This window comes from Poecilia mexicana, unplaced genomic scaffold (genome assembly GCF_051168715.1).
Source record: "Poecilia mexicana isolate PSO_F unplaced genomic scaffold, ASM5116871v1 scaffold_9, whole genome shotgun sequence".
In the NCBI taxonomy this organism is placed as follows: Eukaryota; Metazoa; Chordata; class Actinopteri; order Cyprinodontiformes; family Poeciliidae; genus Poecilia; species Poecilia mexicana.
The window spans coordinates 21,884,647-22,028,825 of record NW_028263378.1 but is presented as its reverse complement, the minus strand read 5'-3'; the positions used below and the strand labels follow the sequence as shown (position 1 = coordinate 22,028,825).

General features: G+C 40.5%; 3 protein-coding genes and 1 long non-coding RNA gene across 4 annotated transcripts; 1 reads left to right on the top strand and 3 right to left on the bottom strand.

Moving 5' to 3' along the window:
• Positions 1 to 18,337: 18,337 nt before the first annotated feature.
• Positions 18,338 to 23,049, bottom strand: LOC106915700 (uncharacterized). The gene is made up of 2 exons (XR_001417834.2): positions 21,988 to 23,049; positions 18,338 to 20,145 (listed from the first exon to the last, which is right to left on the bottom strand). It is a non-coding gene; the product is annotated as an uncharacterized LOC106915700 (long non-coding RNA).
• Positions 23,050 to 69,801: 46,752 nt separating this feature from the next.
• LOC106915904 (dual specificity protein phosphatase 14) lies at positions 69,802 to 70,619 on the top strand. Its single transcript, XM_014983858.2, has one exon. It carries the CDS (start codon positions 69,916 to 69,918, stop codon positions 70,459 to 70,461), a length of 546 nt encoding a protein of 181 aa, XP_014839344.2. The 5' UTR covers positions 69,802 to 69,915; the 3' UTR covers positions 70,462 to 70,619.
• Positions 70,620 to 73,225: 2,606 nt separating this feature from the next.
• Positions 73,226 to 83,793, bottom strand: tgoln2 (trans-golgi network protein 2). Its single transcript, XM_088008993.1, has 4 exons — positions 83,562 to 83,793; positions 76,472 to 78,066; positions 76,224 to 76,307; positions 73,226 to 74,262 (listed from the first exon to the last, which is right to left on the bottom strand). Exons 1-4 carry the CDS (start codon positions 83,614 to 83,616, stop codon positions 74,257 to 74,259), a joined length of 1,740 nt encoding a protein of 579 aa, XP_087865119.1. The 5' UTR covers positions 83,617 to 83,793; the 3' UTR covers positions 73,226 to 74,256.
• An 8,506-nt stretch (positions 83,794 to 92,299) lies between these two features.
• On the bottom strand, positions 92,300 to 137,202 carry tcf7l1b (transcription factor 7 like 1b). The gene is made up of 12 exons (XM_014983720.2): positions 136,190 to 137,202; positions 135,994 to 136,066; positions 135,726 to 135,853; positions 112,420 to 112,503; positions 102,151 to 102,286; positions 100,590 to 100,692; positions 99,388 to 99,471; positions 95,505 to 95,648; positions 95,256 to 95,415; positions 94,137 to 94,244; positions 93,869 to 93,920; positions 92,300 to 93,275 (listed from the first exon to the last, which is right to left on the bottom strand). The coding sequence occupies exons 1-12, from the start codon at positions 136,373 to 136,375 to the stop codon at positions 92,785 to 92,787; spliced, it is 1,749 nt and encodes a 582-aa protein (XP_014839206.1). The 5' UTR covers positions 136,376 to 137,202; the 3' UTR covers positions 92,300 to 92,784.
• Positions 137,203 to 144,179: the final 6,977 nt, after the last annotated feature.

Sequence of the window (144,179 nt, the reverse complement as noted above, 5' to 3'; positions counted from 1 at the left end):
TATTTTTGCAGAGTGCAAAGTTGGATCCTGGTGGCATTTATGCACAGGAAGTAATATGAAAATTGAATATGATCGTTGCTCACAGCATATCTGTTGATTCGGCACCTCATCCAAGAAATCCACTCAATCAATCAGGAGATGTGGGAGAAGGGAGGGGCGTCTGCATCACTGCGGTTCCAAGTCATTAAGCAGCTAGAAATTAATTGACTTCACGGTGCTTATATGGCTGAGCGTGGGTTTAACCCAGGCGCAGCAGCCTCTATTAGTATTGTACTGTGAGCTCTAACAGCTGCAGACCTGGTGGGTTACAGCATGATCCAACTTAGTAATTGCTCAATATAGTATGATAGAGTGTAACGGTGATAACTAGGTGTGAAAGGGGATCTTGTAACAATGAATCGTCAAGAAGAAGTTTTTGTCCTTTGAAGTGCAATCCAGTGCTGCGACTTCACCTGGTGAACAAAGTCTATGATGTTATCATGAGCCCTGGATCTCTATTGGAGACTCTTACTATAAAGAATCACAGGAAGTAGCTCTTGAGTTGTTGCCCTGCTGTCTTAAGCTAGCGCGCTAAAAGAGACTAGCCATATGGCTGGTTAAGATTCAATACAGAAGAATCCCCTCACCACTTTTAATTGTTTATCATGTAGTAGTTTAGTAGAGAATTAAAAAAACAGACAATATAATAAATATTTGAAGCAGTGGCTATCGTTAGCCACTAACAACGCAAACAAACCCCTATTTCTTGCTATCTAAAATGAAATTGCTTTTTTTTTTTTTTTTTTTTAAGAATTTCAAAACCCGATAAGCACTTCGATCAAACCTGAGCCTTATAATTCTTCACTAAATATTGGCTTTGTGGTGGTAAAATTACTATAAGTTAACATTTGGTAATCATGTTGTATTAAATGCTTGTGAACTGTCACCAAAAGAACCTCATTCTTGGTGTAAAACTCATGCGTTGACGCTGCCTGTGAGAGCTTTTCACTCGGAACGTCTTCATTATTGACGGCCTTACAAACTCTCTGTATTGTGCACAATATACAAATGAACCTGATTGAGTGATTTCATCTAACAGTGCTTGGAAATTAATTTTTTCCACAACTGTCTTTAAATAGCAAAAACAAACAAAAAGTTGCAAGAGACGCAAATGCCTGATACTGTAATCTGCATGTTTCAAAATCACATGACAACTGGAGCTCTGGAGGCAATGGGAGGATTTCTTCATTTCTCCAATAAGCTCATGGGGATGAAACCTCTTTCTACTGCAAAATTAAGGAAACTATTCACAAAATAACTTCAATAAACCTCCACTCGAAAAAACAGACTAATCCATTAGGTGTCCTAATTTGTGTTTGGTTTCCTTTTTTAAACCACTCACTAGAGGGTTTAATAGGTTTGTTTCCTGCATGAATAGAAAATTGAATCAAGTATTTTATCTACATAAAAAAATACTAGAAGAATTTCCAAACTATAACAAAGTATATTGAATAAACAAATCTGTACTGATTTATTCTTCACAAATCACAGATTTACATTTTAAAAACGTTCCCGTTGTTTTTGAAAGCAAATCTGGATGTTTTGTTTCCCCCAAAATATATCTAACATTCGCTGTTCTTGAACTAAATGTCTTCTTGTGAGATGGGTTTATTCTTACACCTGCAGTGAATAAATTGACCCAAATATGAAATAAAATAAATGAAGAAATAAATGAATTATTTTAGATATAACCTTTGCTACTTGTTGCTATTATGATTCTTATAAACAGACGTTATCTACCATTTCTAATATTATCAGGTCTGTAGTCCAGGAGATATTTCTTGGTGGGATGTTGTGGTCATTTATGATATAAAATAACATATGTTCACTTTCTGCAAAGATGCACAACATACCGACCAAAAGGTTCAGTGTAGCACAGACTCAGAGGCACACAAATACAAATGAGAACCCTCCTTAAGGCCTCTTTTGACCCCTCTGTTCGATTTCTCTTTCACAATCCAATCAGGCTCAAGTTTCTGGAGGGAAAACAGAAAAGAGAAGGAGGACAAAGTGAGGGTGTGCACTTCCAGAGCAACAGGAACTTACTGACAATGCCATGTTGATCATATCCGTGAATTTTGTTGGAGCTATGGAGTGAGAAACCAAAGTTCAGTAGATTCAATAGGACTAATTATGGTAGTTTATATTTATAAGGTTGTGTTTCAGACCCGATCTACTAAATGAAAAACGATAAAGCAGAATGAATGGTGGGCAGATAGCTTGAAAGGTAGCCTGATAGCTTGCATAGTTTTGCCAGTGCTCATAATTTTGAGGGTCAACTTGTCTAAAAAAGATCAACTCTATCCAACGGAAATAGGTTACAACATAAATAACTAAAAGGAAAATAATGTAATTAACTTAAATTATTCATGAGATGTGGACATGTACGTAATTAAATGTTTTACTGATAATATATGAAATTGGTTTAGTTTAAATAAATCATGTATATTTTAATAACAACAGCATAATGTTTTTGAACAAGTCGTCATGTAGACATTTCCATGACAAATGTGGGCAAAACTTTGTCGATGTTCTGCTAACGTTGAAAAAACAATTTCGCAATTGTGGTGCTTCCCTTAAATAAGAAATGCAACTAAAATGGCACATGAATAAGTTTGTTTGCGCAATAAGTCATTAATACGTCATCCTCCTACCACTTCCTGTTGTCTTCTTCGTCGTTTCTGCCAGTAGTAACATCTGGTTGTTGATCACATTTCAACACAGCCAAAAAACGCCTCATCCTAGCGCAAAAATGAAAAATTCTCGAAAAACATGAGGGTTTGTCAAAATTGGTCAGTTTCCATTAAGCAAATTTATTTTTGTAATTCCAATTTGGTTAATTTTCTGCTCAACTGAAACGCAGCTACTGATACAAATATTATAGATTCCTTTGTATAATCGGCAAGGTTTGTGTTTGTGTTCAAACACGGGTTTGAAGTGAGATTTTGGACAAAGGGGCCACTGAACACACATGTAGGAGTTTTAGGAGACATTTAAAGTATTTACAACTTTGACTTTTTCACAATTTGTTTATGTCTTTCTGGATTGACCAACACAAAGCTACTATAGAGTAGAAGGAGGGAAAAAAAAGATTTTAACTTGATAACTAAAAATCTGAAAAGTGCAGTATGAGATTACATGTGCTTGTAATCTCATACTGCTAAATATTAACCAGTTGCCTTCAGAAATCATGTAATTAGGAAGTAGTGTGTGTCTGTGTGTAATTTAATCTCAGTATGAATCTAACTGTTCTTTGAAAGCTTTAGATTGTTTGTTGGAGAACATCAGCAAAAGAAAACAGATGACTCCCTCATACTGAGTCAGTACTTTAACATTGTTATTTAGAAAATTCTTGTTAGAAACATTTTATGGATATTTTTGAAAACCCTTACTTTCCTCCATTTCACATGTTGTGCTAGGTTTTGCTGTCTTGTTGTCTACGGTAAAAAAAAAAAGGAAAAAAAGTAAATATAATACACCAAACTTTGTGGTGTTATCATGACAAAAATTACTTTTGCACTGTAAATTGTTTGGCATGTGTCACAGCAAATTTGTAGGAAAATATTGACGTGCAAGAGATGGACCAGCCATCTACTGCATAGAAATCTGTGTGACACAGTGAAGGATAAAAAAAAGTCAATAAAGGAATAAATCAAATACATTTTGTATGAGACCACATTTCTTTATTCTGTGACTTTGACCTTAAGAGACTGGTTTACAATGGAAGAGGCACGCTGGACAAATCATTAAAACCCACGTCCAGGAAAAAAAAAAAAGTCCCAGTGAGCTTAATAAAACACTATGATTAAAATTCAAGCAAGGACTGTAGTTATTCCACACACAATGACTGTCTGTTTAACACTGAGCAATATGCAGGCCCCAGGTTTCTTTGTCCCAGGCCTCTGTGCATGAAAAGAGCAAGGTCTTTTTTACATTTTCACCCAGTCTGAGAAAACAAGCTGCTTAGACATTCATGAACCCCACCAGAGGAGAGCTCTAGATGGAGGCTTGCCTTACCTCTAACACAAGTCCATCTGTTCTCTATTTCTCTCGTTCTTTTCTTCCTCCTACTTCCTGTTATTTTTTTTCTTTCTTCTTTTGTGTCCAATAAATTGAACATTTGCTCTTAAAAGAGGTTTTAAAGACTTCCAGCTCTATGCTTGGATAACAGTTGTCTAAAATGTGGACACTCTGAGAATCACCGAAGTGGGAGATGATGCATCACCTAGGCGGGTTGTTAAGAGAATCGAGTTTGTGTGTGTGTGCATGTGTGTGTACCTCTTCACAATATATCTGGAGAGTAAATCTACCTACTGACTGTGTGTATGCTCTGTCAGTTTCAGCTCAAGGGAACTCCTTAACGGGCCGGGTCACTGCTGATCACATGGCTCAGATAATGGCCCAAACAACCTTGACGATAGTGAAGAGGTCTATCTATTTAATTAGAAACTTTAATATTTCATTCTTTGCTATGCCTCATTAGAGCCTTTCCATCACAGCCTCTGAGGTCCATAAGTACCAGCACACAGTCTCTGTGTCTCAGAGGTTTCTCGCTGGGCAGATTTTCTGTTTCGGTATTAAAACTCGGCTGTTGTTGCTTTTTTGTTGTTGTTGTTTTTTTGGAAGTAAAACATAATTTTTCTTGTTTTTTTTTGGAGCTTGTTAGCTGTTTAATGCTTCTGTTTCTCTGCAAGTGAAGCACTGAACTTATTAGTTCAACAAATGCTGAGAGAGTTACATCAGCTCTGAGTTTAGATTACATCATCTGTGTGAACATGTGAAAAGAGTTATATGTAACAATTGTACATGTATTGGAAAACATTTATTCGTTGTGTACATGCTTTTATTCTGAAGAAAGTGGTCAAGGAGGCTTTAGACTCAGTGCCACATTCAACCCTCCTTACCCCATTTTTCCTATAAACAAATGCCGCCAAAATATAGGCTCAATTGATTTTGAAAGCTACAGTAGTAAAAGATTTATTTATTTTATGACGTTTCCACATCTTTACCAGGGGTATTGATAATTGTGGACGGAGTGGTTTAACATTGTCATAATTGAAAACACATGGTATAATGGACTGAGGTTAAGGTTAGCACAGTAATGCTTCCATAAACACCAGTCAGCATTTATACAGATGGTAAATTTGCTTAAGGTGGCCAATAATTTTTATTTATATGAAGAATGCAAGGCAATTTTTTGTTGTATTCTGGTCAAATCACTATAATTTTTACTCCTGTTTATTTGATGGGTCAGACATTTAAATAGTATTTTCCGCTTTAACAGTAGAACTGGGAAAATATTGGGTTTGCAGAGAAGAAACCACAGTAATTCACTGTGAAACAGTTTAGTTATCAGTGTATTTCTACAGACTCTGAGTACATAGAGAAGCACACAGGTAAAACTGCAATTGGCAAGGTTTGAGTTTATTTTAGCATAATATCACTTCTGATATTCCACCACTGTCACACAAAAATCATGCAAAAGTATTCAGTAAATGTTTTTTTTTTCCCTCACTTTACAACCACAATCATCATTTTATTTATATTATGCTATATGCTTTTTGAAATAAACAAAAATCCAAAAAAAGTTTGGTGTCCGTTTGTGTTCAGCTCCTCTTGTTCAATACTTTCACTGCAGTTGTAGCTGCAAGTCTTTTATGGTATATTTCTCCCGACTTTGCACAACTGGAGAAGAAACTTTTACTTGTTCTTTGACAAATAGCTTCAGCTCATTCAGAATAACAGCAGAGCAACTGTGAACACTAGTTTTCAGGTGCAGCTCCTGCAGAGTCACCGTCGACTTCTTGGCTGTTTCTTCGATCAGTGCTCTCCTTTCACGTCCTGTTTAGGTGGACAGACATCTTGGTAGGATTGCAGATGTGCTAGCAGATGACGGAGTGAACAGCTAGATGTTCAAAGCTTTGGATATTGTTTTTGACCTAATCCTTTGGTCTTCGTGATGTTGTTTGATCTCTGATGTTTTCTAACAAACGTCTGAGGCCTTCAGAGAACAGCTGGATTTATACTGTGATTTAATTGCACGAAACACTTGGATTGTGTTTATTAATTAGGAGATTTCTGAAGGCATTTGGCTTTCAAAATGTATGTAGGTGTGTCAGAGGGAACTCAAAGGCCCACCGTCTTTTTCAGTTTTTTATTTGATAATAAAATGATTATTTTTGCTTCCATTTTATAGTTACATAACACCTTAAGTTGGTCAATCCCTGAAATACATTGAATTTGTGGACACTATGTTTTTTGTTGATGACAATTAGATTTTTTTTTTTTAACGTACAAATAAAGTCACTCAGTTTTTAAATTGTGCACATTTGACACATTTTGTATTGAGTGAAACGGGAAACACTTTCATTTTAATCCTTGTGTTTACACCCACACTCAGTTATGTTAGAGTTACATTATGTTTTATAGTCCCCAAAGTTATTGTCATATATATTAAGAATATTAAAGCATAACAATGGCCGCAACTAATCAGTGATTAGGATCTAATATTTCCGGCTTTTGCTACTTCTTAGGAGACGAGACGTTCACCTTTGTTTTTACTGCAGCCACTAAATTATTCCTCTCATCTCCCAGTTTTCTAACTATGTCCACCTCGGGACCGATAAGGTCTCGTCTGTTCTCTCCCCTTTTTTGTCTTTTTTTGCTAAGGGCCTCGACTCTGGCTGGGAGAGGGAAGGCTTTGCCCAATCATCTTTTTTTGTCCCAGAGGCGCCCTGACCAGGCCTGGTAATGGGAGGCAGGAAAGTGATGACGGGACATTTTAAGGGTGATTCTGTTCAAGGGCGCGTCACTCTGTCACCGACAACACTTTAATCCTGATCAAGGTGTCAGACAAGACGATGCTTTTTCCAGCCTGTTCTCACATTTTATATAGGCTACTGCGGCATCTAATTCACACACAAAGGACCAACAAGGCAAAAATGTTACTAGTTAATTCAGTTTTTGCCTTTCACGTGAGAGAAAACAGATGCCCTTGGTTGAACCCATTAGAAATGTCAGCGCTAATAATTTCTGTGGATATTTCTGTGTTTAACTGTTTGCTTTAAATGGCTGGTGACCATTAAAGCGTGTGCGTTTCTGCTTCGTAAGTAAAAAAACAAAACAAAAAGGAAAAAAAACAGTTTGTGTGTAAACAGGCATAGAAGGGGGCATAAAATGTGCAGGATAATTACCAGGAAGAGGTTGAGACACAGATGAAAAGCCTCGTATTGATTCCTGAAAGGACCTGACAGCTCCCCTGAATGTTTTATTTCGTCCGCATTGTTTGTTTGCATATAAAGGATTCCATTTCCTTGTGAATTTTGATTGCCGTAAAGGCGGCGGACCCTCCGCCTTCTGAGCGCGAGGACCCGGGAGGCGTTAACTTTCGGCGGCAGAAAAATGGATGCGGGGCGCGCACGTGACCCCCCCGCTCCCCGCCCGACAATCACTCCGAGGCGTCAGGCGTACAGTGATGTATGAAAACGACCTGAAGTTCTCAGAGAAGAATATGCCTTCTGCTTTAATTCCCGCAGGCGGAGTCACGGACAAACACAGATGCACGCATTTAGGTAAGGAAAAGTCAAGCGTGAAAACAAGGATCCGGATCTGGTGAGCCCACCGTGAGCGCAGGAATGCATCAGCGTGTGGCGTCTCGGCCCAATGTAAACAGCCGGCGCACGTGCGCTCATGCCTGCTCGCGGTAGGGCTGCTTTCCATTTTCCCTCCGGTGCCCATTTCCCCCCGTCCAGACCTTTTTGTTCCAGCAGCTCCCACAGATCTGATCCCCGCAGCAGGATTTCATACACAAACACAGGATCTGGATCACGCGCCTGCACCCTGCCGCTCTCGCAGCCCTGCTGTCCTCGTTACCGCGCTCCGAAGAGCGAGGGCCCCAGCTTTGGGCAAATCACAAACTCACACAAGAAAATTGCATCAATAATCATGTTACATACTGTCACATCTGAGGCAGAAAATGAAACTGTTTATGAGATTTACCGAGCATGTGTTTAAACAATATCCCCGCAGATTATCCGCAGACCCTCTCTCTGACTGGCATGCAAGTGGGTTTCATTATCTGGGTTTCATTTGGAAGCGAAACCGTAAAGACAGCCTTCTCTTTCAAACTTCAGACTTAAAAGATAAAGTCGTTTCTTTTAAGTTTGGCTTTATGCATTATTTCAAATTTTCTTTCTAACCCGGATTAGACTGCCAGGACATGGGGGGGGGGGATGAGAGCAGCGTTTGTCGCACTGAGATGCTTAACATTTGAAGATGTTGGACTAAATCTCAGGAGCCCTTTTATTTATTAATTTTATTTATTTTGAGTCCACTACGCAATCTAATCATTTCCAGATTTGACTTACAGCCAATAATAAATATGCAATACAGCATTGATCTTTAAGGGAATTCTCCTTTTACTTGTACAGGGGGAGCGAAGGTCGGGGTCAGTCATAATGCAACAACCCGTAAGTCGAAGGGCATTCACAGAGTTTCCCACAGTGGAGTTTATATGGGTCAATAACTAAAGCGACCCGATTGTGATGTGCCAGGTAAGAGTCACATTGCAGCATTTTTGACCAACTTTAGTCTGCAACTTGGTGGGGATGGTGCCACTGACGCCTGTAGAGTGGGACTAAAAATGTAAAAGTTATTCTTGTAAAAATCCCAACAAATCCTTTGAAGGCATTTGGTTGCAGTGGATTTTATTTAAGAGCATTAGAGTAGAGGGGGTTGAATACAAATGCATTTGACTGTATCCGATATTTATTTTTCAAATCATGACAGTGAGGTACGGACGGCGTACCGTCCACATTGCGGTTATGCTCTACATTGTGTTGGTCTATCTTAAAAAAAAATCACGATAACATACTTTGAAATTTGTCGTAATGAAACAAAACAAGTTCCACGAATAGTTGTGCAAAGCACCGTATGTACCGTGGCTCATTAAGCACTCGATTTATAAAATTTAAGGGTGTGTTAAAGGTTTTCTTTTTTTTCCCCACACATAAAGATACACTTTTAGTAGGGTTACACTACAAAAAAAACATGATAGGATTTCAACAGCTGCCATAATTACGTATGAGGTTAGATCGAGTAGCACAGCAGCCGCCTTTCTTCTCCTTAAAAAGACTCATTTTATTTGTACCTTCTTCTGTCTCGGCGCCTTATCCCCGCTTCGGCACTACATGCATCACTTTGATACACTCCTTTTGGATGTAGTTTGTAATGTTCCTGCTCCCCACCTCCTGATTTCGCTGCGAACTGTCACACGGTTTTATTTCCTAACGCACTCTTAACCAACACTTCCCGCCATCTAAAATGTCTCTCCCTCATGCCACTGTCACCCCTATTTCAAACCATCACCCCCATCAATGCCATTTTGCTCCTAGGCTGGAAAGCAATTGAAACAATTTTCTTGCAGAGAATTATTGTCCTTAATTGCAATGAAGGGCACGTTTTCCCATCATTCCTTGGGAGTGTTTTTCTCTCTCTGGGTGGAAACGTAGGCATTGCCACTGAGCGTGGGCTCTCTGAAAGAGGTCATAATTACATCCTTCAGTATGCTCGCCGTCGGCAAGGATTTTACGCTTCATAATTATTAAATGGCAGATTCACTCTCCCCGCACGCACGTGTGTGTGTGTGCGTGTGTGTGTGTGTGTGCGTGTGTGTACGAGTGTGAGAGTGTGTGTTAAAATGCAGGATAAAAAGAGTTTGAATTTGAAGAGACTATTGGTGTAATCTGTACACACAGTTGCCAGGAGTTCCTTCTGTCAAAAAGCCTCTGTCTCGCTATATTTTGGCCAATCACGCTCGGCGTTATTGGGTGTCGCCGAAGTAAAGGTGCACAAGTAGCATCAAGCTAATTCTTCTTTTTTAAGGAGCATGGCAAATTGATTTCACATCTATTATGTCATTACTTGGGGAAAAGAATGCAATCGCAAATAAATAAATATGGATAAACTGTTCAGTAATTTAAAAAAAAAAATGTATTGAGAGATTAGTAATTGATATTGGAGATGGCAGGCGAAGTGACACCCTAACCAGATAAGCTCCAGTCGACTCAACTTTCCTCTTTCAGCACCATTTCCATATTGTAATTACACCGTCTCATTCTCAGCTGAGATAACATCCCACTCTCTACTTCCCTAATCGCCTTTCCATCTTCCCTTCCCTCCTCTTCTTCACTGTGCTCCTCTGCTGATGTTGCAAGAAACCCAACTGTTTTAAAGATAAGAGTTTTACATGTTTTATTACAAATTGCAGCAGGGGCAGTTCAGCAGCTGAAATCACACTCGTGATTGCAGTGCAACACGAATGTGTGGCAGTTTCTGGAAATTCATTTTTGATGCAGTGGAAAATGATTAATATGCACTGGATTTTTCAAAACTTTATTCAAATTTTGACAACTAGCAACTAAACACCTCAATGTATTTTATATGATAGACCAAGACAAAGAAGTATTGAATTATGTAGTTAGAAAAAAAAAATAATTCATATTATGTGGGTGCATTTATAATTCATAATGTGTGCTTTACCCCCACACCCTTAGATTAAGCATTAGTGTAATTTAATATTTAATAAATAGGGTCCACTTGTGCACTTAAACCAACTGTCAGACTGTTTTTTTAAGAGATATTTAGTGAACAAACAGCATTGCGAAGTTCAAGGAACAAAGATAGGAAAGTTTGAAACAAACAGATTACAAAACAAATCACTTTGATTGATTTTCCACCACCATGCATAGCACTGCATGGTGGTGGCAGTATTATGCTTTGGGGATACTATTCTTCAGCAGAGACAGGTAGACAGATTCATTAGGAAGAATCATGGCGCTAAATATGAGGTAATCCTAGAAGCATCCCTGTTAGAGGCTATAAAACACGAGGTTTACCTTCACAGCAGAGCCATGACCCCCAAACAAGCAGCCACTGCGATAATGGAGCGGTTTATCTGAGGTCATCAAATCCTCCAGAGCTGGTATCAGGCAACTTTTAGATATTTCTGTGGTCCAACACATCTGAACCAAATGGCTGAATTCCCACTTCAGTATGCAGTCAAGTTCTCCAGCATCCTGCTAACGACCTCATTATTTGACTCGTGTGTTGAAGCAGAGACATCTAAACGTTGCAGGACACTGACCCTGGAGGTCCGGATTTAAAGTCCTCTAGTTTAGATTGACATAGGTCCAAACCGAAACCTGTATCTGTACCAAGATGCTGATCAGAAATGCTTTCCATCCAATCTGACTGATTTTTCATGCCATACTTGCCTGAGTTTTCTTTGTAAAAAAAAAAAGAAAGAAAGAAAAGAAAACCATGAATCTTTCTTCTTCCACTTTACAATTCCAGTCTACTTACAAAAGGACAAAATGGAAAGCAGAAATAGTTTTCCAGGGTGATTTAAGTACCAAATTATTGTTTTTGTTTTATTTGCTGTGAATGAAAAGTGTGTTGGAAAAAAAACAAAACAAAAACATTCAAGAAGAAACGGGTGGAGTGCTACACTGTGTCAGATTCAATCGCAACATTTCATCTGTTCCTTTAATGAAGTAGGGTTGGAGATGATTGGCACTCATCACAGACCGGGCTCAGGTCCTCCCCTCACGTAACTCCATTCAGTCCTCCAGGAATTCATTATGCAAAAAGACCAGCGAGCTGAGCTGATGGAATATATTATTATTTTCAACCGCAGAATAAACAATTAGAGCGGACCATCATAACCTTTCTTCTGACAGTTTAAGGCACGTGTTCTGTGTTTGTCCTATACGAACATGAAAGCTTAAGGAGAAGCTGGATGCACGCAACTAATTACTCAGTTATCGTAGAGGTAATGCCCAGTGTCCCCTGAATTTAATTTCGTGTTTCCAACGGAGAGCCTTTAGAGGCAATTAGAAGGGAACTCTGCGACTAATGCTGGAGATAAGGGGAGTTTATTAAATACAACTTTTAGGTAATTTTATCTCTGTTGATGGGAAGTATGTCCAAAACCTTTTCTTCAAAATGTTATTTTTTTATTTTTTTAGTAAACATACGCTTTCTTTTTATAAAATTAATGCATTGCACTGATATTTTCATGGCCAATTCTCAAAGTCAAAAGGAGACTTTCAAAACTCCACATCGTTTGTTTTCATCCATGTTTAAGTTTCCAAACCTTTTCCACAAAAATACACTTAACCTTTTGTTGACTGAGATTTGCCACTGCTGCTGCTCCGGATGTTAGTCATTCTGGCCATTCACAATTTCCAACCCTTGAAGTTCTGATTGCTGAATTCCCAGCTTCTCGAGTTTTTTTTTTTGTTGTTGTTGTTTTTCATGGTTTGTGTCAGGCTGGACAATTTTCACACGAAGAGACATCTCAAACTTGCTAAACAGAATATTCCAAAATAATATTTTTTTAAAATGCCTTTTTATGTGGTGCTAGTTTGGAGCCTAAATGAACCTGTATGATAAATTTGCTTCATTGTTCATCCCTAACAGGGCTATTTGTTCGATCTTAACCTGTGTCTGACAGGGAACTTGACTGGGAAATGCTGGCACCGCTCAAGTAAGAAACAATTTAGGTTGTTCAATAGTTTTGGTGCTGCTAAAAGAATAAATTGCTTAAAACCTAACTAATTTGTTCATATTCTACTGCAAAGACAAGAAATGTATCTGACATTCTGAATCATTGTCTTTAAAGACCTATAAATATAAAAAGAAAAAAAAAACAATCAGATCTTCGTCATATTTTATCAATATGGCCGCAAGGGATTGCATTTGTAGATTCATCCATACAACAATTAAGTAAACTGTGGGCTAACGAGTGTTTGAAGTTTGCAATTATTGCACTCAATAGCAGAAAACAAAAATCAATGAGACGCTCTAGTTTTCTTGCGAACAGGGTTATTTTCAATGTAGCAGAGTCGATAGAAAAAAATAAAATAAGTGCGCCTCCTCTGTCTCTGGGGAAAAGCAAACATTTCCTGCAACAAATCAAAACTTTCCCTCTCTTCTGCAGAGCGGGTGTCGAAAACGCCCTGTTTAGTCTTGTTCTATTTCTTCACAAACACTCATTTTTCTGGCGAAACGGAGGAATCAAGACTTTTCAGTTGTCTCGCAGAAAACAGACACCAGAGTTGGAAAGTTGAGCCGTTAGATCTCAGTAGCACACGCTCCCCTGGGGAAAGCCGCAGCTCAGGGTACTCATCTTGTGCTGCTGCAGAGCTAGCTCAGAAAACACTGTTGTCACATAGCGATCATAGGCCTGCACTGATGGTACACAAATAGTGCCTCGCGAAGCTCTTAAAAGCCCATTAGACAACACCAGTGCATCGACGACGCCGGTGCTAAGTGCTCCTTATGGCAAAGGAAAGGCATGAAGACAAACTTGATGCACAACACTTTCTGTTTCCACTTCCATCTCAAAATGTTTGTTGACTTTTCAGTTCATTTTATGCGGTAAATATGAGAGTGACAGCGCGTCTCAGATCAAGATACGACACCCTCTGTGTTCGTCTTGTGAAACAGACGTTCGGCTGGCGGAAGCCGACTTCTTCAGGAGCGCTCCCCTTATTGTTGCGGAGCGGCATCTCGGGAGTGTAGCCCTGCAGAGCTCAACCCTGTGATGCTGTGTGGTAACAGCGGAGGTCAAGCATGACCACTGCTGTAGGAAAGCGTGTATTAACATACACTTGTTGAGTTCTGTGCATTGAATGCGAAAGCTAAATAGTGCCATCTGGTGACATTTGAGAATCAGGTAGTCAACATTGATGGTGATGAAAGTGATAATAAAAGGTGCTAACAATGGACATTTAAGCAATAAACATAGCTCATCCTAACTATGTATTAATACAATGAGTACAGCATACACCGCGTAAAGGGACTCAGAACCTGTTTTCCCTCACTGTATGGCATTAAATTAGATAAAATGAGGTTTAAAAGATTTTCATTTCCTAATGCCAGTATTGCTTTCTCAGTCAGAAGTTTACACGCACACACGTCTGTAACAATGTTGAAATGCCCAGGTGATAATGGCAAAAGCTTTTGAAAGTTTCTGATGTGGTCATTTACATTTACAGCATTGAAAGCACACGTGGATATTTTAGCAGCACCTTAAACTATTTCCTTCTGAGACGCCAAGGGAAATTCTGAAGAAATCAGGCAAGACGTCAGGACGAGAAACGTGGACCGGCGCCGTTAATCTGTTCAAACAATTTCAAGTATCAACAATGTAGAGATGTGTCTGTGTCTCAGAGGTGAATGTGTTTTGGTGTGAAATGTGAGATTCAGCCTCAAAACAAAAGTCAACCAAAGCCTTGTGGCGTTCTGGGTGAAGCTGGTCGCAAAGCGACAACAACGTGTAAACAAACTCTTTACCAACACGAGCTAAAATCCTATTTAAAACGCCAGATTACAGTTTGCAAATACATACAGGGATGCTTATTTTTGGAGACAGAAACTAAATTATAAATGTTTGACCATAACAATTACAGTAATCATTATATTTGGAGGGGGAAGTTTTCAAGCCTCAGAACATCATCTCAGTTTACGTACATTTCCCAGAAAAAATACCTTTTTTTTTTGTTTTTAAACTTATGATTTTGAAGAAAGTAATAAAGTGTCTTTATTTGACACTAATTATGGCCAGAAATGGAAATGTAAAAAACTGCTTTAATACTAAATAGCCTAAGACAGCAAAAGTTAGACAGAATCAATGTCTGAATCAATATCTTTTTACACAGTGTAAGTTTATCACAGTGATTGTAATTTTGACAAACATTTCTGTAGAGCCTAAAACAGACATGTATAATTGTGTATAGCGCACATTTTAAAACATTTCCAAAATAAGTAAATTTGGCAGTAAATATTTGAATCCCACATTTCTGTGCTTTAAAAATTCACACAGGGACAAAATGACAAGTCAGACGGCAGAGGAAGAGCCACATGAGAGGCGTAAGAGGTGAAAAACGGCGTTTGTACGCTCCATGTGCGCAGAGTTAGGTGGGGAGAAATGGAGAGCAGTGCTCTGCTCAAGTGTATGAATGTGTTGGCAGCCTCTAAGGCTCAATGATCACTCCTGCAAACGGTTGCTGTGGGGATTTTCGCTCCTAAAAGAGGAAAAACTAACAGGTTCTGAAGAGGCGCGGGCACAAAGGGAGGAGAAACAGTGCTTACAGCGGAGGATCAGTTCAGCCACTGCTTCTAATTGCACTTCATTGTCTCACATTGATTTAATTAGCAGCTGCCTTGCTGTGTGAGTGCAGGGTTATGGTTTGCCTTCACACAAAAGGGCGCAGAGATGCATATACTCCCCCCGCCTCCCCATATAGGCCTGCTCAATAAAGGCAGTCATATGACAACACTTAGCTGCGTCACTATAATTACCGTCATGCACAGACAGATAAATATTTCAATCACAGGTCACCAAAGCACAGCTGGTTGGAGCACGAGGGTCAGAGTTGAAAGACTAAAATGGACAGACCTGGAGTTGAGGAGTTCTGTTTGTCATAGTTTATCATAGCCATATATTATATATATAAAAAATATGCCTGAAATACAAGCATGGTACTGTGTTTATTCAGTTCATCAGATGCCAACATACCTAAAATATTGTCTCGGTGCATGTGATTGTGCTGCTCTGTGATGTAGTGAGTTCCCGCTTCACCACACTGCTATTAAAAGCCTGAAATGATAAAACAAGAAATTTTATGACATGTTAGAATGAGCTAAAAAGAAAGGATTAAGTTTGTCGCTGGACAAGAAAGACTGTTCGGCTGTGGCGAACAGTCACAGTTATACTAACAAAATGAAGTTACATTTCTGATGTGATTCTACTTTATTGGGATGCACCCAATTAGTTTCATTTTCAAACTCACCAGTGTAGTTTGAAAACATTGTATTTACTTATGGGTGGTCTTCCTTAAGATTGCCAGCTGACTAGCAGTGTGCAGCAGTAGGCTGAGGAGCATCACTGTTCCACTATATTGCTCACTCTGCTCACTCTTAAAAATTACTTTAAATGGCACAAAAGCATAATTGAAAATTTTTTAAAAATAGAAATTTTACATGGATAAATTTATAAGAAAATAACACAATTAGGAGAAATTTGACAAACACCAGATCTGATTTTAAAAATGTGTTTTTAATGATCCGAGCATGTTTCCAGTTCTGCTTTAAGTAAATGTGCTCTGCTACACTCCAACCTTTTCTCTCCCGTTTCGGCAATCTGTACATCACCAGCTACAACCGCAGAGATATTTCAATCAAAAAGAGGCGTTTTTGAGGGAAGGTTTAAAAAATAGATGATATGTATATAATATGTAAAACTTGGAGTACTCCTATTAATTTTTATGCCTGCTAAATATCTTAAAGATGTACTCCACTTATCAAACATCAGGCAAATCTTACAAAGGAAACCATATTTTCTCTCCAGACTTTTCTGACTGTCACAGCCTTTTGAACACCCTTCTCCCTGCCTCCTTGACACGGCTTCTTTGAAGACTAAAATATACGGCAGAATGAATGAAAAGTTCACATCAGTTGCAGGGTTTAAAAGGGTTTAGCTCGACTTCATCTCACTGCTATATTTTTTCCCTCCTAACCAAAGATAGACAGCCTCTTTAGATTTCTATCACATCCTCCCGAATCAAAGCTGTTGCTCTGCGTGGACGTTTCTCAACAAAATCATTCACAACCTGTTTGTTTTACAGAGGAATTTAAACAGCCATAGCCATTATTTGGCTTCTTGACCCTAAGTAGATAGATCAGGATTTTGAAATTGAGGTTGCAAGCAGTTGCTGTCTTTCCTGCAGTAAATCAGTCTCTTGGAGTCTTTTTTTTTTTATAAATCCAGATTAGTTGGTCCTAGAGGTTAAAGCAGCTTGTCCAAGATGGTACGAAGAGGACTTCTAACATCTTACAATAACTCAAATTGAAAAGTGCAGTTTTATTAACCTTTAAATCGTCATCAAGTCTGCGTTAGGATGGTTATTTAGGCAGGAGTTTATGATTAAGTATATACAAAGGGAGATTGGAGGCGATGTGGCACCAATAATCTTTTCTGTTTGAAAGATGTACCAAGAGCGAAACATGTAAAGCAAAAGCGTCAAACTCCGGTCAGGCCGGTGTCCTGCAACATTTAGCTATGTCAGAAATAGTTGCCACGTCTTTTCTTTCCCATATGAAAAGAATTAAATCAAATACAAAGTGTCTGCATGCAAGTCCAGGTAGAGAAAACAACAAATTCTAAGCCGCGCTGGTTAGCAGGTAGTGCAGAATAGAGCGGAAAGCCCCTCCAGCAATCTGCTACCACTTATAGCGAAAGCAGCCTGGGGTCAATTTTGTGACCCGAAGACTTAGAAACACAGGCACTTTCAGACCCTAGAAATTGTAAAACAAATAACAGTTGCTTGGAAAAGGACTGGCGAAGGTATGATTTCAGTCTTTTTATGGCGGTCGTTCTTTTTTCTCCCTCTGAACCTGAAACTGTGTCCCTGTTGGAACTTCCCCTGGAGTGTGTTCCTGTCTCCTTTCTCTGTCTGCAGCCTTGGCACACTGAGACAGAGATAGATGGATGGACTTGGCAAGCGCAGACAACCAGCCTGGTGATGTGAGAAAATCTGGTGCCAATGCAGAGATGGTGCAGATGGACATGACATGTTGCTGCTTTACGTACTTGTCTAATATTTTTTTTAATTCTTTCTTTCTCTTCCTTCTCACATGTATTTAAACAAATACTCAGATGAGGCTTTTTTCTTTTTGCTCATGGACTTAAAATCGACCACTAGGGTATATGTTCAAAGGACAAATCATCAACGCCTAATTAACAATTATTAACTGTTCTGCTGTGAAAGAAGACAAATTATCATAAATTACTGCCTAATTAAAATGTGATTGCTGGCTCAATAGTTATAAATCATTAATTTTTAACACCCTTATCTCATGCGGACGGAACCAATTCAACAAAAGGTCTATTAGGCACAAACGAATTCAGCGCTTTCTTTCAACGCACATCACTTCTTCCTGCTCCCCTTTCCCACAACAGTCATTAGCCATAATTACTCAATGTAATGCATTGGCTTTATGCATAGATATTAAAGAACAATTAAGCTGCTACATAATTGCATTAAGTGAGGTCTTTCATTGAGGCTGCCCATCTCAAACTTTGTGCAATTAGTCCAACACAGAGGTTGCTAACAAGCAAGTACTTAAAATGAATAAGGGAAATTGGTAAATAAATGCTTAAACATTTTAAAGAGGCAAAGTACAGAAGATAAAAAAAATAGGAAATTTAAAATGAATTAACTTGTCTCATAAGTAAATGCAAAAAAGAAAACATTTATTTACATGATTTTCATCAAATCAACCATTATTAGTTTCTTGCAATATTTTCAACAAGGTTGCACTGAATTTAAACTTTCGCTTTCATGTAATCAGGTGACTTAACTAGTGAACATTAAAGACAAGCCACGTTTATAAGTTATACGCATTTGTGAGCTTTTGACGTACTATCTAATGTCACAAATAGATTGGCGTTAAGAATCGTTTTTAAGTTTGATGAAAATTATCAATCAGACAAGCATTATGACTCATCAGGACATGGCTCCTGGAGAAAATTGTGTTTCCAGTTGCTGAAACATTTTTAAAGTTCATTCCTACTTGGACGTCTAAGTATAAACCATCACAGACAACTGGATTGTTTCTCTCAAGACAGCCTTCACTTTGACAAGACATATTGTGATGCTTCAATATTGCAAAATATCTGAAAGTGTAAAAGTCCTGAAAAGGGAGAATATTTGAGCCAGGAACACGTTTTTTCCTCCGCTACAGTCTGTATTGCCTGAGTGACTTACATTAATGCAGAACAAAGATGCCACGAAGACTAATAAGTCATTATGCCCAAATATGACAGTAACAAATAACAGATAAACCAACATTCAGCAATAACTACAATTTTTTTGTACAACTCCATTTCCAAAACCCCAAAATATTTGTGCTCAATAGGGCATCAATTAATTTATTAAAATATATGCAGAATTTATCATCTCGTGTGCAAAGGCTGTCTGCAGTTAGCATACACATTATAATGCCACATTCAGACATGGGACAGCACTGTTTGATGTGAGCTACTTGCTAGTTGAGGCTAAACCTGATCTACTAACAACAAAGTATGTAAATGTAGACGGTAACAAAACGTGTTCAGAAGCTTTCTAGCATTTAGTGAACCAAATTACATCAGTAAAGATAAGTTGTATGTGTAAACTCAGACCTGAAAAGGTGTTTAATTCAATAAACGAGCCATGGACACTTTCCTTCCTCTGCTACATCGAGAGGAAGAGATTCTTTGCTCTTGAATAGCTCACTAGCACTAGATTCCCCCTGCTGGTCACATTTGGTTACTACATCTACTAAATAAAATGAGTCATTACTGTATTTAACTCGAACTGCTGGCAAGCGCGCTATGAATTTAAAACAACATTCAAATCTGTAATGCGTACAATATGCTCGTACCAGTAAGAGTAAATATATAAACAAGTTTCAATCCATCACAATCAGTACTATGTGCTATTATTGCACAAGAACAAGAACCTTTATATATTCACAATGACTAAATGTGCAGCTTGCATGTTTATTTCACACAAAGCCGTCAATTCTAACAGAAGCACAATCATCCTCCATCGTCTCTACTTGGCGTTGTGCATTTGTTATCCCAAGACTCCTCTTTGTAGGATTTTTCTGTCCATTTCTGACCCCCTTCGTTACCTCCTCCTCTTTCTAACAAGCTTGCTCTGGGCCCAGTGAGGTGAGCAGAGGTGAAGTTGTGAGGAGGCAAGGTGTATTGTTTAGAACCACTTCCCACTGACATCCAGGTAAATGGGTAAGTGTGCACTCTCATCCATATTCCAGTAACCCAGGCAGAGGCATTTGGCCAGAGCACGGCTGGGGCCAGGACATGAAATATTAAAGGGATAAAGTGAAAGGTGGAGTACCCAGAGGGCCTCTGGACAGTTAAACAGCTCTTTGTGTGGATGTGTCTTTGCTGCCTGTATCCCCAGCTGGTATTCGCCTCTCTAAGAGTGGGGAATATTAGAAAACCTGCATTCTACTTCAGCCAAGGTCAGCACACTAAAAGAGGAAGAAAAAAAAATACATGTAAGCATCAAACTGTGCTCTGTGATCAGCTCTTACTGTCCTAGAGCAGTGATGGGCCATGTTCACACCTCGCAAACAAATCAATAAATCTGTAGATTGCAAGGCTGGAGATGGGGAAGATGTGGAGAAAAAAAAAGTGAAAGATTGAGCTCTTTCTCTTTTTTTTTTTCCTTCTCCCTAGCTTCACTTGGCAGGATGAAACCCAGCCTGCTGTTTGACTGGTTGGGTTCCAAGTAGGGACTCAGATATATCAGATTTCAATTAACCGCAGTTCACGAGGGCCATCCACAGAGTTGACATGGTCTTCACACTCTCCATCCCCCTGTTTAGTTGCAGCCCAGGGGAGTAGTTAATGAGATGGCTCTCTATCTGGCTCTCCATCTCTTCTCTCTTTCAGAAGGAAGCCTGGCATTCTGGGCCAAGGAGGCCTGTTGACACCTGGGGCAGGTGCTTGGCCCATTTCACTCTGGCTGCAGCCTCCAAGCATGTTTGGCTTGTTGCGGCCACACAGTTTGCCCCCCTGGACTGCTCTAGGGGGGAAGATAATGAAAAGTCAGATTGCAGGTGTGCTGCTATAAACGTCTACATGTGCACGGGTGGATGTGCGCATGAACACAGAACGAGAGAGAGACAGAACAAAATCATTTTAGCTTTAGCCTGAAGTTTTTTTTTTTTTTTTTTAAAACACTTGAAATGTTGAAACTGATAACTGAGTTATACAAACTCATATTTACCTTTTGATTCACAGTCTAATCATATAAACCTAGTGTGCTGGTTCAGTGTGTGAAAAGAGGATCCAATCAAGCAAGGAAGGAAATTTGGGATTTTAATTCTTTTCAAGAATATTGTTCATTTAATTATTTGAAGTCTATTTGCTTTATTTATCACGTGGACATGATTTTTAGTATATTCAACGGCATCCATTGGGGTAAAGGGTCTTATTTGACCCGACACATAATGCATTGTTTATTTTCTTTTTTTGAACATCTGTAATTTGAGGTTTCTTTTTGAATGGTATGTAGCTCTTTGACAAGTTTTCTGATTACGCTTTCGACTCCTCTCTCAGACACTTTACAGAGAACATCTGGCTGTAGCCATTTAACCATTTAATAGTGAAAATGTGCTTGTCTGAGTCCCCGATTATGGCCTGTAGATGTGCAAAAGCTCGTCTGCAACCAGTCCCATCAGTCTGTTTTCAAATAACAATGCTGCTATGATTTCGACAGACCCGTTTGCTTATCGTGACATGCTTCTTGTGTGACACGTTGGTAATGAGAAAACATTTTTATAGGCCATCAGTAAAGGCTAAGCCATATCAGATTCAGGCAGCAGGATTGCTTTGCTATACCAATTTTATTTGTTTTCTTGTCTTTTAATTCCCTCTTGACGCTTCTTTTCTTCATGTGATGAATATCATTTGCTGGTGTCAAGTCCACATGCCATTTCCATTCGCATTTATGACTAATTTGCGCTAATTTCTTTGCGTTTGAGCGTTACTTGGATTGCAAATATATTTAGTGAGCCAAACATGTTTTCCCCACTTTATCAAGTCACTAATACCAGCAGGCTGCATTGGACTGCTGTGCTATGGTGGACATGATTGAGCTTTCAGCTGGAAGGTGAAGGATAAAAACAGGTAAATGCATTATCCAAACAGCTGGATGTGATTCTGAAACTTCTGCTTTTGCATCACGTTTTGGAAAATAATATAAAGAAAGAATACACTGGATTTATAATTTTTTTTTCTTTTTATCCAATGCTTTCTGTGGAGTAAAATTTACCCTCAGACTAAAAGGAGGAAAGATAAAGACTTACCCCAGTATTTCTATGGTATGCCAGCAACATTCATAACCAGAGTGGGCCAGAGAGTCGGGAGGATGCAACAGTGCATCTGTCACCAAGAGGGATGGTGGTGTCATCATCAACTGTGCTGTGGAATCACACGCAGTCGCTCTCAGATACACTTCTTTATGGAGGCACTTTTTACATTATGCTGAGTAGCCCCTGGAAAAATAAAAGCTAAATCTTAGCTGTCAACATCACCCTTTTCAGCACTACAACACTGTCCACAGTCTGGGCTCCGAACATGACGCTGGAATGCTGAAATTTAGCAACATCGGTGATGCTCCATACAGGAAATAAGAAACAAAATAAAAATAAAAAACTCTTTAAATTATTGCCTTTGCATTTCTCTGTGCAGATACATGCACACCAGAAGTGCATAGAGATGATAAGGTCTCGGCTTAGCTGCACAGGAGTCACCTCGGAGAGGCGAAATGCAGAAGTGTCAGTAATAAAGCAGACAAGACGCTCAGCCGGACCCAGAAGGTTTGAAGAGCAGACAAGCAGTGGAGTGTGAGTGTGGGAGAGATGGCAAAATACCAAATTAGTCCGACAGTAATAGCAGAAAGAGATGAGTGTAATGTGAACATGCTTTTGGGGCAAGGGGAAAGTGGTTGTGACCCCAAATATCATGCTAAACAGTGACAGAACTGAGAGAAAGAAGGAAAGAAAGAAGGAAAGAAAGAAAGAAAGAAAGAAAGAAAGAAAGAAAGAAAGAAAGAAAGGTTGGAGGTTGATTGGTAGGGAAGATTTGCATCTGCATTATTTATGAGACTCAAAAAAAAAAAAACACAGGCCCATTTTCATATGCAAGTTTCAAAGTAGAAGAATAAGATAGTGAACAGAGAAAAAGTTCAAATTAACCTGACACTGATCCTTTAATGCCACAAAGCCTTCCATCTTATGTTATGATCTGTGCAGCCAAATTAATAAAGCAGTTACAGTCATAAAAAATCATAATATAAAATACAACCTACATTTTCATTGAAATGCTCTTGCAGTTGTTTAACAAATTCACACAGTATGTTTCAACATAATCGATCCCAAAAAATGCACAAAATTAAAATGGTGCAAACCACTGGTGCTGTGAAATAGCAGTGATGTAACTACACCTTTAGTGTCAAAGTCAGCATTAAATGAATAGTAAAGCAAAAAGTAATTAGAAGTTAAATGCAAAATGGTTACAAGTGCGCTAAATTGATTATTGCTGATAATACTTTCGGAACAAAAAAAAGTCACTTTATTGGAGATGATTTTGACAAGCTCAGTGTGTTTTGTTTTGCTTTTATTTCATTTTTTTTTTACAATTACATTTTATTTAGAACTTTATTTGGGGAAAGAAGCACAAAGTCTGCACATAATAAAGGGCAACTTTAAAATTAGTTCAAATCTAAATTTTGATTCTAGTTCTACTTAGGGCCAACTCAAAAACCTCTGAAGTTGTGTAGATCTTGGTGAAGTATGTAAAAAAGAAGAAAAATTCAAAAGTAAAAATCTGAAAGAGCAAAGTCACAAAGAAGATTTGTGAATAACAAACAGTCCTTGGTTTGTGCCTGGGAGTATCTTGGGTCCTTTACAGCAAAATATTTAGGAAAGCAATCAGAGACGCACATAAGATGGTAAACTTACAGAGTGTATTTTATGTGCAATAGTACAGTATATATAGAAAAGCAATGATACAGCATGAGTTTCAGCCAGTGTCGTCTTCATTTCGCAGCATAGCATCACTGAAACAGTGGCTACTGAGGAAAAGATCATTTCAAGCACTTATTTTTGTATTTTATCAATTTTATTGCATTTATTGTGTTTGAGAGTCAATAAGAGCTAATTGATCCTGACTGGGAGATCCTTAAATTATAACATACAACAGTGTGATTCCTGGAGATGAATTTGAAGAAATTAAATCTTATTATGGTTATGTCTAAAAGTTATTCAAGTCTGTTTTACACTAATTATCATGAGGGCAAAAAAAAAAACCCTCCGAGCTCACATACAATCATAAAAATAAATCACACCTACTTTTCATAAGTCACACTATAAATCATCTGCTCCTTACCAGGTCTTACCGTTACTCAAACACAACCTGAAATGAACAAAAGCTGTTGCCTCATCTTTTGATTTAACACAAACGTGAGCAGAGTGAGAATAAGATTCTCTCTGCCTTTATTAGCAGCAGTAAGTAGCAGCCAGGTGCCACTAATCAAATGTATTTGATTAGCTGATCAACAGCAGGTGTGAGCAAACCACAGCAGCAGAAGTTTTGTTCTGGATTTTTTGTTTTTTAGGGATAAGTTCCTTGATTTTAACCAAAGTAGGAAAATATTTAAATACGACAGAATAATCTGTGTCAATTCGTTTTTGTATAAAAATGGTGGGTTTTGTAGTTTGCATTGTTTTCCAGTTACATTGTGAAGATGTTTAGAGCATATTTTCTGTTGGAGGCATTCCAGCTGTTTTTTAAAGATATGATATTTACTGACTGTTATAAGAGTACATAAATGAACACACCTTTGACATTTTGTTTTTTGTTTGTTTGTTTTTTTGCAGTTTTAGTTGTTTTTTGTTGGATCTGTTTGCCACAGAGCGTTTAATGTCAAAAGTGCAGTAGTTTCATATTATAACCTCTTTGACAACAAATGTTCTGACCTAGTTCTGCCCAAACCTACTGTATTTTATTATTAAGAAATGTGGTTACATGTCTTAAATTTGTAAAGATCTTCCTTCAAGTGGTCATTATTCTTGTAATTATTTTCGTCTGCTTATCTATATTTATTTGATCGAGGCTCATAATCTCTCAAACTTGGACATAGCTCATCCAAACGCAGATTAGAATCTGCAATATGGAAATGCAGTGTAGCTTATGAAACGCAGAAAATAATATGCAGCTAAACTGATTTTGATTATTTTGGGGTATTTTTGAATATTTATATGATAATTTGTCTTCATAATTAATCAAAAGCACTTCTCTACTAAATGAAAAATATGGACGACACATCACTATTAAAATGGCCAAGTACATACGGGTACAAAGTGATTTGTTTACAACTAAAGTGCATGTAACTGAGTAAAAATGGTAACATGTGGATACTAAATTGGAGTATAAATATCATTTGAATACATTTAAAAAAGCCAGTCTACCTCTCAGTTCATATGCTACTAAAGTACCTTTAATAAAGTTTTGTTCATTCAAGTGGAGGATGCAGAATAAGTTGTATTTCTATGTGGCAAATGATTAGCATGTGTGAATTTAGCTGGACAACAGGCCTGAACAAAACACAATGCCTTGAGACCTGTTTTTGTAAAGGTGCTTAATGAGAAAAAAAAATGTTCCCCCTCACATTTATACACAACAAAACATCTGCACATGTTGGTAATTTTACAGACCAAACATCTTCTCGAATTCATGATGTGAAACTGCTCCATTTTGTGCTGTGGCGAACAAAGCTACATCATGCTCCAGGGTGAGACTGCATTGCATTTCTGATAGTGTGGAAACTGTGAAACAAACTGTCAGAGAACTGTTAGCCATCGGATGAATGTAATTAAAACCTGCTGCTTCCCTCTAAAGTCTGGAGCTCAAAACACGAGGATTTATTTATAGGACGCGTTTGAAACCAGCATCTCTGTAGATTAATGAAACGAGTTAACTGTGAGAAGCATAGGAGGTTTGATTTCAAAGAGAGCCAGAAGTTACCACTTTATTATGATTTTTAATGAGCTCCAGCAAACAAATGGGCATTGTAGCATTTAAGCTATTAGTTAACGGCAGTGATCTCGAAGTGAAATGAAAATATGGAATAATCACAGAAAACATTGTATTTACTAGTGAGCGAGATTTGCACACACACAATGTGCATTTGCATTACGTCTGAGCCCCAGGTCATCGGCGTCCACTAGCTCTGTCTGTCGAACAGAAGTAATTGCATCACGTCGGTGGACAAACCGCCGCTAACGCAGGCAAACAGAAACTGCTGGAGGTGTTGTGTTCCTTCTCCCTGGGAGCTCAGCTCTCTGATTCTTTCTTCTCTTTTTTTTCTGAAAGGTGGTGATGCGGTGTCAGACTGTCGCTTCCTCTGATCTGCAGTCACACAGCGGATTCCCAACGAGCATGTCATCAAGGGCTGGGAGGGGTGTGTGTGTGTTGGGGGGGGCGGTTGCTCAAATGCTCTGCTCGTTACTCTAAACACTGCCTAATTAATAATGTATCAGAGAGGACGCGGTGAGACACAGCAGGGCCCCTCTGCTTGTCACAAACGCAGACACACACACGCACACACTTGCATTTAAGTAGAGGCTGATCAATCTCCCCCCCTTCTTCTTCAGGGGCCTCCTCCCAAATTTCCTCCAGGTATTCGGATGCTGAAGCAGCAGGACCAAACAGGTACCTGCCTCTCAAGACATGATGGTAGATTGCTGGTGAATCCTACTTCCTGCTGAATCCTAATGGGTTCATGGTAGCTGCACACTTTAATGGTGGAATATATAACTAGTAGGTGACGTGGGTCGCTTCCTTCACTAGCAAACATGGAGAAATGTTTGTACTTGCCGTCATATTTAGCTTGAATGATTCATGATCCCTGACAGGTAAGGACAATTGACACTGATGTTGTAGAAGTAAAGGTCTGACCTCTTCAGCTTCTGCCATGTAAACCCTTTGTTTTTTGGAAATAAACGGCATACAGTACCTTGTCAAAGTATTCATATAGAATAAACAGATTTTATCACTATATGCATATTAATGGGATGTGACAGGATAGACCAGAACATAATACGAAGCTGAGATGTAGTTTGCATTTCTTCCCCATGAGTCAAATTGTTGGGTTTTTTTAATTCTAGAACATTGCAAGTAGTTCCACCAATCTCCTTTCAGCTCCAATCACACTCCCTCTTCAAACTAGATAACTACCTTAGAATTATGCTGCCACCACCATGCATCACAGTGGGGATGTTTTTTTTGTTGTTTTTTTTATAATCAGTGTCACATGCAGGGCAAAAAGTTCAGTTTTGCACCAAAACTGACCTTCTTACACATGTTTGCTGTGGTCCCTACTCGGCTTCTAAAAGTAAATGTGTCGCTATTGCCGTTTTCTTCTTGCCGTTCTTCCATAAATACCAGATTTGTGGAACGAATGGCCGCCAGCCGTGCTCCCTGTCAATAGATTTTTTTTTTCCTGAAACGTAAATCGCCACAGCACCTCCAGAGTAAACGTGAGTGTTTTTGTCACTTCTCTAATTTTTCACCCTCCTGCTTCTCAGCTTAAGACGAAGGCTGAATTTTGGTAGGTTTGCCATGTGCCGTACTCCTTCCACTCTCAGATGACATTCAAAGCCATTCAAAGCTTGAGACATTGTTCAACAACCTAACATCTTCACCATTTAATTTCTCTCCTGTCTGCTGTGCTCTCTGGTCTTCATGATTTGTTTGTTCGCCGATGTTCAGTAGGACGCCTCGGAGGACTTCGTGGAATATGGATTTAGATTAAGATTGAGTTACCAACAGGTGGAGTCAGTTTACTACTGAAGGCACTTGGTTGGTATGGATTTTATTCAGGGTATCAAAGTATAAAGGAAACTGAATAAAAATACATGCCACCCTTTGGAAACTAAGGAGTGTTTTTCCTCCACACCGATTTTCCGTCCACTTTACAATATTGCACGGCTTTGTGTTCCAATTCAGTTTCCAATTCCAACACATGTTGTGCCAAGACTCTTTCCCAAAAAAAAAAAAAGAAAAAAGAAAGAAAGAAAAACGTCAATTCAGCCGAATTATACAGAATCCAAGCCAAGTGCATACATTCCAAGTATAATAAAATACATATTTTTGGGGGGGTTCTAATGGAACAAAACGTGGAACAGTGCCAGGCGCATGATTACTTTTGGATGACATGGAACGTCCATCATTTTAATTTTCATGCTTTTTTTTATATTAGCATCAAAGCTTTCGTCTATACATCTGTCAGTGGGTGAAATGGTTTGAGATGATTTTGATTTTCACACAGGTGATTTATGTGCCGTCTCTTTAAATAAATATGTTAAAAATTGTTCCAAGGGAGTCATTAGACTATCCAATTGGTGCTGCACAACTTTAATCTATTCATAGATTATCATGATGTTTCTGTTGTATTTTTACATATGTTCTGAGGCTGACATCCACATCCTCTTTTGGCCTTTTTTTTTTTTTTTACCTATTCTCTTTCTTCCGAACATTTGATTTGTTTCCTTCTTTGTTTGTGTTTGTCATACGTAGAGATGTAAATTTAGCCACCCCATGGGAGAGCATCCTCACTTGTGACACAAAAAAACTGCAGGAGGAAAAAAAACAAAAAAAAAAAACACGAAAATCTGAATAACATAAGCCACAAAAAGTGAGAGGGGTGGGATGAAAAAGTAAAGGAAGGATTGCGGTTTGAGAGATGTGGGGGCACAGAACAAGAGAGGGAGGTTTTGAGATGTGCAGGACTGTGTAAACAGTCGACGCGGGGGCTGGAAAAATTAACGCTGCATAAATTGTACGAAATATGTCCTATTTTTCTTTCTTTTTTCCTCTGCACTCTCTTTTAAAAGGGTTCAGGATGCAGTGCTGTCAGATGAACGGCAGACAGGCATTTTCCGACTTTGTTTGATCCTGGCTCCTTTTTATCCTTTTTTTTTTTTTTTTTTTTACTTCCCAGTGACAGAGGGGAGGCAGAAAGCGGGGTGCAATGTGCATGTGTGTGTGTGTGTGTGTGTGTGTGTGTGAGGTGTTGGCGGAGAACGAGGGGAAACAGGAGAGATGAGCCGACAGGAGACACATGTAGACAGACGTTCACAGTTATCACACCCTCATTGACACTGCCTTTTTAGTTCCTACAACCAGCAGATCTCACTGGGAGAGCGGCAGGGATTTTGTGTCTGATAACTGTGTCAGCACCTCGGCACACCAGATCTGAACACACTGACACAGTGATTTTATGGACAGGGACTAACATCACACTCATGCTTTTTTGCACACAACAGCTGGACCAAGAGGAGAGATGGGAAAGAAATGCAAAAAAAAAAGCGATCGCATCACAAACTTTTTTTTTTGACAAATGTGAAATGGGATATGAGGGAAAACAGTCTTAGACAAGCAGATAGTTGGAAATTGTATGAAGCTGTTAAAGCAGTTTTAGTGGGTCAGCTTTCTTGTTTCCTTCAACACTTTTCTGTGTTTCGGTGAGGCTGGGAGCCAACGTCAATATGCAGCAAGAAGGAGACTTCATCCGATTCTGTACAATTTATGAAAATGTTCACATTGAGTTAATATTTTTTTTCCAAACTTTCCTTGAACAAAACGTAAACTTGGTTGAAATTAGTGTAATTATTTAAAAACCTAACCAAACAACTGGCCAAAAAAAAAAAAAACACACATTCATTGTTACGTCACTTCTTCCTTTGGTTTGATAAGTGATCAAAATGATCAAACAGATGAGTTTCGTTAGATCTAGGTGTTCAAATATCACGCCAGTCAAGATAAACAATTATGTTATGTAGAGGCTAGTCACACTACACAAGAGATGCATTTAGAAATCAAAGTCTATCACTTCAGCCTGGCTCCACTGAAGTGGAAAACCCCAGCAAGAGGGCCAAAGTTTTACATCTGGACATTGAACAATGTAACAATGCCATCATATTCTCAGCCAAGTGTATCTTTACAACTATTGTGCACATGCAGGCAATCATTTACATACAACAGCAGCCCAGTTTATATTTGGAAAACTGAATGAAGCTGAACGCAAATCTGCAAACTGCTGTCAGGATGGTGTCTAAGGAGGAAGAAGTTCATCCTGTAGCTGGTGGGTGGCTGGTTCAGTCCCGTTCTTTCTCCGTCTGAGTCATTATTACCTGGGGCAAACAATCAGACTGCCCCCTGGTGGTGGTGCCATTTTAAGGCGGCCTTGCCAGCTCTGGCTACGTTGGGACTGATTCTAGTGTGAACCACTTTGTGGTCCTCTGGACTACATAAGATGCTACACAAGCATTTCTCATTATCGTGTCTGTGAGTTGACTGTTCTGCAAACAAAACAGTCGACTCGAATCCCCCCACCCCCAAAAATAAATGAACCTCCAAACCAGGCACGGCAAAACCAAAACCTACTGTGTTGTTTTTCCTTGCGCGTTAGTTGTTTTCTCATCTTGGTCATGTTTGTACCGTTGTTGTTCACAGAGTAATTGAGTTTAAACATCTGGAAGGAAAGAAAAATAGATCTAAAAACTAATGGAGGGCAATTTTCCATCTTCTGGAAGTCAGAGGGAGGTTTAATTTCCACCTTTATGGATGAAACAGATTTATTTTTAAGATCGCTCTGTCTAAAACAATAATCCTAACTTTTCCGTTCATGCTGCTGCTATCAGCATCATCCTTTTTGTCAAACTACATCTGCCTCTGTTTGCATCTCCTGCAAATGAATTCGAAACAGAGTTTGGGGGGGAAGTCGGCGGGGGGGGGAACAAAAAAAAAAAAAAAAAAACAGGCCATCTCTCAGCGCTCTCTCCCTTTTCCTCTCCGGATCACAACAACACAATTTCCATTTATAATTTCAATTGTTAATTTGCATAAGAAAAATTAGTTGGGTGACATGCGTGATGTTTTTTTTTCCACCCCTCCCCCCCTTTTCTTTTCTGCTTAATTTTCCCACTAATTATAAGCAGCAATGGCACATTATTTACATAAATAATTGTTGTTCCTTCTGTTCGCTCGTATTTTCCTCCTTTCTTTCTCTGTCAGAGTTGTTTTGGCATTTGTTGTCCGCAGGGGCAATTCTCCTCTGAGAACGTTTTCACATATCTCCCGACTGAAATATCTTGGATCCTCGGTGTTTTGTGTTTGTTGTGGTGTTTTGCTGTCCTTTGTTCAATAAATAGACTCATCCTACATTCTCCCTTCGCCTCCAAACTTCTAAACTCTCATAAATAAATATGTCAGTAAACACTTCCCACTGTTTTCACTTCAAGATAGAAGAGTTTTCCACTTCCGACTTTCCAGGGAAGTTTGCCGTCCACAGGAACAAACTTGCCCACTGCCTCACAGGCTTTGTTTTATCATCACCAGTTTTTTTTTTTTGGCAACGCCACATTTTGTTCTTCGGGTTCAAATATAATGAGTGTTTTACTTATTTTGAGCTTGTTGATAAAGTCTAGCGTGCACCGTGGCCAAAGCTTGTAAATTACCCTCTGCTGCTCAGGGACGTTTTATAGAACCAACAAAATATTAATGAATCAAACAATCAGGAGCATAATGCAGGTCACATTTCACGGTTTATGTGGCGCACATTGGCACATATCAAACCTGGTAATTTGTACCCACGGAAAATGGCTCTCAGTAGCTCAATAAAACATTTGTACATTCACTTTATAGAAGCTCATAATTAATCATGTCATAACAGCCAAAGTTCCTATGAGGCCAATTTACTATGTCAAGTGTAAAGCAACAATTTACAAAATAAATGAAAGACGTACTGTGCAGTGCTGTTTAGTAATACATTTTGCATGAACTTCTTCCTCTGAAAAGCTGGCAAGAACAAATTAATTTGTGTGTTTTGAAAGTGAATATTTTTTTAAACTAGAAAATAACCTTTTTGCTGTCTTAATGAAGTAGATTTATTCATTCTAAAACAAAAACAAGTAATAGATGGACGTTTAATGACAATGACAAGGAGTGGTTTTGACAACAAAATGAATGTTTATTTTGAAATAGCCGTAGATGTACACACCATGTTATTATTTATGTATTTAACCTTTATTTTAACAATTATAATGGGTCAGTTTGCTATGAAATGCATTGATGGTGAAAACTATAACTAAAGTATTCCTGCCGTCTCATTGAAAACGTTTTAAAAGTCCAAATGTGCCTGTAGACAAATTAATCTGTGATCCTCATGAAGTTGTTAAGATACCTTCTGAGATCATTTCCATTTTTACCAAAACTGCTAACATATCTTCACCGTTTAAGGCACGTAAACATTAAAGGCTCACAAGTCAAAGTTGTGTCCCACCACAATGCATTAAAAGTGCAGAAAGAGCCCACTCCAACACGGTTACCACATTTTCTCTCTGCAGCGGCCATCTTGGATCTGACCTCAGCTTTACTTGGGGACCTCCAACTTTTAAAGTTACGATTCGGTCTTCAAACGCGCTCCGTTTCATTTTTCTGACTCAGAACTCAGAAATTCTGATATCTAAAAACAAAGTGAGCGACTTGGGTTGAGGTTTCTGTCGAGAGAAAGGCATTTAAAAGCTAAGAAATAAGCATAATCTGACATTTACCTGTTGATGACAGAATAACTGTTTACCCCTAACAAGACATTATGGGGGTGGGGAGACGGGAAATCACAGGAATGACTGAATGCTGTGGGATGCTCATAATGATAAAGCTCTCTTTGTTATGTTCCACATTTACACTGTTAACAAAACAACTATTCACTACATATTAAGCACTTCTAAAGCAAGAACAATTATTTGACAATAAAAGGGATTTTCCTTCACTGTCTAATCGCACAAGCCATAACTTTTGCTCTCTTTCAGCAGACTCAAGCTGATTGTTTATCTAAGGGTCCAGTTTGCTCCCAGTGACAATGGGAGAGAGAAGTCGCCGGGAACTAACGAGAGGAGCTGCATGTGGGGCACACATGTTTAGATGAGGGAAGGAAAATGTGCATCAGTAGTACTGAGAGGAGCAGAGGGCGATCTTCAGAGGCCAATTAATTTGGAATACAAAGTAGTGGTGCAATCTGCTCAGGTTTCTGTCTGGGTACAGGGCTAACTCACACCAGCCCTCGTCTCGAAGGCATCCGAGATCAAATTAATTTCAGCGCTCCACCACCATCCCCTACAACACTACCACTGTCTCTACATCCATTTTTCTAGTCCGTAAAGTCTAAGCTATTATTCTTGCCGAAAATTATTCACTTTTCTTTTTTTTTTTTTTTTTTTTTTTTACCCTAAGCGGAGAAGCTCACCGAGTTGTGTTTGTCAACTAGGACAAAAGTAGCACATGTTCTCTGCCTGCTTCTTCCTGTGTATCCAGAAGAGACGGAAGCAATAAAAACGGCTAAAACTCGGCCACCTATTTCTGGATTTGGTCAACCAACTCCCTGCAGAGACACACAATGGGAACATGCTCAACATCTCGATGTGGTGGTACCCAGTGATCTAAAAAGATTCTTTAGCCTCCGTGCCTGACGTCTTTACGGGTCTCTAAATTTGTACATGCGGATACGTTTCTATAACAGTCGCAACGCCGGCTTTGTCGTGGACTCAGACTGCTGATAAATGTGGTGCATTCTCTAGGATAAAAGTCTGGAAAGAAATGAAACTAAAAAGCAAATCATGATATATGCCCACGCTGATGGAGGCCTGAGTAAGAGGCAGAGATAAGGAAGGCTTGCAAAGGAGGGAAACCTAATTGTGCAGGGAAGAGCAGGTAAGAGAACGTGGGTCCTCTGTGAGATGGTTAATTTATAAGAGCGGTAGTGGAGGTACCGTGACAGGCCGGCTAATGCTAAGGAATAGTTTGAAAGATTCCTTTGTCTCTCGGGTTAGGAATCCATCCACGTCACTCAGTTCCCATTTCTATCTTTTTCTCCCTCTCGCTTTTTCTGTTTCCATCACACGGCGGAGATACTCGCCTCTCTTCCTCTTACAAAAGTAATCAGTCTTAATCACGGCACAAATGCAATAGTTTTCCTGGCTTACATGGGAGCAGTGCCTTTAGCCTGGATCAAGCTGGTTTTTAGAGGAAGCGATGCTGCGAAAAAAGAAAAAGTATAGCCAGGCCTATCTTTTTGTACATTTTTACATATGATTCAGCGAGAGTTTATGACTTTGTTTTCCACTTAACTTGCTTTTTCATTCATAGAGAATTAGGTAGCCATTCCTCATGTTTCCTGCAGAAGTCACCCCTGCTCTCTCCCGCCCCTCCCTCTTTCTTCAAGCTCTCTCTCTCAGTCTGTACCTCATTGCCAATGCAGGGAGCATAGCGGCGGCCATAGACTCGCGCGTGGAAACACCCGGCAGACAAGAAAAATGACGGCCAGCGCAATCTCATTTTCTGAAGGGCTGCAAGTCAGGCAGGAAATGGCTATTATTCCATCGACACTGTCGGTATTAAGTTATTTCCTTCTCTAAATACGAGAATGTTCATGAATATCTATTGAGTTCCAGGTGCAAGCGCAAGAGGTTTTGTCGCCACACACTTGGATGATTGCAGCCCTATATTCTGCCTGCTGCACCCTCACTTCTGAGATTGAAGTGAAAGACAATGCTAGTGGAAATTGGCTAATAAATCCAGAAGAGGCAAAAGGCTGTTTGAGCGATACCACCAGCTCATGCAGAATAAAACCTCCTGTCCTAGCTCAGCCTTATGCTTTCCAAAAAGGGGGTGATCTCGCCTGGAGGGCTAGCTCTTCCTCACTTTCCACAGCCGAAGGCCTCAAAGGGAGAAATCTGAGCGAGGTTCTGTTACAGGTTTATATGCGGGGAAAATCTAATCTGCCGTTGATAACTCTCATGGTGTCTTCATTTAAGTTTAGTTGGTCCTTGACACCGCTGCCAACTTGACTGAAGAAAAAGTAACTAGTTGCTGCCTGACAGGAAGCAGAAAGCAACTTTGCTCCATAGTTGTACTTGCAAGCAATTATAGATGCTGTAGAAGAAGAATAACGTCGTCTTACTGTGAAGAGTTAAGACTGATAGACATCAGTCTTTTCGTGCGATTATGTTTGAATGTACAAAATGGACTCTCTTCTGTGAGGTTTTTTTTCCTGTTTTTGTAACCACAACAATCCTCCTTGATGCCACAATTTTATCACCACGACTTAAGTTTGTTTGAAAAAAAAAAAAAAAAAAAAAAAAAAAAAACTTAAAAGCACTCACCGTTCTCATCTTTGGTCCTAAATCAGTTTGATCTACATCTAGAGTTTGCACACTTGGTCTTTAACTTTGGAGGCATGAATTTCTTCTTCATCTTGTAATATGACAGAGAAACTTGGTGGGTTGGCTAAAACCTATGGACCAAACATTGCATTACAACGTTTATTTGTAATGTGACTATAGTCAGATCATGGATTTGAAAAACTACTTATTAACTTACTAAAGTTAGTAAGTAAACATATTTGTTGTCATTACCAAGACTCTAAGATTAAGTAATAATTGTATTTTTGGAAAAAAAAAATCTCAGATCTGTATATCCATGTCAGGTTTTTCATAAGTCTTTAATAACGCCAGAGAAATGAGCAATTAGCCGCTAACAGCCTTTTTTTTTTTTTACATACAAAAACGGAAACACAAAATATGAATCTGAATACATATCAAGAGTGCTCCAAGGGGCTAAAGCTAATCGCTAATCCGAAAGTAGCACACGTTTCATACAGGAAGATCACTGGTGACGCACCCTTCAGCCTCTGATTAGCAGATAATCCTTGCCGTCTGTGTAAAAAAACAAAAAAAACACAAATATTACAATAGTAAAGCTTGGTAAAGCAGCATTTGCATAAACTGATGTGGAAATTTGAGTTGATTAATAATAATCAACATCCATTCTAGGTTTCCTTTCAGTCATTTGCATCTGCTGGTATATGTGTGACTATTCTTGATCAGGGCTGCAGGCAGCATCAGTATTTCAAAGGAATTACACAACCACTTTCTTGTGCTCTTTGTCTTTCATGCATCAGAGCCTTTTGCTCCCTGCAACATGTGCAGAAACATGAAAGTCAACGCAGAAAAAAAATTAAGAAAAAAAAAAAGGCAAAAGCAATGCAAGAGACTGTAAAGGTTGGCGGATGACGATCTGCAGCCTGTTACGGGTTGAAGTGACCTGTTTATCTCCCAGTCTGTGGCGAGACAGAGGAAGAGCAGAGAAGAAGAGAGACCTGGAGCTCTGCTTACATCTGTCCAGTCAGAAGCAACATGCGCTGAAGAGGAGACGGGCGCAGAATGGATTGAAGCTGGTGGACCGTAAATTAAAGTATTGATTTCAGGGTCACAGTCATAGAATGGGGTTTAGAAGTAAATTGAAATGAACATATCAATACATCAAGTATATTGCACCACAAGTACACAAATACACTTCCTCGAATACATTATGAACCATGTTTAGACTAATTGATCGTCGATTAATGGCATTTATCAATAAAACTCTTCCACATTTTCTTGTGTCAGAGTTTTGCTGGTACTTCCTGTGAACTTTTGAGAAGTTGGTAAAACGGGACGCGTGGTTGGAGTCTAGAAAACATGCGACTGGATTTTATACATATCTAAAAGGAATCCAAATGTTTACAAATTTCCTAACATTTTAAAAACTGCATGTGCTTTGTTGTGAACCATCTGCTCTGTGTTTGTCTGCCAGACAAAGTAACAATAAAATACATTGAAGATTTGTGGCTGTAAATGTGTGAAAAAGTTGAAGCGGGATCAATTCTTTTGCAGGGTGCCGAATGTAAAAATTGCATGAAAATGTTATGGTGATTGTAGCGAATCACACAACTGAATGCAAGGTTCGAATTGTGATCACAGAGATATTAAACACTGTCTTTTGGAAGCGTGCGCCTGGTAATTTTAATAATTTCGGGCTTGCTAACTGTAATAAGGTTTCTTTTCACCTACGCCGCATCTAAAATTATACAGGCAGGTCATCAACGGTAATTTGTCATTCATTATGAGCTCTTTTTCAGAAGTAATTTCACTGCACAAATTTGAGAACGAGAGACTTTGATAAACAGCGTGAGCAGCTAATCGGAGTCAGTATTTCAAACGTGAAAATTCATCTCATCTGCATAATAAAAGAATAAAGAGCACACCATAAAGTGAACACTCAGGAAAGGTTAAAGTACTTCCAATTTATGGGTCAGAGGGAGACGCTTTAGTGGGAAGAGGGAGTGAAATTACTCGGCTGGGAGACCAACAGAATCTCAGTGTAAAGACATGGCAGCCAATTAAGAGAAAGGTCAAACTATAAAAGAGGAAGCGGCAACAGGGAGGCTTTGCACACAGCCTTACTTTTCAACTATCCCTGCACAATATATCTTCTGCTCACAGTGCATTGTTTATAATGACAGAGTGCTTCATGGATACAGTTGCTACACCATTAGAAAGTCTGTGGCTGTGTTTGAAATTAAGCTCTTCGGAAACCTTGTTCTTGTCAAAAATTTGATTGATTTATTGAGGATATTTACTAAGTAGTCACAGGTACAGTGTCACTTTAGCACCAATGATTATCATCTCTTTTAAATGTGTATAACCTTAAGTTTCTTTTCTGTTTTCTTTGACACAGGTCATATGAGGATATGTGGAAGATGAATACGCGCCCTGCGGGATGTTTCGAATGATCCGAGATGACATTTTCTAATTTATAAAAGAAACGGTTAAATAATAAAAATGTATCCCATATGAAGCTTCACAGATGAAGTCCTCACGTATTTAAAGTCATATTTTTCCAGATGTCCTTGCCTTGAAGCTTAAAAATATGTCAATCTCTGCTTGACCGAACACATCCACTGTTTAGACATTTTTTTTTTAAAAGCAACATTCTAGACTTAATCACGTTATTCTGGAAATAGTCATAATTGGGCTACAGTACAGAGCAAGGAGCTGGAGCTGTACAGAAAGAAAATCTTTTAAATATGTTCAAATAAAATCTAACCATGCCTAAAAATCAAAAGTGAACATCTTCTCAAGATGTTTTTGACGTTTCCTAGAAGAGAAGTCTAAATTTAGAGTTATTTTATTAATGGATGTTGACATCCAAACAAGGAAAAGCAGAATGAGCCAGGCAAAAATTCATGACTTGTAAATTATTAACACATCATCTTTACAATGTGAAATAAATATTGAAATGCTTCAATGTGCTGAAATTATCCATTAATTTATAAATGTGTGCCAGTCAATCTTTTGTCCGTAAGGCAGAAGTTTTAATTAGAACAGCATGCCGAACAACTGAGATTTAACCGAGTCTGGTTATCTGCACAGCCTGCGCAGATCGAATGTTTAACAACACCTTAGAGTAAAACTTATACAACTGGAAATAGTTATTTCTTACTAATGTTGAACTTGTGTATGTCGGGAAAACACAGAGTACTCAATTTTCATCGCTCAAGCCCCAACTCAAAAATAAACTTGAGGAAAAGAAAATTCTGGGGAGAAAAAAAAAAAAAAAAAAAGCTTCACCTAATTCATGATTATTCATTTAAGTCTTCCTTTATGCCACCTTCTATACAGTGAAACATTGACACCTCGCCCTGTCCTCACCTTCCACCTGCCTCTGAGCAGCTGGCCTGGCTCATGGGCATGAAAGCGTGGTAAGAGAAATGACATGTGTAATGGGAAGTGGCATAACAATTAGGGGGCTTATGCGATGCTGGTGTGCTTGTTGTGCTGTGGCAGTCGGCTACAAACCCGTGCGACTCTGCAGGCCCTTAACGTACAAATATAAACTCGCGACAAGTCAGAATTTAGGCTGTTTTATCTACACCTCTGAGGTAAAACTCTCCAACATCCGCGAAAACTCGCAGTCTTTTGATACTAGCGGATCGATGTCAGTTACTGTCAGACTTGCTACAAGAAAAGACGAGACAATGATGAGCTAGATGGGCGTAGAAGGAGGTGGCAGGAGGGAAGGGACTCATCGGGGTTAAGGTAAGAAAAGGTAGGGCAGAAATATCTGAGGTTTCCTTTTCCTTGCAGGTGTAACGCCACTCTGAGGCTCTTTGACCTCTGCAAACTTCTGTCTTTTCCCGACTTCAAATATCCAGAGAGGTGACAGCACTCTGTCACCGCTCTGCTCTTTCCCTGAGGAGCATCTTTGCTTCATCTCTAAACCAATCAAGGTGCACCTACCTGTCTGGTCCTTCTGTCTGTTTACTCCACCTCCATTTTAATAACAGCCTTTGCTGCTGACATCATTGGAAACAATGTTTTTTTTTTTTTGTTGGCATAGTTGTGACAAGTCAAATGTTACAAAGAAGGTCCTGGATTTTTTTTTTTTTTTTTTTTGCTCCGTACTTGCAACTTTACTTGTAATAGTCTTTTGCAGTTTCAGTCAGAAACTTTAAAAAGGTCTTTGCTCACAGCCAGAAACTTCCTTCCGTCCACCCATTGCCTATCCCCGCTTGTGCCAAGAAGTATATATTTTTTTTGGTCTATATCTAAATAGTTTTGCATAATAAGATCCAAAGATGGGAGTTTACGCTAAAGGATTCATGAAGTTCCTCATGGGTTCAACTCAAACAGCAAACCGCCAACTTTAACCACATTTGAACCTTTTTAATCAAGATTGTTTTACTCAGCTTGTGTTGCTGATGGGATAGTCTTCATCTTTAGCTATTCCTGTGTTCTGTTCCGTTTCCTCAGTACCATCTTTTATCATGTACAAAGTTTTGGGTCAGTTAGTAAATTTCCCCACACAGCTGTCAGGTTTGAGTTATCGCCTCCCCAGAATTTAAATACTCCTTTATTCTTGTCAGATCCTCCTGTTCCTTATCCCAAATTTCAGCCCATCTTCTCAGTCACTAAACCTGTTGCTCATTTATGCTCTTCAGTTTGTCCTCCCCACTTTGCAGCTTTACTGCAGATATTTTTGCAGTAAAGCTGCAAAGTGTAACCTAAAGAAAACAGGTTACACTTTTACAAACTTCTATTTCATTCTGACTAATGTACATTGGAGTTTTTTTCTATCATTGCTTCTGTCATGTCCCAATGTTCTTTCTTCAAAAACATAGGGAATACATACGTTATCATCTAATAATTTTTCTACATTGATTTTGATGCTAATCCGTTTTAATTATGCGTAGGTTACACAGCTGAGACTTGAGACTGGTCCTTGGAAGCTTTCAAGCTTCTCCACACGCTAAAATGAGTGATATTCATCGACACTTGCACACTGAAAAACCCGGTGGTGGGCAGCAGACATCAAGAACAGAAGCTCTCTTTTGTGGAATGTAATATGCAAGACAAACATCCAGCGTAGCATTTTTTTAGCCCATGCTGGCGTACTTTGGGCAGCGTACAGACGTCAACGGTTTAGCCAGAAGATGAAATTGATGTCAGGGGAGGATAAAAATGAACTGACCTTAAGAGAGGGAGGATAGACAGCACAAAGCTTTCTTGCCTCATCTACATTTAGAAGCTCTTCTGGGGGACTGCCTAAATCAACCCGTTACCCTTAATTATCTCCAAGGAAAACTGTGATCCACCCCAACCTTTTAATATGAATCCCGCAAGCTGACATCTGACTAAACAAATAGACCACACAGTCACTCACTTCAATGCTTTATTTTTTTTTTCCCCCATATATTAATGTTGGCCAGGAGCCTCGTTCAAAATAAATCCATAGTAGCCTGAGCTGACCTGGTGCAATACTTTAGAAAATTTGTTTTTTTTCTTGAGGAGTGGAAGGGTGGTAGGTTGACTTAGTCGTTCTGTCAGTCTCATTTTACAATGATAATTTATATTAAGAAATGTAAATAATCCATCGGAAAAATATGCTCATATACAGTTTGAACAAGGCCAGAATCAGTGGATTACTGGTGCAAAAAAATCACAAACGTTGAGTGAAAATCTTTCAGGGTTATGCCCTGCGGTAGCTCTGTGATCCTATGAAAAGCTCACTAGTGAGGTGAATGTCGAGGTTTCCCTGCTGGACTACGCATCGGGGTCTCGGAATAGCTAAAGATGATGGATGGACGGATGGCAGTAACTTCTAAATGCTTAACATATTTATAAAGTTCTCCAGATGCATCTAGCGGGTCCATACTGATCCCTGTGTCACACTCAAACGGATCTGCTATTTGTCTTCCAGCTGAACACCATAAACATTTGATGTAAAGCCACACCAACTATGACGGCGATAAATCCGAAAGGCAAAGCAGCTAAAGATGGACTTGCTTGATTAAAGGTTGTATGTCACTTCTGCTTGCACTCAATAGCCGTATCATCTATTCAAGTTAGGACTGCAGAATACGAGGGTGTTGCTGACAGCGGAGCAGAATGGGAGTTCATGCTACAAAGGCCTCACTCTAGGGGGCTGCAGTTCTGGCAGCAGTATGTGTTTACATTGTAATTAGGACTTAATTGTCCTAATTAGAATCCCCAAACCCTGATTACTCAGAGTCCTTACAACCTGCTGAGCCAAACGTCCCGACTCCGATGCACTCTTCAGCTCGGAGACTGTGCATAAGGTCTGCTCCGAGAGCATGGTGTAATGCTGATATGATTTCATTAACTCTCTAATGACTGGGAAGCATTTTCTCAAACCAACCCAGGACGCTGGTTGGGAAAGAAAAAAGAGGACTTTCTTGGGAAAAAAAAAGATGGCTTTATGCTGGAAGTATTTTTGCGATGGGGGGGAAATGTACATATGGCAAACCTTTGGTCAAATCGGTTTTACGACTCTTTCATTGAAAATAGTTACATTTTTCCACCATCAAATTTTCTTCCAGTCCGTGTCCCTTTCTCTCTTTGTACTGTCTTCCTCCTCACTGTCCTCTTAGAAATCAGAGGGCATCTGTTCTGGGTGGTTGTGTGCAACAAGTGGAACATAAACACACCTGTCTCCCTCCCCCTTTTCTACCTGCTCACAAAGGGATGCTGAGCAGAAGGGCCCCATCAGTGGTCCGTCTGAGACCTGTAACCAACACTGCCAAGCCCGGCTCCCAGTAGAGCGCTGGGCTAAAACTCCAAACGGTGTGTGGAGAGACGTGGGGGGGGCCGCGGGGGCAGGTTGGCTGGCTGCAGCTGTGCTGGAAGACATCATGCGGCATATCAAACCGCAGCCAGCTCTCCTGGGGTTCCGCATGGCTGGACGGGCCTCACGCTCTGGGACCCGCAGGGAGGCATCGATCCACAGCCGGCATGAGGCGCTTCTTCACGTCAATGAGGGCAAGGAGGAAAAAAAAGCTTATCGTCATGTATGCTTTTAAAACTTTTATGCATATTTATAAAGAGTATTCATCAAATTTCCTGTTCATTATACTTAATATTGTGATATTTTTAAAATTGAAGATAACTACTAATCACAAATTAGTCACATGGCCTTGTGTGTGTCTCCAAAAACAGAAATCTTTGATTTTTTTTTTGATTTTTTTCCCCCCAATGTATATGGTAATAATTCATATATCTTATCACATTTTACTGATGCCCACTCTCAGTTCTTCTAGGCATGAATGGTTGCAGATTTTCCTGCAGGACTGGCTTCAACTTTTGGAATACATTAACCGAAAAGATATACGCTACATGTGAAAACCGAAACGGGGGAAATATTTCTATTGCAGGATTAATTGCCGGGAAAAACTAAAGGGAAATAAGTGGAAAAAGGCAATACACGAGGACAGGTTTCTTGAAAATTATGCATCAAAATGTACTTTTAGATCCACCACTAAAACTGAAAACATTTTTGTAAAGAGAAATAGAACTCTCAGTTTTCTCAGCATTGACATCCATCCATCTGCTGTGGTGAGGAGAAAGGCAAAGGAAATCCTAAACACCTGAACAATGTGGAAAGCCTTTAATTCTCAAGTCATTCTGTATTAAGTGGAATCAAGCTGCAAAAACAAAAAGGTAAAGGGAAAAACAGTCTGTATATAAATCAGCTTCTTTTATTTATACGTTCTTTTGTTCTATTTTATCCTGTCAAGCTGAAATTGCTCTAAGAACTGTGTAGCCATGAAAATACCTTAAAAACCAAAATATTATGCCTCAGTCTCATGAAATCACACATAAAGAAAATTATTGACAGATGTCAGTCTGAAAAGGGTTAAAAAGGCATTTTTAACCCTTACAATATGAGAGACATTATCCACAAATGTAGCAAACATGGACGAGTGGTACCCTTTCCTGGCTAATAAAATAAAAATATAAATAAATAAAAAAAAGAGAGAGCATCAAAGACTCATCCAGAAGTAAAAAAAAAAAAAAAAAAACAGAACAACATCTGAAGCATTCCAGTCCGGCTTGTCTCAGTTTAGGTCAGTGTTCATGATCCAACAACAGGAAAAAGACTGGCATAAAAAAAAAAAAAACATTGAATCTGTGGGAGAGCTCCAAGGGAAAAGCTACAGCCAAATCACAAAGAACATGCAGGTCTGTTTCACATTTACCAACTAAAATCTTGATGCTTTCCAAGTGTTTGGGGTAAATGTGCCGAGGACTAATGACGTAAAAATGGAAGCATTCGTAACGTGCGCATCCTGTAACATCTGGGGTAAAACTGATGCTGAATTTCAGAAAGAGAACATCATACCAGTGAAACATGACGAAGGATGTTTAGTATCTAAACAACTTTTAGTAATTGATGGAACTATGAACTCTAGTATCTGCTAGATGGAGCTGATGGAGAATATCCTATTAAACAAATTGAGTCAAATGTTAACAGAGGTAGAGCTTATTTTTCAAGCTGGCCTGTTACCCGTACTACTGAGTGGATTTATTTGAACTTTTTGCCGTTTTCATCAGTATTTTTTTTTTTTTTTTTACAAGCACCAACACAAACATTGGGAGAAAAATCAAAAATGCCACAACAGAGACAAACTTTTCTGCTACAAAACCATATATTGATCTATTAAAAAAGAAAAAAAAAATACATTGTGTATTTTTAATCCAAAAGTAGAAAAACACACAAACACCCTCTTGGTGTGTGATCTCTGCTGAGCCCTCACTCCTCACTCACGTCATGTAATGAACCAAGTCCTCTCACTAATGAGGCTGGCAAAGGACTCCAGGGTCAAGTTTTCTGTATCTCAATTACACACACACACACACGCACACACACATATATATACACTCGCTGCTCAGACTCACTTTTGAAGAACCAGCTGCAGAATTTTACAAGCTCTTACTTAATTATAAAGGACGGGTCAGAATCTCTTATTATAGAGTTCATTTTGGAACCCAGAGATGACACCAGATGACGAGTGTCCTCTTTTTTTTTTAATGGATAAATGACACTCCTGCGTGACCTCAAGAGAATTCATTTGCTTTGTGAAGCATTTCCCTTGAACAAAATTGTGATGTGTGTTATTGTGAACTAAAGGGCTTAGAGACATATCAATAACTCGTGTTTGGAATTAATTCCCAGGCATATAATACATAATATCAGGGCATTTATTTGTTATTATTGTTGTTAGCTGCTAGTCGGCATTTGCTCGGCTTGTGTCGTCAAACGGCTCACGCTGTGCAGCCTCTGTGATGCATTATGTGGCGGTTTATATAGACAACCAGACAGCACAGGCGAGAGGTGGGGGGGGGGAGGGATCCACTGTCATCAAAAGAGTGCTGGTAGTTCTGAAGAGGATTATGCTGAATGTAAGGCGAATTAAAATACAGATTTGAGTCAGAGGTAGACAGAGGCATCTTGTCACTCTACACCTAAAGGCATCCTTCACCGAGTGGCATTCACAATCACAAGAAAATAATACCTACATGCACGCACACGCACACACACACACACACACGAGCACAAAATCAGATTCTCCATCTCTGCAGGTGCTGTCATGGGCCCACTCTTCAGCCTCCCATCTTTTCCCCGGCTCTCCTCTCTTTCCTTTGTTCCCAGACTGCACACCGTCATGTCCAGGTCTTGCCTCTGGGGAGCTCAGCCTGGCAGGAGGCTTGTTTTCAGAGCTTTGCTCTTTTCTTCCTCTCCCACTCTTCTCCTCTCTCCTTCCTGGGTTCTTCGTTTGTACTGGTGCTGGCTAATTACCGGCGCATTCTCCCCCCCTGCCAACAGCGTGCTGCTGCTGCTGTCGAGCTCGCCGCTCCTCCTTCCTCCCACCCCCCACCTCCAGTCGTATGTTTCTCTCTTCTTCCCCCCGCTAGGAGTGAGTTGGGGAAGGAGGTGGTTGGAAGGGCCGGGGTACAGATGTGTATTAATGAAGCGGTGAAGGGCAGGGGGTGACTCACAGAGAGAGGTGGGGGGTGGGGGGGGAAAGAAGCAAGAGGCTATTTGCATGCAGAGACAACGAGTTTCACCTCTGCTACAATCCTCCGTCTCTGCCTGCTCCTCTCCCTCCAAATCCTCCCCCCCATTATCCCGCATTCTCTCACTTTTCCAGCTACCCTTCTCTCTCCTCTACCTTCTTGCCTCTCTCCTTTGCTCTCCGGCTTGCTGCCACTGCTGATTTGAATAATTCAGCACAAGCCGGTATTCTCCAGGGCCCCATTGTCTGTGCGTGGCAGGAGAATGAGAAGGAGAGAGATAAGGAAAGAAAGGGAGAAAATAGAGAAAAAGGAGCATTGCAGGGCAGTGTGTCTGCGTGTGTGTGTGTGTGTGTGTGTGTGTGTGTGTGTGTGTGTGTGTGTGTGTGTGTGTGTGTGTGTGTGTGTGTGTAAATGGCAGAGAGAGAGAGGCGGGGGGGGAGAGGGAGGTCCATCCTGCCTTCTTTTACCTAGTAGTGGCGTAAATCAGCACTAATGAGGCAGAGGAGGAATACCTCGGTTTGCAACAGACTACAGACCGCTTTCCTGAGCAAGCACTCCAAAGCACACAGGTAGATGCTCGTTTAAGCAGTCTGCACACACACAACACCTTTATAACCTTCAGTGCTCTGCTGTGTTTTGGTTATTGACTTGTTGCTAACCCTCAGTCTCCTGTGCTTGCCACTCGCTGCATGTTCAATGTCATTCTGGAGGTGGGAGAACATTTGTAGAGAAAAGCTGGTAGGACAATTCACTGTGCCAGTTTAAGTGAACACATTTGGATGAATTTGCATTAAAAAATAAAGCTCTCATGCAAATATCTGACAATTCAGGAAGTCGTCTGGCTTTAGGGATTGGTAGATTGCTAAAAACAGAATAAAAACACATTCCTGGAGTGCACTGGACACTCTGACACATTTACACCACGCATCTGATAGATCAACACAAAGCAGCGGATCATTGTGAACGAGAAGGACATCAATTTATAAGACATTTGAAAATAATTGACAAAATTCTGAAAACTGTTGAATTCAGACTCATTATTTCTACCCCCCGTAAATAATATGCAGTGCAATTAATTGTCTTCAGATTATAAGTGTGTGTAGATTAATCTCAGTAAGAAGGCAGCTTTTCTGTGAAGACCTCAGAGATTTTGTTGGAGAACATTAAAGAACAAAAAAAGAAGACCAAGAACAGATCAGAAATAAAGCACAAACGTTGCGGAGACAGCCCAGCAATCAAATATCGAAAAAATATGGCGACTGCAAACTATTAAGGCATCGCCGTCCATCTAAACTGAGAGGCCAGGGAGGGAGAGCATTAATCAGAGAGAAGCCACTAGGACCGTGGTAACTTTGGAGGAACTGCAGAGATGCAGAGTTCAGACGGAACAATCTGTTGACAGGATAACTATTTGTTGTGCACTCCACAAATCTGCTCTTCTTGGAATGGTTGGGAATAGAAGCCATTGCTGAAGGAAAGCAATAACAAATCCAATTTGCAAGTTTGCACAAGTCATTGTGCGGGCACGGCAAACATGTCTAAGAGGTGAGTTGGTCAGATGAAACAAGACAAAACAAGGTGTGTTGGCGAAAACTAAGACCTGACATCAACTCAAGTCTCAAACTGCATTCCTCCAGAGCCAGAGTCCTGCAACTTTTAGGTGCATTCCTTGTCCGACACACTTGAAATAAATGGTGAAACTGCCTCTGTAGCATCCAGTCAAGCTTTAAAGAGCTAAGCTAATGTGCTAATGTTGGAGTCAGGTGTACTGAAGCAGAGAGACAAAAGTCAGGATTGGAGCTTGAGACCACTGTGTTAGAGGATCCAAATCATTTAAGGCTGAGGACAGTTTAGATTAAAACGTGTTAGAATTTTCTATCAATCAATCAATCAAAATGTATTTTCATAGCACTTAACCAAACTACTTTCCATTAGAGTAATAAAAAATACAGACTATAAAAAACATAAAAACTAGAGGTGTGCCGATCGATAGGTCACCGATCATAATCGGGCCGATTTTCGTGAAAAAGTGCATGATCGGTGATCGGCGATCATTGGATCTTGTTGCCGATACCGATCATCTCATTTAGCAGCCTGCCTGTGCAGCTGGTCTTCTCTTTCCTTCACTCTGCGCAAACGCGCAGCAACAAATCCTAAGCGATGTGGAACTATAACGCACTGAGTGAATGGGGAAGTTTGCGTGTTGCGGCGGAAAATTGAAGCACGTGGGGTGAAGCAGGTCAAAACGCATCAACACAACGAAGCTAATACGACATAAAAACAGTGCCATACTTGACGGAGTTTGGCTACATCGAGGCTCACTGCAGTAAAAAAGACATACGGAGCGATCAGATAGCAGGTAAAGCAGCGCACAGCTACAAACACCCGGATTAGCATGACGGTCAGAAAGCTAAACAAATAACCCGCAAAATTATTTAAGTCTTCGAGCTGCGATGTAAGACGCTGGTTCTGCTCTCCTGTTGAACCGCTGCTACGCTACAGGTAGTAATATTTGACAGACGGAGCGACGCTTCTGCTCCACCTGGTAGTGACTCTCACACCGAACCTCTGCAGCATCTAACCTAAACAATACATTTTACACACGTATTAAAACTTTTACTGTCCTAACATGAGACAGATAATCTCTAAAAAAAATAATCGATCTCCTCCCTGTTCTGCATAATTACTCCGCTCAATCAGAAACAGCCACTCAGAGCTAGCAGTAATCAGCTAGCCGCCATGCTAACAGGAAGTTTTCATTCAGTAACTCTGGATTGTTTATTGTAATGGAACCTGTTTTTGCCTTTGAATGTTAAGTTTTATACTTGAATTTTTTTTGGCAATGTTGAGAGGTTTTATTTTGGCTCATTGCATTATTTAGCCTCTTCAGAGCCTTCATATGTGTTATCAGTCTGTTAAAGGTAGTATTATCAATAGCAGTACAATTTGCACAATGCCTGTTTTGTTTAGTTTTCTTCTTGAAAAAAGTTATTAAAAACAAGTTTTTGTCTAAATTAAGGTGAATTCATGGTTCCTTTTTCCACATAATGTAACCGGTAGTGTTTATGATAAAAAAAAAAATAATAATAATTATCTGATCAGTATCGGTGATCGGCCCTCATGGGTGATCGGTATCGGGAGGAAAAAACCTGATCGGCACATCTCTAATAAAAACATTTCAGTACTATGGTTGATAAATTATTGAATTGTGCAGTTACAGTAAATAAAAACAAAGGATTTTGACACCAAAATCCAGACTTAAATCCAGTCAGTAATTTGTGAAAAGACTAGAAAAGAATAACACTTTTCATCCAGTCTGCCTGAGCTAGCTTGAGTTATTCAGTAAAGAAGGATGAGGGAAGGTATTCAGAGGTGGAAATCTGGCAGTGATATTCCCAAAAATATGTGCAGCTGTAAATGACGCAAAACGTGGTTCTAGAAAGACCAATAGACACGAATATATTTTTTTAAGGTTCTGTACATACAACTTATCCAGACTTATCCAAAAGTCACCTAGAACTTGGGACAATTCTCTCCTTTGGCTATTAATAATTAACAATTTGGTTGGAGGACAATTACTAACTGTGTTGTATCTAAACTTTACTTTCTTATACTATGAACTTCCATTGCTGGTTTTTATGTCAACATTTACTATAAATATCAAACCATAGATATTCTCTCTTATTTTTTGTCCGTTTTTGGATTTTCTTACTTTATTTCAAACTCCACACATCTAACTTACCCAAAAGCCAGCTGCAATAAACTCAGCTTCACCTGGTACACCGGCACCCACCCAGCAACTCCTATGTCAGAGGGGTCCCCGAACCTGTCCAGTCCGTGAGAACATCCCCACATGACAAGTACCACACAATGCAAACGTCAGGAAAAGCTCCAGAGATTTAAGAACATACCGCAGCATCCTCAAGCCCTGCTGGTGATTTGTTCCCATAAGAAAATATGTCAGTAATAGCTACACCTTCATGAATATGGACCAATCTGGAGGCTTTGTACTGTCTGCACAGCGACTTCAGTCAAGTGCCTCTCTCTTAGGAGATGACACGCTAGCCCGTCTGATGTTGGGTTTTTAGAAAGACATATAATGTCTCGACATCAAAGGAATGACGCAAATGTTGTGAAAGGGCTTTCTTTTGTGAGGCTTGTGAACCTCCTGTCAGGCATGGGTAAAATGTGCCTTTTAAAATGTTTGGGAGTGTAGATACGAAAAACAAAGTATTGCATCTTTTTCTATCACACTTTAAGCTCTTCGTGGCTTCTGTGCAAGAACTAAAATCCAATAAAGAAGAAAGACAATGATCCTGGAAGAGGCGCAATCACAAGATTTTATGTAGAGGTGGAATTTACTGGGTGCATCTTAAAACTGCAGTGATGCAATCTGAGGAAAAACATTGGGTTATTTGTATGAAATAAGAAGCCAACAAATTTGTAGTTAGGCTCAGTTAAGTAGCCAATCAGAAAAGCAGTGCAACATCATTGTAATTTCCCTGTTTCCGGATAATCTCGGTATCTTTCTTTATCTGTTGTTTTTCACTTCCAGACAGTTCAGAAGCAACCAGGAAAGGAGTGGGATTTTGACTCATGTTGGAGGAATTCTGTTTAATAAATTCAGTGCAGGTGGAGGACCTTTTTATGCTTAAAAGTTCATCAAAAATGTGATTCATAAAGTTGAGGGAAGTAACGTTGACAGACTAAAGAGAAGGGCAAGTGAGTTCTTGTAAAGCAAAACTATGCACCCCTGGATTTACTTAAACAAATATCTAAGGCCTTCCGACTTGAATGTCCTTGCAGTGACATCAGCTAGTAACTAACTACTCAATTCTAGCAGATGCAATAAGCAAATAAGCAGGTCCTTAATCCTGAAAAAACAAAAGCAATATAAGAAAACATATCAGAAGAGAGAGCTTGGCCTAGTAGTCAAAACAGATTTTCAGAATGTAACGGAGGAACCGTAATCAATCAATCAATCAAATTTTATTTGTATAGCACATTTCAGCAGCAAGGCATTTCAAAGTGCTTTACATAATTTTAAACAGTGAGAAAGAAAAAGAAAGTAATAAAAAGATAAAAAGAAAAGATAAAATCACAGCCTAACAGGACAAGGCCTCCAGCCTTGCAGCACCAGGCTCCGTCCACCTGTTTCGCGAAAATTTTGCGCTAGGACTTTCGCTGTCCTACGCGGATTTTGTGCATTAATTGGTTACCTGTTAGTCTAGAATTTACAGGGTTTTATATACGCGCAATGACTCCCAGTCACTCGCAAATACATAGAAGGCATCAATTGCCATAAGCAACTGTAAACAGGTGGGTTTTAAGTTGAGATTTAAAGGCACCCAGTGTTTCAGCTGTTTTACAGTTTTCTGGAAGTTTGTTCCAAATCCGTGGTGCATAGAAACTGAATGCTGCTTCTCCTCGTTTGGTTCTGGTTCTGGGGATGCAGAGCAGACCAGAACCAGAAGATCTGAGGGGTCTAGATGGTTGGTACAGCAATAACAGATCTTTAATGTATTGTGGTGCTAAACCGTTCAGTGATTTATAAACTAACAACAGTATTTTAAAGTCTATTCTTTGAGCTACAGGGAGCCAGTGTAGGGACTTTAGAACTGGTGTTATGTGCTCTATCTTCCTGGTTCTAGTGAGAACGCGAGCAGCAGCGTTCTGGATCAGCTGCAGCTGTTTGATTGATTTATTAGTCAGACCTGTGAAGATGCTGTTGCAGTAATCAATGCGGCTAAAGATAAACGCATGGATGAGTTTCTCTAGATCCTGCTGAGACATTAGTCCTCTAATCCTGGAGATGTTCTTCAGGTGATAGAAGGCCGACTTTGTGACTGTCTTTATGTGGCTCTGAAGGTTCAGGTCAGAGTCCATCACTACTCCCAGGTTTCGGGCCTGATCACTGGTTTTCAGTTGTAATAACTGAAGCTGAGCATTGACTCTAGTTCGCTCTTCTTTCGGTCCAAAGATAATAACTTCAGTTTTGTTTCTGTTCAGCTGGAGAAAGTTTTGGCCCATCCACACATTTATCTGATCTAAGCATCTGTTCAGTGATTGGATGGGTTCAGAGTCACCTGGTGACATCGTGATGTAGAGCTGTGTATCATCCGCATAGTTATGGTAGCTAATCCTATTTCCTGCTATAACCTGAGCCAGCGGGAGCATATAAATATTGAAAAGAAGGGGTCCTAGGATTGAGCCTTGGGGTACCCCACATGTGACCTTTGACCTCTCTGATGAGAAGTTTCCAATTGAAACAAAGAAATTCCTGTTCTTTATGTAAGATTCAAACCAGTTGAGCACTGGACCAGAGAGTCCGACCCAACTCTCCAGTCGATTCAGTAAAATGTCATGGTCAACAGTGTCGAAAGCTGCACTGAGGTCCAACAGAACCAGCACTGTGGTTCTCCCACAGTCTGTGTTTATATGGATGTCATTGAACACTTTTACAAGGGCCGTCTCCGTGCTGTGGTGAGCACGAAAACCAGACTGGAAGGAGTCAAAGCGATTCATTGTTGTTAAGAAGTTATTTAATTGTTTAAAAACTGCTTTTTCAATAACTTTGCTGATGAATGGGAGGTTGGAGATCGGCCTGTAATTCTGCAGTAGTGATTTGTCTAGATTGTTCTTTTTTATCAGTGGTTTGATAACTGATGTTTTCAAAGTCTGGGGGAAAACACCTGAAGACAACGATGTGTTTACTATATGGAGCAGATCATTAGCAACGACAGGCAGGACTTTCTTAAAGAAATGTGTGGGTAGGACATCCAGACAGCAGGAACTGGAGCTTAATTGACTTATAATTTCTTCTAGGGTTTTATAATGAAGTAGTTGAAATTGGGTCATTTTTACTGCCTTTGTTTTGTTTGGGCACAGCATTGGTACTGGCTTTGGAGTGGATGTGCAGATTAATCCTCTGATCTTTTGAATTTTCTCTGAAAAGAAACTGGAAAACTTGTTGCAGGCGGCATTAGATTGAAGTTCAGGTGGCAGCATCACAGGAGGATTTGTGAGCCTGTCAACAGTAGCAAATAAAGCTCGAGCGTTGTTAGTGTTTTTGTTTATGACATCTGCAAAGAAAGCCTCTCTTGCAAGTTTTAGTGTTGTGTGATAGTTACGTAGTCTTTCCTTGTAGATGTCATAATAAACGTGTAGTTGAGTTTTACGCCATTTCCGTTCGGCTCTACGGCAGAGTTGTCTTGCAGACAGAACTGTTTGTGCATTTCTCCATGGAGATTTCTTCCCGTAACTAGCTGGGACGTAGTAAGTAAAGTCCGTGTTGACATACAAGCACACAAACAGATGAAAAACCCAACAACTTACTTTTTGGTTTCAGCTCAAACTGGCGTGGTTCGTCGTGGTGCTCACACGGTGTTCCTGCCTCAGTTGTCATATCCATCCTAGCTCGTAATTTTCAGTGGCAAACATTTTCCCGGTTCAAATTTGTAAACAAAGCTATTTCCGGTCTAAAGCGCGTCTGGAAGGAGTCGCATGACGGCGTAATGACGTCATCAGGACATATTAAGCGTTTTCTATTAAATTGAGTATTGTATTTTTGGTCACTAGTTTATTTATTTTTAGGTTTTTTTCTCAGTGTTATTATTTTCTTTTGTACACTTTCATAAGAGTTTACTGGGGTATTTTTGTTGTTGTTTCGTCTTCCTGTGGGCGGAGCCTGTGTGGCTGCACCACAGGCAGGTCACATTGAAGGTGATGGACTTTTGAGCTGTGAAGAAGGTACTGCTGTTTTTGTCTGTTTTTAATTTTCCTGGAAGGCTATTGTAAATATGCTACACAGCTTCTTCTTTTTTTTTTTTTTTTACCAGAAGATAAGCACAATAAACACCATCTGAAGTGAACTTGCAGCATTGGCCTACTATTTGTTTGTCCAAGTCGTAACAGAGCCCCGCTACACAGAACAATTATTTCTTTAGTGTGGTATGTTCGACCTGAAGGAAAAGTGCTTAAAAACATTGATGTAAAATGTTTCTTTGTTATTGGAACTAATAACATTTGCTCAACATTTAGTCTAAAGCAAATTGTTAAACAAACTCATAATAAGGGCTCTTCCACACTCACTTTACAAGGAGAGCTCAAGCTAATAGAGCTAAACACTCGTCTTTTTAAGAAAGTAATTTGTATGTGCAAAACTTGAACAAGGTTAAAATCTAGAGTAACAGAAAGATGAGTGCAGATTTACCCAGCTCCAGAGTGATGCTCAACAGGGTATAAAGAGGAGGTGAAGGGGTGAATACACTTTATAGGCCTGTGGGGGTAGCATTATTGTTCAGTTGTTTATGGACAGTATGATGATATGGTATTACCTCAGTTGGTTAGGGCCAATACTGTGGTCTGCACAGTGGGATAGATGTTTGCACTGTTGTCTTGCAGGAGGAAAGACCTGGCTGGTATTCCAATCCAAAGCGACCATTAAAAAGCAATGGCTAAATCTGTCGACGCAGAATTAAGACATGGAGGTACTTCAGATGATACGGGGGCAGTAGTATGAGATGGAGTTGGTCAAAGGATGTAATTTGTTGTTACTTTCGGGACGTGTTGGAGACTCTTTGTGGTTCAAAGTACAACACTTTTGTAAGAAGACTGTTTAAACAACTCAGGAAGGATATCAATTACTGCTCATGCCGCACTAACCGTGTGCGACACTCAAAGTTAAATGTTGTCCAATAAAATATTAGAGCTGTGATTCTCACTACCTTTTGCCTGTATTAATAGTGTGGTAATTCAGCATGTGTCGCTGGAGTGCTGGGATAGCTCTGTGGATAATATTATTACGCATCACGACAAAGACGGAAACAAAGAATGAAAGACAGAAATTTGAGAAAGAAAGAAAACCATTTGAGAAAGGTAGAAACAGAGAAAGACAAGAATAGAAATCTAGCATCTGTCATGCAGCTGGGAGTATTTCTAAGGGACGCCAGGAGAAAAAATGGAATTAAACACATCATGGGAGAGAAGGAGGGGGGCCGCTCGGAGAAAGCTGGGGAGGGGAGACGAACACAGGATCCAACATGGCTGGACTGGATTAAAATGGCTGGAGTTAAGGAACACTTTCTGTTTACACAGCCATAATGGCCTGTTTGAACTTTCCTGTCAGACAGGACTCATTTTGCTGCCATGATTAACTTTGGTTCTTAACCAGACTTGCATGCTGACCTTTTCACGCTAAGCCTCTTTTTATGACGACGACGTAGGCAATTTGCACCTTGAATAAAGTTTTATCAAGTGCTAAATTTACAGCATTTCAGAATCCGTACAAACGAGACGTGTCGTTGATGACTGCAAACCCCTCTGCCTGAAAACAGCTGCAAGTGGCAGCAAAAAATAGGACCACACACACCAGTGACGCGCGGTGGAGTGAAACCCCGGCACCGAGCCTCGGCTGAGTCTCACTCCCGCCGACCCTGACGGTAATCAGGAGGAGAAGTGAGTGCTGAGGAAGTGTCAACAGAAACAAACCCAGGGCTTCGTTTGGGCCGGATTGAACTGATAGCTCATTGTTGGTGACATAATTTAGATGAATGGTGGGTGGAATCCATCAGTGGAGTATGGCTGGCGAGGGCGAGGAAACGAGGAGGGGTGCGACCCGCTCTGTGTGTGCCTGCCAGTGTAGGTATCCTGTTACCCTACACCTGTTAACAACGCCAATTGGCTTGTATAAACAGTAAAGTGATCCTTTTATCGAAGCCAGGGGGACAGAGAAGAGACAAAAAACGAGTGTAGAGGAAAGAGGATGGAAAAGATGAAGCAGGGAGGATTAAAGAAATGTTGTCTTGTTTGATTTTAAGAAAGACAAGCAGCTCTGGACATGATGGATGAACCCGAGGTCTGGAGAGACAAGTCATGGACAGATGACTCAGATACACACTCCAGTATCGAAAGTGAAGCTTCTAGACTAAAGCAACAGGGACATCTAGTGGCGAAACATCTCACCGCACCCCAACTCCGAGCTCCAGCTGAAGGCCAAACCTTTACTCTTGTAAGTCAGTCATAGTTACCATGATTATTTCTATTTAATAAATGACAGAATAACAAGTGATAGATTTTGTAAAGACGTTCTTATTACTTTCTTATACTCAGAGGATTAGATACATTAGGGTTACAGTGAATTTAATCAATTTGGGAAAGCCCATATGCTGAAGCTATCGCTTTGTGAGCTTCTGATAGGTTCATCATTTAGGTTTGATAGAGACAGACCTGTGGATGTGTTTTAAGGCAACACATCACACATAAGGAGAATTGTGAACCTCCACAAGTTTGGTGCGTTCATTTTTCGGATGCTTGATGACTCCATGTTGATCTGCTCAAACGTGTGCGTATGTAAACAGCATGAGAATGTGCAGCCGTCGTACTGTCCAGGAAGAAGACTGGTTCTGAGTCCAAGAGATGGATGTGTGAATCAAGTGAAGACCTAGTGAAGTTACTGATTGAGGCTGGAAGAGTGAGAGTGTTAATAATCCAAAGTGAAACGACTTCTGCATCAACAAAGACTGACTTATGAGCAGAGCTGAAAAAGATGTGTGAGAGAGCAAAGCAGTCTGCAAACCAGGCTCAGTTACAGTCAGGAAAAATGGGCCAAAATTCCAGCAAATTGTGGTGCAAATCTAAACCACTTAAGGTAATTCCAAGTTAGGGTTGATATGTGATTAAATGCTTTAGATGTGGACAAGACAGAGTTTTTTAAAAAATCCCTAATTTTATTTTAAATCATTTTTAGTTGAAAAGTCGGCCAACCAGCTTCTCCACAATAGCTATAAAACAAGTGTTAAGTGTTCGGAGCGTAAGGTTGCAATGTTTGTTGACAAGCAAGTCTTTAACTTCATTTTTCTGGGGGGGCTCATAGATGAAAAGACGTGTGGGGTTTTAGGATGGCTCTGCACAGCAGAACAAAACATTGTGTAATGATGGACAAGAAAGATATGACCCACTGCATTAGCTGAGCTGTTTATGCTAAATAGAGAGAGAAACACAAAGCTAGCTCGCTAACCAGAGCTTTTACAAGTCTGCAGCACCACACAACTGAAGGAAGGATTTAAGCAGCAAAATTGTTCTAATATTTGCCTTGTGTTTTAAATCTGTGTTCAAGGAATCAGGGAAACTGTTTTCGCTAGCAAACCTTACTGGCCAACTTTTGTTTTGAGCGTTTCAGCGTCAGGGAGCACGATCAGTTTGTCTAATAGTTTTAGTTTTACTGAAACTTGCTCAAGAACTTTTTTTGTATTATTTTTCTGTTTCCACCACGGTAATGACACAGCGCATAGTCCCGTTTTTTTCTCTCCCTCTTCCATTGTACAGAGTCACTTTCTCTAAATGGCAGAAGCGAGGCGCCAACCAGCCATATTTATCCTGAGAGGAGGTTCCTCGTGTCCTCCTTGCCTCTCTGTCTCCCCCTCTCTTCGCCATCACATTGTGTCGGCAGCGTGTCACGTCTGCCTGGCAATTATTATGAAATTAAAGCTATTTTCCACGGCCGCTGTTTGCCCCGTTAATAACCGCACCGAGATAGGCCTCCGTTCATTTAGCATTTTAGTTCAGCTCAATTCCTGTCGCATTAGCAATAGGAGCAAAATCAGAGTGTCACTCAGATATTCTGCCTAATGGTTTGGCAATGGCTTGGCCTTTTTTCCAACCCCTCTCCCTTTCCTTTTTGCCATCCTCCTAACCCTATCTCTCCACCAATTACGCTGTTTAATCTATATGTAGATAATGGTGTCCGGGACCTCCCTGTTGAAATGTCAGGTGTGAAGAGGTTATTAGCTAACTTTTAATTACTGTCCATCACTCAACAGCCAGCGGAGCTGATTGGCTCTCTCAGTCCGCCTGCTTATCTGAACGTTTGGCTGATGTCGCCGAGAAAGAGGAAGACATTTGAGAAGTAGCAGCTCCCTGACTTACTACCGCTATTTCTATTCTATTAACTGAAGTAAGTGTTTAGAAGGAAGACAAAGCAGGAAGGGGAGGAAATAGTGTTAAATAGTTTAATGGTTAAACGGCACGAGGAACAATACAGCGAATAAACACATGGTGTAACAAGAGTAAAAGTAACTATAACCCTAACGTGGAGTAGAGAAATAAACATTGCCTCCCAAAAAAACTGCTGGAATTACGTTTTGTGTTACTGCAGTGCAGACAAGAGTTTAAATGTTTTGACCTTATTAAGACTGTAGTTGCATTGTTCATAGAGATAAGCTAGATTTTAATCTCTTTCAAATGCTTTACGGGTCTGCAACGAGTTTCCTTGAACCCCCCCCCCCCCCCTGCTGCGATGCTAAGCTCTTTATGTGCATTTAAAGACCCTCAACCTTTGACCCAAAGTTTACAGCTCAACTCTTCCAGTCCTGCTCTGTGATACATTTGCTGGGCTGCAACATTATAGAGATGTGATCTCGTGTGTTTGCCAGGCCACAACTCAATGAAGCGTCAGTCAGACTGAACATGTCTACATGAAACATTCAGTGTTTTCTGTCTGTTTTCTAAAAGATACATTATAGTTATATTTTTTTGTGGGATTGACGGCTAAGTCACACCATCATTAAATTGGTGCATAACTGTGAAAGGGGAGGAAAATTGTGTTTTTCAAAAGCCTACAAATTAAGAGGTAAAGTCTGACCTGTATTTGCATTCAGTCCCCTTCACTCATTTACCCCAAAATAAATACATTGGCTTCCAGTCGTCATGAGGAAAATACAGTGCAGTTCAGTCTCAGCTTAAATACAGCATTCCTTAGAAATCTTTGCATCTGCTTAGAAAACAAAATGCATGAAAAAAAAGTCCTGTTTTCAGTTCACCTGCAAGCAATGTGGAGCAAACAGTCAAGAAATATGTGGGAGCAGGTGCTCTGATCTGAGGTGACTGTAGTGGTGGCAGCTTTACGCTGCTCTTCTCGACAATAAACAATGAAGCTGGTCAGATGTGATGGGAAGAAGCATGGAAGTAAATCCAGGAAAATCCACAAAAAAAAAACCTTGAGCCTGGGCTGGAGATGGAAATTGATGAGATGCAAAAAGACGTACGCTTTTAAAAATACTTTTGACAACAGCGGCTCTAAACGTGCAGTTAAGAATAGAAAGCCTTTGCACAATAATAACCTGATTCCTGTGCCTTTATTTGAACTTTACAAGCTGAGAAACACTCAGAATCACTCAGACACACACACCAGCACGCGCTTACAGAGAAAACCAATCTGTGTTTGAACTGTCTTTGAGCTGATTTACTATTTAAAACTCAGTGGGGCCAAAGCACCTCTGATTACAGCACCCCTGAGAAAAAAAATACTTCCTAAACTCACGTTTTCTTCTTTTGCTTCCTAGCCATCTTTTACAGCTGATTTTTTTTTGTTGTTTCAAAGTAGAGAGCTGTTTTCTGCAGACATCCACCCAGCTATGGAGGCTCCGGTTTCAGAGGCTCCGGTTTCAGAGAGCTGCTTCTGGATCAGACGCCGTCAGAGATGTAAACAGAACAAGCTCTGCCATCACATTCCTTATTTTAGTAAAGACAGAACAGGGAGACAAAAGTGAAGGATTGGCTGCAATTAAAAGATATTAAAAGAAATTGATTTTTCAGTTTTCTGCTACCAGCCCCCATTGTTTTCCTTCAGCACAGAAACGTCCCTGTGGCATTCATGTCCCAGTAAACCTGAGCGCTGGTGTGTTTGGAGAAATAACCACACACCAGAGGACGTAGTTTAAGTCGATTATGTTTCTCATTTCAACATGGCTACCTTTCAACTGGACTTTATGTGATATTTAAGACCTTAACTTAGCCCCAAGACTTCAGTTTGGACTCTGGTCTCTGAGTTTCTGCGGTGAATTACAGCTGACCCATGAAGACCTGGACCCTGCTGCTCCTGCCTCTCGAAACCCTCGTCATCTGGAACGCATCGGCGCTCAAGTGAGGGAGGGGCAGAGCTCCATTAGTCTGATGCAAACAGAGGAGGAGGCCACCGGGATGAAACTGCCTTCTGCTCTGTTTTGTTATGATCTACCTTGGCAGTAACAGTTTGATTTCCCGTTGACCGGGAATGCTGTTTTAGATGGAAAAGTTGTGGAAGTAATGTCTGCAGGCAACATAAGCTGCAGCATCTCAGAACATAATGTTTTGGGATGAGCTGCACCAGCATGTTGCAGAGCTGCTATAGTGATTTTATGCTCCAATATTCCTTGTTTTTCACGATTGACCTGTCGCATAAGCGCCCTCTGCTGGTGCCTTTTAAACTTTATAATGAGCAGCCCTTGCAACGTCAAACTGTTTACAAGTGGGAGTGGTTTACGTGTGAGAATGAAAAGCCTCTTTTGGATGCAGCGAAAATCTGAATCTGGTCTTTGGAGAATAAACTCCGGGACAGAGCGCATCCAATTTTTAGCGCTGAAAGTTTTTTTTTTTCTTCTTTTTGAGTTCAGTTCTAAACTTGCTGATCCACCTAAAAGGGGCTCTTTGCATTTCAATGGAGAGCTGTCGAAATTCTCTATTAGACAATTGATTACCAAATAATGTGATGTCATTGCGCCATTATTACATGAATGTGAATATATCAGCACGAAATCTAACACCTCAATCGATGGAGCAACCTGCACAAAACACAATGCCTGGTGAGATGCTGCCCTCTGCTGGAAACCTGCGTATTTGCATGTAAAAATATGTCCACGATGTAGGCAGAACAGTTAGCACGTTCAAGTTTATTTATTGAGGAACGTGTATTAAAATAATAATAACAATAATAATAATAATTATCCAATAGCTAATTTCCATTTGTAATCACTCAAACAAAATATGCCTACTAAAATAAACGAAATGAGTCCACAAAACATGAAAACAAGTTTAAAACACTCAACTGATACAAATTCATGCAATTACTGATTCTATTTCTGTCATATAACCACTAAGATAGCAATTGTTAAAAGTGATCATCTTAGAAATTACTGGATAAAAGAAACATACTTTAATTTAATTGTTTTTAATCCTTTCTTATGCAAATGAAACACTGAAAAATAAATGCAATTAGTTTTGTTTTAAAATATATTCATACTATAAACTGGCCTTCAAGTGAATCTGTTTGAAGACGCTAAAATATGTTTTTTAAGAATATTTTTAACTATAAACAGTCCTTGTCTGAAACCTAATAAAGTAAAACATTGCTGTTACAATCAGACATAAGGTGCAAATAACTGTTAATTGATTAAAGTTGGTGATAAGTAAACATCAGAATTATTTAAGACTCACAGATTGTCTGCAGAAACTGTGATGTTATTCAATCTTACAACAGTAATAAAATGATAGGAAGAAGGGAAGAAAGGATGAAAGACAGAACGAAGGAAAGAAAGAAAAGAATGGGAGGAACAAAGAAAAATATCTGTTTCAAACCAGATTCAGAAAACTTTCTTTCTGATTTATCATTGGTTATTATTGAAAACCTGACTTGTCTTACATTGTTTCTTTATTTCAACATACCAGAACAGAAACACAACAAAAATGCTTTATTTGTACACAAAACCAACTCTTAACAGAGGAATAGTTCAGACATCAAACAGTGAAGCAATGAAAAGTTCACACATTTCTTACATTCATGATTCTTCCGGCTGATCTGAGAACTATTGAGACATTATTGAATTTTCAAAGTATTTTGGTGGCACCTGGGACAATTTATCATCACTGATTTACAGAATGACAAACATAATCTGGAAAAAAGAAAACATGTTTTTACATTGCCAAAACAGCAAAGGAAAACTTAGTGCAGCTGACTGTCGAACATATTTCTCAGAAAATGTGTGTTTTAATGCCTTTAATGCCTTAAAGACTCAGAAACAATCCAACCTCTTGTTGCAGCAAAGGAGAATCTGCTGATTAGAAACAATCCTTTCCATCTCTGTGGCGTCATCTCTCCGCAGCACCATCGTTTACCAGCTTTATTAAATATATATAAAATGAATGTCTCCCTTCAAAGGTTCTCACAGGAACACAGAAAAGAAGGTCACTAAAATTTCAAATTCGATTCTGATGCAAAAAAAAAAAAAAATGCTGAATGTAATGATATAATTTTCAAAGTCGTGGAAAAATATCTTGTCAAGACAGCATTCTTTCTTATAAAGATCAAAACATTTTAAATTAATTATAATGTGACAGTAATTCTTGTTTGCTTAATTGCATAAAAACAATAGTTAGTAGTAGAAAAACAAAGAATTAGTAGTTTAGAAAAATAACTCGACATGTTTTTTCTATGTAGCAAAACAGTAGATAGGCTAAAACTTCCTATAACTTTTGAGAATAATGATGCAAGTAGTTGGATTGAGTTGAACAAGTTATTAGAAAAAAAAAAAACATTCTTTAAACAACAGTGCGCTCCATATAGTTGTTTTTCAGTCCTGCTCAGTTTCTGTTTACGGTAATTCATATTTCCAGAGGTGCTCTTAAAGTCAGCTTCAGACCCTCAAGTTCTGGGTCTTCAAAAATAACAAAAAATAAATAAATAACTTTGAAAGCAAAAACAAATCCTTCCTCAATTAAGATTTTTTAAAATGCGTAGCATAGTTTAACTTGGCATGTCTAAAAAATAGCAAAATCCTTTAAAAAGGGCAGTGTTGTGTTTTTTTTCCAGCCACTTAGTGCCATTTTAAAGCACGATCAAGTAACTATATTGCCTTCAGTTGTTACAAAAATGCTGCATAGATCAAATATGGCTTAAAAGAAATTTGACTTTGTAATTTAACACTTTCAAATTAGACCTGTCTCTTTAGGAAACTCTTGCTCTTTCTCACACTTTGCCTTCAGGGACGTTATCACAACAATGTTCTTCCATTAACTCTTTAATAGCATTTCTGTTTCACTGAGACGTAGCTCATATAATACAGCTGAATGGTTGCCACAGGAGACTCAAGGATTTCTCAAACATGCATGAAAGACTGAAAGCAACACTTCAGGTATGTTTTTGGTGAGGGAACAACACGATGGGAAGTTAAAAATAAGTCGATTTTACATAGTAGTGCCCCTTTTACACAGAACAGAGAAATAACTGGTGATTCGTTGTTCATTTTTGGGCCTCAAATCTTTTGGCTTTGTAGTTTTGGTCATTTCCCACCTGATGGAGAGGAACGTTTTACGCTAAACGCACATCAGTTCGTAGGTTTCTTGCAGGAAGTTGCTCATATCTACACAGCTAGCATTATGCAGTCAGGCATTTTGAATACGACACTCTTGCAAATATGGGAGCTTCACTGACCTCTATGGATTCCTCGTGACCATCAGAGTATCTACCCTTTAGATAGATCAAATTTCACTCCACTTTGTGGCACAGCTATCATCAGTGACTAGCAAAATTCATTGACTTTTCCTGTTTCTCTGCCCGACAAGGCAAACTACCTCCATACAATGTTGCCATGACCCTCCTGTGGACCTGCTGGCCACGTTATGGCAGCTTTCAGCTTCCAGCACAGGCTCATCGTGAGACACGGCGTGGATTGGCGGAGCGGCACAACCGTCTCCTGTGAAAAATTGTACGCCAACTTGGGAAAATGAAGATGGCTCATGTTTACGCAAATCAACTTTGGTGTAAACATGCAACCTTGAAAAATGTTTTTTTAATGACAATTATATTAAAAATATTGTTGACTTTGACTACAGCACACACTCTTTCTTCTCAAACACCCGTTCAAACACCCTTAAATACATTCAGTAAGCGATGCAGCTCCTCGGTTTGAAGGTGCTCTGGTGACTGTCACATTAAAAACACAGTTAGTGATTTCAGTTAGTTAAGGTTAGAAAATTAGTTTATTAGTAGGTTAGTTTGTTAGTTTGCAGAGCTCTTGGAAGCTCCTCTGGTTAGTAACATTTAAGTTGCTTTTTAAGAGATAAAACCTCAACTCAGCTCTTAAAACACACTTGGGGAAGTTGATGCTTTCGGGGGAGGGCGGGAGGGGAAAGCCAGTTGACTGTCTTACAATCAGCATCACTGGTACCACAACGCATGCTTTAATTAACGTGAATTCAATCAGACGACAGGAAGATGTTAGTAAGAGTGGCAGATGGTCCGAAACAGCCTCTACATTGTTAGTATGAGCAGTATTAGGAGTTAGTTACTACCTGCAGGGACAAAAAGGCCGGGTTGACCACACAGAATACAATCAGAGAGAGAGAGAAAACTGCTTTATATATATATAAAAAGAAAAAAATTAAAAACCATGCAAATTTAGCCTTTAAAATGAAATCACTTGGGATCAGATCACACTTTTCCAGCTTCAGTATGTGGTCAACCGAGTTTGACCTCAGCAGCTGCTGCTGCTGCTCTTCTTCTTCTAGATGTTCGGTTTTCAACGTTGCCCTTCCCCCGGGTCCTGAAACCCTTCTTTCCATGCTCGCTCTAGGATCTCCGCGTCGGACACCTCTAAAAGAAGGATTGCAGGGTCATGCAAGAGAAGTGTGCATCTTGAAGTGTGCATGAAGCAGAACGGGAAGTTAGTGGGTTAGAAGTGCCAAGCCGTGTGCATTCTCAACACGGGTTAGTACTCCTTCGACTGTTAGCAGACGTTAGTACTGTTAGATATTAGTCAGATACTGTTAGTGCGATCCAGACGTGGGTAAAAGGCTATTTACGCATCATTATTAGCATTTGCTGTAATTTGCTTAAGTGTTAAACGACGAGGCTGCTGGCACTGAAACCGGCTTGACTTTTCCCAGCAGGCGTCATTCAGAAAACTGCACCACACTAATTTCCAATGACATCCTTGTGATCTAAATCACAAGTAGCACTGTTTGTTTTTTTGTTTTGTTTTTGTTTTTTTAAATGAGGCTGTAACAAATGCTAAGAATCATCAGTAAATAATGTTTTATCCCTTATCTGGCACATCCAGTGGCTAAAAAGGATTGTAGCGGCAATTTCAGGCCCATTACAGACACGTCTTATCGGACTGATGAGACACACGTGCACAGGTACTGCCACTAACACAGATGGAGCGCATGCAGAGAAACACATGCACTCTCCCACACACACACACACACACACACACACACACACACACACACAAACCCTACAGTTTAACTGCAGAATAGTACAGTAAAAATAGCTGGTTTCGCGTTGAGCTCGGGAGGTTTCTCAACAAGCACAAATGTGTGATTTACACATTATCAGAAGGTGAGAACATCCGTCATTTTCACACACCAGCACATAATATTTTTGTTCGTACAGGCCTCAAATATAAACCCCTCATAGATTTGGATCTGGAAACACTGCAGGCCAGTTTTCACAAACAGACACAGACGGTAACATTACATAAACAGGTGAACGCTTGGGAGAAACGATCAATTGCAAAAAAAAAATAAAGAAAACGTAACTCAGGTGGAGTTGATTTACAGTACAGGTTTCTATGCATCTCATCAACAGAAATAGAAACAGGAGAGGGACTGAATTAAGCTATAAAATAGCTGTAACAGAGCAGCAGACGGCTCTGAATGAAGTCCCTTCCAGCAGCCACACGTGATTAAACGGACAACGGCGGCAAAGCGATAGCTCATTTCTTTTGGCGGACGAACAGAAGCAGAAGTCGTCCCTCGGTTGAGAGACACACTAGTGCTGAAGGTTTTCCTTCGAGGACGCATCACGGCACACGTCTCCGCCACTGCAAGAGAAGCAGACCAAACACAGCGAATGAAGATTCACCTGCAACTTTTCAGACCTCCTAGGGGAATCTTTGTCAGTTAGAAACTCATTGAAAAGTTGATTTGGAGTAATTCAGTTCAAACAGTAAAACTCATACAGATTACGAACAGTCAGAGTGGTATTTTTAACAATTTATCCATTTTAATTTAGATGCCAATGCCATAAAACTAATTGTATTATAAATAAGCTCTTATGATTAAGGAGGGTGGGCAACAAAACAACGAGTTGCCAAAGAAACTCACTGTTCACAGAGTTCTGGAAAGTTGAGTGGAAGGAAAAAGTGTGGTACCCGGGACATGGGTTACAGCAGGGGTGTCCAAAGTGGGTCCTCGAGGGCCAGCATCCTGCATGATTTAGTTCTCTCCCTGCTGGTAGTAACAACCTTTTCAGCAGGTCAATGTTCTTCTTTGGCCTTCTAATGAGCCATTATTTGATCCAGGTGCGTTAAACCAGGGAGAGAACTAAAACATGCTGGATGTCGGCCCTCGAGGACCCACTTTGGACACCACTGGGTTACAGCCTTTACACTCATTGCGTTAAGCCACCCCCCGAACCAGAGAAAATGTCAGAAATGTCTACCTGCGCTAAGAAGAAAAAGGACTGAACTGTTGCTCAGTGGTCCAAAGTCTTAATTTAAAGATGAAAATGCATAAACCAATGTTCCAATGTGTTATAAGCTGATTTTATTTTGAAAAAGGACTTGGCACTTGCCCACACTGCCAGACATACCGCCTGCAAACTGAAGTTTTTGTTAGCTGTGAACATTCAAGTGGACAGAAATAATGAATGGAAACACATCACTCTGTAAAATCACTATAATGTAGGGGTTATGCTTTCTGAACTGAGTAATGTTTCGGTGCCTGTGTAGGAGACGCATAGAGAGCTCCATCATAAAAAAAAAAATTAAAAAAAAAGAAATAAATAAATCTGGGATGATCCTACATAGTGTTGAATAAATAAATCTGAAAAGCAGATTATGTTAATCAGATTTGATCTACGCTTTCATGTTGGTTTATCTCTATACTGTAATCCTACACAGAGTAGAGGCACATCAACAGAAACATGTCAGTGACTCAACACATTGCTAATCTCATGTTGCAGCTCATGTTTCCACTAATGCAGGAGCTAAACACAAATACACTGAAATCTGTCTCTAGAGGGACACTAAGTTAATAAAGAATTAAGCTGAGTGGTTAAAATGAATCTGGACATAAAGTAAAGAGCCATAGGGTAAGAGTGTGAAATGGATATGAGGGAAGTAAAGGGTCTGTCACCCTGAAGGTGGCAGATTCAGTACCGTTCTATAAGGCAGCGCAAAGGAGGTGGAGGAACGCCAGGTGGGGCACAATGGGATCTGGTTGAGGCCAAATCTGCTTTTTCATCAGTGCAACTGGAGAAGGGACACACAACACAAAGCAGCAGAAAAGTGGGACGCAACCCAACTGTCCTAGCAAGATCCCCAAAGGGGATCTGGCTCCTATTCTTTCGCCGGCCGTCAGAGCTTTTCATTATGCGAGGGGGGAAAACATAACACTGATAACTAAATGGCCAGAAACTGATCTGTGAAGATTAATCTGCTCCAGCAATTTTAACAAAGATAACACATAACCTGCCCCGTCGTTGGGTCCTCCCAGAGTCCTGTTTGGTGCCATGTCAGCAGCTCTGGGGACGAGTCCAGCCCGTACAACGCTGGTCAGCTGAAACAGCAAGCACATTATTCTCAATCAGTTTTGGTCGTTCTTTATCCCTCTCTGCTTCCTGTTCTGTGCCATCTCAGATCAGAGCGCTACGATTAACAACTGTGTTACAGCCCTTAGTGTTCAGACCAGAGGTGGACATTATGCATTTGAAATATAAAATAAACAAACTGTAGAGACGTGTTAACTTCTCTGGCGTATTAGTTTAATTTGGCATTAAAATCTGATGAACAGCTTTTCAGTACAGACTGGGTAGAGTCGGGGAAGAAGTTTAATTGGTTGTGCACAATTATCACATTGATCAAGTTCTCACAGTTTCACCGACTCAGCAATCAATGTACAATAATTCAGCATCTTTTAAGCAACTTACATAGACAGACAGACAGACAGACAGACAGACAGACATAACCTTTTTCCAACAGAAATGTTGCTGCAGTGCAACCACATGAACTACCAAAGCTATGCAAAAGACAAGCAGATGCAGAAGCTGGAATGTGGTTGAATTATTTTACGTTCTGTTCTGAAGTCAAAACTCTCCTGAATGACTGCCGGGCACCGCACCACTGCAAAGAGCTGCCGGTGTGCATTGCCCTTTACACTTTCCTTTGGAAAAAAAACACTGAAGGTCTTTTTCTGTTTTCACAAATAAAATAAAGTGTTTATGAATCCTGAATAATTTAACGAATATATAAAGTCAAATAACCCATTTCAGCTTTAAACTGTTGTAAGAGTTTCAGACTTTAAACTAGAAATCATCAGATGCGGAGTCTATCTTATAAGATAGACTCTATAAAACAGAAAACCATAAAAGTTCAATAAAGTCTCACAATTACTTACAGTGCTTACAAAGTGTGAAACACGAGGGGTGTTCAGTCAACCCTGCAAATGAGTGATAGAGGAATGGTTTTGTGCTAAACTGACAAGTATTTATTTATTTATTTTATTTTTTATTTTTTTATGCAGAGCAGCAGAAGTGAGGAGCCACATCATTATTATCAAAAACTACCTCTGGTAGTTACCCACTAATCCCTGACATATTTATTTAGATTTAACTACAGACACGGAGAGGCTGAAATAGGACAGGACTGAACTAATCATGTTACATTATGGCTGAATATTACTATCAACACTATGTATATCTTTGTTTGCATGATTTGCCTGAACATTAACACAGATTAGGAGCACATTTAAAAGCAAGGAAATGCTTGATAAATGCAACAGCAAAGTTTTGAGACATGTTTTCTGTCTCAGAAGGAAACCTCTCTTGAGGGCCCCCTGCTGGCCTGGAGACCCTGCCAGCAGAGCTTGCTTCTGCCTTAGGCCGGCTCTGTTCCCGATGATGAAAGGCCATGTTTTTTTCTATTTTATTCAATGTAAACATTATTATATATATATTTGTATTTTTACAGAAACTGCCCACGAATTTGAGAATGCTTTTTTTTTTTTCTCAAGACCTGCGGGCCTTTTACGTCAAGAGAGTACCAGAGATGTTATTCAGAAAACCCCATGTAATATACTTGGAGTAATTTGATAAGTGGAAATAAAAAGCTAAAAATAAAAATAAAAAGTTTGTATTGCAAAATTAATATTTTTCCCATACCATAGATCTTCAGGTTCCACCTGTCCTGCAGCATAAAAAGGGTGCGAAGAGATCATGGCTTCTTCCTTTTCTTCCGCTTATCCCTGCGTCCTGGGAGAAAGCTGTTCAACATGCGCATACCCGCTGTGTTGGCGCAGTTTATCTGCCTTCGCCGCATAAAGAAGGTCGCTGCTCGGACCGAGTCTCCAGCCTTTCACCGTGAGCCGAGGCTCGGCGTCCTCTTCATGGCCGCCGAGCTGAAACAAGCAGATGTGGGAGTGCCAGCAGCAGCTGCGCACTGACGGGGGAGACGGCAGTTCAGTTCGCGGGAGGGGGGGAAGCAGGACAAAGTGGAGCAGGAAGCTTTGGACAAAGATGTTGAAGCGAAGGTATTAATGAGAACAGAGGCTCCTTTGAATGAGCGGGACTGCGCAGTCCTGAGAGAATGAGCGGCTCTCGGTCTCCAGCTGCTGCTACAGGTTTATGGTCTTTTGTATGCAACCCCTTTATCCACCATCTGTGTTTCCTGGGCAACCGAGGATTGCCTGCAGGCGCCAGCTAATGCACCGCAGCCACCTCAAATCAACACACGATTGCTGCACTGTCATTTTTATAACATGTGCTGCCGGGCTATTTTACGTCTTTTAATCATATGCCAAACAATCAAATTAATCTTTTAGCAAAGATTTGCGATTTATTTATTTATTTATTTTATATAGGACAACCTAATGTGGGTTATTTTTTTTCTGATCTTGTCCTGAGTTCAATATGGATCAATCAGTTCCTGGGGTAATTTAGCACAAGTTTGGGTTATAGGTTTAATTCCACATGGTTGAGATTTAACCCAAACAATCTTTTAAAGTGATTATCTTACTTGAAGGCTGCCAGAGTTAAAAAGAGTGAGCTAGATTTCTAAACAAGTGATATCTGGGTCTAATGAAAGATTCTGATCCATTCATGTTATTCTTGCAGAGTTGCTGGTACATATATCCACAGAACAACACACAGACAGTGTGTGTTAGAGATCATACACTGACCAGAAACACATTTTCCTTAAGCTCACATTTCTGTATTATTGTTTTGTTGTTGTTTTTTTTCTTGATGTAATATTCTAATCCTAAATATTGGGCTTTCATCAGCTGTTTGCCTAAAGTCATCATGATTAACAGAAATAAAAGCATGAATTCATCAGTGTATGTTGTTATTTTATGTTCCGCGTGATTCCATGTAGATCATTCAGTGAATCGAGTTACTAAAAAAAAAGAACTTCAATAATACTGAAATTTCTTGAATATCACTATATGTGGGCCTATTCCCATACTGATTTTTATTGTTATTTTGTATTTCAGAATTACAATAGTAGAAGATATTAACATAATTCAAAAATAGTTATTCTTGGCTTCCTTCTATGAAAAGACATTAATATTAGAAGCAGAAGTGACGTCAATATATTTGAGACATCTGACAGCTGACATGTTAAGCCACAGCTTATATTTGCAAACAACAGATTTAATGCAATGAGTCAGTCTCTGTTTTACAGCTGTTGTGGTTTCTAGCAAGGAGATAATGATTGTCAGGTAGCAGATATCACCAAAACCTCTGATTCAGAGGAGAAATTCCAGCTGCAGAATGAGTCTCCTGTCCATAAGAGAGGGTAATCATATTTACATAATCCTCACTGTGTGACTTCAGTTATTTATAATGTGTCCACTTATTTCAGAGAAATCCCAAAGACAGTTTTACAGAATCTTGACAGTTTTGGACATAACCAAAATGTGATAGTGGAATCAATGCCCCTTTGAATCGGAATGTAATTTTTTAATAGAGAATTTATAAATCCAGAACGTTTCTTTATTTTTTTACCAGACATATTTTAGCTTCAGGTTTTAAAAATTGTCATCCACTAGGGGGCGACATAGAAACGTGAGCTGCTTCAGATTTGATCCGTCTCGGTTACCATACAGGCCTGCGCTCTGTGTTGGCGCATTTTAAAAGAAACTCGACGGCTGTTTTCTTTCTCATCGTTTATGCATCAGCCTGGCACCGCAAGTCTCTCTGGCTTGTGCCGGGTCACCGAGCACCTTTTCCTGAGTAGTAGCAGAGCAGCTAAGGACTGCTCCCAGGTGACTGGAAATGGGATAACCTGCATCATAAACGCCACAGAAACCAAGAACGATGCTGCTCCTCCTCCCGGAGTGGAATACATCCACATCCCGGTGCCTGACTCCCCGCAGTCCCCGCTCAGGGACCACTTTGACCAGGTGGCGGATAAAATACAGAGCACAGCAGAGGGCCACGGCTGCACACTGGTGCACTGCAACGCCGGGGTGAGCCGCTCCGCCGCCCTCTGCTTGGCCTATCTCATGAAGCACCGCGGGGCCAGCCTGCTGGAGGCCCACCGGCTGCTGAAGAGCTGTCGGCCTATCGTCAGGCCGAACCCCGGGTTCTGGAGGCAGCTCATCCAGTATGAGGCGGAGCTGCGTGGGAGCAGTTCAGTCAGAATGGTGCCTTCTTCTTTAGGAGAGATACCTGACATTTACGAAGAGGAGACCCGGAACATGGTCCTTCTGTGAAGAGACACTTACTCACTGGGGGGATAAACTGTGGCGCTGATGAGCAGTGACGTAAACATGAGTCACCTTTGGGTTAAAAAGACAGACCTACTGGCACTGAGAGAGTTTTAGAAACTGTTTAATACAATCTAAATAAATACTTGTTTGTGTGTGTCCTATATTTTAATATTTTTCTTAACTTATTGAACAAATTCTGTGTTTGTCGTGAGATCCTGAGAGAAAGAACCAGATCCGGTCAGATATAAGAGGCTTAAGTGAGCTTTTGCCATAAGGTCTAAGCTAATGGTGGGAGGGTGATGAGCTCCATCAACCAGGGCAGCTCCTCCTCATCAAAATGAGTCAGTCTGGTCTGACAAAAGGCACCAATCCCACCTGGGAAACCCCAGAATGTGCTGGAGAGTGCCTGGGTTTCCTTCCAGGACCTGCTAGCCAATCTTGGTTAAGCAGAAGAGAATAGACAGGTGGCCACTTAAAAATGTTTATAGGATACTGAATAAATGCTCAAAATGTCCAGTTGTCAATGATGACAGTTATTAGGTTAGGATTAGATCAGAAACTAGTTACAAAATTATAGATGCTGAAATTCATGCCGAATGTTACACTATTTGCATACTTGTGCATTAGGTCCATCAAGATGACCGTTCAGGGGTACTGAAACATTTAAAAATTTAAGCTGTGGTGTGGAACATTTCACTGCTCTTACTATCTTACTAATAATTTATTGCTGCTTTTTTTTAGGTCACAGTATAAATGATAAACAATAGGATAAATGCCCACCCTTACATGCTGACCTCTGTGGAGTTTGGACACCAGTGTCAGACTGCAAAAGACTTGCTGAGGTTCACCTTTGAGCAGAACGACCTCAAAAATACAGGAAGCTTCAGACAGAAGCATAATCTTGCGTCAGAACTTTCAGTCAGAATCTAGATATATGATCTGTGGGAGGACCGGAAAACTGCGGTCAGAGCAAAAGGTACATCAAAAAAAAAAGCATCAACTCAGTGGGATCAGCTTCAAATGAACGCTACAGTTGCCAGCTGTGAACTCTTAAAAAGTTGTTACTTTGTATTGGTGTACCTCATAACATGTTGTAAATTTGAGAAAACATGGGGAAGTTCAGGATGTAGGAAAAACTGCTGCAAGGTACTGTGTCTGCTAAAATAAAGCAAGACTAGCATGCAATCTTGTAGTAGTTGAGGGCACTTTTTAAAACCAGAGCAGACAAAACCAGATATGTGGATGAAAATTAAATTTTATAATAAAATGTCTTGTTTTCCCCAAACAGTTGAGTCATCCTGTGCAAATCTACTTTAACCAGAGATATTTAGAAGCATTTTTTCCCCCGTCCTGGAATGATAATGTAATTTTGCACTGGTTTTTTTTTGCCCTTTTAGCCCTTTTGGGCTAAAAGGGCAAATCCTTGGGCTTAATCCTTGTTTAAGGAAAGAAGGATTAAATTAGAGATTTTTAGTTTAGTTTTTTAGTTTAGTTTAGTTTATTTCAGACAAACCTTTCACCGACAGTGTAAACAACACAAAGTACATAATATATTTCTTAAAAACACATCACATCGGTGATTATGAGTCTGAAAAGGAGTATGATGAAGTATAACTTATGGAATCATACCCCTTTTCCAGCTGTAATTTATCACAGTATTTTCAATGTCCAATATCCTTTCTGACAAAGGAAATAAGTGTAATAAAATTTCCTCAGCTAGATGAAAATAGTGCATACACACACATACACATTTGTACACATACATATATACATATTTACATATACAAACATATATACATACATACACCCATATACACACCCATCTGCTTATATGAAGAATACACAGCTATTTACATACCTTTATATATTTACCCACACCTGCACCGACATGCCACCTACTTGATGACATCATACCTAAAGTTTTAATTCCCAGCCAGGATTATCCCCCTTGTTCTTCCTTATACCTTTGAATAATAGCTATTTTGAGACCTTTCTTAAAATGTCTCCTACTTGGACTTTGCTTCAGCTCTTTAGAGAGTTTATTCCAGATCCTCACACCAACACCAGAAATGCACAATGTTTTCATTGTTGTACGAGCCTTCAAAGTTCTGAAGTTAAGGTTTTCTCTATAGTCATATCCCCCCACTCTATCGGAAAATAATTGTTGAATCTTTTCTGGCAATATTTTGTTTCTGACTTTAAACATGATCTGTGCAGTTTGAAACTCTACTAAATCAGTGAATTTCAATAAATAAGAATCTATAAATAGATTGTGGGTATGACAGTAAAAATCAACCTTATGAACTAAACGAATGGCTCTTTTTTTGTAATGTGCATAATGATTGTAGTAACGTTCTGTAAGTGTTGCCCCAAATTTCCACACAGTAACTTAGGTAAGGTAAAATAAGTGAGCAGTACAGAATGTATAGGGCAGAGGAGTTTAAATATTTTCTAGCATTAGCAAGAACTGCAATACTTCTTACCATTTTAGATTGGACATATCTTATATGAGGTTTCCAACAGATCTTGTTTTGAATCAGTACTCCCAAAAACCGAATTTCAGTCACTCTCTCCACAGTCATATTATCAATTTTTATTATTAAATCACTCTTCTCTTTACACTTACCGAACATAAACTTTGTTTTATCTAAATTTAGTGACAATTTGTTAATATTAAACCACTCTTTCAGTTTACACAAGTCTTGATTCATTTCAAGCAAGATGTACTATTTAAAGTATTCTAAGAGGGGAAAAAAAGTGACAGAAGAAAGTTACCAAATAGCTTTTATTTTAATATATAAGCAGTCAGCTGTTCATATTTGATATGAAGTAAAACAGTAGAATGTCCATAAAATTCCTCCTGAAATTATCTATAATTGTGACACTTAACTCAGAGAACCAAAAAAAATGTACTGTTTGGCATACTACAAACATGGCTTCCAGGAAGCAGCACATTATCTCTCTTTCACCAAAACTTCTAGAAAAAAAAAGCTTACTGAAAGTATGAGACAAAAAAAAAAGACAGCAGCACAATAAATCACAATAATTCCTTGAATAATTTGGCACAGGTATGGCATTTTTTTTAAATACAAAAACAAATCCATTCAAGGGGAAAGAACAAACTTCTTATTTTAGTGGTCATATGTACAGAGCAATATTTTTCCTGAAAGAACCAAAACAAAGAAGCTGCAGTCAAATCCCACCCTACAAAATGCAATTTAAGGTAGAAACAATATATTGAGGACAACAGATCCAACCCATCAAGTGGCATAAGTTGAGACAAAAAAACAAAACAAAACAGCAAAAAGTCACCACTGGCCAAGCATACGATAACTGGACTGACAAGATTTCAACAGTGGTTCCAAAACAGATTGTTTAAGGAAACAGCACAAATAAAGGCATTTAAACAGAAACACGACATTGACGACTTACTCGGGTGCATGTGGAAATCTGACCAGAACCATAAACTAAGACGGAAGTGCAGACATCTGATTTGCTACTTCTACATCCTGAGTGAGGACCTTCGACAGGCCAGATTGCAAAAGCAGTGCAAAATACTGCAAATCTATTTAACATCACTTCATTTTTTGTTTTACTTCCCCCTCCATCTCAGCCCCCTCTAACTCCCTCCCTGTCCCAATAAGGCATCAGTGTCGTCTGCATAGTCATGCAACATTTAGAAGTCGAGAATAGAAGAATGTCGATTTAACAGGTCATTTTACTTAGTGCAGATCCATGATTTGTATCCACTCGCCATCTACGAAAGCCGTTTTCTCATCTCCTCTGGGCAGCTTTGGATCACATCTGAAAGAAAAATAGTTCAAAGTCACCAAAATTTGACTGGATTTGATGAGCCTCTCATCCACGCAGGTGGTGAAAAAGATCATCATAGCAGTGTTTAAACATGGTGATGGTGTGGGGGTGTTTTATTGCTTCAGGACCCGGATGACATAAGCATGAATTTTGAAGTCCACCTATGAATTTCAAATTAAAGAATCAAAAGAAGAAAACTAAATGACGGCTTTGGAGCGGCCTAGTTAAAGTCTGGATTAAAATGCGACTGAGATTCTCCGCCAAGATTTTAAATAAATTGTTCATGCTCAAAATCCTTCCCATCTGAAATAATTAAAAATAAAAGAAATAAAACACTGCTGGTCAGTTTGGACAGTTTCTTTAGTTTAATAAATAAAATTATTTGAATCCTGGTTTGGTTTATTCTTGTCTGATCTTAAAATGTGTTTAAAGAAATGAAACATTTAAGTGTGACAGCAAAAAAAGACAAAAAAAAATCTAAAAAACTGAAAATACATTTTCACTGCACTACAACAGCATTAATTTTTTGCATTGGCTGACTAAAACCAGACAGAGCTAATCCAAGTCCATTTCTGATTGGTTGATCAGTCGCTCTTTATGTCTCCTCCCAACAAGTTTAGCGAGGGCTTCAGACTGGAAATTAGAGGACATCAAGACGGTTTTGCCTCACCATGGTCAGATGTTTGGCTTTTCCACTAAAGGTCAAGCAGAAGAACTGGTTTGGATTCTGTCACCCAAATGTCCAGACAGAGGTTTGTCATTACTTCATAATAAATGTTTCATATTTTTTGAATTTTAGTGATATTGGGAAGGACAGTAGTGCATGGAGGCAGCTTATGTACACAGATATTTATTCCAGTATTACTCCTGTAAATGATTTCTCTAAAATCCTCACCTTAAATTAACATTGTTTAAATGATAGTTTCAAAATACCATTTGCAACATTTTGATAAGCTGCTGTTCCCTGTATGCCTACTTCTGGCTCCTGATGAAGCGGTTCTTTATATTCATGTTAGTATATTATCCAGGCTTCCCCTTGTCATGTCGTTAATCCTGTCCCAGTCCGGGCCCAAAGACTGGAACCACCCACCTAACCAGCTCCCTGGGCCAGGACAGAGAGCCCATTTTGGACGCAGTAAGGACCTTTATTCTGCTGTTTTGTGACTGTTGTGGTGCTAAAAGCCAACATATCAATACTTCTTTCCAACTCTCTTTTTACTCCCCTCTCAGGTTAAAGCTACAGCATAACTCAACTGTTCTTTATTGTTGTTTTTTTCAATCTCTCATTATGTCAATTGATTCTTAAAAAAATTAAACATAAAAATATACAATCTCACATTTTGTAAAAAGATTTTTCTAAATAAAAAGGTAAAGATTTTCTCCTTAAGATTGAGGGTAACACTTTATTTGAAGGGGGTTGAATAAGACTGTCGTGACACTTTCCTAAACATGACATAACACCTGTCAGGAACATGAATAAGCCTTCATGAATATTTATGACTGTTGTCATAAAGCGTCATTCGGTAAATTATGACACTTTTAATACAAAGTTGACATTATTCAAAATGTCTTTGTTATAACAACTTGACATTAACCAAGAAATCATTACTGTTTAAACTTTACCTTTAATAACATAAAGTTACCTAATTTTTAAAGTGCAATCAGTAATACTTTTATAACAAATTGATATCAGTAATGATTTCTTGGTTAATGTCAAGTTGTCATAACAAAGACATTTTGAATAATGTCAACTTTGTATTAAAAGTGTCATAATTTACCGAATGACGCTTTATGACAACAGTCATAAATATTCATGAAGGCTTATTCATGTTCATGACAGGTGTTTATGACAGTGTCATGACAGTCTTATTCACCCCCTTCAAATAAAGTGTTACCAGATTGAGTTTGTGCAGTAGGATGGTTTGTCTTGATTCATTGTTGCTACAACTTACATGTTGTTCCAGCTTCTGGTAATTTGAAGACTTAGGTCGACGTGTGGATCTGGAATGCTTGCCTTCCAAAGCAAAGGCGATAATCTAGATAAAAATAAAGATGTTGATCAGTTTGTTTTGCAAAAATTAGCTTTAGGTTCCTATAGACTAGCTGTCAATAAGAACTGTGGTGTAACTGTGCTCAGGGTTCCTTCAGGACAACAACTTGAATTTGCATAAAGTTCAGTTTCATTGTATATTCAAAATACCTTGCGCTTGTTGTGCATAGCGATGTAGAGAACGGCCACCAGCACAGCTCCAGTGACGAGGTAAGCAAAGAAATGACTGTTTTCCCCCTCCATCTCGCTTGTATCCATAGGTTTGCCAGATTGACTACCTGAAGAGTTCTTTCGCTGCGTTTCTGCTGCATTTGTGTCTTTTTTGGGTGGTTCATCATCTGAATCGTCCATGTTGTTCGGTTCATCATCTGAATCGTCCGTGTTGTTTGGTTCATCATCTGAATCGTCCGTGTTGTTTGGTTCATCATCTGAATCGTCCGTGTTGTTCGATCCACCAGCTGAATCGCCCTTTCCCTTGGTTTTTGCTGCTTCTGAATCTGGATTGTCCGATCCAACAGCCGTATCGCCCTTTCCCTTGGTTTTTGCTGCTTCTGAATCTGGATTGTCCGATCCAACAGCCGTATCGCCCTTTCCCTTGGTTTTTGCTGCTTCTGAATCTGGATTGTCCGATCCAACAGCCGTATCGCCCTTTCCCTTGGTTTTTGCCGCTTCTGAATCTGGATTGTCCGATCCAACAGCCGTATCGCCCTTTCCCTTGGTTTTTGCCGCTTCTGAATCTGGATTGTCCGATCCAACAGCCGTATCGCCCTTTCCCTTGGTTTTTGCTGCTTCTGAATCTGGATTGTCCGATCCAACAGCCGTATCGCCCTTTCCCTTGGTTTTTGCCGCTTCTGAATCTGGATTGTCCGATCCAACAGCCGTATCGCCCTTTCCCTTGGTTTTTGCCGCTTCTGAATCTGGATTGTCCGATCCAACAGCCGTATCGCCCTTTCCCTTGGTTTTTGCCGCTTCTGAATCTGGGTTGTCCGATCCAACAGCCGTATCGCCCTTTCCCTTGGTTTTTGCGGCTTCTGAATCTGGGTTGTCCGATCCAACAGCCGTATCGCCCTTTCCCTTGGTTTTTGCGGCTTCTGAATCTGGATTGTCCGATCCAACAGCCGTATCGCCCTTTCCCTTGGTTTTTGCGGCTTCTGAATCTGGATTGTCCGATCCAACAGCCGTATCGCCCTTTCCCTTGGTTTTTGCCACTTCTGAATCTGGATTGTCCGATCCAACAGCCGTATCGCCCTTTCCCTTGGTTTTTGCCACTTCTGAATCTGGATTGTCCGATCCAACAGCCGTATCACCCTTTCCCTTGGTTTTTGCCGCGTCTGAGTCTGAATTGTCCGATCCAACAGCCGTATCGCCCTTTCCCTTGGTTTTTGCCACTTCTGAATCTGGATTGTCCGATCCAACAGCCGTATCGCCCTTTCCCTTGGTTTTTGCCACTTCTGAATCTGGATTGTCCGATCCAACAGCCGTATCGCCCTTTCCCTTGGTTTTTGCCGCGTCTGAGTCTGAATTGTCCGATCCATTAGCCATATCTTTCTTTCCCTTGGTATTTGCTGCGTCTGACTTGTCCGATCCACCAGCTGTATCGCCCTTTCCCTTGGTCGTTGCTGAGTCTGGGTTTCTACTATTTGAACCATCAGCTATTTTTCCCTTTCCCTGCTCCCCTGAGTCTTGACTGCCGATATTACCATCTGGAGCAATTTCTGGTGCCTCTCTCTTGATCCTTGGAGCCCCTGTCCAAACAAAAAGCAGAAATTAAATACAAAGTGTCACAGAAACAAACCACATAACAGCTGGTTTATTGCTGAATGCCCTTTGAACTTGATTTCTTGCAAAAATTAACCGACAATTTCTTACAATTTAAAGAAAGTTAACCTAATCTCATCCTTCAAATTCATAAAATCCTAAAATTACCTATCATCGCGACATTTAACAAAACATTTCCAATCAACCTCTTGGCCTATGGGGTGGGCACTAAAAAATTCACCTTATAGAAAATTTGTTTTAGTAATCATAACATATTCCAAATCAAAATAAAGTATGTTAATACAAAAGAAAAATTTTTGCTCGAGATAACGATGAGTTCCATGTCTCCAGTCTCCCTGGGGTGTCTCTCTCTTCTAATGGTTTGTCTCAAAATCAAGTTTAGCCAAAACCTTGCTTCTTCTGAAAATAATCTGAGAGCATTCAGAGCAAGAGCCTTGTTCATGGGTGCTCCAGTACAGTCCTCGAGAGCCATCATCCTGCAACTTTTAGAAGCATCCTTACTCCAACAGACAGGGATCAGCTCTGAAGAGGCCTGGTGACAAGCCATTCATTTGATTCAGGCGTGTTGGAGCAGGGATGCATCTGAATGTTGCACAATGGTAGCTCTCGAGCACTGGACTTGAGTACCCCTGGCCTTGTCTGTACGCTCACATATAGCGTACAGAACTAAGTAGACATCTTATGTTTGACACGAATGTGCTAGAACACTATTGAATGAGACTGTGAGAGATTTAAATGCACACCCCTCAAATTATTGTTCATTCACAGAGATATACGCGCTCAGATAGGTCTCGCTGAAAATGCAGACTGATCACTGCAGCACTCAAGTTGGTGGCACAAATAATGCTATAGACAAGGAAAGAAACAGAAAGAATCTTTGGAATCATTTTACCATTTATGGACAAAGAAATGCAGCGACACATCATTTTACATGAACTACTGAAGCGATACAAAACCGCTTTGAACAAAAGCAGAAGGCATGAAATCATTACTGATATATTTTTTTATAAAAGTATTACTGATTGCACTTTAAAAATTAGGTAACTTTATGTTATTAAAGGTAAAGTTTAAACAGTAATGATTTCTTGGTTAATGTCAAGTTGTGATAAAGATATTTTGAATAATGTCTAATTTGTATTAAAAGTGTCATAATTTACCGAATGATGCTTTATGACAACAGTCATAAATATTCATGAAGACTTATTGATGTTCATGACATGTTATGTCATGTTTATGAAAGTGTCATGTCAGTCTTATTCACCCCCCTTCAAATAAAGTGTTACAAAAGATTTACTTTGAACAGCTGTGTCATAGTCTGTTAATCTAAAATAATATACAATTTAATTTGAGGTTGTGAAGATTTCTGTTGCTTTTGGGGCATTTCTCACATCATTAATATTAACATTTGCACAACAGCTAGTGCATTTCTTAGTGTACACAAACTAACTTGCCAAAGTAAGTCACTTGTTCAGAATACTGTACATTACTCAATAGCAAGTGTTCATGTCAATGACAGCACAGTGTCATTAAAATTAAATGCTCTAATATTATGTTTATGTACAAGTTAGTGGCTTTGTTATGGTTCATTATGACATTTCACTTTAGAAGTGTTTTCTAATGCAAGGAAGCCAGATCTTGGTGACATTACCTGAAAATGCTCAAGACATCACTACACACCATTTGAAATCTACTAACAGTAAGTGATGTAAATTAGGGCTGTTGTAAACGAATATTTTAGTAATCGAGTAATCTATCGATTATTCTTACGATTAATCGAGTAATCGGATTTAAAAAAATTATAAAATGAAATATTGGTAAATCTGGCATAATACCGGTGTTACTATCAGATATCAATATCAGTCCAATTTTTCATATTTGAGCATCCCTAACAGTTGCTTTTTTGTAGTTTAGAAAACTAACCTGTAACAATAATAGCTCACTTTCTAAGTTAACCAGAAGAAAAGTTATAGAAAAATCTGAAATTATATTGAATTTAATAACAAAGAGGCAGGCTCACAAATATGCTTATAAAAAATGTCTACAATCCAGCTTTTAGTTTATGTATTCATCTTCAGTGAGTTTAATAGATTAATTAAACTCACCTTGCCACCTAACCTGTCACGCTTTGGGTTTGAAAATACGGGAAATGCCGCCTGGAGTGGGAGGAGAGGGCGAATGAACGAACGTAAGATGGGGTGGAGGAAATAGACCAGCGGACTGACGAACCGTTAGACCGGGGGACGAACACGGGGGGAAGCAATACGGGATATTTACGACACCTTCACTGGTCACACTCAGAAACTCATCTACCAGCCATGTACGATGCGCTCCGCCACCCGTTTCTTCAGACCGGGATATGAAATTTATTGGCGGTTCGTCGGTAAAGCTACATTTACACGGTAAGCATCAGCTACTCAGCCGCCCGCCCTGTTCAGGCTATCCGCTCACCTCAGCGCTCTTCCCGCCGTTCGCTTTCAACCAGCAGCCCCGGAGGAGAAATGCTGCCGTACTCCAGGCATCCCCCAGTCATTTTAAGGATGCTTATTGGTTCCCCAAAAACGATAAAAAGTCGGGCAGTATCATCAATCAATAAAATCCCCACGGGCCAGTCTTGAAGATTGGACTTTATGCCGCTGAGACTTAGCTTTTGTCAACAACTCAGAGGCGGAAGTGAGAGCTCCGCGCAACGCAAATGAAGTCCCGGCCGGAACAAGGTGCGCTAACTAATAAAACATAAATTAACGAAGCTTCGAGGCAGGTAAATTTTCCTCGAGGAATTTTAGTAATCGAGGTACTCGAATCATTCGAGGAATCGTTTCAGCCCTAATGTAAATAAAAACCAGACACCGAGTACTGTACTTCATATTTTTACTGCGTATTCTATTTGCAATTCTAATTTGCTCACTGCCTTATTCAAAAGCAAAGTACAAATGTATACAGAAAAAAAATAACACTCTTTGGATGAAGTTGGACACAACTGTAAACAATATCATTAGTGAAAGTTGAAGTAAAATAAATTGTTCTAACAAAGAGCAATTTTTAAAAAGAGAATGAAAAAAAAAGCATAACATTGACAGATTTTGAGAACCAAAATCTGTCTTAAGTTTGGAATGACTCTCACTATGGGGCTGCACGGTGGTTCAGTTGGTAGCACTGTTGCCTTGCAGCAAGAAGGTTCTTTGTTTGATTCCCAGGGTCTTTCTGCATGGAGTTTGCATGTTCTCCCTGTGCATGCATGGGTTCTCCAGCTTCCTCCCACAGTTCAAAAACAAGACTGTCAGGTTAATTGGTCTTTTTAAATTCTCCTTAGTGTGTGTGTGCGTGGTCGTTTGTCCTGTCCGATTCTGTGTTGCCCTGCGATGCACTAGCGACCTGTCCAGGGTGTACCCCGCGTCTTGCCAGGAGATGGGCACCAGCACCCCTCCCGACCCCAAAAAGAACAAAAAGGTTTGTCTCTTTAATGATATCAAAAGTCTAAAATACTGATTAGACATAATTAGAAAACTATTGAAGGTGTGTATTCCGTTACATCTGGTGTGAAACAGTGTTTCAGAAAAAGACAATCCTACCTAAGCTAAATATGGTGGCAGCAGTGCAATGGTTTTGGACTGCTTTAGCACCTGGACAAATTATTGTTACAATAATGAATTATGCTCTCAACCAGAAAGTTTTGAAAGTCTGTAACTTTAGTCTGTATCCATAATCTCAAGGGGATTATAAAATACTGTGATGTCACACTGAATGGTTCTAACAAACAAAATGAATGGTGTAGTCAAAGTCTGGACTTTAAATGTTGATGTGTTACCTTTAAAACAATTCTACAAATAAGAGAGGGCCAAAATTCACACACAGCAATGACAAAGACATTGGTAGATTTTGTAACCACTTGATGTCCGTTGTAGCCAACACATTAGGATGAGGATGCAAATTGTTTTCTCCTTAATAGATTAAATAATAATATGAAATCTGCATTTGGATTTAGTTAGGAGGTCCTTGATAAAATTAATTATACAATGATTTTAAACATGTACAAAAAAAGCAAAAGCAATAGAAAGTTGTCAAGGGCAAACCATTGTTTTTTAGAGCAGTGCATATGGATAAGTTGAACTAAGATGAAGGTCTTTATTTTTTTACCGTGATTATGCACATTATGTTTTAAAATCTACAACTGAAACATTTGCCAAATACTGGATTCGTGACAGTCTCTGAATGATCTATCGGACTACGCAGCTTGCATGCAGTGGGCATCTGCATCTAGAACAGGAAATAATCTACATTCTGCCTGAAAGTTTCCGTATTCCTCTTTCAGATAACTTGAGAACTCCATCACAGTCATCTAAAGGCAAATATTTAAAATGCCATGTACCTCTGTTCATTTAGACATGAGGCGGACTGTGTCACAGCATTTCCTAAAATAGCAATTTGAGATAGTCGTCACCCTGTCTTAAGTATTAATACTTGGTCTCTAGTTTTCTTTTAGCCTCTGTGAATACATGAGGCAATAACACCTCAACTTTGTTTTTTTTTTCAGACCAAATGAGCTATAAGAAAATGGCAAAACAAAAACCACACTCTAGTGAAGCTTTGAGGTAACTGTCACTATTAGGAGATGAGGCTTTCTGTCCTGTGCTGTGATTCTAAACCTTAGAGACGAAATGTGTGAACACCAACAATCTCTCAATGGAGTTAAGGTTCAGTGGTGGACAATCCATGTGCAAAAAGGATGTCTCATGCTCCGTGAACCACTCTTTCACAATTTTTGCCCAGTGAACCCTGGCATTGTCATCTTGGAATAAGCTCATGCCATCATCAGGGAAGAAAACCCTCCATTGATGAAATAACTTGTATTCAGAGAGTCATCTGACCTCATTCTTTGGCCACATGATGTTGTTGAACCTAAACCTCACCCAGCTGAAACAACCTCAGATAGCAGCACCGCCCCGCAGGCTTGTACAGAAGACACAAGATGGGCGAAATAATATTCGTCTGCAAATATAAAACTTTTCCTGCCTCATCGCTTAGTGGTTTTCTTATGACCACACAGTTGTTTAGTCTCAATCTCTTGAGATCATTTAGCAATGTGCGTACGGAAATATTCTTACTTTCACTATAAAGAAACGTCGGCTGGCTTGACCGAAGTGAAAAAGTGACCTTAATAACTTGTTGACAAACTGTATTTAACTGAGTTTGAGCATACAGGTAGTTCTGGTTTGTAATTATCTGATAATATGGCAGCTTCCTGGGGGATATCCGCATTTCTGGAATTTTCTTATTCAACATGCTTGTTGTCAACTCTCGCTGTACATATTTTTGACCAGCAGCGACATTAGTAAAAAAAAATAACACCAACCAATGGCTGAAATTAGAGTTATGTTCTGACGCAACCATTGGTTTCTATAACAGTGACTCATATTTCTAAATAAAAGACTAAATAATTTCAACTACACAAACTTTCACTCACCTGCGACTAATAAGCAGAGTATCAAAATAGAAAGCGACAACAAAGCCGTCCGCATTGTGTCCGCTGCGTCCACCACCCGGTGAAATGTAAACCAAATCTGTATAATCTAATCTGTCCAGTCCTATCAACTCAATCCGAAGAGACAAACGAGAGTGAACAGGTTGTAAGATTTACGTCGTGGTTTTGCTTCCGTGTATAAACCGCTTTTCTTCTACTGCTCCACCAAAACAGGAGGAGCTGTTTTCCGCACCCTACTGGTTGAGTGCATGTATTACATGGCAGTAATTTACCATTTATGGTGATTTGGCTAATCATTACCTATTTCACATAACTAGCAACAAAGGGCTTAATAGAACAGAGTGACCGTGTTCTCTGTAGGTGTGTTTACACCTAGATCAGTTTGATTAGGCATTCAGTCATCTGACCAATCACAGCCTCAGAGTGTGACCCTTTATGAGCAGCAAAGATTGGATCCGGTTGCAAGTCCTGCTGTACCTGCAATTTTTATAGTCTAGCAGAGAAATATTACAAATATGATTCAGATTTTTAATTCTTTCCATAGACAAGGCTTTTCATACGCAAAACATGTATGTAAGCAATTTGCTATTTGTATTTTCATTTTGGAAAGTGTAGAAATTTAGAAAACTGTTTTTAAAAAAATGTTTTTTTTAAATGTTATTTCATAATAACAGAGTATAGTCCAGCTGAGGATGTTTCAGTTGAGTGACAGATGATTACAGGCAAGTGTCCAGGCACTGACAGAGATCAGTAAGTTCCCTCTCTTTGAGACCACTTCCTGTATATCCTGCTGGAAACACAAGAATATGTAATTGAGTGTTGTTAAATTTAAAATACAAAAGGTTACCTGAAAAGCCAATTTAAAAATAACAAAATACAACTGCAAGACAACCGCACTTTTCCCACTGAGCCCAGTTGCTCCAAAAAGCATATAAGTGTGGAGGAGCTGCAGAGATCCACAGCTCAGGTGAAATAATTTGTAAACATTACATATATTCATCTGAATTCCTAGTGGCAAGAAGAACAATGTTGTTGAGTTCCTGTTTGCAGTGTGCCCAAAGCAATAATGGGCACACACAGAAAACATGGAAGAATGTGCTCTGCTCAGATGAGACCAAGAATGAAAATTTACAGAACTCAAAAACGGTGGTGACAGAATCATGCTGTGAGGATATTTCCTCTTCAGCAGGGACAGGAAGCTGATAAGTTGATGGGATTGTGAATTGAGCTCAATACAAGGGAATCCTGGAAAACTACTGAATGGTCAGATGAGGAAGTAAAGAAACAAAGTAGCTGTTGACAACTGGGGAGGAGTTTGAATGAAGACAGGCAAATCAGTGGAATGTTGTGCAACTGGATGAGAAACTGAATGGACGAGTTGCAGGAAAATGATAAACAAACAGAGACATTAACACAAAAGGATTTTTGCCAAGCCAAGAGTTAGGCTAACACTGAAACAAAATAAGTACTACTCACTGCGTATTGAAAAACTGGGAGTGAGAAACAAAATGATCCTACACCCAAAAATGATCCACAATAAGTGCACAACAACAGCATGAGGAAGGGTTTGAACCATGGTACAGTCCTCACTTTTGGTGTTGGTCTGTCAAACAATATCTTATCAAAACACATTGAAGCTTGTGGTTGTAATGTGGCACAACGTTAAAAAGCGCAAGACTTAGAAATACTTTAGCAGGTGTGGTAGACAGCCTACATGATTAATGCTTCAACAGTAACAAGATTAAGATACAACCTTTGGTGAAAGACTGAAAGGATCTAAGCTCCTTAAATCTTTATGGCATACTGAAATGATTATTGGCATACCGAGGCATTAAGACATCCCCTTTCCTGGTAACACTGGTTATAACTGGTTAAAGAGCAGCTTTGGTGGTGTGTGGTCCAAACAAGTATTAGGTGTGCGGAAGGAAGTACATAGCTATTGCATTTTGTTAAATTTGGTTTGCAAATGTTAAAAGAAACACAAATATTTGAACTAAGTCCAGAGCCAGACATGCTCCATGTTCATCCTCCTTTTGTATATTTGCCCTTCCTTGCTCAGCTGAGCACATAAGGAACAGGATTCAGACTAAACGGACACTGGTGAATTTCCTCCTAAGATACACAGGAAAAACATTTTAAGATAATTCAGGTCTCTGCTGACTGAAGCTGCCTCACATCAAAAGTTTTTTTTTTTTTTGATAAAGACAGACCTTACATATTATGTACTTTCATTCCACCAAGAAGTTCTTTTTTTTTCTCATACAAAATGAAGCAGGTATTTCTCAAAGTAGTTTCAAGAATAGATTTGATCAACTTGCATGTTGAATATTATTTATGCTCTTCTAAATAATCAGTGGGAAAATTCTTTCCATTCACTTCTTCCAAGACTTTCTAGCAATTGCTAAACAGCTGCTTGCAAGTTTCCACTGTTATTTTGACTGGAACCGCAATCTTACCTCCAGTCAGACTAAACATGTTGGTCAAATAAAAGATCACTTTCAACCAAAATCGGAGAGGAGAAGGATTACAGTTGTAGGTGATGATGTGTCGCATCATTAGAGGCATTGCTGATATTTAAAGGTGTTGAGTCTGCACATATACGGTTTGTCAGTCTGAGGAAGAGACCAGGAACCTGAAACATTATTTAATTAACCCCTTAACTGTCACCCCAAAAACACTTAAAACTACGTCAATGAGTCCATGAAGACACTGGTGTCCTGATTGAAAGTGTAATGCAGGATCTTCAGTTAGTGTGGAAATCTACTTTTTAGCTCTGTATGCACTCACTTTCTGCAAAGAAGCAGTTTAGCTCAAAATGTGAATAAATAAATAAAACAAAATTTGATCAAAATGTTTTATTCCGTCTGATAAAATGTGTAAAATCAAAGATATTACTTCAAAATTCTAATGAGAACCCTGAGGTAATACTACTACTACTACTACTACTACTAATAATAATAATAATAATAATAATAATAATAATAATAAAACAGGAGATATATTCAATTGATCACTTCTCAGGTTTTACCCCAAACCCATGAAAATTTGTCACTACTGCCATCATGTGGCTGAAAAGTGACATGACGCAAACTTACCTCAAAAACGAAGAGGCTGTGTCGATCTTTGACTCCATCAACAGATGGCAGTATTGATACATGATGCACATTTCAAAACTACCAACAGTTCAGCAGATCACAGAACTCTTGCTAATTAAAAAGGTTCCCCAGCAAGTGCAGCTATATTCTCTGGCAGCCGTGTGTATTTTTTATTTATTTTTTTTTTTTTGTATTCTCAGAAATAAAATAGTACTCATTGATCCCCGTAACAGTGCTGCGCCTGAGAGTGTGCAGTGGCTTTAGAGAGGAGATAATGATCTAAATGTTAATTGGAGGTGTTTTACATCCCAGCTGGGTGCGGGGGACCTGTGGGTTGTTGTAATGAATATGTTTTAATTGTGGCAGGCTATTTGACATTTGAAAAGTCCAATGATCCCTCTCATTCTTGACACCCATTTGCATTTCCATCTTTAAGGTCAAACGGGTATGAATAATACATTAAGGAGAGTCTTAAGCTCACAGCGAGCCATACCTGTCGTCACAAAGGCACCAGCTGAGTCTTGCTAAGCTCGGTGAATGCTACAGAAACAATCAATTAATATCACTTTAGGAAACCGCATGTGACGCCAGCACCGCATCCTGTTATTAGTGGGACTATAAGGTCATGTAGTCGATAGCAGAAAGAGAATCGAGTCTTTCTGATTACACTCGTGGTTGCTGATCTGAGCAGAGGTCTGCATTAATACGGAGCGACTTTCTATGAGCAGCTTCAGGACGTGTGAAATGAAATGGTTAGCCTGGAATAAGTCCGAGATCAAAGCAGAACCTGGGAAGGGAAAAATAAATAAATAAATAAAAAGCAATCCTGGCAAGAGATTGCTGGACTCTAATGAGCAAAAATTAACATGAATTAAATCTGACCTCGTGCTTACATGGCAGATGTTGAGAGGAGCGGCATCCAGACACATTAAAATAAAAAAAAAGAAGATCAACGCAAACCCTGCAGCTGATTTCAGTCATCAAATCAAATCGATCATCATTTAGATTTTACAGGTTCCTCTTCGACATGGAGGTCAGATACACGATGAAGTGCTGCACACGGTGCCTCGCAGGGGTATTTCCTGCATTTACTACGTTACAACCACAAACTTTAATGTATTTTACTGGATTTGTTTTATGGGGTGTACCAGCAACAAACTGGTGCATAATTGTGACATTGATACAAGGATTTTTTTTTTTTAATTGTGGCATCCATTTATATTCACTTCCTTCTATTATGACATCATTAAATTAAATCACCTTTCAGATGTCTACAGTAAAAGGAGTCCATCTGTGTGTAACTCAATCTTTTGTATAAATCCAGCATCACGAAGACCAGTGACCGCAGCAGACAGGCCGGGTAGGAAGTTATCGAGAAATTTCAAACATGGTAAGATTATGAAATGATGCCCCCGGCTACGAAGTTTTCATGTGGAGTGAGTATGAGACACTTACTATAACACATGGCCGTCCACTTGAGCTAAGAGGGCAAGAAGATAATTAATCACAGAAAACAAGCAAAAGGCTTGTGGAAACTCTGGAGGAGCTGCAGAGATGCACGTCTCAGAGAGGAGGACAATTAAACAGAAAATCTAACAAAATCAACTTTTATGGAAAAGTGTCAAGAAGACATTATGAGCAAAGAAGTTTTCAACCACATGGTTGCTCAGATGAAACCATTCTGAGTTTTTTTTGTTTGTTTGTTTGTTTGTTTGTTTTGTTTTGACCAAGATGCAAAGTTGACTACAGCAAGCTGTGAAAACTAACATTTCACATCACTCTGAGAACTTCATCCCCACGGTGAAGCATGGCATCATGCTGTAAGCATCCAACAGGGACGGAGGAAGCTAGTCAGAGTTTATAAGAACATGAACAGAGCAAGAGAGAGGGCAATCCTGTAAGAAAAGCTGCTAGGGACCTAACATAGACAAAAGATGTTCAAAAAAATACCTCCAAGTTAATAATGTAAAAAAAAATAGTGGTCAAACTACAAAGCAAAACAGATCAAATGATAAATAACCCACATTTGGTCAGTTGGTGTTCAGGTTTTTCCCCATTTTTGAAGGCATTTTGTCCAACTCTGTGTGTGGCTCCTCACAGCATGCAAAAGCCTTTAAACTGTGGTGGAAATTTATTTTTCCACAACCATGAACATACAGAAAAAACTTAAGAAAAAGTTTAGGTTAATGGACATGTTAAAACGACCTAGATCCATATCTAAATACGAATTTGCCACATAAATTGAAATTCAGACATTCAGTCTGATAGTTCAAATAAAAATGCTCACCAATAATTTTAACTGTTTTTATTCATTTATTTATTGCTTTTATTGAAATGCATGGACAGCTGTTAACAACGTAACCCAAACAACTTCCAGCTGTGACCTCTACGCTAAAGGTGGCTCTGCAAAGACGAGGGGCGCTGGACAGAACGCAACACTTCTCAGACTTTCACTTCACAGGTACGTTTTTCACCGTACATAACAACAGTCTAAAAGTCTGCAACATGGCAAATGATGAAAAGGGTCACGTAAATAATTTCATGTATACATAAATACACAATCCTTATGTAAAGTGCATATATATGGAGTAAGAGTTGAAAAAAAACTAAAGGAACAGTCCTGGATGTATGAGGCGGCAGATTTGCTGGCTGTTTTGACACCTTATTACCTGTAATCTTATTGATGGATTGGTGAAAGTGGCTCACGGCAGGCAGCCATGATATGGGGCTGGAATGATGTAAGGCAGAACGGGGAAAACAAGTAAAGACTTATTATAGCTAATGATTGTTTAAAGCTGAGCAGGACACGGCTGACAGTTTGGTGTCACCACAGGGGGCTCGACAGCAGAAACACATCCTCAGTCTGCCAGTCAACTGGGTGTTTTAGCAGGAGAAGGAGTTAAAATTGTGACGGAGACCACTCTGTTGCAGATTGTTGTAAAAAAAAAAAGAAAAAAAAAGAAAAGAAAAAGATAAAATGAGTGTGTTTTGTAACCATAACTAACTTCTGTGATGTTTTATATTCTTTCCTGACATTGTAAATGCTGCTTATCAATTATTGCATTGCAGATCATTTCTGTTTTAATATTTTTTTAACGATCTAGTGCAGTATTAACATTTTTAAGAGAAACTGGATTTGGGGTTTTATTTAACTCTACAAATGGTCAGAACTAACACAAATAAACCCTCAAAGTAATTTACTGTGAAGTAGATCTGTGCGTGAGTTCAACTTTTTCAACTGGATCATTGAAATAAGACGATTTGTAAGTGGTACTATTCTGGATCGAGATGCATCTACACATGAAAAGCAATCTTCTGTTTAGTGCAGAACTGAATGTTAGAATCAATATTTAGCACATTTTTGACATCTTTCTGTGGACCGCATCTTGATTTAACTTTCAGTGAAGTGGGCGGTGGTAGTTGTCAGTGGGCTCGTCTGGGCCAGCTCCCCTTCTGCTCACACGTAATTGGTCCAACCCTGGCACCAATCATCATCTCCAAAGCCACCAAAAACTGTAACCTACCTTGTGTATTTTTCACTAATTGAAATGCCTAATGAGGTCCCAGGAGTTCCATCCCATTACCTCTGAGTTAATTAAAGCCTCCGCAACGTGCCAAACGGTGAATAAAGATGTTGTAAAAGTGCAGGGAAGGGATGGAGGACCCGAGCAGGGTCTGCAGAGCCGGGGATGGGGCTGACCTGCTTTTTTGTCATTGTTGTGGGATCTTATACGCTAAGATGGAGCAGATGTCTATAATTCTTTTATTTGTATTTATTCTGGGCCCGAGATGTTAGTCACTCTGGGTTCTGGCTCTCATTTTCCAGTGCGGTTGGCCTAATTCTGCTTTATTAAACATTAAAACTCCTCGCCACCCTCAGCAAGGTTTTTATAAGGGAGGTTCTGTTTAGGAGCAAAATGACAGGTGTGAGCGCTTGTGGAGATTTTTCAACGTAAGGCTGTGATAAAGTTAAACTGCTGCTCATTAACTCTGCAACTGCAGTTTTTAGTTCATTATTATTATTAACCTTGGTCACTAGTATGGCAAAATAGATGCAAACCGAGTTTAAGAAACCTTCTTAAAAATAAATGTTTCAGGCAGAGCCGGACTAAGATTCTTTGTGGTTCTGGGCAAAACTGTATTTGATGCCTCATTTTTAAAGACAAACATTGGAATTTTTATTTTTTTATTTTATTTTTTTTTAAGCAAGGTTGAAATATTTAATCTATGTCAGTAACAGTGTCCTTACTTGTAATGGATCAATACTCACAGAATAAGTGTTGAAAGGCTCACAGCTCCTTCCATTTTAGACGTTTTTAGCAATTTAAGACTCAAACTTAAAATGTTTTTACCTGTGGTATTTCATTTGACAGATATTTACATGAAGTTTCAACTGTTTCCAGTCACCTCAACAACTATCAGTACACTTTAAGTCCGGTAAGAGCTTCTGGATCATTACTTCGGCTGCATCAAAAATGCTTTCTTTGTAGACTTTCAGGTCTCAGAGTTTGGAAAAAGTGAGACGGACCAACGTGGAGTCAGGAACAGCATCAAACTGAGATTTATTGTAAGGCGTCTATGAGAAACTATAAATGTTTAATGTGGAATTGTGTCCCACTAACGCAAACACTTTCAGTTTGAATTGCTTTCAATTACAATTAAGCTGGAATATGAGGGTTAGCCTGACTACCTGTTAGCCTTTCGCCAAACTTTTCTACAAACTCACTGCAGAACGACACCTTTTGGCTTCAGGTAAGGAAACGCTTACTAAAAATAACTCAACAACTCAAAAATAAATCAAGTCTATTTTGTTCTTTAGTTCTTTTCCATTCTAAATAAAATAAATGTTTATAGAATCTCAATTAATTTGGGAAACTTGAAACGCGATATTTCGACCTGCGATCATGGTTCCTGCCTTAAGAACAAATTTCCCAAAAAAACTGTAAGGATGAGACTGGACATTTAATCTATTTAAATTCTTTTAAGCTATGTTAGTTTTGGCATCTCTCTCTTTTTCTCCTTTAGCTGTTAGTGTTGTGACCTGAATTTCAACAGTGCATCACTGCATTGTCCTTTATGTAGTTTTTTTCAAAAGTCATTAAACATGATCTGTTTTTGCTGATGTGAGATAAAAAATTCAATTCCATTTTATCTATGCATTTATGTACCTTAAACTGTAAATGTAAACTTTTCTTATATTTGATGAATGTTACTTTTTTTTTTACTCTTAGTATGTGATTTATCTTATTGTAGTCAACATAAAAAGTACTTTTATGTGACTGGAGTTTCCTCATAGTTAGAATAGCTAGGCTAGGCAGCTTTGCTCTTATTTTAGAGTGTTTCATTGCTTTTTAATACAAGGTGCCATGTGTTTTGCTTCTGTACAATATTCGTGTTAACTGTGTATATTTCGATTGGCTATCCTTGTAAAGCGCTGTGGGTGCTATATAAAGAGTCTGATTGCTAGATTGAGGCTTGTTTCTAATAAACATAACTGCAAATATAAAGTTCAGAGCTATAAGAAGTCATGTGCTCTTGGGGGCCCCCTACTGGCTTCAGGCCCTGCACAGCAGCTCACTTTGCTTGTGCCTTGGGCTAGTTCTGGTACAAAGACAAACAGAGACATTTTCTTTAAGAAACCATTTCAAATGTTTATTTAACATGTCAAAGAAGGGGAACACACTCGTGAATTGAGAAAAAAAAGGGCTTGCAATTATTGGCCAGGTCTAGAACTGAAAACTTCATACTAACATTAATTAGGTTTTGGCTAAAAAGAAAATGTTTTTGTCTCCTTTTTGCTTTTATAAAGAAACTTTATGTACATTGGTTCTTTTATACAAGAGGTTCATTGGATAAATGCATCAATGAAAACAAAACAAACAAACAAACAAACAAACAAACAAACAAAAAGAACCCAGTTCTGCAGTAAACTTTACAAAAAATACATTTTGTTTTCATTGAGAGATGTAGAAAAGGAGGCGGTCAAATATTGACCAATAATATTTCTTCCTTTTCATCATTTAGAAAAAAAGTTGTTCTAATACCTATTCTTAAAGGAAAGCAATATACAGCACAAGTAATTAAAAGAAAAGAAAACACATTTTTCAAATTCATTCGGTTGGTTTGGTGACCAGGGAGAGCGGCTGTGACTGGAACAGGGAATGATGGGAGTGGAGGGCCGCCTGATGGAAGGGGGACGGCGGGGAGAGCATGGAGGGGTGCAGGGAGGTGAAGGGGATTGGCCGGGTGAGGATGGGTGTGCTCGACTGGCTTCCCAAAGTACCGACGGGGATGGCGATGGAGGGCTGGGAGGAGGAGGAGGAAGAGGAAGAGGAGGAGGAGGAGGACGAGGAGGATGCAGAGCCAGAGGCCTTCCCGGGTACAGAGAAGTGGTGGTGCATTCGTCCCTCCGGCTTGGTGGTGAGCGACAGCGGCTGAGCCTGTTCGGAGTGAGTGGGAGCCGGGGCGGCGGGGGAGGCGAGGGCGGCGGAGGGCGTGGCCGGCGAGTCCAGCATGCTCCCGTGAGACGACGCCGGGCTGTCGCACATCTTTTCTGAGGGCAAGTACTGCACGCACTGTTTCTTGCTCCTTATTGAGAAGTCTGCGACGCGAGGAAACAAAGCAGATTGAGAGAAACCCAAATTATCAACCTCGTGCATTTCACGTCCCACAAGGCCGCCGCCGATTGAAGCAAATGAGTAATCGTTTAAAAAAACAACAAAAAGCAAACAAGATGTGAAAGTTTTGAAACGTGACACTTCTCAAATCAACCGGTCACCACATCACAACGAGGCGAGCAAAAGAGGATGTTACGGCTCATTCAGATGGTATGCTTGTATGATTTAAAAAAAGGAACATGACACAAAATGTACGGGCAAAAAAAAAAAAAAAAAAGTGCACTGAGGGGTGTCGGACTTATGCTTGTTATTTCTGGCCATTTACAGTTGCTGTGCTATGAAACATACCTGCCACTATTAGCACTGAACCTCATAAGCTGCTTGTCAAAGCATAAAAGCAGGAGAAATGTTAGTAAGTGCAACGAAATAAACGAAAATAAACGAACTGATGTTCCGTTTCAGGTCAAACGTGAAGTGTTGCTGCATTACAAATGGAGAACCAGATCCCCTCTCGATTGTTTGGCAAGAAAAGAAAGAAAACAAACACAGGCAGTCAGGAAGAAGAAAGGCCTCTTACCCTCTGGTTTTGAGTCTGGCTTGTTCTCTCTCTTCCTCTTTTTCCGCTTTCCCTGCGCAGATACAACAATGCTGTTAAAAACTGTTTCTCGCAGCGGAAGTAAAACCACCTCAACAACTTTGGTTCACGAGATCAAAAGTGCACGCGCTAAAATTAACCAACACAGTCATACCCGCCTGAAACTGGCAGGACGTGCACTCATTTTGATACCTTCTCCTACTCGAGCGAGATCAGATGTGGGGGGAGGAGGGGTAGATGCGTTACTCACGTAGTTGTCCCGTGCCGACCAGCCGGGATAGAGCTGCGAGTGCAGTTGCCTTTCCTTCCTGGCCAGCTCGTAGTATTTGGCCTGCTCCTCTCTGGACAGCGAGTGCCACTGCAGACAGAGGGTTGTCAAACACACATGCACACACTCGTGAGTAAGGTGGCGGGAGCGAAGGGAACGGATCGAACGCATTGAGCGTTTTTATCGCAGTGTACTCCTAATTGACCGTTTATAGACAAATTAGCACATTAGTTAAATTACGTGTAATAATTGATACAGGTGGGGAATATTGAGCGCGTAACGAAAAAGGCAAGAAATCCACAATAATCATAGTGAACCAAACTGGTGGCCTATTCAAAGGGTTTTTTATTGTCAGTGCATTGCGATATGTAAAAGACTCTCAAGACTTTCTCAACCGTACTGCTAGAACACACGCTAAATCACAACCAGTGCACAAGACTCCACTGCTGAAGGTAAAGGATTTTTTTTAAAACAAGTAACTTTATTGGAAACTAACATAAGGTAATACAGTTATTATCTTCTAGCTAAATATATATGAAATGCAATTTAAATACAGGTTAAATAGATGAGAAGGAGGAAAGGAAATTACAGAAAAGTCTCAGTTTTAATACCCCGTTAGCACGTTGATTTCTTAGCACTTTTCCTCCTCGCTCCTGACCCAACAAATTTAAGTGGATGACATATTGAGGTTCGACCAGCGAGAAAATGCAGTTCAATTAATTATGAAATGGTGCTGAGGTTTGTTTTAAAGAACATTTGTACAACTAAATGTAGCACTGTGATTTATTTAATTAGATATAGCTGGAAAAGTCATGTTTGGCGAAGAAAAGGCACAGCAGATCAACGTAAAAAACGCGCGGCGGGACCGTCATGCTGTGGGCCTACTGTTGGACGTGTGGTCCTGACTAGACATCTTATGGATTTATTAGTTTTCATCTCTTCATAAGTGTGGATTACTTAGTTAGTTACTGATTCCGGTGGGAGTTTCATGTAAATAGCCCCATTAGAAACATAGTTAGGGCGAAAAAAAAACGTCAACATGTTAGATATGCGTTTCCCCACATTCAAATCAACATTCACGTCGACGCCGGTGCTTCTTACCCGTCTCCCAAGGATCTGGTTAATCGCAGCGCTCTCTTTCAGAGTGCACTCTGCGACTACCTTGGCCCTCATCTCCTTCATGTACAGCATGAAAGCGTTGAGCGGCTTCTTGATGTGAGGCTTCTTGTCCTCCTCTTTCTTGGAAGGAACGGGAGACTTCCTGCTGGTCGAAAACAACACAGAGATTCTGTCGGTGACGTCTGAACGCCGGGGCGGCACTGCTTGCGTTCTGCGTTTATTTGCTCTCACGCGTGCATGGAGGGGCTGATGTTGTCGCCGCTGGGTTCCTGCTTGATGGCCGGAGACACGATGGCAGGATGGGGGATGCCGGTCTGGTGGAGGCTGTGCGGAGGAGGGGTCACCATGTGAGGGGAGAAACGGCTGGACACCAAGCTGGGAAGGCGAAAGGAGGCAACATTTTTAACAGCCGGGCTTTAACAGGGAGCCTCTGTCGACTTGACGAGAAAAGGTTCGCCTCGTTTGGCAGATTACAGCGCTGTCTTGCCCTCTGGGTAAATTTACGGAGCCCGCTGCCTCTGTCTAGACTAAATTCATACACACAAAGAGTACCTTACTTTCGCTCTCTGTCCCTCTTTTTTTTTTTTGTTCAAATAAAGACTTCTTCAAAAGCCCTTTTATTCACCAACGGCTGAAGGAAAGTGGAGTGTGGTGTTACCATAGTGACGGCATGGCCGTGACACCTGAAACCTTTCTCCTCACCACCTTCCAGACCACGGAGAGTGTTCAGAAAGCCTTCTGCACACAACTCCTTTACAAAGTGGCCCTCTCCATTTCCAGTTGTTAGTGCAAAGGAGCACTGCGTTTGAGAAAGGGTAACATTCAGCTCCACGAGCCTGGATCGTAGTCACACAAATTTAAATTAACGTCTCGATGCCATTTAGTGAGCGAACGGGCTGAGCAACAAACAAGCTCCTCCTCCAGTTTAATTAAACTGATTTTTTTTTTTTTTTTTTTGTTCCATTGGCAAAGACTTTGTGACTTTGAAAGGTCAACACCGTGGCTAGATCTGTTTAAAATAAGAAAAAAAGAGATGAACCGTGAAATCAGAGCGTTTTCTGCTTGCGCAGTGTCATCGACTGAAAACCGTGACAAAATATTCTGTCAACTTTCTATTTTCATGTTGAAAAACTAGGTAATAGGGGGAATTAGCCAGAATATATCAGTGTCAAAGGAAAAAAAAAATCACGGAAAAATGACTCAGCCAAAATGTAGATAGTCAAAATGACTGAAATGACTTCAGATGACTAAAATGCGATTAAAACTAACTAATATTATAGCCAAAAACTCAAAATGTGCTGTCATACTGGGTATGACAAGCCTAAAAAATGACCAGTTGATCAGAAAATTACAGTACAATTAGTGAATAAATAATACCAGGTTAGGCTAACATCATTTGCTTTCAGTGTGGAAGAAAGCTGAGTAGAGAAAACTCAGAGCAAGCTATCATCAGTATGAGTGGAGTGTGTAAAAATGAAATCAGAGGAAATGGAACAAAATAGGCTATTTAAAAGGAAACGGAGCTGAGCATAAAATGGCTCTTTTTTTTTTACTTTGTTGAACTTTCTAACCGCTTTTAATGAAAATGACAGATTTGTGGAAATCCCAGAGTTAAGGGACAGAAACGGTCTCAAACAAAAACGGCAGTTTTTAGTCACAAATGCTAAAAGAAAATCTGTGAAAGAGCTTAAAATGACTGGAGCAAAGCAGCAGTGAGTTCATTTATGGTTCCTGCTCCTAAAATATACAGCAAATGATGGTTCACAGCAGAAAGGCTTGAAAAAAAAAAAAAGTTCTGAAATGAGAAAACATGAAAGTTGACCGAATCTGCTGAAACCTCTATCAGCACATTGAAGTCTTTTAAAACTGGAGGAACGGGAAACCTGCCACAAAAGATTGATCAATGCACCTCGAGGAAAAATCGAAGAAGAAGCCGAGCGCATTTGTCGATACATCTGCCTGTCTGGTGTCTCTTGTTGCTGACACAAAGGGAAGTTCGCTGGTAGAAAGAAGTGAAAGCTTCAGGTTAGCCGAGTCAACCGGCAGATATAAACCCTGCTGAGCTGCATTTTAAGAGGGAGATCTGATGCAGAAACACTCCCTACCAAACACAAATTAGGGAATCACAGGAGAACAATGCAGACGTTTGTTGACGTCACTGTGTTTCAGGGCCGATGCAGCTGGATGCAGGTCAGTGGTTTGAAACTAAACATTACGTACTTAGTTAACATATTTTTACTGTAATGTGTCAGAAGAGCTTCAATTTGTCCATTGTTCGAATGAATAATCTGGGTTGGGTAAGTAAAAATGCTCATTTTTTGTGTCATGATCATCTTATGTCAAACCCAAATGTTTGTGTGGAGTAGAACTGAAAGAAAATAGGTGCTTTATTTATGCTAAATAATGCTCCACTTTTTAAGTATCAAAGAACACACCAAGTCAATTGTTAAATCAGCAGAGAGAATTTATGTTTTTTTTTTTTATTCTAACCTCCTTGTGAGAATGGACCAATCAAATCATACTAAAGTTTTTAAAGTCACTTTTAGATCTCAAAGCCACTACAACTTTCTTTTTTCCCCCCCACTACAACGTCTCTATGTCCCCCTGCTCCAAGTCATTTTAATGAGTTGCCAGAGAACGTCCATGCATCGCCTCACCTGCTGCTGCTGCACACTGCCAGACAGCTGGCAGTAGAAAGGCATGCATGTATCTTATTTCTCCATAACTTACGACAGAGGCAAATTTGGCTGCTTGAAAATATTTCTGGTCACGTAAAGCTTGGATGGCGGAAACTATAACAATACCACCCATCTCACATACACTGATCTCACATACTCTGAGCAGCATCTCTGTTGAAGAAGAGAATCTGTCTGTAGAAGAGAAGGAAGTTTATTAACCTATTAACCAGCTAATACAGGCTTTTTGCAACTTTTACTCTACAAAGATCACAGGGGCGAAACGGCACAATGTTCTGCGGAATAGGCACTTTTACTTGTAAACTATTACTATTTCTCAATTAAGTGTGTGCATCCAAATTAAAGGAACCACCATCAGCAGCAGCAATGATGTTTTTTTAAAAGATAAAAGCAGGACCTCCTCGTAGAGCTTTTGGAGGGATACTGTGGTACGTTGACTTTTTTTACACCAGATTTCAGTTAGAATTTTTACAAATATATTACCATACAAAACATCTTTGAAATACTATACTTATAAAAAAAATTTCAATAATAATAGGAATTTGTTTTCCTAATAAAATTCATAAATAAATTCATAAATAAATTCATAAATAAATTCCGACAACATCTGATTTATTTCCAAGTTGGCGAACCTAAAGCATTTGTCTGCACCATCACTTTCATAACGCGTGGTGAACGTTGTGAGTATATATCTGGATAGAGATGCACAAGCTATTGATCACAGAGAGCCCTCTGAATATTTCATCTCATACTAACACCGGAAGCCTCGTAACAAATCTTTCCAATTTTGACAGAGAGCCTGAGAGTTTAGTCTGATGGGACATGTGGGTTCAGATAAGCTTTGATTTGTCCTAATCGATTCCCAGCCCTTTCATCTCTGCTTTACCAGTGTGTGTATGTGCGTGTGTGCGCATGTGTATGAGTGTGTGTGTGTGTGTGTGTGTGTGTGTGTGTGAGTGTGTGTGAAGTGGCTCAGAACACCGGCCTGACCACAGAAGTTTAGCTCAGAAAAAAGAAGACAGGAGAGGAGCGCTGAATGCCAATAATGTGCTCACTCTGTTTAAGAAGCTGAGCCTGCCTCTCAGAGTTATAGCTCCCATCCCTCTGTGGACCCGACACCAGAGCCTGCTCCCGATCTGACAACGTCTTATCCAAGTAGGGGAATGTTATTTAGTGTTGCTTTACATCCCAAATGTATGCGGCTGAGACTCATCGAGCCGCCTCTCTTCTAAATAGCACGTTCTCCGACGAGCTTACGGCATGAACAATGCGACTTTAGGGCTACACTCTTTTGTTACAGTCTGGCAAAGAGAGCAGGGGGAAATGTGATTACAGCATGTCACAGAAGCAGCACATATTAGATGTCCCCCCCCCGCCCCTTGGGAAGGTGGTCGTGTTGCCGAACATGATCCACTCACCTGGACATGGACGCATTCATGGCCAACGTCGGATAGGGGTGACGGAATCCCCCCGGAGGGATGGAGTACATGGGCTGGCCCTGCCTGCAAGACAAGAATCAGGGAGAGAGTGAGCAAAAGAAAAAGAAAGAAGAAAAAAAAAAAAAAAAAAGCTCCGGTGTGAGGTGGATCAAACGCAGCTGACAGCTAACCCAGCAGCACTAATCCTGCTCTCATCAACTCAAATCCCCGGCTCGCGGAGCGGGACCGTTGCAATCGATTAGCAGAACCGTAGGAAAACCCGTAAATGTTTAGAGATTCCGCCAGATATTTTCATTATCATATGGTGCAACTGGACTTGAGCGATGTCACATTAAATTTGGGTGCGCAGCACTGATTGAACTGTTGTAAATTAGGAAGCAGTGCACATTCATAAAGAAAAATCCTAAAGGGAGACACGATACTTTGTCAAAACGTTTCAACATGCTGGTGTAATTTTGAAGTAGCCTGAAAAACAAAATGTTTAGAAAGTCTTCTAATGAAAAATAAAAAAACAAGAAACATCAAAGCAGAGCAGATGACAGTTTTCAGCTTGATTCCCCTAAACGACTGGAACCTCAATAATATAACAAAGTGCTACCAGGTAACCATGGGAACAACATCCTTTGGTGTGGACGCTTTTACTGAGTGAGAAAAATTCAAAGCTAGTTTTTCCAGCAAGAGCAACATGTTTAAATGAAATCAGAGGAAGGACACAAATACAAGAAGGTACTTAAAGGGATACATTATCGAGGTTGCAAGAGAGAGCAAGGATAACAGGAAGGCTCCACAATGTACAAGAAATCTGCTCTTTTATGCGTCTGATCATCCAACCTCTCTGTCATGAAATATTCTGTATTTCAAAATAACTACAGCCTTTTGGAAATGTATATTCTCAGAAACATACCCAATAATACTATTGATGCTAATTGCTAATATCGCTCAACTCCATGTCAAAGACGGTTTGAATTATAATCACTTTGTCTTTGGTCTGATATGACTGCTCCCTCACATAGGTGTCATAATGTCATCTCTGCAAATACAGATGTTTATCGGCTACTCAGGACATGAAGGTACCAAAGCAGATCTTAAAGAGAAGTAGCGGATCGGTCAAAATCTGCACCTTTGTGTTCCTAGTATGCATCCAAATATATGTGTTATAGTTTATAATATAGGACACTCACTGTTGCATGAACCAGCTGAGAGGATGTGCAATCGAGCCGACAGCACCAGGAGACAGAGGGTAGTACGGAGAGAGTTCTGATGGATGAGGTGTTCGAGGAATACCTGCAGGGACAAAAAAAGAAGAAGAAATTATAAAACCACATTGCACGTGTGCTCTGGTAATATCACTCTACATGTTTCTATTATGGTAATACCTGACATTTCATATTCAGTCGAGACATCTGCTATATCCAAATGAAATTCACAGATATGTACGCAGCACAAACAAATACATGCTGCTTTTAATCAATAAAATTTGAACACAATGGCTATATTTTCATGTTCTGCACTACACTGCTGACGCAAATATAGAAGATGAATGAAGTGAGTTTCATTCATGTTCTTGCTTACAAGATGGTGCGCGGGCTGACTGATAAGTCCCACCCAAGTCAAGTCCACGTACATTGTGGTTTTCCCACAGCTTTGGATGGGTGTTTTTCTAATTTACGCATATCCACCCAGCACTGTTTCCGATCCGTACCAAACCTGTGGGAACAAACCCTAAACAAGCAACCATGTTCGTAAAGAAAAAGATGTCCTGAGTCGTTAATAAACGGACCTAAAACAACTCTGCATTGTGAAGCTGCACATTGTGTAGGCAGATGCAGTGGAAACTCTGGGAGGATATAATAGTGGGATTAAGATGTATACATGTCTAAATAATGGGAATAAGATCAGCCCACTCAACAGAGCCTAATTCGATCATTGCTTACACTGACTATCCAGCCTTATTTTATGCTCAAAATGGCAGAGCCTTCATTGGGTTAATACTGGAACATTGCTGTGACTGTAGCAAGTGTCTGCTTCTAAAACCACCACAACATGAAGCTACAAGGCTCAGGAAAGACCTTCATTCAATAAACACAACATTACAGCTTTGATTGGCATTTTAACTTAAGCCGGAAAATTAAAAACCTGGGATTTTTTATTTAATGTTCTTGTGAAAAGTTACAAATAGTTGAGATGCTACCTGCAGTGGATAACTCTCATAGTAGCTACGTCTCTAATATTAATGCAAATGAAGGTACTCGGTGCTGGAGGTTAAAGATAAAGGCTAATCTAAATTAATCTAAACTAAATGTTCCCTTAATTTGTATTATCTCAAAAAAAAAAAAAACATTTGATCTTGTGAGAACTGTCATAACACTTATTGCAAAAACTTTTTATGAACCTTTAAACTATTTTCACATGAGCAAAGGAGAGTTATTTTCACTAAAACCAATGATTATTTATACAGGAAATTGAGGTAGGAGGCGGTGCACCAACAATCACCTTCCTGTCTGAAACACATGCTGCTAATGGAGCACAGTAAAGGTTTTGGATCAGAGTAGCACTCAGATTAGCCATTAGCTTCAGCCTCCAGCACCACTTATACTCAGTTTATATAGTAGATGATAACGCTACAAATGTTACGAAAAGCAGGTTGCATCATGAGCAGTTCTCCTGGCGTATAACTTTGAAAACAAACCTCCCTTTAAAAATCATGAACTTGAAGTCCACGGCACGAGGCGACGACCTTACCTGTCTTTGGATCGAGGATCTCAGGTGAGAGGTGTGACGGAGGCGTCCCGGGAGAGAAGTGTTCATTGCTGTAGGTGATGAGGGGCGTCAGCGGGTGGACGTGGTGGGCATGCTGTACCACGGGAACTTTATTGGACTGAAACAGGAGACGCAAACACAGAAATGTAAGCAACACGCATCTCACCAGGCAAAAGCCAGTACCCAAGGTATGCTAAAGTTTTGAAAGAAAAAAAAATGTCCTTCCTATTATTTCTATGGCTTGAAATGTTTTCAAGGAGATGCCAGGAAAGACACAGGAGGTTTCTTTGACTGCATGGAGCACATAAGTGTAGAAAAGCCCTTTAATGCCCGTCTCCACCTGTTGCATTTCAGCTGGCTTAGAAACAGCTACAACACTTTTCCCCCTTTAATTCTTCCTCAGGGAAAATAGATCGAAGCATTTTCAGTCCCAAAAAAACGTTTTATTTAATTTGTGGGAAAAATAATCAGGAGCGCCTTCCATGGTTTTTATTAAGCTACCGTTTTAAAACTACGAGCAGCACAACTAATTTATCACTTAACATGAACATGCCATGCTCGTGTTGTTTTCTTAAAAAAGCGGAAAGATAAAAATGTTTTATATCTGAGTGGAGGTCAGAGCTACAAAGTGCTGCCCCTTCCCCACCTGTTGCTGTACACTGTATACTAGCTGAAAGCTCCAACGTGGCAAGCAGAAGCTGGTTAAGACTTGTGTGTTACTAAAGAAGTGAATGGGAGGCGTGTTTAATTTTACTGCACAATATGAAACACCTGAAACTAACCTACGCTTTTGCTTAAATCTATGTCACAAAATCAAAATAATAGTGCAATACAAATGCATTTCCATAGCAATATTAAGCACAAAAGTAACTCAAAGTGGATAAAAAGCATCATATAAAATATTCTAATTAAAAATATTAGTTAAGATATCACTAAATGACAAACATTTGATTGAAGTTGTTAATAAAGCTGGATCAAAGGCAATTAGATCAAGTAATACAATTTTGATCGAGTTACTTATTACCATGATACTGTGAAGCTGGGACATTTCTACTTAACAACGTCAGACCATAAGGATCTCAAAGTGCCTCACGGCTGCTTCTCACATGCAACATTCAGATGCAACCTTCGCACAGAAAGACACATTTTATTTTAATTTGAGCCCCCTTTTGTTTTGCTGTTTTATATGTGAAAAATAAAAAAAGGGATAGCATGCCTGTAACTGTAACAAACAAAAGAAACGCGCAGATTGAATGGGACATCGCTTTTAAATGCCTCCCTTGGTAAACATCACAGTTTATGCGTGTGACTGGCCCTGTGATGCAATCTGGCCCGGCACCAAGGAGCATTAAAAAGCCTCGCAGACACATGCCAGGATCATTACGGTCATTTAGTTGAGGAGAGAACTGTTTGTTCAGTCCAAACAACGGTGCCACCGAGTCAGAAAAGTTGCACCAGCCAACCGCAAGCAAACACAATCACGATAAGGTAAGCTGGATCCCTATAAACATTGCCGAGACATCGTCTCCCGCGGTGTCTGAACGCAATCCGCTACCAGGAGGGGGTTATAAACGTTACTAATGGTGGAAATCCACTTAAAATTCTGCATAGCCTCAGATATTTGCTGGGGTTTAGTGATGAAACCTGCTTTTGCTTGCAGCGAGTGTCTTTCCGAAGGAAGCACAGCTCCCCGCCGAGATCTGATCGGCATTACGGCTACGACGGGAACGATGAAGACAATAATAATAACAAGCGTCTCTGCTTTCATTAGGCAGAGCTCAGCCCAGCAGCCATTTCCCCTGGCTGCCTGGCTGAATAGACCACTTGTTGGCTCAACTTGTCACATGGGAGGGTCAAGGGGTGGGAGGGGAGAAAGGAGTCTTGTTCCTCCAGGCTAACCTTTCTTCAATATCCTTCCCCACCCCCTTCTCAACCTCTGTCTCTCCCCAACGTGGTCTGCTGGGGAACAAGGTTTGCATTGAGGCTTCTGTACTCTCTTTTACTTCACGCTGCTCAGGATTGTTCCAAATCTTTAACTTTATATTATTGCCTCCTGTCAAGGTACAACTTTTTGCTCCTTTTAAATCTTTTTAAAGTTGGGGATTATTGGAGACATTCGCTGTTGTTTAAACATGGCTGTGAATAAGTGTTTTTTTTTTCTTTTTCTGTTTTTGCTGTTCTGATGACAGGCCATCAAGCTCATCTCAATATCAAACATTGATTTACTTGAATCATGAATTATTTCTGAACCTCATTTGTTGGCTATGCGCAAGAAATGGGCTTGAAAATCCTCAAAAGTAATGCAAGACACCCTGATCTAAAAAAAAATTAAGAATGCCAAAGGAGAATAGACAGGGTCACATTAGCACCCAGAACAACATCTAAAGCGCTCCAAGCCTCACTTGTCTTTGGTGAAACATCGTAGAAAGGATGCGGCACATTTCCTATAAACTTACACATTATTTCAGAAACGGTACCCGTAACATGGCGGTAGTGTGATACTGCGGATGACCCGACTAAATATTCTGTTCTCCAGCAGGATATCCTGAAGAAGACTATATCCGACCGTCGGTTCATGACCTTGAGCTCACGCTCACCTGGGCTAATCAGCAGGACAATGCAGCAAGTCAATCTCTCAATGGCTCAAACAAAAAAACAACAACATTGCGGTTCTGGAGAGGTCTGGTTAAAGTTTGGACTTAAATCCTATCAGAATATTTTGGAGTGAGCCTCAACGAAACCCGTTCAAAACCCCAATTTAGTGTGACTGAAGTGAAACGATGCCGTGAAGATGACAGACATTTGGGCGCAAGGGGTAATTACGGTTCCACATTGATGTGGATTAATGTTTTTTAAATGAATAAATTAAATCAGTGTTCGAAAACTGCATTTTGTATTCACTCGGGTTACATAAAGTTTGTTTCAAAGTCTGAAAATGTGACAAAAAACGTTAAACAGAAGGAATTTGAGGACAAAACAGCTTTTCATAGCACTTATATTAAGATGACTTGGATCTGGAATTTTATGGACTTTGTGGACTTTAGGGTTATAAAGTAAAAATAACTTGCTCAGGGCACATTTGTTACGACGACAGAGACAGACTTGATAAAAGTCCGTTTCAGAAAATGCAGCTAACTTACTGGGTTAAAATCCCCGCTCCCACACGTCATCTATATTTAAGTTGTGCTTTGTTGTTCCACTTCATGTACAATACGCCTGGATTTTCCCTGTGTTGCAAAGGCTTGTCTGAGACCTCCAGACCTGGGTGCCAGCACATTTTGGGAAGCAGTTCAGTGAGAATTTCAAATGATCCCCATTAATAATTCATATCCTGGAATACATGATTCGTTGCGCTCTAAACACAAGTTTTCAAGGCACCAATTTCAACTCGGCGTTGACTTTTGGTTCAGAGAAAACCTGTTCGAAGGCTTACCCCCCTCTCCCCTTCCCCCCACCGACTGCCGGTTTCTCAATAAAGATGGCGTCCAAACCCTTCAAGAGAGGAATCTGATGTAAATCAATCAATGTTGACTAATTAAGCTTTCTAACACTCTTAAATCATGAATTATGACTGGCTGCTATTGGAAAAACTGTCCTAATCATTCAAGCTGAAATGCATCAATGCCTTCTTTGACTCAGCACAAACTCCGAGGTTATATTCCTTTAGCCCATGACAGATTCATATATGTCTGGTTTCACAATCCTCATGGAAAGCGTAATCTAAAAACCACAAGGAACATAAACCATGCTTTAAACATAAACACCGACACGATAGAGCGGATACTAGACAGTATCAGCACTGGCAGATGGAAATCACGCTCTTTACACAGGCGTGCTTGTTGCAGGACGTAAATCTCGAGTTAGAGAAGCAGAAACACTCAAGACCAGCTCTTAGGGAGTGACTTCACATAGACACAGGAAGGTTTAAAGGGGAAAAACACAGCAGATAGCAGCTGAGGAAGTGCAGGGAGAGACGCTTGTCTCCTCTGAGGGTTTAAAGCTAAAAAAGGCAGAGGTGGCAGTACCTTGCCTGGCTGTCCAACTTGGACCAGAGCTAAGAAAAGCACAGTCCTTGGTCAAAAGTGGGTGGAGGGGTGGATTTCATTCAAGCAAACATGTTTTTGGATCCTGAACATCTGAATTGAATTACTAGGCAAACAGCCGACGGGGGGAAGAGAGCTTAGAACAAACTGAATAACCCCGCAGCTTTGTGTGTCTTTATGCTCGGCGATTCTGGGTGGGAGGCTCAGAGGCCTTTCAAAACTCCAGGAAAGACAGGGTGAAAAGAATGCCTGGCATGCTGAGAAATCCAAGCCCTGTTTGTCAACGCCAACAGGAAGCGGACGTGAGGGGAGACTGACCGTGTCATGTGTCTTTAAAATCAACCACTCCGAAAAACTCTGCTATTCATCACGGGCGACGTGCGCTTTACGCGCCGGTCATCGCCTCTGAAAAGGTCGGCGGCGTTATAATTCGAGGTTAGAATAATACAGCACAAAGCGGCGTCAGGTTACTGGAGTGAAAATCCCCCCAAGAGGTTATGAAATAATTTAGAAGAGGCGCCAAATATGAGACCGTTATTATGTGGAGGAAAATAAAAAACGCAGGGGGATTGTAAATATTTGTAAACAGTAGGTATATAATGAGATTACGTTTCACTGACGCACCACGATTAGACAAGGGGTCTGTGTGTAATTCTCAAGTATGATAATCCTGAGTAAGAAATACCACGGCGTCAGTGTATTATGGTATTTATATAAGCATTTTAAAGCGTGATGTCTAAGATGATTCAGGCACTTACATTTATTTCGAATAGTTCTAACTGTAAATAAAACAATTTATTCATTATTATTGTATAAAAAATGTTGCCAAATAAAGCTGTTGTGATTTTCTTTGTATTTAGATTGGTGGAAAAAAAAATTAAGAAAACAAAATATGGTGATGCAGTGGCCTGCATAACAAACATGCCACTCATAGCTTTCCGACTTTAGTATTTTGTGACAGGAGGTTTTCCAAAATATCCCAAGAATGTTTTCCTGCGAGGGAAATGACCTCATCTGGTGAAGTAAGTCTAAGTTATAGATATTTGAATGAGATATTTAAGCGATTGTACCTGTTGTTTCTTTGCTTGAGACTCTTATTTTGAAGACAGAGAGGAAGTAGTTAAGAAGTTGCTCTGTGGAGTTGACAGCGGATAAGTTATGGAAACCTTCAAGAAGCCGCCATCGCCTTTTTGACTTTTAGATTCCCGACAGAAAAGAAAGAGAGTGACGTATGAGGTAGAAACGATTTGCAAAGCCTCGTATTTGTGAGACTGGCTCACTGTTAGTCAACCAAACATCGGCTGCTAAAAGTAAATATGACAAAGAGTTAACGCCCGTCTCCATTTTGAAAAATGAAACGAGGCAAAAAAGAAAGTCGTTTTAAACGTCAAACTGGGGCAGAATTAGAAAAGCATGAAAATAACAAAATATGGACCAGTTGCCCTGGACAGGAATAATGTTCATACTGATTGCAGATTCTGTGAAATACACTTAGTGATCTTAGTCTCCTTGTTAAACTAACAAAAAATAAATCTCATTTTGTCTAGTTCTGGTGAAACCAATATCAACAAAACCAATATTTCCCATCACGCTAATCCTACAATGTGGAAAAACGCCTGTTGCATAGAGTAACACAGTGCTGCCCCTCCCCCACCTGTTGTTGAATACTGGCAGTCAGCTGGCTGAAAGGAGAGAACCATACTCTTCTGCTGGTTACAAGAAAACAATTATTTGGCTGTTTGGAGACATTCCCAGTGGCAAAAATAAAACCCACAGTCATGTTTGGAAACTAATGGAGCACCACCCGTCATTATTATTAAGCTGTTGCTCTTTTAAAAGGTAATCAGTGTGGCTGTTCTTTACTAAAAAAAAATGTGACGGGGAGAGAGATAGTAGGTTATTTGTTTTAAATTTTTTATCAAATATAGTAACACCGTACGCTGCAACATTTCCAGAATCTCACCATACGTTGGTATTTTCTTGTAAACCCACCTCTTACAAAAAAAAAAGTATCCTGTATAATCTGAGTCTGCTGCCCCGGTGAAACTGACAGGAATCAAAGCGCCTGTTCCTTAACACACTTCTGCAGAGGATCTTGTCTCTGCAGCAGCCCAGCAGGACCGCAGACCTCAGATCAGTATTCAGTTCAGCCCTCCTGAAGCCTTTGATTTCATGATGGATCCTGGGTGTTCACTGGCTAATGCAAAATAAGAAATATTCTCACTGGACCCTCGCCCCCCACCTCCCCGCTCCCCAAGTCAAAAGGTCTGTTAGGGCAAAAACTGGGTTGAAAGTGAGCACATTTTCATTATTTAATTTAATCTGGCTCGGCTAATTCTAAGGGATTAAGTAAAAGCTTTATTTGAAATCTCTGCTTAACAATGTCACTCGGTCCCGAGAGCTCGAGACTGAGGAGAGGCACGCGCACACACACACACACACGCACGCACGCACGCACGCACGCACGCACGCACGCACGCACACACACACACACACACACACACAAACATACGCACAAAAAAATAAAAGTATTTCTGGAATGCTGCTGTGAACCTTGGCTCCTCAGTTCATTTAAACATTTCTGCGACTAAGTGACACGGTGCGCTGACAGGACGCGGCTCCCCCGCGCCCCGATGGCTCCAGACGCTGGTACGATATTAAAAAAACAAAGAGGGGGATTCTTCTGCCCCTGTCAGGTGTGGATCAGGCCTTATCCGAGCACCATGTCAGACACTCTGGTCACTTCTATCTCATTAGAGACTCGCAGCTTCCTTTAATCCACAATAACAGCATAAGGCGGTGTAGTCCATAATGAGACACGGAGTAGATCTTGCGGACAAATTGGCACCGAGTGACCTCAGAAAGCAAAGTATGCGGCCCTGACATCGTCGTCGCCAGCGCTGTGATAATGACTGGAGCTGTACTTTAAGGAAGATGAGTATTACACTACATCTTCACCTCTTTTTTTCCCACTCTATCTTTCCTCCTCAGTCCGGCATGGTCACTACTGGTGGGCTGACAAGTTCCCCCACCACCACCCACACCCCGTACACACACACACACACACACACACACACACACACACCAACACACACACACAAAATTCATCCTGCATCACCTGGCCCCTGGAGCGTCTTTGATGGATTATTCATGGAAACACACCGGACCCGGGAGCAGATACGGGCCTAGATCCTGGGTGTCTGTGCGGATACGAGGACGAAACAAGTTCCCGAATGCACGGCAGGACGAGGTGCGCTCACGGAAAAGCCCATTCCTGTCCTCCCAGTCCTCCCAGCTCACCTTCACCACTGGCAAAAAGCAATACCAACTGCATGCTAAACAAACCTGTCTGCTGAATAATTGAAGAACTCGGGCCGGGCTCAGGCTCGGATTAGCATACGGGCCTTATGGGCCCAATCTGCACAGCGACAAGGCGGCGCGGCGCGTCCATGTATGTTTTGTGTCCGCTGAGTGTTTTGGTTTTTCTTCTTACAGTGTTTTTGTTTTTTTTTTAACCCCTTTATTAATCTAATTAACTTCCTGAATCGTGCTGCCATTTAAAAAATAAAAACAACCCGCATGGGTAGCCTGCCAATAAGAATGGCTGGCATGTCGATAGGCAGTGAGATACGCTCACTCCTGCATGCAAGTCTCTGCAGATAAACTAAACCTCACCTGGCCACTGTGACATTAAAAAAAAAAAATTTAACAATAGTAGATTTTACACACGCTCGACTGCAGGGGAGCAGGTCAGGTTGAGGAGTCCCTGCTCCCTTCTCCGTGGCTCCTCCTGGCCCTGGGCATTAATCCCTGGCCCCTGTGTGTACCCATCCATTCCCCCTGCTCTCATTAGTGCAGTGTTGGGGGCCTGGGGAGTCTGCAGGCCTGGGGAGGCAGCCTGCTGCTCTCCTCCCATTCCCCCCCCCTCGTCCGTCTCTCCCTCTTTCCCTCTCTATCTCTTCCTCTCTGCGGCTGGAGTAATGAGCACATAATCATCCTGGCTCCCTGACAGCAGCAGCACACCAGAGGGGCATGTGGGCACCTAGCCCAGAGATGGGAGGGGAGGGGAAAGGACACTGGGGGTGTCATACTCTCCAACCTCTGTGGCCAGCGTACACTACGACCAGAATTAGAGCTTTTTATCCCACATTAAACGGAGCCTCCCAATCACTGAACACTGCAGAGAAATGTTCTACTTTGATTCACCAGATTAAAACGTTTAGCTTCCCTTTTTTTTAACGCCTCGGTATGAGAAAAGTGTCAAATGACAACTGAGACGATCGCGTTATCTCACAGTCATCTGCACGTTTGCATGACAAGACTTCACCTCCACTTCAACAGGTTCTACTTTTGCAGAAGATTCTTCCACCAGCTTCTGACTGGAAAACATTTATCTAGTTAAGGAATATATTTATAACATCAACACTGTGAAATTTCGTCATTAGCTAAAATAACAGTGAAACCCCGTTTTACAGCAGAGTGACATCATACTTTTTTTAATGCCGTCCTGATATCTTTTTACACCACCGTTCTCAAAGGAAATGGATATGAGCTCGATTCAAATTTTGACCAGTCGACAAGTGAGTTGGCCACAAAATTCAGATTAGATTGCACCAACTCTAATTATAATAAATTCTAAAAAAATTTCTATACTTTTTTTTTTTCTTACAATTATAAAAGTAAACTCCAGACTTCCTTAGAGTTTTTCAGAACTGCATGGAGCCCGTGTGTTCCCGAGCGGTTTGGATGAAAAAAAAAAAGATACTTTTAAGTTGCAACTTACTTCCACAAAATTCCCCACTGGTGATGAAATGGCTAAAGAGCAAAATGCCTCTTCAAATGGCATCCAGAATCCTGACAGCTTAGGAAAAACATTCCTACAATAAAACAGTTTGTTTCCTTTCATTCTCGTTCTTCTACACCGCCGCCCTTCTGTGTTGAATTTTCTGGTTAGAAGACGTCAAGGATATTAAAGTGGCAGCAAGGGATTTAAAAAGAAGTAAGCTGGAGCTGAGATTTGAACCAGTTTATGTTTTGGATTCTGATTTAATAGTTATTTTTATTCATTTTCTTCTGTTCTGTTTTGTTTCCCTGTAACGTGGATGTACATATCTCATAATTTGTCGACTAAATTGCAACAGGGTCACCACCAGGTCAGTGTTTATTCCAATAAAATATCCTAATTGGTTTGCATTGAGATATAAATCATTGCTGGGTTCCCATGTCCCACTCACAATTTCCCATTGATGTGCCTCAATGAAGACTTTGTAATATTCATCTCTGCAATCGAGAGAATAAACCGCAAACTCAGCAAGCACAAGTAGTGAGTACATGGAGGGCCGAAGGGCTGACTCACAATAGCTCTCTCTCTCTCTGATTCTTTCTCCTTTTTTTTCTGAAGGAGACATACAGTGGATTTGCATTGAAATAACTTCCTGGAGTATAAAACCGGCCTGATCTAATCGCACAGGTGAGATGTCAGCTAGATGTTCTCTAGGCTCAACATTATCGCGCATTTCCAATCCAAAAACACACGTCCCTCAGCGAGCGCCACAAACCAAACAGGTCTGCTGAGGCCCCGCATTGTCTAAGTGGAGCGAGACAGCGCGATGACTCGCTCACACCTGTGTGGGAAAGTTCAAGAATGGCAAGGCGCATCAGGCTCCGGAGATTTATGGGGGAGGCTGAGTTATTGCGGTGAAGACAGACAGTCTTCCCAGCAGCTGGCCTGCGGGCCGCAGTAACGGGCGGCGCTGGGAAGCTCGGAAGAATTGGGGAGCACTGGGCCATAACTTCATTACTGTACATAACCATATTACGGTTGTAGTTTGATTAAAGCATTTTGTATTCCCCCCCGTCTCCACAGTAAATGGATTTCCCCAATAAGTTTACATGATTTGTTCGATAATTGGGTTAATGTTCTGAGCAGTGTTGGCTGCAGGAAGCGTCTTGTCAGAGCCGTAAATATGAGAAGCCGAATGGTGGGAGAAGTTCCACCATGCTGGTGCTGCTTTTTTTTTTCTTTTTTTTTTTTATCCTCCATGACGCCAAATTACAACTTATTTCAGAATCAAACCCTTGGAGAATGTATTTGTACCTTCGGTGTAGGCTGAAGTCTTCATGAATAACTCAAAATGTTTTTTTGTTGTTTTTTTTTCTTTTCGGTTTCCTGTTTGGATTAGTCGTACTTGTTAAAGTCTCTACTTACTAAATGCCCTGGTGTCGGAGAACGAGAGTCTTTTATTCCTGCAGAGCCGGGAACGTCCAAGAGAGGCCACTTCATCTGCAGGTACTGTCGGGAAGAGAAAACAGGTCAAATTTAACAGAAAAGCCATAAACGCATTAATTGGATTGCATCCACAACTATAAAATCTTTTTTTTTTTTTAACTAATAAATAAACCTGGCTAAGCAGATTCAAACAAAGGCAGGAAGCAGAGACTTCAAGTGGATACTCATTCACAAACAATGTATTTATTTGAAATTTTAAGAGATAAAAAACACAGAGGGCTGGATAACAGGGAAGTGGAAAGACAACGGTTTCTGAAATCTCACAAAGTTGACTTTATAGTATTTTCAGCATTCATTCAGACTGTCCAACTTTCCTTGTCTCTACTGAAGAAAACCATCATCAAAACATTATGCTGCCACCGCCATACTTGGTGGCAATGTCAGTTTTCCTCAACAGACAGCATTTTGCATGTAGACCAAAAAGCTGCATATAACTCTGGTGAACTGGACTTCTTCTGTCCTTCTGTCAACAGTAGCTTTCTTCCTGCCAATCTTCCATTAAGGGCGTATTTAAGGAGGGGACAACTAATGGTTGTCCTGTCAACAGATTATCCCATCTGAGCTGAGGATCTTATGGCTGCTCCCTGATTAATGCTCTCTTTGTCTGTCTTGTTAGTTTAGGTGGACCACCACAGATCAGCACCCCCTGAGATGTTCAACACCTGGGATATTTGCTCTAACGTTCTCTATCCCTGATCTGTCTGCTGAGTTTCATGGATTTCATGTTGCTGATTGTTCACGAATGTTCTCCAACAAACCCTTTAAGGTCATCACAGAAGGATTTAACCAACAGATTGCACTATATTTTATTTAGGGGTATCAGAGCAAAGGGTAAAGTGAGGGCTAAATGCAAATGCATGCCACACTTTGTTTTCCTTCAACTTCACAATAACGCGCTTTTGTGTCCGGATCTGTCGCCTAAAACCAAAGCAAAAAACGCAAACCACACCAAGAGGTATGAAAAGTTATGGGAGGCTACATGATTCTGTGAGTCAAAATGTCGCTAAAAATCGCTCGCGTACGAATATGTGCCTCATATTTTCCATGAGAAATGACAGGAATGGTGTCAAACCCCAAGAGGCCTCCGGCAAACACCTGTACAAGACCAACATGGCTGCTGGAGTCAAGACAGGGAGTTTCTGGCACGGCGGAGAGCAGGAAGACTGATGTGAACGCGGCGGACTGGTGAGCGACTGTGAAATTGCAGTTTGTCAAGGAAAAACAAGAGGCCAGCTGTGGGCGCCCATTGCTGCTGGGGTGGGAAGAGACAGCTGGAAGGAAGCCCCATCCACAGATCTACGAGACGCTGAGCTGCTCGCTCCCCGACTGTCCGGCTGTCCGATTCATTTGGCCCTTTGACCCGAACGCAGCTCCTCCTCCTTCCCCAACTATCGCCATAATTCACACATGTGTGAAAGCCATCATAAAGAGCTGTCTGTCTGCTGCTTCTCCCTCATTTTGTCACTTGTCACAAAAAAGTTTTACAACTGCCGGTCCAATCAGGACAGTCGGTCCTTAAGGTCCCGAGTCGCTGCGCGATCAAGATAAAACTCTGAACGAGAAAGAAAATCTTTTATTGTTTTTTTTTTTTGTATTTATTGTTTTGTGGAACAAGTTGAGCTTTGTTTGCTTTCATCTGTTGTGTCCTTTAGCAGCGACGATAGCCTGAATCCATAACTCCAAAAGCACAGCAAACATCTGGTTTACGAATCAGTTCACACACCGGATAGAGCAGACTGTCCGGCATGCGGACTCTCTCTCTGGTACAATTTCAAATTAATTAAAAAAACGATATTTGACATGAGATATTAGTGTAATACTGGGAAGGAAGGAAGAAAAGAAAGAAGAAAGGAAACAATGTGAGAAGTAGAGAAGAAAGGAAGGAAGGAAAGAAACAGAGATATGGATTAATTGTTGAAAACAGGATCCATCTTTTTAAACAAAAGACGGATGCACATCTTTTATATCAAATAATTATGAATTGCTGTCTTATTGGAGCAACTTTAGAAACACAGATATTTACCAGGTGGACAATTAGACGGCGTCTCCAGACAAAAACATTTTAAAATCATATTTTTTTTTGTTTCTATGCCTGTCAAGATCTGATAAACATCTTTATGCTTTTTAAGCATGTTGGAAACCTGATTGTAAAGTCTTGTCTTATGCAGGATTGCATGTGTGAATTCCTCTGCATAGACAGTTTGGCCCCCACCGTTTGCGAACATCTGATAAATGATAACAGAAAATAAACAGCATTCGACTCTTGGAAGGGAAAAAAAAAACTGAAAGGCAAATCTCGCTTAAGAATCTATGTGAAGCTTTGTCTCCTTTTCACAGGCGTGCAGGATAAATGACGACAAACAAGCAAACCGGAGGAGTCGTGCATTCAGGTTTTGATTTTCAGAACTCCATTCGTCACTCCGGGTTTGTAAAGAGGAAGGAAGGTTGGGTGACTGCGGGTTAAAAATGGAAAAGACATTATAGTAAGGAGGGGAAAACGCAGAGGAGAGGGGAGGGAAGAGGGAAAAAAAAAAACAACACATTTTCAGGAATGAGTTTGTCGGAGCAGGCAGAGGGTATTGTTTCCTGACAGCTGGGGTCCAACAGAGCACCAAAGCAGGGGGAAGGGGCTCCCTTTTTCCCCTTGGAAAAAGGAGGGGAATTCTTGGAGTTGACATCAGCCCTCTTCATTTTCACTATACTGCTCAAGGCTGAATCGTGGGCTCCAACTAATGGGCCCGAGTCTATACAACTGTCAGGAGGCAGTTGCTTTTAAAGGCTGCTAGCTCCCCATTGAAACTTTGCTCTGCTCTGTGCATGGCGCCTAATGAATGCTACTCTCTGGAGAGCGAAATTCAAAACAATGCCGTTTTCACTGTCTAATCTATGTCAATCACAAACCCGTCCGCGAACGAAACAAGCGCCACTGCGAGCGTTTCGGGTTTGGACCGCCCTTGCCCACCCCGGCTCTCCCACCCGATCCCGTCGCCTTATTTGACAGCTTCTGCCAGGGCTGAGGAACATGCCCCCGGGCGCTTTTTTTTTTCCTGAGCACCTACTTTTGCTTCTAATTGCCAGTGTGCCCCCGTGCAGCGACTGTTCACACACACACACACACACGCACACACGCACACACACGCACACACACACAGTTCCCTGAAACATCCTGCAAGGTAGCAACCAGCCGCACACTGTCACATTAGCTGCTGTCTGGACTCCACTCGCTGGGACATGAGAGGCAGAGAGGGATGGGGAGGGTGCTTGAGTTGTTTCAGGAAACAAAAGGCGAGGAATTGTGGGCTATACCACGCAAAAAAAAAAAAAAAAAAAAAACTTTCTCAGCAGTTTAGTGCCGAAAAGTGTCAGAAAAAAGTTAGAACAATAAAAACTGGATTTTTCAAATGGCCTATGCCAAGGCTTAAGTGATATTAGACGTTTGCGAAAGATTGAAACTTGGATAAAGTAATATCAGCCCAACTGCAGGGCATTCAGTTAATGCTTTACACATGGCCTTGTTTTATTAGAAGTAAATACAGACATATGGTGAGGGCCCATAGCTATGCTTGTTGCAGCATGGGACCTGGAAACTTGTAAATGCGCTCGGATGGAGAACTGAAAGAAAGCAGTGTCTGAAGAGAAGTTTTAGCTGGTCCATTTTCGTCGCTCTCTAATTGTCTTCCAGCTTTCCCTGCTGCCTCCATCGCTCAGAATAGACATCAGTAGAATGTGCTAGTTTTATAAGAGGCCCAGATGCGACAAAGGTGGCAGTGATGCCATCGAAATTTTTCCAACGAGCCACACTGGAGCCCTTTTTTTGGTTTTTTGAACAGAGAGAATGCAACATATGCTCTGGGGCATGTGGCCTGCCAGAGCTGGGTTCTAATTGTTACATTGCTCTCGCAGAGCGGGAGGGGAAAAAAACACGGCCAAGTGTCTTTGTCATCTCTGAAGTGTTTGCGGTGCCATACCGCGGGCCGACATCAGAGCGCGGAGAGGAGACAGATGTCCTGGACATTTGCTGTCAAACTAAGTCAGACGCTCTGCCAAGGAGACAGAAAGAGGATCCCAAACTTTGCTAGAAACTATCTGTCGACTTAAGGGGCCACACTGAGGATGTGATGAAAAGTTTGGTGGCGAGAAAAGAAAAGTTTTTAGTACTTAAATATGATAGAGTTCAGCAAGAAGCAGATAGAGAACTCAGATTTCCAATTTTCGAGATTCTTAGTCCTTGTAGTCTATTTGTAAAGTATAAGTGGATGGATGGATGGATGGACGGACGGACGGACGGACAGACGGACGGATCTTGAAAACACTCTGTCACTTTTCCAGAGTGCAAAGAAACCCTGCAATTATTATCCCAGTTCGTTTGCATGATTGACCAAAATGGATTAAGTCAATCAATTAGGACCAAAAAAGCAAATAAAGGGAGTAAATAAAAAACCCAACGCGTCTGCCCAGAGCCAACATTACACTTGTGAAATGCCTTTGCCCCAGCTCATGGTAAACAGCAGAGCTGCAGGAATGCCTGCGGGGATCGCTCCAGCAGATAATGTCACTCACCTACTGTGTGAAGAGCCCCTCCCCATTGTTTTCTTTTACCCCCCAACAGAAAACAAATGAGGCCACACAGCTTGCTGTTTGGCTGAGGTGTTAATTACCGTCCCCTGCAACTTCAGACAATAACCCCGTCGGGCGTCCCGCGCCGCCGGCTCCTCCCAGGTTTGCTCTGCTGAGATCACCTGCTCTCGCCGGGGCCACTGACACCTCGACCTGATGTATGCGCCGAAACACAATTAAAAGATTACAGCGCAAAGACAATGTGATAAGTAGAGGCCCCGCCCCGTCTCGGGACTCGCGTTGAGGCCCATTGTTTGCCAACGTTAGAAGCAATTACACTAACAATTCTTAAGCAAACATCGACAGTCTTTGTGCTAATTAGTGTGTAATCGATGGGGAGATGACAAGCGGCTCAGCTGGTCGCATCAGGGCTGTACGACAGGGCCGCTGGAAACTTCTCAGATAAGATACATTTACCAGCCGGAGGGGGGAAGTTATTGATTAAAACTAGATTAAAGCAAAAGTTTAACCCCAAAGTTGCACTTTAAAGGAAGAGTGAGCACATTGTTGTCTCCATCCGAAAATAATGACATGGATTTTCTTCCGTTTAACAAAATCAGCGCAGATGACTTTCATCTGACTGCGTTTATCTGTGGTCTAATCAGCCACTCATGAAAAACATACGATTAGCCGCCCCCCTCTGTGTCTGCTTATCACTCAAATTTCATTTAAAGCCTCTTCTCTCGGTCTTACATCGTATTAACCCGTGATGCCGCAGTGGAAATTTAGCACGCCGCTTATGGCGAGGCACGTCTGAAGTGTCCATTAGCCCGTAGAGAAATGAAGTTAAGTGACTATGACAGGAGCACTCCCTCGTTCTGTCAGGGCCTCCATTGTGACCCGTTTGGTTTGTCCTCGCGCTCTTATTCACGGGCTGCAGAAAAAACTGGGTCAAAGGTCAGACATCCAGAGTGCTGCGGTTTCTATGGCGACGTGGCCCTATTAAGGCCAGGCTCATTGGCCTCTTAACATGCTCTTGTACACAAAAGAACTATTAGCGTAAAGAGGGAGAGAGGGCAGCGGAGAGGGGCGGCAGCGCAGGGGAGGTCCAAACAAGACGGCAGCGAAGCTTCCTGCTAGCTTTCCAGGACGCCTCAACACGTCCGCATTTCACGACAGGAGTTTGTCTAAATAAGAAAATGCGATAGCACAGGGCAGGGATTCTAAAACGTCACGTTCAAGGTCCGAAACCGATTTCAAAATAACCCAGAAGAACCAGAAATGAGTAAAGCTCGTTTAATGAATTTACTTTAAGTCTGCAACTGCTTGTTTAGGTGCTAAAGAGTGATAAAACCTCTAAATCTATAAGAAATTTTGAATTCAAACCTGCTCCGCTTCATTACTCTTTATTTCTCCACAAACAAAGAGCCTTTAAAATCAAAACAGCGGGGGTAAAAAGTAGGCCAAGAAATAGTTATAACACACAACAACCTCCGTTTGTTAAAACTGCATTTACTGTCTGCCTTCAATCGGTCGCCTGAACCAAAGGTCTGTTCATTTGTTTTCCCAAATTCACATATTTCTGCTTTTTTAGTTTTTTCAAACATGATTAGATGACAGACTGAAGCCATAAAAGACTACCTATAAAATAAAATGAAATTATAAAAATACTTCAAAAGTCACCAAAATGTCCTTTTATGGCGTAACAATGTTCACTGACCTAGAATCACGATATCTAAAAGTTCAGCAGTAAAATAATCCTACAATTAATTGGGAACAATTTAAAACTCAAGCTGTCAGCTGACTTTAAGTATTCAAAAATTACCACAAACTTTACGCCACTTAAAGTGTCCTTTTATAAAATCAAAACTGTCTTGATGTGAATTTGTGGTTTACGTTTCATAAAGTGAAATTACACGGTGTCACAATGCTGGAAGGGAGGCTGATCGAAACAGCCTGTTTTGATATGCCTTGTTGGTGATTCGGCTCAGAACATGTTTTATTTGTGGCTCCAATTAGAATTAATTAAACTTGTGCGGACAGAAAATACAAAACAAGCTGTTCTCTCCTAACGCTTTTCTTTAAAGGCTAAATAACTTGACTGGTGTTACGGCAGCTTATCGAAACTTGGCTGAGTGAGGCCTAAATGCAGACCGAGATCAGGGTTTGAAAATCACTATATACCGCACAACGTGGAAACAGAGTCATACGAGCGCCTCGTGTGTGTTGAGCGCAAGGCAAAACTACGCAGCAGCCTAGGTTTACTTGAAAAGTCATTGCCCTAAATTTAGTGCTGTTTCAGTAATAAAACCGCATCACCAGAACACAAGGCCGTGATAAACTCTCCTCGTAGAACTTCTTTAACACTCTAACCTGGTGAGCGAGCTGCGGCTTCAGCAGGCGTTGGCATTTCTGCAACTCAAGCAATTTTTTTTTTTGTTTCAAAGTTTATTTTCGTTTTCCTCAAAAAAAAAAAAAAAAAAAAGTTATAGCTTCTCTGCATCTGGCTCGCAGTTTTTATACTCGCTCTGTCTCCTTGACTCTCAGGTAATTTCAATCAAACGGTTAAAGGAGGCCGAGTCTACAGTCAGGAATAAGTGAGTAATTTCGTAAAGCAGAGCACAACAGCAGGTCACATAAAAAACTCGCTGCGTAATTAGACGCAGGAGAAAATAATTATGCATCTGGTAAGAGTAGGGCTATCTCATAAAGACCGAGAGGAAAGCAAGAAGCTATTCCAGTCAATTAGGTAAAGTCAGTAATGTGGTTTCCCATACCTGGCTCCCTCCCGCCCCCGCCGCCAATAATGTCACTGCGATCTGGTGTCAGGACGAGCTACACCTCTGAATGTCAAAGACGTTGCCCCTTATCCCATGTCCTGTGGTATTGTTTAGCCCGTCGCGCAGGAACACAACTTCTCCTTTTATTGTTAAGGGAGTAGCCTCGTTTCATTGAAACTCCCAGCTGTAAACGTCGGTATAATTGACTCCAGAGCTGGAGGTGGTTACCAGCACTCGGCGGGATGTTTACAGTAAAGCTCAACTTAGAAATCAAATGTGTGTGTCAAAGACTGCGCCAGCGACACACGGGTAAGACCAGGACTTTTCATTTATGGCCGAACACAAGACTGGCCGAAGACGGCGCGGGTAGAGACAGCGCCTTCCTGCCAAGGTGTGCAAAGTGCGCGTAATGAGTCGGGAACGCCGAACGGAGGGCTCGGTCACCCCCAAAATGCGCAGCGAAAATATAAAAGCAGCTTTTCTTTTTCTAAAAGTACCAGATAAATATTTACCTCCACCCTAAAAGAGTAGACTTAAGTACGGCTGCTGTCTTATTTTTTTTTTTTTCTAACTGGGCACAGTAGGCGATTGTTTCTTTTTCTCTTTTTGGCTCCTATAAAAACCATATATACATTTAAAAAAATCTCCTAAAAGGCAGGAGAGGTAATGAAGCAACTTGGAGGAGAGAAGTCAGTTTTGAAAAACTGAGGTGGGCATAAGTGGGTGTAGCAGAGAAGGCAAGTAAAAAAAAAAGAAAAAGAAAAAAAAGAGCCTAAATTAAACACATTTGTTTCTGCTCTCACATACCACAAGTCTTATGAAAACAGAGGGCTGATTGTGTTCACTCTGCAAGTCCAATCTCCCCCACCACCACCTCCTCCACCCCTGCCCTCCCCTCTGTCTCTCTCTCTCTCTGCAACACCACTCCGCTGCCCCCAAGCCCCCGTCCCAAGCAGCAGCAACAGCAGCAGCACCCCCCCAACACACACACACACACACGCACGCACACACACACACACACACACACACACACACACACACACACACACACACACACACACACACACACACACACCGCTGCCTGCAGATGCCTCCTGTGTTTGCTCTCTGAGTGCAAAGGCACAAATCTCCAGACCCCTCAGACTCCTGGGCCCTGCCTCATCTCAGTTTTTACTACCTGACATTGCTATCACCCCATTGCTAACCTCATTCCCTCCATCTCCTCCACCTCTGCTCTATGCAAACACACACACACACACAGAACTGCCACAGGTATGGTAGGTTCATTGGTCGGCCCTGTCACACAGGCACCTAGAGAGATCGGTAGAAATAGTAGACCGGAAGCGAGAAATAGCTAGAATTTGACTTCTTCTTTTTTTTTTTTTTTTTCACTTTGATTGGCTTTTAAAGGTGACACATGGAATTAGGGAACATAATAAATATAACTTTTTGTAAATACATATGCACAATTACTTCTGTTTTTTTTTTAAATCATATCTTTAGGTTTCAGATTATGACTGGAGATGCATCGAAAACTTTCAGCTTGAAATTCAGCAGCTATTATAAGGCTGGAAACTCACAAATTTTATATTTCTTCAATCAGTGAATGCACTAAAAGAAAGCTTCCCCAGGTCACGCAAAGAAAAAAAAATAGACTTATGGTTAGCTATTTTTAAAATAAATGAAGGGTGAAAACATTATCCAAACGGTTAGAAATAAACACTTGGAACTGTCTCCAGTGTTGGGAGATCAAAACGACACAATTCTGATTGGTGCGTCTGCAGAACCAACATGCATAATACACAAGCAGGTCGAGAGACCGTCAAGAGTTCACGACATAACGGCAAAACAAAACTTAGCAAAAGGTGAGCCATTCCTGGATTATCTGAAGACAACACTAGCCACAAATTTGTTTATTTAAAACTTCAGGAATAAAACAAATTCCCAGTTTGCATGTGATTAGAACATATTTTTAAAGCACTTTAAGCCTTCCACAATATGTGACACAGCACAAAATCACCATGACATTCCCCAGGATTAGTTATGCGTATTGTCAGCCCACTGCAGGGAGGTCTGGAAGGTTGCCAGCACATTTTTCTTTTTCTTTTTCTTTTTTTTTTTTACCTGAAACCTTCATAAAAGTCATTTCCTCACAGTCTACAGGCTTCGTTTTCCTTAAGCTGCACACAAGCACACCCACACACACACAACTCTCAGGTACTCAGTTCTAAATCACAACCTGGTGATGCACTCGGCTATAAATTCATTGCATGTTCACATGCAGGGCTCCCCTTTAAGTGTCTGAAATTTTGTAAGGAATAAATCTCTCCGTCAAAACAAAGGTCTTGAGGCTGGGAGGCCAAGTTGGGATGAGGTTAGCTCGGAGCTTTTCAGGGCTTCAGAAAGCAAAACAGTCGCTCAGAAACAAAAGCAAGACGCTGAAACTTGATGGAAATCATATTGTTCTGCACAAATGTTCTGACGAAATGTGTTTTAAAGACCTCGTTCTGATTTATTTGGACTTACCTAAGAAAGAAGGAAAAAGGAAAAAGTCTCCATGACATTCACCAGGCCGCTGGGACCTCAAGGGTGAACATAAGAATGCATACAGCTGCTGCTATCTTTCATTCTCAATACAATCTAATGAGAACGGTGAGGTGATTACAATCAGGGGCTGCTGTAAATATCAGATTCCCAGGGACAGAGTTGAGGAGAGGCCCCTCTCAATTACACAGTATTCAGGAATGCCGAGCATGAACCACAGGAACACGGAGCTGAAGACATTACGCTCCCGTCCTATTTTGCAAAACTTTACTCACACCATGTGGCAGAAAAACAGTTTTAGGACACCGTTCAAAAGTTGGGGTTTATCTTAGCATGAAAAAAAAAAAATAACAAGAAACTGCTGGTGCTGCTGCTGCAATCTCAGGTTGTACCCCCACAAAGCAACAAACTTCTGCTCACTCCAAACTGCACACACTTCTGCAAACAATTAAATGTTAACCCAAGGACTGTAAGCTGCTCAGAGAGAAGGAGAGACAGAGCACGGTGGTGGAAGGGTGGAGGGGGCGGGGAGGTTACTGACTGGAGAAAGAGAGGGAGAGAGAGAGGGGTGCTTGTGCACAATTACAGCAGGGATTTATGGCCTGAGAAACAATTTATAAATCACAGCGCCTGAGCTAATGTGCTCCAGATTGTTCTCCATGCAGCTGCAATTTTGGTCTGCGTGAAACGGCATAATAAACTTGGCTGGAGGACATGTTTGGGTGGTGGCTGTGGGGTGGGGAGAGAGGTTGGGTTTTTTTTTGGGTGGAGGAGGGTGGGGGGGGTTAAAGGTTTGAGGTGTTCTGCCATTTTTTTGTTAGTTTGATTTTAGCAGAGGAGATGGCGTTTGCGTGAACAAAAACGTTTGCGACACGAGGTCTCAAATTGTGCAGATAATACAAATGAAAAGATGTAGTGAGGAAGAAAACAATTAGGCGTTTCAGCTTGGAATCAATTAAACTTCCAAACCAGGTTTTTACGGTTTTACTGTGAAAATCCGAACTTTGCCCTTACAATTACACTCTTGACATAAATCCAGGAAAGTTTTCGGTTATAATAAGAAAAGACAAATGTTGCAAGCTGATCCCCTCATTGTGGCTGCTGGCCGGTGTGGACGGAGGGATCGGATGTGCAGAGGGGAAGCCTTAGCCTTTGTGGCCACTCAGCCAACTGGCCCTGAACCTTGGCCTCCGACCCTTCACCCGGGAAAAGGGAGGGAGGGGGTAAAACAAAGCTCTGAGTGACATCTGAAACTAGAAACTCTGTGGGGAGAGAGTGTCTGGACAGGACTCAAGTAACCCCATTAACTCCGCAGAAAAGATTTATGGCTATTTATTTTCCGCGTCTTACAAATTTCGAAAGCTGACCGATCCGTCAAAAACAATCAAGAGGGTTGAGAGGTGTGCGTCGAGCTTCGTCTCCTCCACTTGCCAACATCTCAGCTGGACGAAGGTTCTCCGTTATTAACAACCCTGAGAGAAGTGCCAAGAGCTCATCTACAGCAAAATAACGTCTGCTTAATATGAACAACATAAGCCTGTCTCCAGAGTGGGTTAAGAGACTCGCTGATGCGTATTGACCAGCCCTGCTGATGGGCTCTGTACAATGGGGTTACGTAAAGGAGCGGGATTAGTTCACTGTAAACAATAACAGAGAAGCGGTGGTCGATTGGCGGTGAATGCGAGCCTCCGTCACCAGAATGCTGAAAGCCACTGTAGTATTTAAATCGGGCAAGGAGGGAGGAAGACTGGGCCAAGCATTCTGTAGCTCAGCTGTGAGGCTCTAAGCCGTTGCCCTAGGGTCTTTGTCCTGCCTTTCAGGGCAAGTCTGAGGTAGTCAAAGACCCTATTCATGACCGGCGCTCCCCCTGCCAACACACCCATACAGCCCCAGTCAAGTCAGCCGAGAGCTATAGAGCCTGCCCATTTCACACGAGAATCAGACCTGCCCCTAAAGCCTGCTTCAGGGATTTCCAATAGCCAGCCCCTCCAGCCCAGGCACAAACCAAACAAAAAGGACTCCTCGGCCTTCTCCATGCCGTACAGGCTTAATTAGATCTCTCTTTTTTTTTTCCTTAATGTCGCTTTTCTACTTTTAAAGAAAGTAAATCAGCAGATTTTCATACCTTCACAGGCAAGGTTGCACCTGTAAAGGTGCAACACTTTGAATATCTGACACAAAATTCGCCTCAAGACTGTATCCTGAAACGCTCGACCTGAGAGCATCACATGATAACATCTCAGAACAAAGAAACCTAATCATGCTGATTATCTGGGGGGCAGGCACCAGGGGAATCCCGCTATCACTGAAGACTGTCTTATGTCTGCCGAGCACAAGGCCCTCAATCACAGCCATTACTCATAACTAATCAAGAACATTACCTCATAATTTCAAATTGAGCAAATAAGGTCAAGAAAAACGTGATATCCGAAAGAAAAACCTCAGTCCGTCACACGTTTCTGCTGCTTCGGCTGCTTTTTTCTAACAGGATCCACAAGTTGGTTCCGAAATAAGGAGCCTACACATTTTAGATGACTCACGCCTTTGCTCGGCTTTAATCGAATTTGATGGTCTGCAGAACATTGTGACTTCTTAACTCGTACAATTGGTTTATGAGGCTAACGGGACAGAGGAAGGGGCACCAGACGGTGAATTCCTTCACCATTATTAGACCTGATTTCATGGGAAAACGGCATGTTTGTTTTAAAACAGCAGCGCACATTTCTAGCACATATTGCCAGCACGAGATCTTGCAATATTAAAAAAGTCGCTACACTTATGTATTGCAAAGCGCTACAAAGATTCTGTCAGTAAGTCACTCTGTCTGACTAAGTAAGTGCAAACTAACGTGAGTGGAGATCCACCAATCAATAGACCAAAGATCTAAATCAGCCAATTTTCCCTTGATCTCCTCTGACTGGGGATCGGCAGGTAAGATACAGACAAATCTGTATTCCCCACCCCCTCCTCCACCAAGTTTATTAATTGCATCAAAACTAAGATCTCTGGGCATTTTTGTTCCAATAACACATTAATAAAGTATTTTCATGCAGTTTTTTGAGCTTACCAAAAATCCGACAGAAGTAAAAACACCAGTTTTTTCTTTACACATATGCAAATATTTCAGTAAATAATTCCTGTTATGTTTGGTTAAAAAATATCTCAAACAAGTTTTGAGAAAGTTTTGGTACTTTGTAATGTTATTTGAATGACTTGTTGAACAGGGGACAGACAATTAGTCGACTAGCTGGCTGTTAGCTGCTAATGACGCAGCTAACAGCTAGCTAGCTAGCCCTAACCCATATGGAGGAGATGCTGTCATCTCCTCCATATCTTCCTATCCGCACGAAGGTTACTTCACTTTATTTTAATGAGACTGAAGTGCATTTGATAACATTTAAAATGCTTATTGCTCTGTAAGGGTACCATTACTGGCGAACTGTTTGAGACTAATGGTGATAAAAAAATAAAAACCGATGGATTCTTTTAAATTTCTAATGTCAGTTTTCATCATTCTGAACTTCTTCTGCTCATTTACAGCTTGCAGAAGAATTCCTATATGATACGAGGCACAAAAACATTGCAAAGGCTACGATGACTAGCTAATCATTAGCCACTGACGACAAGCTAGCACAGCCTTTCGAGTTATCGGCGCTAAGCTACATGTAATCCGGTAAGCATTTGACCTCTAGTACAACTCCACAATATTGCTATGGCAATATTGTTGAACATTACAAAATTTATTTAAACTGCCAAAAATGTTTTCTTTATTTTTCTCTCTCTTTCATTTTAATTAGCTCAATGATCCTAACACTTTTCAAGATCTTTTGCGTCTTGTCCAATCAAATCCACATAACATGTGAGCCACAAGGGTAGAGAGGACACAAATAAGAAAATATATTCTAGCTCTGTAGAGTATTGTATCAAGAAAACCAAAAATATAAGAACCAAATAAATTTGTATCCAAACAGTTCTGTTTTATTGCAAAAGTGCGTTGATATTGTGGTGATTACTGCAATTTGAGCAGCTTAATCTCTAATTAATAATCTAAAATAAAGTATGTGGTCAAACCGGAATAAAATTATTCTTTATGTGACATATCATTTAAAACACAACTTAAGGTTTATTAAATATCCATTCCATCCTTGTAAACATTGAAATCCTCACATTTTCACATCTTTTTTGGCCTTAGGGAAACCCTATAAATAAAAAGCCCGAAAATATTGATAAAATCACTTGCTGTCTTCACATGATATTGTAAGCTAAGTGTAATGTTAAATCTCAACAGATTAAGTTAATGACAAAATATTAATTTTGCTGACGAGCCAGGACGACACATTCAAAGCACCTGAATTATTTACAACAAATCAGTTATGTAGTAAAGTTGATAAATCTTTTAAGCTCATCTCTCTTCAACTCGTACTTTTCTGTTATATTCAACACCAACTTCAACATCAAAGCAAGCACAGAGTAACATGTGTCCTACTTATATGAATGTATTAAACATGGAAAATTCCCCCTGGCTGCCTTCAAGATTTATGCAGTCAGACATAAGATCTGTTACATGCACTGCATGTGTTTTTAGACTCAGAGAATAGATATTGCAGATGGTGAGTGAGTCTCGTCCGCTGCTTGAAGTTCTAGTGCTTGTGGAGCTGAAAAAGAAAGAAAAAGAAAAACAAATCCAGCAACTGGAGACATGCAAAAATAAAGAGGATGTGCAACGGCTTCCTGTAAAAAAAAAGAAAGAAAAAAAAACATATAGAACCTGCTTAACCAAAGGCTAGCACAATCTAAAAATTTAGTTTTTTAAAATCCATTTTACACGTGGAGGTCTAATTGTAGTGGCAGGCCTGTAAGGGGACAGGGTGCCTCAAACATGCCGCTCCATTACAAGAACAAATTGAGAAAAAAAAAGTAACAAAGCTGATTTATAACTTCAACAAGAAGAACAGCTGCCCTGCTCGCTGTCAGCTAACCTCATCCTGGACAGATATCCATCCACTTCTTAATTTAGTATGGCCACTGCAGCCTCCCTGATACGACTCACGTACTGTTCTGCACGGCCTTTAGCAGACCGCCTGCCCCATGCGTGACCTGAAGAGGAGCCTGATGTAAATCTTAGAGGACTGCTGATGCTACACGGGCACGATCTGATATCCTGCTGCCGTCTCTTGATTGGGCTCTTACTGTAAGGGTGACGGCGAGGCATTGTGGTCTACAGAGGAGAAACTGTGCTCGGTGGGAGACAGAAATCCCTCTGATAAGTGAATGCCTCAAGGTCTGGAAGCAGGCCCACCTTGGGATAGCAGGGGGAACGAATAGCAGCACCCGTATCTGCCCTAGTTTATGCTCCCACCACCACATCTCATCAACAATCTCTCCTCCTGCCTTCTCCTTTCTCCCTCCTCTCTCTCTCCCTCTTCCTCTCCTGCTGCCTGCAGAGCTTAAACTGAAAACAGCTGGTTGGAATACCAGACTGATGAAACCCTGTTAAAGAGTTTTTCCTGTGTATTTTCTTCCCGAACATTTTAATAGAACGAAGCTTAAAAACTTATGGCACAATTATGGGAGAAAACATTTAATTCAGTGAGGTGTACATTGTGGTTTACTGGTATGAATCAAGCGCACAGTCACTTTATAGGACAAATAAAAAAAAATCTAAAGAGGCACTTTGCATAGGAACTTTGTTCAGAATTTCTAAGACGGTTTTATTCAGGTTAACGTCTTACTTGTGGTAGTTATCCCTGAAAGTGTCTTTGTTTTGTATAAATACAAGTCAGTTGTTCTTCAATGCTAAAGATAGTGTTTCTAAAATGATCAAACTTGCAAAGTTTGACTTTGCTACCAAATGTTTTCTAACCTGAAACGCTTTACATATTCTATTCTCGGCATGTGGTGGACACAACTTTCATTTTCTGTGCAACTAATAAACCATCTAACACAAACATGACAATGATTGAATAGCATTTCCATAAACTGGTAAGACGTATTTGAGACCAGATGGTTTTTTTTAAGACAGTAAACGTTTGCTTTGATTACACATTTGTCAAAATGAGGTCAGATTTTAGCTTTAGCCTTTGGGAGCAGGCTAGCTAGCTATAGTATTAGTGTGCTAGGAGTTAGCTGCAACCTGAAGGTTGTTTTTACAAAATAATAGACAACCAGAGAGTTACCCAGACCAAGTAAGTTATCAACTGAGAACCTTTTAACACAAACTTCAAAAGTTCTTAATTTTCCTTTTAACTTTAATGACGAAGCTGAACGTACAATTTAACTACGTTGTTTTGTTCTCTATCATTTGTTTTAAAAGGTCTTAACCTGCTGTCACGTTCTCTTTGTGAAGCGCTTTGGTCACAAACTCTGTGGTTGTGTAAAGCGTAACAGATATAAATGACTGATTGATTGATTTATTATCTCTTGTTTCTACTTTATGACCCATTACAGTTCTACAAACTCAACGTGTTACTAAGTTTTTTAGTTTACCTACATTGCAGTGAGACTTACTCTAATGTAATGTAAAGACATTCAATTCAAAATAGGTTGTCATTTATAAAATTATTAATCAATTTGTACATTTTGTGTTAAAGGAGTTTTCAGGGATATTAGCTACAAATAGAAACCCAGGCTTTTTTGTGAGTGTGGTTACACATCTAATTGAGTCTGACTATTCCAACAATGCCAGGGGCTCTGTCCTCACCATTTGCACCAGGACTCTGGGTTAATACCACAGCACAGACAGGACTATACTGGTATTCACAAAATGCACCATACATGAATCCATCCCCAACTTCTTACAGCGATGAAACCCCCCATGAAAGTTTCTTTTTATAGATTAGCATCTGAGAGCAAGCTTTAATTTCTATGAATTAATCCGTTGGTGTCTTTAAGTGCAACCAAACCTGCAGTGATTGTTATCCTCTGCAGATTGTAAGTGTTGCGAAGCAGCCAGAACATGCGTGGGCACGACCAGCAGTTTCCTCGATAAACAGCTACAAGTTCTGAGTTCACTGCAACACCCAGATCTTTAACTTTGCAACAGGAGTTTTATTTTTTGTTGTTGTTGTTGTTGTTGTTGTTGTTGTGAGTCCGCAGAAACGAGGTCAATAACATATCTCGAATCTGTTTCGGGACTTTAAAACTTCAGACTCTGGAGTGAATTCAGGTGCGTTGGAGGTGTTCACCTTCACCCGCCAAGTCTTTGAACTGAAACATAAGTTTGCCCGAGTGTTCGAGGGGAAAAGCAATGCACCAAAGCCAGCAGCAGCCTGGGCCAAACATAGCAAATCCGAAAAAACACATAAATTGATTTTAAAAAAGAAGGGGGGGGGAGAAAAAAAAAAAAACATTTGCACACATATATTCATCTTGGCACATCAAAGGGATTCATTGATGTCACTGAACATGGGGAGTCTGCGGCTAGAGAGGGGAGATGTTGGTTATCCTTTCCTCAAAGGGTGCAGAGATGCTCCTGATGGGCCCAGCGCTCGAGAAGCCAGAGAGCGCTATAAACAGAATTTCTAATGCCAAGCGGGCGAGTGGGTGGGTTAGGTAGCGAGCTAGCAGGCTATGGCGTAGCAGGGAGGAATTGACGCCAGCTAAAGCCTTCCACAGAGACCAGAGAGGGAAGGATGCAGACCAGGACTGACACCATTTCACACAGATCTGTGTAAGCGAGGTTAGGAAGTGAGCATGGGCATCTGCGATGAAAAGGAAATGCAAATGGGAGATGCATGTTCGCGTAACAGCCAAAATGAAAGGCTTTTGCAGGAGAGGCTAAAAGCAGCTTTGGTTTGTGTTCGCACTAATTACATCTGATCTCAATTGCCCACGAGCATATAAAAGTGGTGGAGCTATGTAACTATTTAGACTGTAATCACCTGTTTCTCTTTACTTTCCGAGCCCGAGCATAAAAGATCATTATCGAAATTAATCACTGCAGGCCGAGAGCTCGCAGCATTTCTGCTTCTAATTGAACAGAGCCACCAGACTGCCGTGGATGTGTTTGCCTTTGAAGGAAAACTCCTTTCAAAACTAAAAAACCTAGTCAGGGACGCTAGCTCTGTTGACATAGCGCTTGGTTGAAAAAATATTTGAGATTCAGGAATACAACACAGACGGTTGTTAGAACGTGAGCAGCGCACACTGTCCCCTCTGTTCCAAAATGTCCACACAGCCTCACCTGAACGCACACCACCCTCCTCCTCCTCCTCCTCCCTCATACTCCAGCACTTACAAACATACAGCACGCATGGCTGCATGTTTGCTCATTCTTGAACACACACACATACGCACACACACATGTACAGCAAGGTGAGGGAAATGCCAAGTGAGCCACCTGATGAAACGACACCTCCACACAACCGGGCTTTGCTTATGCAAGGAGAGGCCCTTTTCTTCGGCTGGACAATGTCTGTGTTGACTTTCCTTTGTCTGCTCGTTTTAAGCACCAAAAGCAGCAGAAAGAATGGAAAGAAGAAGAAGAAAAAAAAGTCAAGAGAGGCATGCAATCGCAGCCACTGACAAGTTCAGACTTATACAAGCCTTTCCTATTCATATCCCCAATCTCAAGCAGTTTCCTATTCAACAATCATGCTCGGGAGTTTGAGCGTCCCCACCGCGTTTATTTGACGAAGATATGCTTGAGCGGCGCGCCTCGCTCTTGCCCACTTGCCACCTCTCTCGCACACAAGAGGTATTTCGCTCTCGAGTGGCGGCGCCGACGATGACGACAGCGTGGCCTGAGGAGTTATCGAAAAGTGACGCGGGAGGTGGCGAGAGGTGGCGTCCGCAAGGGGGGGGGTTCACCAATTAAATCTGGCACTAGCCTGTCTACTGCTGGAACAATGAGCTGGATTTATCGAGCTGAGTTTGTAGAAAGAGGGGAGAGGAGAAGAAGAAGGGGGGAAAAAAAAGCTGCACAGCAGGCAGGAGTCTGGTGGAACATCTCTGCAAACATAAAACCTCCTCCTCAGCTCTCGGTGGATTACAGCGGAATGTCAGCTCTGAGCAGGCTTTAAATCAGTTATGCTTGGCCCTCCGGGGAACTCTGTGCTGATCCCATGTAGGCCTTTCTCTCATTACTCGTGATGGGGTTGCCACATCCAGATTTTTTCATCAAGTTGGGGACTTTAAATCCTTTATCGTGTAGCGCATTCTTGAGTGAAACTACTGCGTGACGAACTCTTGAGCAACAGCTCGAGTTTGTTGTGTTTGCTGCACGCATGGAATACATGTGACGATACCAGAAAACCGTAAGAGAGGCCGAGGTGCGAGCACATACATGCAGAGTACGTACGAAAACAAATGGAGTCGTTCAATTACGACATTATTTACTCAAAGCTGTAAAAAAAAAGTATCAGTCCCCACCTTGAATAAAAAAAAGAACTTGGGATTTTGCTGCCTGCTATGAATCATACAGTCTGGTTGACAGACGCAACTTTTAATGCGTCTCACGCAGCACAAGTACAACCGCATACCACCCGAAGCCTATAAAACAAACCTCTCTGTCCCAGCAGGGTTTTCCGAGCCACGCAATACCAAAAAGTGTTTGCCAAGCGCCAGGATTGTTTGCACCCATCTCTCCAGCTAATCTCCGCATTTTTCACAAACAAGAGTGGTGATGCGGCGATAAATTTAAGCGTGGAGCTCAGCGGGTTTAAGTGAGCCACCGGACAGACGTGCCGGTGCAGGCCAACTTGTAAAAATTTCAGCAGCCGGATCGGACTGCGACGAAGACCCGCAGGTCTGAACAGCACCCCGGCACCCCGGAATGCGAGTCTAAAAAGGTTCCAACATGAGCCTCTCATCAATCACACTCACTGCATTGCATTCACACTAAGCCATGAGGGCAGGGCAATATGGAGACCTCAAGACGACCGCTAAGTATGCCAGCCATTGTCTGCCTGCTTGTTTTCTGCCACAGCGATGATTGACACAGTCAGCGCATTCTGTCCCATTGACCTCATTTTCTTTCTCTTTTTTAAATATGGAGGATTATACGTCTAGAAAAGACTCTAATTATTCACTGCGTTGCCCGGAGCTACAAAGATGGCCGTTTTAATTTAAACTTTGCTTTAGCCAACGCAAACACGAGGAAGTGAGAGGCTTACGCACAAAAAAAAACAGAGACAGACTGAGGTAAGGATAGATTAGTAACATTTCTCCATCAGTTTGTTGTTTCTCCCTGCTTTAGACCCAAACACTGTAATCAAACAGGGTTTCCTTAGAAACAATCCACAAAAAGAGGAAAATATTGTCATGATGCTCATTTTGCCCCTTCCTTATTTCACAGTTATGTCGTTTTGGTCATTTTTATAACCGACTGTCTTACTGTGGGGCCAAGAAATGATTTATCACTTTTCTACACTGTATTTATAGTGTATGACAAGAAAATGTGGTTATGTGCCTCTTCTGAATACAGCATTTCTGGAAGTTTGTTGAATGCAACTATTGTTGAGAAGTTTGTGCACTTTCATGAATTATAGGATTTTCAAATAAAAAAAAAAAAACAACCCAAATAAGTTAACTTTAGAACGTAATTAAAAAGTAATATGTGATGTAAACAAAGACCGAAGAATCCGGTTTCAGACGCCAAACTTACAACAAATGCAACAGAGTAATCCCTTCTTTGCTTTTCTCAGTTAATCACAACATTGATGCAGCATGAAAGACCATGGAAGACACAAGGAGGTATTTTTGGAAAAACCGAGCATATTAAGATACATCCTAAGGCCTAAAATTTGTCATGTTTATTGGAAAAGTTGGTTTCGAATTGTCGAATGACTGCCTTGACCTTGTAAATTTGTCAAATAACACCAGATTTTCCAATGCTAACTTACAAAAAAAAAGAGTAAGAAATTAATGCCTTACTGCATTTCTATCTAAATAATTATACACCATAAAAAAGAAGTCACAGACGGGCCAATAAATGATTAAAAGTACAAAATTTTGTTGTATCTTAATGCAGAATAAGACGTATCACAGAATATATTGCATGCGTGAGACTTTCTAAGGCTTGAAATCGTTACTTTTGGATGTGAGACTCGGGGGTCCGGCTGTCTGCTTGGCTTTGTTGATTCGTCAAAGCGGAAAGTAACACCCGACTTTCTCAAACATAAATAAATGCATGAACTGCATTTCTCAGCAAATAAACAAAAACATGTCATATTCACAACGTGAGGCTTCTTATGACGCTTTAACAGACTGCAGAGGACCTTGTGAACAATATCCACCAGCAAGAGCAGCTGGTTTTTTGGCTTGATCAGAGGTCATAGTGTGTCAGATTCCACAGCAAATCTTCAGTCAAGAAATCAATAGAAACAGATGCTGGTAGGTGTCCACCCTTCACCATTTCATAGTTTCAATCTTCTTGAACATGACTAGAGGATACGCTCGCCAGGGAGATTTTATATCAATCATGTGTAAATTCGTACTTTGACAACCATTCGTTCCTTCTTTTTTTTTTTGTATTCTATGCAGTCGACTTTAGGGAAGCCTGGCTACATGTCTCCAATAAATATTAGCTTCCAGCACAAGATGGTTTATAGTTACTTTAATTTGACCAGGAGTTCCCAAGCTGTTTTAAATCATAAATCGTCTCGTCCAAAAAGGAATCAGCCCCAAAATAAATGGAAATAAGGTGAGAAGTAAAGCTTTCAGAAAATAACACACAACAGATTTAGACTAAGAGTAAGATTTGAGCACTTATCTCTATAATTTATGATAACCACAGATCAAACCACAGCCATCATCACCATATTAAAGCCTGTAACACTGCAGCTGCAAAGAAAAAAAAAAAAAGAAGAAAAACCTGCTTGGCTGCAATATTTGGAAGCCTTTTATAATTCAGATGACGTGTATTGATGTTCTGTCTGAAAAAAAAAAAAATATATATATATATATATATATATATATATATCTACCCACTTGGATGGATTTTAGCTGCTCTACAAGATGTGATCCAGAGTTTAATGACCAAAAGGCTGAACTTCTCCAAAAAAAAAAAAGTGGTGGGAAGAAAGTAGAAGGGGAGAAAAAAAAATATTGTTCAGCTCTTAATCGTAGCTCACGCCTACCTATTTGCTGGTATTCCTCTAAAACTCCAAAACCAACAAAACAAGAGACAACTACGCATCACATGGTCCGAGCAGAGGCAGCCATTTAGTTAATGAGCCCCAATGGAGACCTCCAATGAAGCCATCAAGGCCGCTCAGAATAACAATGGTCAACTAACGCCTTTCTAATTGAATGGAAGGTGCGGGGAGGCGATGTGAGTGGGCCTGAAACAGTGAAAAGGGAGACAGAGGGGTGGGGATGGGGACGGCGGGGCGTCTCTTCAGTCAGATGCCTGCCAGGCTTTAACGAAAGTACTCGTTTCTTTTTTTTTTTTGGGGAAGGGGATGTGACAAGGTTGGTGGAGGAATGGGGAGGGATTGGGATGTGTGTGGGGGGGGGGGAGTCGGACCAGCTCAGAGGAACACAGGGATTAACCCAAGGAAGTTTGCACAGCTCCAAGTTAGAATTTGTCTAATAAACCCCAAATATTTGGAGGCAGCATTCCTACCAAACTTGCTGCACGTCCAGTCACTTAAAAAAAAAAAAAAAAAACACATCTAAAAACAAATGCGGCAGACAAACCAATGCAATAATCAGTTTAAAACCTCTGCAAACAAACAGCGCAACACCATCGTACAACAAGTGAACGCAGCCCAGCAAAACCCTGCGTCAACAACACTCTGCTCGAGACCGTCGGCCCTATCTGGACACCGAAAGTCTTCTTGCACCGGACTGCAAGGTTTTATGCTGCTGCCACTGCAGGACACAGGCACAAGAACAACTGCTTTACTTCTGCACAGAGGGCTTTCCTGACTCGTCAACGATTTCTGCAATTAGAAATCGAAAGGAGACCATCTCTGTTCTGAAATATAGGAAAAAATAAAAACTTAAATATTAAGGCAAGGCCGTTGGAGGGGAGGATTAAGTGTTTTTTGGATGTTTTTTTGTTTGTTTGTTTTCAAATAAAAAAATGTATAAATAAATCTGAGTTCTATACACAACAAGAAGTTCAAATGCAAGGCTTTGCAAAGAGTGGGTGGCAGGGAGAAATTTATACCCCCTAAAAGAACAAAGAGGTAGTTAGTACTGCTCCTTGAGAGGCCACTTGGAGGGAATATGGCGGTCTGGCAGTGCACAAGGAACTTTCACGCACGGCCAAAGTTGTTTTTCCTCTTTTTTTCTCTCTCTCTCTCTCTCTCTGTCTCTCTTTTCTTTTTTGTAGAGAATGACAGAATTGAGAGAATGCATGAGCACAGAGAGCACAATATCCCACGAGGGGAAACTTACCGTTCTTGCACTGGGAGACAGCGAACCATTGGATAGGTATGGATTGGTGAGGTCAGGAAACATAAGAAACTGGTAGCCCGGATAGTGAGGGCTCTTAAAAAAGCCACCATCTTGCTGTCTTCTTAGTGCTGCAGAGGAGAAGGGAAAACTTAAGGGTTTGCTGAGGCAAAAGCGACTCGTTTTCTCACTTTTTTCCGCCCCCCATAACTTAAAAAAATGAATAAATACACGGAATCGCGAATGTTATTTATTTTATTTTATTTTTTACCTTCACCGAAGTAATCTCTTGTTTTCTCATAACTTTCTGAGTCGGGTCTGGTTTGGGGGCGCCTCTCTGCCTGCTGCAGAAAGGGAGGACATGCATGCATATGGATTAAAACTCCCCCCTTTCCAGCTGGCAAGCCACTTTCTTTTCAATTTTGCAAACGTTTTTTTATTTTTGTTTGTTTGTTTGTTTGTTTTACCTCCGAGTCTGACGAGCTGCTGTTGTTTTCCGACTCGTTCACTAAGGAGGACTTCACGTCATCCAGGTCCCTCTCCGCGGAGACGTTTTCGGAGATCTTCTCCTCCTGCTCCCCTTCGTCTTTAAACGAGATCATTTCATCGTTGGCCCCCAGATCGTCTCCGCCGCCTCCGTTCAGCTGCGGCATTTTGGCACCCGGGTGGAAAGGATCGAAAAGGAAGGAAGGAGAAAAACACACACACACACACACTCACTCACTCACAAAAAGCTGTTTTTTCTTTTCTCAGCGTACAGTCCAAAACGTGCCACTGGTTGGAGTGAACTAACTACAATAGTTCATGTTTCACAACTCCCATTTCATCCTCTGAACTTGGTTCCGTGATCCATGACCAGGCTTGTGATGATAATCCACAGTTAAAAAGAGAAGAAGAAAAAAATTAAAGTTGGAAAAAAAATATCGATAAATGTTTGGCTTCTGCGGCCGGATGCGCAGCAACTTGGCAAAGTTTCGCCTCTTTCGCAGCTTGCGGACAAACTTGTGGTCCCTGTACGTGTTTTTTTTTTTTTAGCTCTTGTGCTCCTGAGGAATAGGAATAATGCTCTCCTCCTTACAGAGCTAGCATTAACTACAACCGAAGAGAAAGCAGCACGTCCGACTTTATCTCCTTAATATCCATGCGTGAGAAACAATGGCTCAAGTGAAAAAAAAAACAGCAGGAAAAAAAAAAGAAAACACGCGTCGCAGAGCTGCTTTCCTTCCCTTTATTGAACAGTGTTGCGCTGTGTTCCCCCTCCACGACCAAAAATATATATATAAAAAAAAACACACACACACACGCAAAGTTCAAAACTAGGGGGGTGGGGGAGGAGGGGAGGGGGAGAAAAAGGAGAACTCAAAAAGAAGTGGGAGTGGGGAAAAGAAAAAACTGCTCAACTGTTCGCCCCTTCCCTCCACATTGCTGCCGGAGAGTGCGCTCCGAAAAACTACTTGGGTTGTTCCGAGTGGAAGGAAAGCAGCAGCCCCGTCCGTAGAGGAGGAGTTTAGAGCGCTGAAAACCGACACTTCATTCAGCAGCATGCAGATCAGCTATTCTTAACCCTCAACCCACCTCCTACCTCCACCCCCTCCCGCCCCCTAACACACACACACACACGCACACACACTTGCAAGCGCAGTGGCTACAACTACATAATAATAATAATGATGATAATAATAATAATGCTGATTTGGTACTTCCTCTTATTATTCATTAACAGGGCGGCTCACGATTTTAAAGGGGCCCTGAGAAGAATTTCATCTGCACTTAAAGAGATATCTCATATTTTGTGAAGTGGCGTTCTTTAAAGTGATTATCAGAACTACCTGTAGAAATATATATATATATATATATATATATATATATATATATATATATATATATATATATATATATAGCTGCAATGGAAATTTCGTTGAATTCTGTTCAGTGACAATAAATGCTATCTATCTATCTATCTATCTATCTATCTATATATGTGTGTGTGTGTGTGTGTGTGTGTGTGTGTGTGTGTGCGTGTGTGTGTGTGTGTTCAAAACCACCAAAAAAAGTGTTTCCTCTTATTATTCATTACATGGCCCTAAGAAGAATTTCATTAAAGAGATATCTCATATTTATTGAAGTAGTAAGTGATTTACTAGTACCTGTAGGAAAATCATGTCAAAAGTTGGAACAAGATATATAAATAAGCAAACTGTGAATTTGCAGAAAAGCAAGTACACTCAGCTCCATGGAAGGCTAGCAGCTAGTCAGACTGGCAGCAACGTTTTAGCAGATTTTAGCTATTTAAAATCACAACATTTTCAGGAGAGACTGTTTTCAAGCTGGTTTGTTTTCAAATGAGCAACTTCAATGTTAAGCTAACTTTCTGCTGACAGCTGCATCGATGCCCTCTGAAATTAAAAACCTTCAGCCACGCATGCACACATTCATACATACAGGCAGTTTAGAATAAGCCATGATGCTAATAATGAATCGAGTACTTGTGTTTTTGGAATATTCACGTAGACAACCAAAGCCCAACTATCTGAGAAGGATGATGTTAAAGCCCCACCTCTGACTAATCCTCCCACCCACAATGAAAGAAACCAGAAGGGCTGCACTGCATTAGAAAGTCTTAATACTGGTAAATATTGCGGTGACGTTATAAGTCGCGATTTATGCCTTATTTTCTTCATTCCTCTCTTTCTCATCAGTGCTTCCCACAGTATGTATGTGTATTTTGCCTCCGTCTTTGATTTTGATGAATTACTGTAACATTTTGAGTCTTTTTTTTTTCTTTTTTTTTCTTTTTTTTTGCGATTATTGAGAAATTTCCTGAAAACATGCCACTTTGTTGGGAACCCATGTGATTAGGGCACCTAAACCGTCTCCAGCCCAGGGTTTAACATCCCCCTAGATCCAGCAGTGTGGAGTAAATATGTTTAATTGTAGGAGGCTATTATTTGTGCAAAGGCCTCAAATGTTCCTGTGATTTTTCACCTCACGTTATTGTTTAAATATGTTTTGTATATTGATTTAAATGTTTGGAATAGAATATTTGTTTGATTTTATAAACTGTAGCGTTGGAATATTGCACATTTAATACTCTAGATTCACAGTTTGTCATAAAATGTGTTTTTGCTTCAGCTCTGCATTATTCATGTTGCATTGCTTATTAGATTTTTAGCAGTAAATAGTGTTTTGCAACCATATTAGATATGGACTGATGCTGTGATAACCATAAGGAACGTCCTGTGCACACAGACTCCCTCTTGTCAGTCCTTTTCAAAATGTTAAATTTTAAAGTCTTATGCTCCATTAAATGTCATCCAGTTAAACGAAGGTTCAGCAGTCACTGCTATCTAACAACGTTAGCCGCTTTAGCTTGTTGACAAAGGATTTGTTATTGGATTTAAGTGAAGATCACACAAGTCACTTAAAGGAATCAAAATGATTTATTTATATCGTTTTTACTCACAACCTCTGCTCAACACTGCTACACTCCAACTTTATTGGTTAAACTCAGCTAGACGCAGTTTGTTTAATCAGCGCTGGCCCAGGTTTTTAGTGATAAAACTTTAAATTACACACTGCTGTGTAAATTGCATGTCTGTGTTGTATGGGGAAAGACACTGTGCCCTAATACCTGGGTTAAGCCCTTCCCATTATGGCCCAGAGATAAAACAGGGAAGGAAATAAAGAGACTGCAAATGTTGTGAGGGAGAAGATGTCTGACTCTGATCCAGTTTGGACGAGCCTTTTGTTGGGTCCAAAGCAGAATCTGAATTGGGCCCCAGAGCTATAAACTGATTAACACACCCTTTTTTAAACTATTATATTTTTCTTCTGTACATTTACGACTTGTACTTTGTCAATTCTTTAATATCTTTAAAAAAATTTAACTTTGAAGAATTAAAAAGCCTTTTCATGTTATTCGTGTAAAGGCATGCACTGTATGAAATACTTATGGTTTTAATAACCTTCAGTAAAACACTTTTTGTTTGTTTGTGTCATGGTATTTACACAAAAATGTAAACAGCAAAATGTAATATCCTTTGTTTGAACAGTATTCTTTATTAATGATATAGTTATAGACATAGTAATGTTACAGTGAGTGTAACATTTATTTATTATTTTAACTTTCATGCACTGAACAAAAAAGAAAGCAAAAATGGAATAACTGGCAGCTAGGTTTCAAGCAGTTGTGCAAAAATATTTCTTTTATCCATTCTCTGCTAACACAAGCTGTCATTAGCTGTGAAATAACTCAGCCAGCACTTGGAGGAAAAACAGCACTGCATAAAAAAACACTCCAGTCATTTCATTAAAAGTACTTTATACCTCAGAAATAGTAGAATGGAAAGTTCTCGCAGCTTCTGCCGTATTTACCCACCAATGTCTGTTCATAAACCTTGGAAGCAAATTTATTAGTAGTCTCTCAGGATGTTTTTGGCTGCCCCCTGCTGGCCTGGAGGCCCTAAGCAGCAGCCGGGATTTCTCATGCCTCAGGCCGGCTGCGCCCTGATCCTCCTGTCCGTCTCTCGTAGACAGACGTTGACGTTTGAGGAACAGGATTGTGGGCTTGGTGTTGCAAGCACTCTTGGAAGGACAGGGGGAAGTAGTAGTTACAACACTTTTTTTCCTCTCTCTCTCTCTTTGTTTTGCTTCTGTGGTGTAACCTGCACATAAATCTTAATCATAACAATGGGTCAGAGATGTACTTTAACGCTCTAAAAAAAGAATTATGTGCAATCCCGAAGCGCTGCAACTTTTCCCAAGGTTTACCACAAGCAAGTTAGCAGTTTTATGATTATTCTTAGAATAATGCCTCATTACGCCCTCACCTATTTCAGCCCAACGCCAGTGGACCCGGGACTTTTCTTTATTGCTGATGCCATCTGACAGGCTGCTCTTGTTTAAGAAAAGAAGGCACTGATGTTGTTGACTGCGTGTCAGCAAGCAGAAGGTTGACTGACAATTCAGCAGCGTCTCCACGGGCCTCATTAGATCCCCAGATTCCTTCTGGGTGTTTGTGTGTTTGTGTGTGTGTGTGTGCGTGCGTGTGCGTGTGTGTGTGTGATGCTCTGTGTGTCTATTTGTATTCAGTTAAAAGCAACATATAGTGTGCAGCTTCTATAAATTTTAGTAATGGGGGGTTATCTTGTGCACAGAAATACACATTGTTGCGCTTGCATGTGTGCGCGCAGGTGAATACTTGGCCTGGGGGCAACACATCAGTGTCTTTTTAGGGGGTCCGCAGTATGCATGGACCATAACAAGCGCATTATTCAAATGTTTTCATCACCCGCTTCTATAGTGCAACCCCTTCGACTGAAACTCACCCACAGCCTTGTGTTCATATGTTCCAGAATGTAAGAAAATGCATATATGTTTTTTTCTTTTTTCTTTAAAGTACATCACGTGTCAGAAATGAAATTCACTACTCATGTCCCTGCAGGTGTAATTACATTTATTCTGTGCTCATGCACCGCGCTCTCATAAATGATTGACAAAATCAAAATCAAGCATTAAAACGAGTCGACACAGAAAAATAAGAACATGTTGCAGTAGCTGCTCAACAGGAATATATCTTCAATAATGACACCTCTCTGTCTCTCTCTCTCTCTCTCACACACACACACACACAGACACACACACACACACACACATGCACACACGTTCAAGCACCGAGCTACTAAGCTCCACTGCTGTAAGGAGACTGTTGTTCTCTGTCAACTGTAACAGTACAGTGAGAAATAATCCAGGTTGTCTGTAATGTTTTATTCCTGTGAAAGAACATCTCACCACATGAACTCGCTGCTTTTGTTCAAATGATACGTTCAAACATATTAAACGTGTCATTTCTAAGACTGGGACGTCTTAGAAGTAAGTCCACATTTCCCATGTTGCATATTCTCAAAATACATTTTTAGTTCTATCTGAAATGTGTACTTTTGCTCAGATTCACAATGTGCACATTTCCTCTTCTCAAAGTGACTTTCTGTACTGAAAAAGTCATAAAGTCTTTGATTTAGACCTTAAATTCAGCGGGAAAGTAATTTGTTTTCATTTGCAGTTCTGTGAAAAAGTGTTGCCACTTACATATTTTTATCCTGCTTTTGCTTTGTTGTCAGACTTAACTGTCTCAGATGTTTAAATTAGCTTTAATATTGGATCAAAATAAGCAGATTAAAAATAAGGAGCAGTTTTCAAATTGTGGTTTCATTCATTAAGGTGAAACAAGCTGTTCAAACCAACCCTATGCGAAAGACTAATCCCCCCTAAACCTAGCAAGTACAACAGACATCAAGGGATGAAATCTTTTAAATCAGCCAAGTCGGAAGGATTTAGGTATTAATATCACTGGATCCAGACTTTGACTAGGCCACTCCAAAACTTTATTTTGTTTTGCCTTTTGAGTTATTCAGAGGTGGACATGCTGTGCTTTAGATGTTTGTCCTGCTGCAGAACCAAAGTGTGATTGGACTGAAGGCTCTGTGTAGATCAGCAGGTGGCTGGACTTTCTCCTATAGGATCTCCTGCAAGATATCAAAATTCCTGATCCCATCAGTTATGGTGAGTTATCCTGGTACTGAGGAAGCAAAAGTAGCCCCAAACCCTGATACTTCCACTTCTGTTTGACTCTCAGTTTGATGGCGAGTTGCTTAAATGCTGTCCTCGTTTTAAATTAGAACAAGACAAACACCTTCCAAAAAAGTTCCAGTTTTCTCTCTATAGAACATTTTGTCATCAAGTTTTCTTTTTGTAGATGCGAGACTGAGCTTTGTGCTCTTTGGTCAGTAGTGGTTTTGGCCTTCAGCTCTCCCACAGAGGCCATTTTTTCCAGGCTCCTTTGTTTGCTTTATCCAGTACACTGATCTTAACTTCAGCAAGAGAGCTTCGGACGTTGTTCTTGTGTTGCAACCTCCTGGTTGATTGGTCGATGTGCTCCTGGGGTCATTTTGGTGGACCGGTCATTTTTAGTAACACAAATGCATGTCATCTCCAATTGTGTAATATAAACTCTTGGTTTACTGACATCCCAAAGTCTTAGAAATGTATTTGGAGCAATTACCAGACTGGTCAGATGTCAGTGACTTTGTTTTTCTACTGTGTTTGAAAAGTTCAAATTTGTTTTTGGTGCTACATTACAATATTTTAACGATCTGAAACACTCAAGTGTGGACAAGAGCAAAAAACAGAAGGAATTTGTGTGCAGACCTTTTGTTTACGTTGGGAATACACTCAGCCAGTCTTCTAGAGTACATAGTTGATCTGTGTTAGCATAAAGCCCCTCACACTGATTTGCTCATCAAATCAGCCAAATCTGGCCTCTTCCCCAAAACTAACACAGTTTGTGGGGGGGGGGATTTATTTGATAAAATACCTTCCTTACTTTTCTTTTCATATCTGCCTCCACATCCCAACAATCCGCTGTAAGACAGCCATGTTAGGAGGGAGGCAGCATGTAACAGTGAGCTGACGAGGGGTCAGGGGGGAGATGCGAACAGCCACAATCTTAGCCTGGGGGCAGATCGACTGGTGGCCAGAAAATTTATTCAGAGGGTGCTGTCCCTGCATCTGCCTTACTTTGAAGTTGCTCTCACAACTCTGGCATGTCGTACGTGACTGTGTGTGGATTTTTTTTTTTTCTCACTTAAAAAAAAGAAAGTGTGAAAAAAGCAGAGATGGAGCCGTGTTTGTGCCAGCACACATGTATGTGTTTTTCTTTTTTGTTCTTTTTCTATGTGAAATGTGTTCCTATCACAGACTGCTTGTATGTATGTGTGTGTGTATGTGTGTGTGCATGTGTGCGTGTGTGTGTGCCACTGTTTGGTAGATGCTAAGAGTGTAAGACAGAATGTGGCAGAGAGAGAAGGGGAGAGAGAGAGAGAGAGAGAGAGAGAGAGAGAGAGAGAGAGAGAGAGGCCATGTGCCAATCCATGTGCGCCTTTGAGAATTCAAGGTCATCCTTTCATGTTTTGCCAACAGTCGGTCAATCAGTTTCCAATCAAAGTGGTGCTTAATTCAGCACTAATTCCCATCTTCTCCCCTCGCTGTTTCAGTGGGGTTGAAGAGATTCCCCCGTCTTCCCTCAGATCTGCGGCAGTCTGTCCAGCTTGTTCTGCCTGGCCAAACCCGGCCCGTCAAATTGCCTAATAACACACAAGAAACGTCCTGGTGTTGGACTTAAATTTCTGCTCAAGATATTTAGATCTCACTTCAAGCAAGTCGCGGTCATGTTCTTTTATTTAACCGGCAGGCGAAGTTAAAGATGCAATTCAACAGAATATTTTTTCTTTCACCAATGAACACTGATAATACAAAAACAGATTGATTAGGAAGTATCCACTGCCATTTATAGGATTTGACACAATTCAAAGTAAAAAAAAAATAAACCTGTTCTCCTTGTAATGGTTTGATGACATTACAAGAGGCAGATTATAGGTTTATTTGCTTATTAATAATGTC

What these genes read in the sequence shown, in the direction of transcription:
- LOC106915904 (XM_014983858.2), top strand. Translation starts at nt 69,916, where the DNA reads ATGCATCAGCCTGGCACCGCAAGTCTCTCTGGCTTGTGCCGGGTCACC.
- tgoln2 (XM_088008993.1), bottom strand. Translation starts at nt 83,616, where the DNA reads ATGCGGACGGCTTTGTTGTCGCTTTCTATTTTGATACTCTGCTTATTA. An exon ending in ACTCTGCTTATTAGTCGCAG is followed by an intron (nt 78,067 to 83,561) that starts GTGAGTGAAAGT and finishes TTGTTTGGACAG; the next exon opens with GGGCTCCAAGGATCAAGAGA. An exon ending in CTATGCACAACAAGCGCAAG is followed by an intron (nt 76,308 to 76,471) that starts GTATTTTGAATA and finishes ATTTTTATCTAG; the next exon opens with ATTATCGCCTTTGCTTTGGA.
- tcf7l1b (XM_014983720.2), bottom strand. Translation starts at nt 136,375, where the DNA reads ATGCCGCAGCTGAACGGAGGCGGCGGAGACGATCTGGGGGCCAACGAT. An exon ending in ATGAATGCGTCCATGTCCAG is followed by an intron (nt 95,649 to 99,387) that starts GTGAGTGGATCA and finishes TCGCCTTCCCAG; the next exon opens with CTTGGTGTCCAGCCGTTTCT. An exon ending in GGTCGGCACGGGACAACTAC is followed by an intron (nt 93,921 to 94,136) that starts GTGAGTAACGCA and finishes GTATCTGCGCAG; the next exon opens with GGAAAGCGGAAAAAGAGGAA.